Below are 144,179 nucleotides of genomic sequence, written 5' to 3'. Positions count from 1 at the left end.
AGATAAGAGGTAGGAAGGGGGCTGACAAAAGGGCAGATGAAAGGAGGCACTGGGCAGAAGTAAAACTGACTTTTGAAGAGGGACAGGGTAAAGAGAGAGAGAGAAGGGTAAAGAGAAGAGAATAGGAGGAAGGGAAATACACTATTGATAATCATAACTGTGAATGTGAATGGGATGAACACATTCATAAAATAGAAGCAGACAGCAAAATGGATTAAAAACTAGAATCCAACAATAATGTATACAAGAGACACTCTTGGAACAGAAAGAAAATCACAGAGTCAAAATAAACAGCTAGAGCAGAATCTATTATGCTTCACTTGAAGTTAAAAAAAAAAGACAGGGGTAGCATGATCTCCGATAAAGCAAAAAAAATATAGAACTAATTAAAAGATAATCAGGAAAACTTCTTTTTGCTAAAAGGTAGACAATAAAATAATATTTTAAAATTTCACAATAAATTTCTCTGATAAAGGCCTCATTTCTCAAATATATAGGAAACTGGATCAAATTTCTAAAAAAAATAAGTCATTTCCCAGTTGGTAAATGGTCAAAGGCTATGATCAGGCAGTATTCAGAAGAAGAAATCAAAGCTATTTATAAGCATATAGAAAATTCTCTAAAACATTATTTATTAGAGAAAGGTAAATTAAAATAATTATAAGATACCACCTCACACCTATCAGAAATGGCAAATGCTGCAGGGATTGAGAGAAAATAGGTACATTACTTGTTGGTAGAGTAGTGAATTAGTCTAATCATTCTGGAGAACAATGTGGAATTATCCCAAAGGGCTATAAAATTGTATATACCCTTTGACCCAGCAACACCAGTACTAGGTCTGTATCCCAAAGAGATCAAAGAAAAGAGAAAATAATCTATATGTACGAAAATATTTATAGCAACTCTTTTTGTAGTCACAAAGAATTAAAAATTGAGAGGATGTCCATCAACTGGGGAATGGCTAAACAAGTTGTGTTATATGATTGTGATGGAATACTATTGTGCTTTAAAAAATGATGAGGGGGATGATTTCAGAAAAAAAAAACCATGGGATGACTTACATGAACTGTTGCAAAGTGAAGTGAGCAGAAGCAGCAGAACATTGTATACAGTAACAGCAATATTGTATGATGAATTGTGAATGACTCAGCTATTCTCAGCAATACAATAACCTAAGACAATCCCAAAGGACTCATGATGAAAAATGCTAGTCTCCTGCGGAGAAAGAACTGATGGTGTCTGGATAAAGACTGTAGCACACTATTTTTCATTTTCTTCCTTTCTTCCTTCCTTCCTTTTCTCCTTCCTTCCTTTGTCCCTTTCTTTCTTCCTTCCTTCCTTTATTTTTTTCTTCCTCAATTCCTTCCTTCCTCTCACCTCTCTCTTTTCTCTCTCTCTCTCTCTCTCTCTCTCTCTCTCTCTCTCTCTCTCTCTCTCCTTCTTTTATTTTTTTGGCTGAGTTTTCTTCACAAAATTACTAATATGGAAATATGTTTTACATGATTGCACATGCATAACCTATATCATATTGCTTACCATCTCAGGGAAGGGGAGAGGAAGAAGGAAGATATAGAATTTAGAACTCAAAACTTTCTTTAAAATGAATGTTAAAAATTGTTTTTACATGTAATTGGGGGGGAAATAAAATATTATAATAAAAAAGTAAAGTGAGCAAAACCAGATCATTCTATACAGTAAGTACAATATTGTAATGAAGACTAATTGTGAAAGACTTAGCTGCTCTTATCAGGACAATGATCCAAGATAATTGTGAAGAACTCATGATGAAAATTGCTATATACCTCTAGAGAGAAAACTGACAAAATCTTGAGTGTAAATTGAAGTATAATCTTCTTACTTAAAAAATCAGATTTGATGCTAAAAAATAAATGAGTGAATAAAATGAATAAATAACAAATAAACAAATTCAATTATAAACTCACCCAACAATAGAAGAAGCAGGCCCGTGTCACCTCACATCTTGACTATTACAATAGCCTGCTAATTGGCGTGCCTGCCACAAGTCCCTCCCCACTCCAGTCTATCTTCCACTCAGCTGTCAAAGTGATGTTCCTAAAGCATAAGTCTGACCATGTTGCCCCAGTACTTGATCAACTCCGGTGGGTTCAAATATATATATATATATATATATATATATATATATATATATATATATATATATATATATATATATATATAATATCCTCTGCCATTCAAAGCCTTTCATAAGCTGCATCCCCTCACACATACCTTTCTAGTCTTCTTACACTTTACAACCCTCCTCATGTACTCTGGGATCCAGTGACATAGGCCTTTTTGCTATTCCACACATAAGTCAATCCATCTCCTCATTCTGGGCATTTTCACTGGCTGTCCTCCTTGCCTTGAATGCTTTTCTTTATCTCTGCCTTCTGGCTTCTCTGGCTTCTTTCAACTCCTGGCAAAAATCCCAACTTCTACAGGAAGCCTTTCCCTAAACCCCTTTAATTCTAGTGGGAAAGGAATGGAATAAACATTTATATAGCACCTACTATGTGCCAGGCACCATGCTAAGCACTTATTACAAATATTGTATTATTTGTTCCTCACAATTCTCTTTATCCAGAGTCACAGAGTTAGTATGGAAAAGATGCTGGATTTGAACATAGGTCTTCCTGACTCCAGGCCCTGAATTGTATTCACTATGCCACCAGCTGCCTTTAGTTTCTCCCCTCTGTTGATTGATGATCTCTAATTGACTCTCTACATAGCTGGTTTCTACAAGTTTGCATCTTTTCTCCCTCATTAGACTGTGAACTGCTTGAGAACAGGGATTGTCTTTTACCATTTTTTTTCATCCCCAGTGCTTAGCATAGTTCCTGGCATGTAGTCGTTGCTTAATTAATATCTTCTGACTGACTGATAAGCAGGCTTAGAGTTCTGGGGGTAACCCCAAGAGGTGATTTTTTTTCTAATGGGGTGATTTTCCAATGCTTTTGTCTCAAATTCCTACTTTATGATTAACTGTTAGAGAAATGCTCACATGGATAAGAGAGACCACAAATCCATCTAAGTGCTGAAGAAAGGAAACTGCCTCCTCCATCTACATATATGGTTAACCCTGACTCCATATCACCCTTCAATCATCAGTAAGACAATATACGTACACCAGAGCAATTCCACCCAACTCTGTTATTACTACCCTTTCTACCGGACCCATCAGTCTGCCTGGTGGGGAAAGGAACTGCTCCAATCAAATAATCAATCAACAAGTATTTAAGTCTTTAAGAGGAACTAAGGATAAAAGCTATGCCTCTCTCACACTTGTTCTCTTTTGAGAATGCTGCTGACAGCTCTCCCTTAGACTTCCTACTATGGGGCAGAAAGGAGGATTTTTTTCCCTCTCTCTCTCTCTTTTTTTTTGTGAGGCAGTTGGAGTTAAGTGACTTGCCCAGAGTCACACAGCTAGAGAGTGTTATGTGTCTGAGGTAGGATTTTAACTCAAGTCCTTCTGAATCCAGGACCAGTGTTCTATCCACTGTGCCACCTGGCTGCCCCGGGGGATTTCTTTAAACCCACTCTCACTCCCCAGGTCCAGGTCAGCCCTCTGCTTCAATACATGGCAGTGGTAATCAATATATATTTCCCTGGATGAACATGAGACTGGACCTCAGGTCCTTGGCTACTTCTGCTTTATGTTTCTGTACCTGAACTTAGCTCGACAAATCACAATACTGAGAGATGAACACTTTCAGCCATGGTGGCTTTATCTGATGAGTTGGAGAGGTTGAGAGTTCAGAGTCAGTTGCCCAGTAAAAGGAGCTTTCTTCAACTTCATATGTTTCTGTACCTGAACTTAGCTCGACAAATCACAATACTGAGAGATGAACACTTTCAGCCATGGTGGCTTTATCTGATGAGTTGGAGAGGCTGAGAGTTCAGAGTCAGTTGTTCAGTAAAAGGAGCTTTCTTCAACTTCATCATTTGTCAGAGCTGAAGATGGAGAGCCATCAGGAGAAACTGTCATAAAGAGGTTGTGCCTGTTTCATCTTCTCATCAGCAGCCTTCCCATTCTGGAGATGCCTACATCCTGCAGCCCTGTCCAGATTGTTTTGTGATTTCCTGGACCTGACCATCATTTCAAGGGGTGCTTAGGCCATGCTTACTTCACTACCAGCTCCACTCTCATCCCTGGTAGCCAGGGTTTCTCATGAAGTAGCTCTTGTCAGTTTTCCAGATCTCTTTATGTTATCTTTCCCCAATATAAGTAAGCTCCTTGAGGATAGGGACTGTCACTCTCCCTATCTTTTTTTGTGAGGCAATTGGGTTGTGACTTACCCAGGGCCACACAGCTATTAAGTGTCAAGTGTCTGAGGCCAGATTTGAACTCAGCTTCTCCTGACTCCAGGTCAGTGCTCTATTGACTGAGCCACCTATCTGCCCCCAGGACTGTCTCTTTTGCTTGCAATTGTATCACCAGCATACACTGGGGTCTATGGGGAGTTCATGGCTAGCACCTCTCACATGAGGCTTGCTGAGCCCTTTTTAGGTCTCCTCATCCACCTTTAGTGTCCACCTTTACCCAACTCTCACCTGTGACTCCAAGAAGTTGTGGCATGCTTAGCTGCCACACTCTGGCAAAACAGCCTTGGCAGATGGACTAAACCAGGTTAAGGGTAACCAACACACTGTAGATAAGTTAGGGGAATATCTATCCCAAGGATGTGAAGACTTCCCTGGTGCCAGAATTGGTGGATGACAACAATTTGTACCAATGACCAAGAAGGCAGTTGAAGCTGGCACAGTAAGACCTTGATCAGGCATTGAAGATAACAATGTCATCCACTGCATCCTGGGCCACTGACAGTCATCCTGACTTTTGTCTTGCCACTGGACTTTGACGACTTTGGAAGAGGGAATGAGGCTGACAACTTTGCAAAACTGCCTCCTTTAAATCAAATTCATGTTCCAGTCAAGACATGACTCCATGATGTCATTGGTCCTCTTCATAACAAAGGACAAAAAACAAACACTAGCACTTAGCACAGTGCCTGTTATATAGTAAGCACTTAATGAACATTGTATCTATATCTATATCTACATCTATATCTATATCTGTATCTATATCTATATCTATATCTATATCTATATCTATATCTATATCTATATCTATATCTATATCTATATCTATATCTATATCTATATCTATATCTATATCTATATCTGTATCTATATCTATACCTGTATCTATATCTATATCTGTATCTATATCTATATCTATATCTATATCTATATCTATATCTATATCTATATCTATATCTATATCTATATCTATATCTATATCTATATCTATATCTATCACTGAAAGGGCTGGGAAAGCCCAAGCTATGCCCTGGCTTGCCAAGATATCCAGACTTCTGATTGGGTCCTCATTGGTCAGAAGAAGGTGGGGGGAGAGAAAGAGAGAGAGAGAGAGAGAGAGAGAGAGAGAGAGAGAGAGAGAGAGAGAGAGAGAGAGAGAGAGAGAGAAATACTATTGGTTTATTCTCTTCACCTGGACAGACACAAAGCCATGAGTGCACAGCTTGGCTGTTTTTCTGTCTCTGTTGTGTTTCATTCTTTCTTACTCTTGGTGAATGAGTGTTGGAGATGGAATGAACTAGGCTGCAGTCTTGTGAGCTTTGAAAGGTTGAAAAACCCCTGGAGCTCAAGACACCATGTGTGTTTGCATATGTATCTGCCTATACATATGTATATGTATATGTATATGTATATATATATATATATATATATATATATATATATATATATATATATATTTTGTATGTGTATACATATATACATACACCAAGAAAACAGAAGGCTCCACCAGCCAGCACCACACCCTCCATATATGGTTACATATATACAGCAAATGGAGAAATTTTGAATGCTGTGGATAAATTCACTTACTTTGACAGTGTACTTTCCAGGGATGTCCACATAGATGATGAAGTTGACACATGCACTGCCAGAGCTAGCTCAGAATTTGGGAGGCTCCAAAAGAAAATTCAGGAGAGAAGTATTAGACTGCTTACCAAACTGAAGGTCTATAGATCCCTGTTACACTGACTACATTTTTGTATGCCTGTGAATACCAGCACTGTGCTAGAAAATTGAACCACTTCCATTTCAATTGTCTTGGAAAGATTGTCTTGTCCTGGCAAAATAAGGTACCAGACACTGAGGTCCTCTCTTGAGCTGTAATGCCCAGCATTCAGACTCTATTGCAGAGAGAGAAATCTGGTGGGCTAGCCATATAGCCCAAATGCCAACTGTTTGTTTATCTAAAAGACTACTTTATAGAGAACTTGTACAGGGCAAGCACTCATATAGTAGGCAGAAGAAGTGGTACAAGGATACTCTTGAGATCTCTCTGAAGTACTTTAGTATTGATTGTGAGACATGGGAAATGCTGACACAAGACTGCCCAACATAACATGTCCTCATCAAAGAAGGTACTGTGTTCTATGAGCAAGGCAGAATTGTGGTAGTACAAAAGAAACAGATGCAAAAATGTAGATACCTCCATCTCAAATGTTCAAATGGTGCCCAAACCGTGCTAGAGCCTTATGAATGCATATTGGACTGATTAGCCACAGTGGAACACACTGTATCCTGACCCCAATATCATGATGTCATTGGTCCTTTTCAAATAGGAAGGATGAACAACAACATATGTATGTATGTGTATATATATATATATATATATATGTATGTATATACACACATGTGTATATACACAGAGAGAGCATGTATGTATGTGTATATGTGTATGCACACACATATGCATATACATGCAGATAAATGTATGTAAATATGTATGTATATTTCTATATTATATATGTCTAAAAACACATATATGCGCATAAATACATTGATATGGTTTCATTAGCTTGCGAATTCCCTCTAATAATGCAAACTGTACCCCCCATGACTTTTAATTGTTTTATTTTTGCCCATGTCTTTCCACATAATATGCACAGCAGATTCATTCAACATACTGGAGGCCTTTTTCTAAGGGAAAGATCATATATTTTGAGCTAGAATGGGCCTCTTAGATTTTATAGATGAGGAAACTCCCTTATGCCCAGAGAGGTGAGGTGACTTGCTGAAAATCATACACTGACAGCTCATTTCAGACACTGGGAACACCCAAGCTCTCTAGCTGTTGTTCTCATTCTCAATAAATGGCTAGCCAAACTTTTTCTTTTTTAATCACAAAGGTAGTGTAATCACTCTAAATCAGCCGCTACAATGAGGATAACAAAATAACCTAGAAACCTAATTAGCCAGTAAAAGCTTGAACTCCTTGTTTAAAAATTTTATTTAATTTTTAATTAATATAAGTCTATCCCTTCTCCCTCGTGCATCCCCCTCACAATGAAAAAAAAAAAGAAAGAAAAATCAAGTCTTTGTAACAAATGAGCAGTCAAGTAACACAAATTCCCACATTTGGCCTAATGCTTTTGCTGTTCATATATTTATATATATGTGTGTACATGTGTGTGTATGTGTGTATATATTTATATATATATATACTTACACACTTATGTATCCTCCACTAGATTTCTACATAAATTATCATTGATTGTGTGTTGAAGCCCTCATACCTACCATCTTTCCTTTAGGACTGGGGTTACTTGTAAATTTGATTTTTCTAATATACTAGAATTCTATGATTCATCACCATATATCATACTCAGGAGAATAATGATATTTTTTAAATGAGCTTAGGTAGTAGCAGCAAGCAGCTTCAGATCATTGAAAGCACTGTATAGCTTCCCAAATCTGATCTCACAAAATCTAGAGGCCATCCAGTCTAATCACTTCATTTTACAGAAAAGGAAACTAAGACACAGCAAAGTGAAGTGATGAAGAGAGTTAGTGGCAGAGCAAGACTTAAACTCAGGTCCTCTGACCTTAAATTTTCCTTTATACTATTTTTCTTCTACTACTCAACTCTGGGCACTCCTAGTTGACCCTCAGCCTACCTTCAATATTGTTCACTACATGGGATACATTTGTAAATTCTAAGAATTGCCTCCCATTTATTTATATTTTATATTCTAAACCATAAATATGCACCTTACAAACACTTTATTTTATTTTATTTTTTGCATTGTGGATGGTCAGGCTAATCTATCCCATTACTCTAGAGATCATTGGAAAGATTTTATAGTATTCCAGTGCTTAGGGCAATCAGTACAATGTCATCTCTGAAGAATATTTGAGGAGCCTTCCCAGATAAGACAGTATCCTTTTTTTCCTGTTCTTTATAATAACGGTGACAAACTCAAACAGAAAGGATCCTTGCAGGCTGCATATTGACTTAGAATCCCCCAAACTGACATTATCTATGCTTATTGTATTTGTATTTATTTTGTAAACATTTCCTAATTATATTTTCACCTGGTTCCACAAGCACACTTGGGAATTTTTCTTGGTTAGGGAGAAGTGTTTGACAACTCTGCTGTATAGGGCATTTTCCATAACACCAACATATACCTTAAGTAAGAATATGCCCCCTCCTTACCCTTTTTACCCTTGGCTCAACAATACTCCAAGGACTGTTAAATAAAGTTACCCCAGTATTTGCATCTGTCATAGAGTTTGTATGATGTGGGATATACATTGTTTTAGGAAAGCCTTCAAATCTGGTATGCATTTTGTTCTACTGAGTAAAATGTTTATTTCATGTTTTTATCAAATTTACTTTTGATACATACATAAACCATAAAGATTTGATAGAGATGAGAAAGTTGGCATAGGGATTTATAGTTACTGATATCTTCATTGTCTTTTTTTTTTTTACAAAAGCACTGTCTTCGACCTTTTTCATTCTTTTGGAATTTTTCCCTCTTTGAAATATCTTGCAAATCAATCCCTGAGTACCTTTAAAATTGTATGACTGACAGAATGCATTTCTTGTGTATGTATTTTGGCAGATCTAGGCACTCTTCCAAACTTTGTCGTTTCAAGTACCATTGCCACTACTTCATCTGTACGCACAGAGTTATAGTTATGATGTTATATAATCATTTTATGAGTATATAGCAATATAATGTGTGTAAGATAATGAACAATGATTATATTATTTATAATCTTAATATTACCTAATAGCATTTGAGAAATGAGATGAAAGCAAGCTATTCTAAATCATTGTAAAATATGTGTAAATGAAACCAGATAGACAACAAGCAGATATTAAATGGAATAGATGTGGTGTTTTTCTAGTGATAAACACATACACACACATACACATATACTTGAAACAGTAGTGAAACAACCCCATTTGGATGATATACACACAGAAATATAAATAATCTGTATGTATTTATATTAACAACAGTTTCACTATGGTCTCAAGTAAATATAGATAAAGATGTTTAAATAGACAGATATAGATATATATTATGTGAAGTAGTGGCATTGGTACTTGAAATGACAAAGTTTAGAAGAGTGCCTAGATCTGGCATATATACACACATACAGAATCTATATTTATATCTATCTACATAGAATATACATATATACATTATATTTCTACTAATGAACGTTTCTATATATGTGTATACATACATACATATATACCCACCTTAGTACTATACCAATTAGTACTACCCACTTAGCATGATAACCCCTCCAAACACATATATATATATTATTGTACTAAAGTATTATAAGCAATTTCACTACTGTCTCAAGTAAATACACGTCACTAGAGAAAAGCTACGTCTTTTCCACTTCATGTCTGCTTGCTGTCCATCTGGTTTCATATACTTGCCTTCAGAATGATTTAGATTAGCTTGCTTTCACCCCATTTCTCAAATGCTATCAGGTGATATTATCCATAATCTTTTGTTTATCTTCTACTACATAGTGGTACATTCCTGTAATCCCCCTAACAGAGAAGTTGAGTCTGGGGGATCTCTTGAACTCCAGAGTTCTGAGCTGCAGAAAATTCTAATAGGTGTTCACACTAAGTGTGTTGTTAAGGTAATCTACTAAGTTGCCTAAGTAGGGGTGAACCTTCCCAAGTCAAAACCTGAGCAGGTCAAAATTCTTTCTTGGTCAGAGTGGGAGTTGTCTCATAAGTAGCCCATGAACTTTCAGCCTGGCAAGATAAGGAAACTTGGTCTTTAAAAAATGTAAAAAAACAAAACAAAACAAAAAACAGGTAGTACCCTAGGTTGCTGCATCTTTCTGCTCAATAAAAAGATTAAATGTTAGCAGGTAGAGGTCAACTGGGGGCTCTTAACTTCCTCATTGTGACAACTATTTTCACCAACTAAACTTCTTTCAGATAAAGAGGCAATGGATTTTTTAAAAATATTTATTCATTCATCATTTTGAGTCAACTCTTTAAAAGCTAGTGTCTTTTTATATTATTCTTTGAAATTTTAATTTACTTTGACCTTTGCTATAAGTCATTGATCTGACTTCTCACATATAGCTAATTTTAGAGAAGAAAAAAAGCTATACATACAGCAAGTTTTTATCCCCCTGTATGTTGACATAGTTAATTTCCTTTTCTTTTTTAAGTAATAGCATTTAGTGTTTGTCATCTCCACAGCTTTCTGGCTTCTTAAAGAAAATAATCATCATTGTAGGCATGAGAATTCCGAGTAGTCTATAAGCCTTGGTATCTTTCATTTCTTGATACTGCTCCATGTCCATTTTTCACTTAGAAGTCCAAAAGTATCAAAGCATATGTTCATTTAGTTTGGTGGAAGCTATCATCCGATAAGATGACAAAGTAACCCATGAAGTGATGGAGGTTTTTGTTGCCTTTGGGTGTATGATTAAGTCTACTCCTTTATTTCCCTTTCCAAGGAGAACCTGGCAGCTTAGTTTTCATTTGCCTGAAACTTTTTATGTCTCTTGGCTTCATTTATGGGAAGAATGTTAAAAAAGAACATGATTCAGTTTTTCCAAAGGATTTCAATTCATTGATCATTGGTCATTGCTGAGGCAATCGAGGTCATTGGGCAAATTGAATGTTTATAGATGGTCTAAGAGTCTGGCAATGTTTACTACCTTCTGTCCTCATTTATGTCGCTCTGTCATTCTGAAACAGAAGTGGAAGTAGGTCAAAAAGGATTGAGAGCCATTTTTCTTTTTGTACAATTAGTAGATTGCTATGCCCAAAAATTAATTAATTGATAACTAGTGTTCTAATGATGACCCTTGATGTGCTTAGCCAAGAGAGTCATGGGGGAGGAGGGAATGGAATACTAATGCATTGTTGGTGGCATTCTGAACTGATCCAACCACTCTGGAGAGCAATTTGGAACTATGCCCAAAAGGCTATAAAACTGTGCGTACCCTTTGATTCCACAGGGCCACTACTATATCTGCATCCCAAAGAGATGGGGGGAAAGACTCACATGTACAGAAATATTTATAGCAGTTCTTTTTGTGGTGGAAAAGAATTGGAAATTGAGGGGATGCCCATCAACTGGGGAGTGGCCGAATAAGTTGTGACATATGAATGTAATGACATACTATTATACTACAAGAAATGATGGGCAGGTATATTTTGGAAAAATCTGGACTTATATGAACTGATGTTGAGTGAAGTGAGCAGAATCAGGAGAACATTGTACACAGTAATAGCAACATTGTGTGATGATCAACTATGATAAACTTACCTTTTCTCAGCAATACAATGATCCAAGACAATCTCAAAAGACATAATGGAAAATGCTATCAACATCCAGAGAAAGAACTATGGAGTCTGAATATAGATCGAAGCATACTATTTTAACTTTTTTTGTATTTTTTTCTTTCTCATGGTTTTCCCCTTTTGTTCTGGTTGTTCTTTCACAACATGGGTAATGTAGAAATATGTTTAACATGCTTGTACATGTATAAGCTATATCAGATTGCTTGCTGTCTTAGGGAGGGAAGAGTGAAGAGAGGGAAGGAGGGAGAAAAATTTGGAACTCAAAATCTTATAAAAAGAATGTTAAAAACTACCTTTACATGTAGTTGGAAAAAAAATTATTAAGTGGGAGTGGGAAGACTGGCCAAAGTATTGACTCTTTGTTCACAGAAGAGCTCTCTAGTAAGACATGGGAATCTGAATTACCATCAGTAATTCAGTGAAATTATACCAGTGAAATCAATGATCTTTCAAAGTTTGAAATATAGTATATACTAATCAGTATTTTTTTCAACATACAATTTAGCCAAGTTAGTTTTCCCTTCTTTAACATACAGCCTGAATATAACTTTTCTTTTTCAGGTAAATTGGATTTAAAAGTCACTTTGATGTTCTTATATTTTACTCAACAGTATTGTTTCATAACAGACTGAAACTTGTTCATTTGTTGAAGTAAGGGATGGGTTTAAACTTGTATCTCATAATTGTGTGACCAATACATGATTAAATCATATTAAGTCAAAATGCAAAAAAGCAATATACATTCTCTATGGCCTTTTTTCTTTTAATTTACCTAGTAAATTATTTTCATTGGCAACACCTGCCTAACTGTTCCTTCTGGCCCCTTTGCTGGCATTTCCTCCTGTTTATATCCCTTAAATAAGAGCATCTCCCAAGGATTAGTACTTGGCCATATTCTCTCAACAATTTCTCCCTTGGTTTCAGTGATTACCTTTAGGTTTGACACCCAAATTTATTTCTAGTACTAACCTCTTCACTGAGATTTTATCCCCACATTTCAAATAGTCTAATGTTCCTCTAGTACCTTAATCACGTCCAAAATTTAACAATACATTTCCACTCCTTAACATGTCCCTCTTCCTAATCTTCCTATGTCTTTTGATGGCACCACTATTCTCACAGTCAAGTCAATTCAAAACCTCGAAATGAGCCCTTTCTTTCGATTATTTATGTCTCCACTATTACATACTTTGTCCCTTTCCATGGAGTTTAGGGGTAGATAGGAAAGAGGTACCAGGAGCAGGAGCATGACATTACATCAACAAACTTTTTAACTTATGAACAAGTGCTTATTTTAAGCTAATGAAGACAGTGTTTATAAAGATGCTGGGGGGGGGCGGGGTTGAGTTTGCTTTTAGAAGAAGTGAGAGTAACTTCTTGAGGATGCTTCATGCTCAATCACATTCCTTAGGGTTTCCTGCGGTGGGGACAAGCAAGTCAAGACATCACGCCATGATGTTATTGGTCCTCTTGGAAAACGAAGGACAAACAACAACACACCTAATAGTACCAGCTATTCTGAAACCATCATGAACTGAGTGGTCTGGAGGCCTGCTGTGAATCAAGTGTTTATATTAGGGTTGAGTGGGACGTGCTAGGTTATGATTATCCTTCTATCTTTATCCCTTTTGATATTTTATAGAAATAAACCTATTAAAAGTAGAAGCAGTAATAGTAACTATCTACTTTCCTCTTTCTTCTACTTTTAGAATTAAATTATATAACCCATTTATATAGAATTGTGATTTGAAAAATGATTTCTTCATAATAATTCTATGAAATAAGTGGTAGGAGTTTTATTATCTCCATTTTACAGGTAGATAAACTGAGTCTCTGACAGGTTCAGTGTCTTTGGATACATAGCTTATAAATGTCCAAGTTGGAATACCAACCCAGATTTCTTGACTCAAAGTCATAGCTCTTTCCATTTTGCCATCATGCTTAAAAACAAGAAATTACATAATTAAAAAGAATTTTATTATATCATCATTTCTTGTATATTTTCCGCTAAATGAATATCATAGGACTATAAAATATAAAACTTAATTATTGCTTCTCTTAGACCATGTTCTAATTAAATTTATTTACAGGGAAGGAAGGTATATTACCCAATTGCAATTACCCAGGTTGCAAATTAAATTGGTGCTAGACCTGGGAGGTCTCCTAACATCAATTTCAGTGCCCTTCTACCATGCTAGGTGAGGTAAAGAAAGGAAACTGGCCTAACTAGATTGAGAAGGATAAGACCTTAGAGAAGAGCCTTTAATGCCAGGTAGAAGAATTTCAACTTGATTTAAAAATATTGACTTGGTGCCTGTATAAAAACAAAGAACCATGATAATTGACTGACATTATGTGCTTCTAAATTCAGTTCTTAGGAAGAAAATGCCTTCCTTAATACAACTTTCTACGTTATATGAATTGTTCCCTTTTCTCTCAAGATATAGAATGAACAAGCCTCATTGTAGCTTTAGACAAAGCAGACAACCCTAGTGTCACAGAAAAAGCGGAATGGGGAAGCTAGGTGGCGCAGTGGATACAGCACCAGCCCTAGAGTCAGGAGGACCTGAGTTCAAATCTGGCCTCAGACATATAACACTCACTAGCTGTGTGACTCTGGGCAAGTCACTTAACCTCAATTGCTTCACCAAAAAAAAAAAAAGGGCACAATTCATATTATATAGAAACAAACATACTAGCTTATATCCAAGGGTTATTCTATTATTCTACCTTATAGTGCAGAAAGATAAGGTAATGTCTTCAAATGCAATTTGATCACCAACACTTAAAATTGCATTACTAAAATGACTTTGAAACCCTGTTATCAGGTATCTACCAAAGTCAAAGAAATGTTGTTATAAAAACTCCATTCTGGTGTCGCACCCTCCCCCAGCCCCAGCTACATTATATACAGTATATCATTTTGGTAACAAGTAAAAAGAATTTTAACTGCAGCTATTGTGTTGCTCATACAACATAGTATAATGATAGCTGATGTTATAACATTAAAAAGGCATAGAAAGAAAATATTTCTTTAAGAGGTATGTAATATATTGACAGGCTTTTGCAGGGGACTGAGAACCCTTGGATATAAAGTATTAAATGTACTTATATGCACCTTGCTGTTATAATGTATTATAATTATAGTCTGATTTTAGCCACCTAATGCTTTCTGGGGCTTATACTTTTAACTTCCAACCCTCATAAATAATTTCTGACTCATTAATCTTTTTCCCCAGAGGTAACTTGCAACCCCATAAAAACACTAATGTTCCTGTTAAAGAACAAGATATCTTTTTTTTTAAATCAAATGTAATTCATTTTTAGACTAAAGTGGTACATTAGCACAACAAATGGCTACAAAAGAAATCCATTCTTCCCTTCCCTTCCACATCCCCCTGCCCTAAATGGTTTATTTAAAATAAATTTTTAGTTAAATTTTATTTTTTTCTATCAAAAATCCATTTTCTCTTCCTTCTTGTTTGGGAGGGGGAAGGTTGAGGAGGGGGAACAAAAACAAAATCCTTGAAACAAATATGTATAGTCAAGCAAAACAAATTCCCTCATTGTCCATGTACAAAAAACGTATGTCTCAGTCTACAATCTGAGTTTATTACCTCTGTCAGGAGGTATGTAGAATGCTTCACCATCAGTTCTTTGGAATTGTGGTTGGCCCTAGCATACATCAGAGTTCATTATTCTTTCAAAGTCCTTTGCCTTTACAATGTTTTTATTTTATAAATTATTCTCATAGTTCTGCTCATTTTGCTCTGTATCAATTATATTGGTTTCCTCAGGTTTCTCTGCTATCATCCCTTTCATCTTCTCTTATAGCACAATAATAATCCATTACATTCATTTACCATAATTTGTTTAGCCATTCTCCCAATTGATGAACACTGCTTTAGTTTTCCATTCTTTGCCACCACAAAAAGAGGTACTAGAAATATGGGACCTTTTCTTCTTTCTTTGGGATATAAGCCTAGTAATGGTATTACTAGGTCAAAGGGTATTTGCAGTTTAGTAACTTTTTGGGGCATAGTTCCAAATTTCTTTCCAAAGTGGCTGAACCAATTCATAGCTCTGCCAACAGCAAGTTAATGTTTTCCTGAAGCTCTCCCAACATTTGCCATTTTTCTTTTTTCTTTATGATGTTGCAATCTGATGGTATGAGGTGGAGCCTCAGAATTGTTTTAATTTGCATTTCTCTAATTATTAATGATTTTGAAGCATTTTTTTTCCTATATAGCTATTGGTCACTTAGATATCTTCCTTAGAAAACTGCCTGTCCATGTCATTTGAACATTTACCAATTGGGAAATAGCTCTTCTGTTTATAAATTTGAATCAGTCGTGTGTGTGTGTGTGTGTGTGTGTGTGTGTGTGTGAGAAATAAGTCTCTTCTCAGAGAAGTTTGATGTTTCCTGATCTCCTAATTTTAGCTGCATTGGTTTTTCTTGCATAAAATCTTTTTAATTTTATGTAATGAAATTGTCCATTTTATCTTCTGTGATCCTCTTTATCCTTTGGTCATAAACTGTTCTCTTACTCATAGATTTAAAAGGTAATTTCTTCCTTGCTCCTCAAATTTGTTTTTATAGTCACTCTTTATGTCTAATAAACTTGTGCTTATCTTGGTAGCCAATGTGAGACGTTGTTCTATAACTAATTTTTGCCAGACTGCTTTCTAGTTTTTCTGGCAGTTTTTCTTGAATAGCAAGTTCTTACGCCAGTAGCTAATGTGGTTTTTAATTTTTTTTTCAGACACGAGACTACTGTGTTCATTTGCTGCTATATGTTGTGTACTTAATCTGTTCCATTAATCAAACACTCTAGTTCTTAACATACTAAATCATCATGATGATTAATACTTTGTTGTATAGCATCAAATCTGGTACAGCTAGGTCCCTTTCCTTCCCACTATTTTTCATTGTTTCACTTGAGATTTTTAATTTTTTTTACTTCAGTTGAATTTCGTTATTTTTTTCTTCCTCTCTAAAGTGATCCTTTGATAGTTTGATTGGTACAGCACTGGATAAATAAATTTAGGTAGTATTGTAATTTTTAGTATATTAGTTCAGTCTACTCATGAGCAATTAACATTTCTCCAATTACTTAGCTCTGTATTTATCTGTGTAAAGAATGGTTTGTAGCTTTATTCCATGTAGTTCCTGTGTGTGGCTTGGCAAGATGGTTCCCATGTATTTTACATATTAGTTATTTTTAATGAAATTTCTCTATCTCTTCCTTCTGGGTTTTATTTGTAACATACAGAAATGATTGTATCTGTGGATTTATTTTATATCCCACAACTTTGCTGGAATTTTTAATTGTTTCAATTAATTTTTACTTGATTAAGATTCTCTCAAGGAAACTATAATATCATCTGCAAAAAGTAATAATTTTGTTTCTTCTTTGCCTATAATTATTCCCCCAATTTTTTTTCTATATCTAGCATTGCTAGCATTATATCAAATAGGAGTAGTGATAGCGGACATCCTTGCTTTACTCTGACCTTATTGGAAAGGTCTCTAATTTATCCCCATTATATGCAATGCTAGCTCTTGGTTTTAGATAGATACTACTTATCACAGTAAAGCAAAGTTCTTTTATTCTTGCATTATCTATTGTTTTAGTAGGATTGGGCATTATAGCTTATCAAAAAAATTTTTCTGCAACTGTTGATATAATCAGGTGCCTTTTATTGTTCTTAATAATAATATGGTGCATTATGTTACTAAGTTTCCTAACGCAAGAACCAACCCTGTATTCCCACTATTAATCCAATCTGATCATAATACTACGTAAACCTTGCTAATATTTTATTTCAAAATTTTGCATTAATGTTCACTAGAGGTTTATAGTTGTTTTTCTCTGTATTGATTCTCCCTGGCTCAGGTAGCAAGACCTTATTTCTATCATGGAAGGAATTTTTTTTTATTAATTTATTTTGACTTATCAACAATCACTTACATATGCTTTTGAATTTAAAATTTTTCTCCCCCTTCCTCCCCCCCCACCTTCCCCAAGACAGTGCCCAATCTAATATAGGCTATATATAATATACATTCTTGTTAAACATATTTTCAGATTAGTGAAGGTGTAAATAAAAATTAGAACCAATAGGAGGAACCATCAGAAAGAGGAAACAAAACTCAACAGAAGAGAAAAAAATAGCAAATAGTATGCTTCCATCTGCATTCAAATTCCATAGTTCTTTCTTTGGATATGGACAGCATTTTCCATTATGAGGCCTTTGCACATGTCTTAGATCCTTGTATTGCTGGGAAGGGTTAAGTTTATCAATATTAGTCATCGCGTGGCTGTTATTGTATACATACAACGTTCTCTTGGTTCTGCTCACTTCACTCAGCATCAGACCATACAAGTCTTTCCAGGTTTTTCTGAAGTCAGCCTGTTCATCATTTCTCATAGCACAATAGTATTCCATTGCATATCATGGAAGGAATTTGGTAGGATACCTTATTTTCTTATTCTTTCAGTTTAAGTAATATCAGAATTATTTTTTCTTTAGTTGTTTGATAAAATTCATTTTTAATTCCAGGTGGTCTTGGGTTATTTTCTTCTGTATGGATTACTTATCATCATTCAATTTCTTTTTCTGTTTGAGTTATTTAAAGTTTTTGATTCTCATTCTGTTAATTCGGGGTTTATACACTAATAGAAATAGTCATCCATTTAAGTTACCAGTTTTATTGGCATATATAGTTAGGTAAAATGGCTTCCAATAACTTACTTTTTTTCTTCATTTGTTGTGAATTCTTAGTTTTTCTTTTTGATACTAGTAACTTGATTTGACTACTTAAAATAAACAAGCACTACACAAATATCTGGAAACCTATGTTTCATTAGAACTAGATAGTGCTCTTAAGAACTGGACAGTGCTTTTAAGAGCACTGGTCTTTATTAGGATGATACCAACAACAATCTCTCCAGGCCTTTCAGAGTTTTTCCCAATGCATTATTAATGATACTTTCAAATACTATTCTGCCTCTTACCCTCTCCACCACCACCAAAGTTACTACTTCTCCCCTCACTTCCCACTGAGGACACTATTTCCTGAACACTTGCTATTGCAGTGTCTCTAAACTGTCTTATTTCTTTTCTGAGTAAATTAAGATGGCCATGACAGGCAGTTTGAGGTAATAGAAAGAATCTTTTTTTCTCTAAAGCTCTCACATTGAATTGTGTTGGTTAAAATGTTATTTAATTAAAAAAACAATGTTTATTTAGGCCTTTTGTATTTTTCTCACCTGTTCTATGTCCTAAATTATCCTTATGGCTCAAAATATTTATTTCCTGAGATTATTAAGTTAAAACCATAAGGAAATTCAGAATGAAAGACATGTCAACCAAATTCAAACTCCCAGTTTTCTGAAATCAGAGCAGTGATGACAAATAATAATAAAAGCAGCTTGTTGCCTCAATATTAAGAAAATTTTATGTGAATTTTTCTTTCTAGAGAACCACAGATATTAGTATTTAATATTCTCTCATTCTCAACAAATCTAATCCAATCCAACAAGCATTTATTTAGTACCTATGTATTAAAAGGCACTGTTTTAGAGATACAAAGAAAAAAATGAAATAGTCCCTGTACCCAAGAAGGTTACATTCTACTGGGGTATCCAACATGTATTCAATATACCACACATAGCACAATCAATATACATTTTATGTCATACATTGTACTATGCATTGGGGGCACAAAAAGAGGTAAAAGATAGTTTTACCCTGGCATGACATAGTAAGCACTTAATTTATCTACATTTATCTATATCTATCTATTTAGATAAACATATAAGCTAATATAAAGATATAAAAAGCATTAATAACTGAGGGGATTAGGAAAGGTTTGTTGTAGGATGTGACACCTGAGCTCAGCCTTAAAAAAAGCTGGGAATTATAAGAAGCTGAGGTGAGAAGGAATTGTATTGTAATGAAAGCCTGTGCAAAGGGACAGAGGAGGGTGTGGGATGTTGAGTTCCAGGAACTACTAGTAAGCCATTTTGTCTAGAATGTAGAGCACTTCAGTGAGAGTATTATAAAATAAGTCTGGAGACAAACTGTGGCAAGCTTGTATTTTATCCTAGAGGTAACAGGGAGCCACTGACAATTTTTTAGCAGGGGGAGTGACATTAGACCTGTGTCTGAGTAACACTAATTCTTCAGCTGTATGGAGGATGGATTGGGGGGGGGGGAAGAGGAATAGCTAACGTGCTGACTCACACAGTAAGGATCTAAAAACATTTCAATAGGTTAAAATAATGAATGGTACATAACAAAATGAAATTTAATACAGATAAATGTAAACACTTAGACTTGGATTGAAAAAATATCAGTATCTCAAGTCAGATAGTAAAAGCATGGTTAGACAGCAGACTGTCTAAAAAGATCTGGGGGTTTTGGTGGACTGCAAGTTTAATACGAATCAGCAGTATGATGTGGCAAAATGAACCATTAAAGAGATGGTTAGAGAACATCTCAAAAAGGAAGTAGTAATTACAAAATGCTTTCATGGTTCATGAAGAGCAGGTCATGACAGACTAATCTTATTTCCTTTTTTGACAAAGTTATTAAGCTAGTAGATTAAGGAAATGCTGAAGTTCAGCTAGATTTTAGCAAAGCAGAACTTCATATTATTCTTGTGGAAAATATGGAGATATAATGGATGAAATAACAATTTTATTAGACAGACTTAGAATTGGATGGCTAATCTCAAAGAGTAGTCTTAAATAGTTTAATGTCACTTGGACCAAAGATCTCCACTGGGTGGCAAAGGAACCTGTGGTTTGCCTTGTATATTTGTATTTATTTTATTTATTTAAACAAAGGCACAGATGGCACGGTTATCAAAATTGCAGGTGACACAAAGCTGGGCAAAATAGCTAACACAATGGGTGACAGTATCCAAAAGGATCATGCCAATCTGGAGATTTGGGATGAATCTAATAGGATGAAATTCAAAAGGTACAAATCTGAAAATTTTACATCTAGGTTCAAAAGAATCAACTTTACAAGTATGGGATGGGTAAGCCACAGTTAGATAGTAGTCTGTCTGAAAATTACCTGAGGCTTACAGCATGCTGTTAGTTCAAAATGAGTCAGGAGTGAGATGTAGCAGCAGGGAAAAAAAAGAAAATATGATCTTGAGTCACATAATAATAACTAGCATTTGTATAACTCATGTCATCTGCCAGGCACTGTGCCATGTGCCTTACAAATACCTTATTTGATCCTCACAACAACTTTAAGTGATAGGTTCTGTTATTATTTCCATTTTATGAGAAAACTGAGGCAAAAGAAAGTTAAGTGACTTGTGCAAGATCAAATACCTAATAAACGTCTGAGGCTGGATTTGAGCTCAGGCTTTTCTGACTCTAAGTCCTTGCTCTATCCAATGTACCACCTAGCTGCCTTGTAATCAGATACATAGATTTCAGGAATAAAAACTTTATCCCCTTTCTATACACTGACATGGTCAGCCTGCACCTGGAAGTATTATGATCATTTCTGAGCAATATAATTTAAAGGCCTCAATAAACAGGAGAGCGTCAGAGGAGAGCAAACAAGAAGATGAAGAGCCTCAAGTATGTGTCATGTGAGAATGACTTTAAAGAAGTGGTATTGTTTAGCCTGGTAAGAGAAGACTGAAGTATCTGAAGGAATATTTAGCCTGAAAAAGAGAAGACTTGTTGAGGAAATATTAAAGCTGTTTTCAAATATGTGAAGGATTGTCATATGGAAGAGGCATTAGATTTCTGTTTGGCTCTAGCAGCCTGCACTAGAAGCCTAGGTAGAAATTGTAAAGAGGCATACATGAACAACATAAAGTAAAGCTTTTTAACAACTAGAGTAATTTGAAAGTGAAATGATTTGCCTTAGGAATTATATGCTTTGGGGAATCCACTGAAGGGTTGGAACCAAAAAGTAATGATTATTGGTCTGATGAAGTAGCTAGTGTGCAGAGTGCTCAATTTGGTCTCAGTAAGACCTCAGTTCAAATCTTGACTCAGACCCTTATCAGCTACATCACCCTGGACAAGTTATTTAACCTGTGCCTCAGTTTCTTCACCTGTAAAATAAGGAAGTTTGACTTGATGGCCTCTAAGGTTTCTTCTGGCTCTAAGGCTATGACCTTTTGTCAACTTGGAAGAAATTCTGCAGTGGAGTGGTACCAGGGTATTGTTTGTCCCTGGGTAGTTTGACATTTTTTATCAGTGACTTGGATAAAGGCATACATGTGAACAAATCTCAAATGTGTAAACTGCACAAAACTAGGAGGGGTGCTAACATATTGGATGATAGAGTCAGGATCCAATATTTAAAGGATTATCATGTGGAAGAGTAATGATTAATTACTTGTTCTGTTTGGATTTAGATGGTAGAACAGGTAGTAATTGGTAGAAATAGCCAGGAGACAAATGTAGGCTTTGATGTAAGGAAAAATTTTGTAATAGAAATATCCAAAGTTGGAATAGGCTTCTTTGGGAAGCCATGGGATTGCCTTCATTGGAGGTAACAAGTTATCTCCAACAAACAAAAGTTGGAATGATCACTAGTCTAATATGTTATGTATAATAATGAAGACTCCTTTCAGATCTGATAGCCTCTGACTTTCTCTCCAATTATTTAATTCAGTGATTCTTGTAGGAGCTTCCCTCTAACTTCAAGAAAAGTCTGAATAACTACTTTTCAATAAAATTATTCTATCCTAGTGGTACCTAAAATTCTTAGTATCAGACTCTTCAAGTAGCCTCTCTTTTCACATTCCTCTAATTACAACAGCATCATTAACTCCCTTGCACAAGTATCTCAAGGTTCTGCAGCTGTGAACTTTTCCAGGGACTCTAGCTTTTGAAATTCATTCTTCTTTTTTTGATTTTCATCACTATTTATATAAGTTTTGCTATTTAGTAGCAGTCAAAGGCATTCATTCTTTTTTCAACAACAATTTCATGTAGTAGAAAGGAAGCCCAAGACCTTGGACGAGTCACTCAGGGCCTCAATTTCCAGATATATAAAATGTAGCTCTAAATTGTAATTGGTCTGTTAACACTTTTTTGTCTCATTTGAGGTTGACAGAGTTAAAGCCATTAACCGAGAGACTTCTTGGGGTGAGGGGTGGAAGGGAAATCCCGACTCGCTAGTAAAAAAGATGATCTCTACTATCTTCTGATACTGAAGTTACTCATATTACTTTGCACCGACTCTCCCGTTGTCGCCCTAGGCTAGACACGGCGTCCTGCTTTTGAATCCTCAGTCACGGAACTGGGAGGCCTTTAAGGGATAAGTACTTATGCGATGTAGGCCTCTTTCTGTTGATGTCAACTAAAAATGGCTAGTCTGGGGGTTTCGTTCTCTCTCGTGGGGACTTTAACCGCCAGCTCAGTCTCGGAGGGACTTCCCAGTCAAAAGAAAGGTGTCAGCTTGTATATTTCACGGTTACTATCCGCTTCCCCTTAGGGCAGGTGGGGCGGGCTGGAGGGGGCGCATGCGCACGCATGCTCCCCGCCGGTAACAGGCAGGTCGGCCTCTTCCTTCCGCGCAGACGCCGCGCGCGAGAAGGCGGTGAAGGGGCAGGGCCTGTGAGCCCGCGGTTTCCCGGGGCGACGGGGGCGGAGGCGGCAGGAAGGCCGAGCTGCGGTTGGCCGCCGCGGAATGGACACGCTAGGGGTGGAGCCGGAGGAAGAGGAGGACGAGGACGAGGAAGAAGAGGACGAGGAGGAGGACGCTATGGACCCTCAGCTCTTAGGGGCGGCCGGAGGCTCCCTGAGAGTCACGGGGCCCCTGGAGGCCGTCCGCCTCGCACCGTGTAAATGACATGAGAGCAGCCGCGGGGAGTCGGGGAGGGCCTCGGCCGGCTCCGAGCTAGGGGTAGAGCAGGAGGCCGGGGCCGGGGCCCGAGGGCCGAGGACTGCGCCCCCCCCCCCTTGGCTCTGCTTTTAGTCCTTTGCTGGCGTCGTCCTGGCCCCGAGGAGGGCAGGAGTGAGCCCCAGAGCTGCGGGGATGTCCAGTGTAGCCCAGAGCCCTGAAAGGTTAAGGGTCACTTTGCCCCCCACGTGTCAGGCCAGCAAGGGCGCATTTCAAAAAACTTTTTTTTAAACTTGTTTAAAAAAAAAGTAAGAAAACGAGACATAAAAGGGCCTCCCACCAAGTTCAAGGTTTGAGAAATCCCGCCCAATGGCAAGCCCTCCCACCCCTTACACGCGGGAGCTGGTGGGCGGCCAGCGTGGCTCTGGGAGGGAGAGGATGAGGTGGGTCCTACGGGTGAAAGCTCAGCGAGGGGCCGTGCTGGCGGCAGCTCTCCCCTCCCCCGGGACCCCTGGGGAGGTCCTTTTCCCAGCCAACGTTACCCGCCCAGGGCTTCGCTCACCGAACCAGAAGGGCCTGTGGATTGTCAAGATCTGGCTGTGTTGTGGCTTGGGGTAGCTCAGGATGGGTCTTATCCAAATAGCAGGTGCAGCCTCGCCTTGGCTCTTATCACTCCAATGCCTCAGAGCTTTCAAGTCTGGTAACAGAGATGTTAAGCTCTTTAAAACACACAGCTTTTGTTCCTTTGCCATTTGGAGTTCTGATGTTACCACTTGGGCCAAGTATAGTGAAGTTTGTAAGGAATCAGGTTCACTTAGTTCCTTGGAGGGTATTGTTTGGATCACTTTGTATTTCTTCCAAGGGGATATTTACTGTTAATGTCTAAAGTGTTAGTTAACCTGCTTTTTCATTTATTGGGTAAAATCAAATTGATTTTTTTTTCAGAAGTAAGCAGTTGTACTGAAAAATAGAAAATGCATAGATGTCAAGTAAAGGGTTTTGTTTTTTTTAATCCATTGGAGCGTTCTAAATTCTTTAATTCAGCTGCCTGGCTTATGGGATAAGTCAGGAGAAGATGCAAAACTCTTGTGCCTGATACAACCCCACTTTTGTCATTTACCGTCACTTACCACTACCCTACCATGTTAGCATAGATTAAGGAGTGAAAATATTTTGCATTTCTTTGCATGTGGTGCAGCAGTTCATGGCCAAGTTGTGCCGGCAGGAAGCTCTTCCTACAGAGTCATAGTACACGTGGATCTGGATTGCTTTTATGCACAAGTAGAAATGATCTCTCATCCAGAATTAAAAGGCAAACCTTTAGGTATTTCTGGGCTTATATATTTTCTTTCCCTTTTTTATATTTAAGGATTAAATCTGTTAGAATTGCTTTTTTGTTGTTATTATGTTCCATTCCATTTTACTCAGCTCAGTATTATAAAACTTTAAAAGTGGTTCCTGTACTGTAATAAATATTAATGAGGGGATATAGATTTTATAATCATTTTATAAATGGATCATCTGAAGCAAAGACAGCATGAAATTTATATGAGGGTATGAACATTTGTCAGTGCAAAAGCAATAAATAGCTTAGTTTTATTTCTGGATTGACCTTCAGGCCTAGCTGGTACTTTCTATTTGCATTCATAAGTCAATTACTTGAATTTGGGTTTCCCATCCTAAAAAGTGAGAATAACAACTAGCACTGTTATTTTGAGGTTGATGTGATCTGTAGTTGTTCAGCAAATTTTTATTAAGTGTCTTATGTGTCTAATCACTATTAGGTCCTAAGACAGATAAAAAATGAAACAGCATGCTCTTCAGATTTCTTGTGGGGAAGAAATAATTCCTGATAAATACAGGTATTATTGCCACTATTCTCATCACCAGAAGGTTGGTCACTAGATGGTGAATTTTTTTGGCCGTGGCAACTCTTTCGTGGCCAAAAATATAAAATGGCCCTCAGCCTTTTTCTTCTATATATCCTTTTCTTCTATAGTGTCTAAAAGGGGGAGATAGAGGATGCTCAAAATTAATCAGTACTTAGACCATATGCAAATGTTGAAATTTTGTTTAAATGATTTTTAAAAACAAATTTGGTTTAAGGAATAGAGTTTTTTACAGTATCAAAGTCGTTGTCATCAACAGTCATTTATTGAATGGGGCTAAGTCCTGTGCTAGTCGCTGAGGGTATAAAACAGTATGAAAAGCACAATCCTTGTACTTGAAGTTCAGGATATTTGCACTTTTAAAAATTAACAACACAGGTAGCATTGTTTAATTAATGGAGTAGATAAACACAAGACTAAATAGTTGAAACCAGAAAAATTTGGTTCAGATTTTGGCTTTGTCATTCTCTAGGTGTGTGACCTTATTTAGTCAAGTTATTTTCTCATTAACTTCATTTCTTCATCAAATAAGAAGGTTGGACTTGAGCAAACAGTTCTTAGACATTTTGGTCTTAGGACTCCTTTATATTCTTAAAAATGATTGAGGACCCCAAAGAGCTTTTATGTGGGTTCTATCTGTTGATACTGTATTAGAAATTAAAATGTCTAAGTATTATAATGGGAATAGTTTTGGATTTGTGGACCCCCTGAACACTACCTCCAACGTTCACAGGACCACAGTTAGAGGAATTGATTGTTAAAAGTTTTGGCTCTGACTGGGTATAATTCTAAGTTCACGATGTAGGCAAAAAGCTCTTCAGGAATAAGTAGAAGTTTTGTGTAAGATAAAGGCAGTGCAGAGCCAGTCATTACAACTGGGGAATTGAATTTCTTGGAGGGAAGAGAATAAGCATTTATGTAGCACCTGCTATGTGCCACACACTATGCTGAATGCTTTATAAGTTCTTCTTTCATTTCATCCTCACAATACCATTGGAAAGTAGGTGCTGTTATTATCCCTATTGTATAGTGGAGAAAGCTAGCAGGCAGAGGTTAATTGACTTGCCCAGGATTACCTAGCTGTCAAGTTCCTGAGGCTAGATTTGAATTCAAGTCTTCCTGAAATTAGGCCCAGAATTCCACTATGCCACCAGCTGGGTCTTGTATATGAACATAATTGTTACTTAATATTTGAATAGAACTTGCTGGATTTTGTAAAGTACTTTACTGGTAGAAGGTGTTTAATAAATATTTGTTAAATTCATGAATGAGAATGAGTTCTTCAGAGTAGAACTTGTAGAATTCCATAAGCATACTCTAGAAAGATATACTTTAGGCAACTGTAAAATTCCGTTTTAAACCTTATAAAATGATGCATATTAAATTATGATCAACTGTCATTTTTTTGTGATCCTCAAGCAAATTGTTTTAAACGAGTTCATAAGAACTTTGTAGTGAACTTTTGAAGCTGAAGAATGACTAGTCATTACTCTTGGGGAAAATAAAGGAATTAAATAATATGTTTTGCTTTAAATTGCTGTGCTTCATCCTACTTTAATCTTTCGTAAATTGCTACCTAGGCAAAGTAGCTTGTTTTTATCATTGAAAGTTTAGGAATAACTTAGCTCCAGTTATTTTCTACAACATAATTTATTTCTGAAAATGGTGCCCTGGCTGAAATATTTCATATAAAACTTACATAGCCTTCAGAAAATTGGTAGAACTGAATTTTTAATATGATATGCTGCTGATTGTAATTTCTTCTCATCTTTTGCTTACTCTTGGCCTGTAACTCTTCTTGAATACCTTACCTTTGCTGTATAGTCCAACAAAGAAGCAATTCCAACAAATCAGGATTAAATGGGGGTATCACTAATAATTATGACAAGCTAGTACTTGAAATAGAAAACTCTCTTATGCAGTGTCAAAATGTTCAAAAGATGAAAGTGATTTTTTACTAGCAGCAACTAGCAATTAATTTTGTTTGACAGTTCTTCCAGTTCTGAACATTTTTAATAGAGCATAGCCTGTGATTATTAGTTAAGAGTAAAGTTAATTCCATCTCTGTACCATCTGAGAAAATATTAGAGATCTTTTCTTCAGATTTCACCAAAGAAAACTCCCCCAGAAAAAGCTGGCTTTTGGTCATAGACTGTTAAGAGACCCCCCCAAATATAGAACAAATTACCCCACTCATCTGTGAAATGGATTCACCTATTAGTGTTTTGTGGTTTATATTATAATGCATGTGAGTATGGTGCACTTTATACTATTTTAAGTCAGTATGTTATAGTATCTAAAGGGAGGCAGTATAGTGAAATGGGTAGAGAGCTGTCTTTGAAGCCAGGAAAACTTATCTCTGAAAGGTACTGTCTGTGTGATCCTGAAAAGTTACTAAATTTCTCAGTGCTAAGACTTTAATTATGAGAGAAAAGGTGCTGACTTGCATGATAGAGGTAGTTTTTTCACCTTTGTGTTTTCTATATATACCAATGAAATAACAGTATTCCTGTCCCTCTCTAATTCTTGATAACAGGTACAGAGTTTTAACTAACTCAAGCTCTAATTTTCTCTGAAACATTACACCCAAAGATTATGATTAGCTAGTAAGAATTCAGTTTGGACATTTAATACGGAATTTTTTTCAAATATTTTGGTACCTTAAAAACCTTTATGAGTAGTTAACAGCTTGAGATACTAGTGTTTCTGTTTCTTACAATTTTACTAATGAAAATAGGTAATATTTCTAAATTAAGCACTTAGAGATTTTTGTTACAAAATGTTTTGCATTATAATGTATTATTAAAAAATATAATTTTTTAAAAATGTTAACAGGTGATTCACTTCCATCTTGCTGAATTTTCCCCTAACACTGTTTTCCCCATAGGTGTTCAGCAAAAATATTTGGTTGTCACCTGTAACTATGAAGCCAGGAAGCTTGGAGTTAAAAAACTGATGTCTGTGAGAGATGCAAAAGAAAAGTGTCCACAGCTGGTGCTAGTTAATGGAGAAGACCTGACACGCTATAGAGAAATGTCATACAAGGTTACAGGTACAATTTATAGGCAAAGATGGTTCTCCAAATGTTTGTGAAATGGTATTATTTAGTTTTATTACATATATATGTGTGTGTGTGTGTATGTGTATATATATATATATATATATATACATACACACATATATATTTATATATATGATCATGATCTAACATGAAATCATATATGTATATGCATGTGATTTCATGTTAGATCATGCTAGTTATGTGTAGAAAGATATTTCCTAAATTTAAATCTGCATATTGGAGATATTGCTAACTGAGATTAATATAATAGGAATTTTGTCAGTGATTCTGAGATTTTCCTTACTGGTGCTTTACGAATATTAGTAGAGCAATGCCAAATAAAACAACTTAAAATAAAAACAATAAACTTAAAGCTATATATTTTGAGTTTTAAATAAAATAAATGTGACATTGTAAACATATGTGTATTTAAAATTAACCATAAAGAAATATTATATACTACTGTTACAGACAGTACTTAAAACAGTCTGCAAATGGTGATTAACTTCACTGATTTTTGAAAACCACTGAAATAAAATAAGTATCTAATTCTGAGGTTTTTTAATTTGTACTAAATCTAATTTAATGCAGCCCAAACCACCACATAATTAAAATTGAGCTGGCAGTATTTTAGTGATTGAAGAGAGAGAATGAGAAGCTGAAGGACAGACCAGTTGGTGCTAAAAGCTACCACATTTATTCATGTTTTCATAGCTCAGATTTTGAAAACAAAAGTATGTTCCTTATATCTCCTATTCTTCTGCTTTTTAAAATTTTTACTTTGAAATAGTAACTTCAGAGACTTTCAAAAATAAAGCACTCTGTAATTGCCAGGATTGACTGAGGAGGCAGCCCCTGCTAGGAGAAAGCAAATCAGTGCTCACTCCTTCATGGCTGTCAGCTCTTTTTCTCCCTTTTCCATCTCTGTCTTTTCCCTTCCCCTAAGCTGCTGGCATACCAGGGAAGCTTCATCCCTTTAGAGCAGGCCTGTACAACCTGTGGTCAGTGGGCTGCTTACAGCCCACAGGCATGCCAGAGGATTTGGGGTATCCTGCAAAAATTGTAGAGGATGTTTTCCTCTACATTTTTCGGGGCCACCTGAAATCCTTTGGTGGGCCACAGGTTGTGCAGGCCTGCTTTAGAGAAATGATTTGAAACTAAGTCCATCATTCTGAGAAAATGGTGATAAAAGACAATACCTTATGTAGATAGTTATCATGTTCAGCTTCTGATCCATTCCAGGGTATAGGGAGCTATTACTTTGGTGCTGTTTGAGAATGTAAGAGATTTACCGTATTCATCCACTCACAAATATTTACTGGAGTCCTACTACATATAGTAAAGAAGCTACTAGGGAAAGTGGGAATTTAGGTGAGTCCATACTTTTAAACCCAAAACCAAAAACAAAAAAGTATTCTCTGTTGTTTAGACTTTATTCTCCATGTATAAAGTCTTGTTCCTTTGTCATTTATAGATTGACTTTTTTGTGGTAAAAGGAAATTTTGTGTGTTCAGGCAAAAGGAAAAACTGCCCCCAAAAGCCTTAGGGTTATACTGGGACAACTGTATTCAAATGCTGTTTTTTGGTAACCATAAACATCAGGAACACAGCAGACAATGTGGAATTCAGTGAAAGTGAAAAAATAGCTGTCTCAAAACCCATGCATTTGGTTCCATGTTGTCATTCTCAGGCCTTTACCCAGACAACTATGTAAAAAAAAATACAGGTTAGAAGATTGGAGGATACATTCAGTAATGTAGTCTTATAGGAAGAGGTGAGCCTTTTCCTTGAGAAACCCCATTTCTTGTGCCATTGATCTTATCTTTTTCTCTGTCCTCTGGGATCTGGACCCTTACATTATTCTCTGTCTCTCCTGTCTGTCTGTCTGTCTGTCTCTCTCTCACTCACCCTCTCACCGTCTTATCCTTCCTCTCTCCGTATCTATTGGCTCATTCCTTGCTTCCAGCAAACGTGTCCATATGCTTAAAAAAAACACTTTACAAACTTTAAAGTGCCAAAGAAACATTAGTTACCGCTATTATCCTTAAAAACCAAACCAAAACAACAACAAAAAAATCTTTCACTTGATTGTCATCCCCCTGTATCTGTCCTAACTTTCCTGATTTCTTCAAGGCACCACTCAAATCCCATCTTCTATAGGAAGCTTTTCCTGTCCTTCCCCACTTGCCTAGTACCTTCCCTCTGAAATTGCCTTCCTTGTGTACTGTATATTTTTTATATGTACGTAGTTATTTGCATGTCTTCTCCATTAGAATGGAACTCCTTGAGGACAGAAACTTTATTTTTGCTTTTCTTTGTATTCCCAAAGTTGAACATGGTGCCTGACACATTACATTTAATACTTGTTAACCCATTAATTCCTTAATCACCAAACTCTTAACAGTGTATAATCACTCAAGCAAAAGTTATCATAAAGGAACTTGGATGACATAAACGGAACACACTAGCAGATTGCCCAGTTAGATTTAAAAAAAAAAAGAGAAAAAAGATGCTTATTTTTCCCTATGGATTCCTGAAAATTAGGGTATCCAATAATGAGAACCCTAGATGGGGAATTTTCTCTCCTTTGGGTTCTTATAAATTCAAAGGGCTGAAAAAATTTTGCCAGTTGAAGCCGATACATAACAACCTTTCTGGGGCTACAGGGTCATAGAATCACAGAATTTGTGAGTTGGAAGGGATGATCTAGTACAATCCACACTTGAAAGGAATATCTGCTATAACATGCCCAGCTAGTGGCCATCCAGCTTTTGCTTGAAGACCTTTGAGGAGAGGGAACCCAATAATCCAAAAGAGTTTTCAGACATGGGATACTTTAAGGCCTTTCCTCCCTTTGTAGAATTTGGGTGAAGGTCCTCTAAAGTCTTACTCTGCTTGTCAGTTCCTTTCTGGAGTCTATGACTGACACACTCCCTGAAGCTACCTCTGTCTTGAGCCTTTCTGTATCCATCTATAGCCATTTTCACTACTATCAACCATTATCACCCCTGGTCTCTTCTGCCACCGTTCAATTCTTATGGGATCTTTGCATCTCCCAAATTCACAACATCATTGCCTACACAGGTATGTATTGGAATACTTACCTAAGATTGAAGAAGAATAAACACAAACAAAGATGTCCATATGTTCACAGCTGCCATGTGGAAGGGGAGCAGGGCCTCTACCCCTTTCCTACCCCACTCTCAGGACTAGTTCAAAGTGGTCCTCACTTAAAGGAACATCAAGGAAAAAGAATTTTAAAAATTGCTAATCACTCTTTTTGTATGCTCATCCAGCTCAGCAACCTCTGAGTCAAAAGTTCTTTTAGCTCTGCAGCTAATTAGAAGATTCTTTATCATCACATAGTACCAACCGCTGAGTCATCCACATGGTAGCTGGGACTGAAACCAGGCAGGAAATAACTTCATATTTCAAGGACTGGTCTTCACAGACCAGCCCACCCATTCTATATGTACATGACAGTTTACAAAATGCTTTTCCTTTCAACAACCCTGTGAGGTAGATCATACAAATATTATTTTTAAGGGGATTAAAATTTTATGCACACATAGGTATTTAATCACTTTCATTTCTGAATATATCTTCCCATCTACCCAGCAAGCCATCCCTAGTAAGAAAGATCTTAAAAGAGTAAAAAAAGCATTTTAGGAAAACCAACTAACATGTGAACTATGTCTTAGATTAGATGCAATATATATTATAAATATGCATATATATGTGTGTGTGTGTGTGTGTGTATATATATATATGCACCCATAGTTCCCCACCTCTGCAAAGAAGTGAGTCAGGAGCGCAGATTTTATCATTACAATCAAACAGATAGGAAACCGAGCCCAAAATCAAGTGATTTCCCCATGGTAGTACAACTAATAGTGAACTGAGGTTTTAATACTTATAGGTTCTTGATTCCCTGGACCAAAAGTCTTGAAACTTGAAAGAAAAATCTTAAATGAAAATATACCACCTTTTGATTGCTTGCAAATGAGCATCTTTCCCCTGTCTTTCTGTTTCTTTCTTATAATTGTGTATCTTCATTTAAAATATTTATTGTTCTCAGTAATGATTGCTAAAAGCAGAAATGTTAGTAATTTAAGTTGCAATTATTTATTCTGGGTGGTCACTTCTTTACTAAGTGAGTGTTGGATTCTCAAAGATTAATGCAGGTTGCCAAGAATAATGTTGGAGTAGGATCTAGATGTTATCTTATCTTTTCCCCAGATACTGCCCTCCCCCCACCATTTCAGAGTCAATTATGGAGTGTGGAGAGGGGAAGATTACAAAAATCAATATGGCATTTTTCACTGAAGCAGTACAGATTCGAGTCTTAGTGACTTGTAGGAATCAGAAATACATGAGCACAGTTTCCCAATTTTGAGAATGCCTTATATAGTTACTAGTGGATTTTAGATTTTTTAATTATCCTTATACCATTTTCATGATGTAGTATCAGAGTGTAGATTCTTACTAATGAACTTAGCATATCAGCTTTGTACTGTGCGATAGTTTTGATCTTGGATACAGGAAAATCTGGGTTTAAATCTGGTTTTTGACACTTATTACATGTATCACCCACAGGCAATCACTTAACCTCTGTGTTTCTCAGACAGTTCCCAGGATTTACCTACTAAGTTATAGATAGATTGTGATCTGTGTTGGTGAAGAGAGTTTCTGTTGCATTAAGGAAATCAGAGCTCCTTCAAATGTCAGATATCCTTATCATCGAGCTGTTTATAACAAAAGTCCTTCCCTGATTAATGTTTTTTATCCTAAATCTTTATTTTTTTTATTAGGGTATGCCCCTTGATGTTATATTTGATTGTAAACTTCTATTGGACAGAGTCTCTTTAATGATATATGTACAATTAGATATGTAACAATTATTTTTTAATATTTTGTTAATAAAGGTGACTGCAATGATACTGAGACCCAGTTTTTCATTCTTATATTGTTACTTTTATAACATATATGTAATGTGTATAATATATAACATATATGTATATATATAACTTTTATAACATATGTGTGTATATGTATGTGTATATATATACACACATACACACATATATATAGATATAGATATAGATATATATAGATATAGATATATCTATATATAGATATATCGGTTTTACACTATAAATTTGACTCTTAATCACCAGGAGTAAACTTTGTAGAGATGTGAGCCAGCAAAAGAGGCATGTTTTATGGCCAGAAATACCTTCAGTCTCACCTCACAAACAGAAAAGTTCTCTAGATAGATTGAAACTGATCCTCATAATCATTAAGTCCTCTTGTTAGCTTTTTGAAAGTGATTTTCCTAGTATCGCCAAAGTTGGAATCCATAAAATATGAAGTATTTTTAGTATTTTCCTGATGAAGTAGTAATATGAGTAGAAGGAAATAACCTTTTTAATTTTTTAGATGATTAAACACAGGGAACCTAGGAATTGTCACACTGGCACAGACTAACAATTTATCTTTCTAATGTCCAGCTGTTTCTAATATAGGATGACTCAGGGAAAAGTGAAAATTCCTTTTCAATGCATTTAATTGTGCAGTCTCATTAGTGTGCATACACTGAGTCCCAAGGGGCAAGGAGTTTCACCTTAATGTATCAGATCTGACAGTTCTTTTGGATTTATCATTTTGAAGTGCAGTAGAACTTGACTAACTGGAATGCTTGAGTAATGGTGTATTTTGTTTACTCAGTTTTGCAGGTTAGCTCAGGGCTAACTAGAAGATCCTTTTCAATTCCTATTGAAAATCTTTTCTAAAATTTATTTGTCTACTTGCCTGATTTAGTAAGTAGAACTTAATTTTTCTTTGTTAATGAGGGATCTTCCAGCACCTCAGTCATATCATTTTAATATAGAAGAGTAGTAGATTGGGTTAAATATGTTCTGACCTTAAGATCTACCCTTGAAATTACATTTATTACTAAATCCCTGGAGTAAACTTTCTTTTACTGGAAGTTTTTAACATTTCTCAAAGTTAATTGGTCTTTGCATAACTTAAGTTTTATTACATTTTGAAATGACCCATTTTTTGTTTAACAAAATATATACATCATGTTGTTCAGGTTATTTTAAAATTGTGTAATTAAAATATATTATTTTAGCCTATTTTAGTTATAATTTCAGTTTACATATGCATTCTAATATTATTTCCCTTTAGAGTTATTGGAAGAATTCAGTCCAGTTGTTGAAAGACTGGGATTTGATGAAAATTTTGTGGATGTAACTCAGATGGTTGAGAAGAGACTGCATCAGCTACAAAGTGATGACTATTCTGTGTTGACTGTCTCTGGTCATGTTTACAATAATCAGTGTGAGTATTTTCCCATTTAGTAACTATTGAGAGTATTTTGTACCTTGTTACTTTGTTATACTGAAATTTTATGCCTTGGGAGCAATATTACTCTTTATAGTTAAGGTAACCCACACAGTTAAGAATCTTTCTGGGGTATTTAGTCCCTACATTAAAAGTTGGATAGCTTAGCAAATATTACTGATATATGGAATAGTCATTACAGCTAGGCGTGACAACCCTACTACTATTGAGTCTTTTCAATACTGTTTTCAAAAGTTACCTACTGCTTCTCATATAACTTCAAAAGAGTTAACACCTTCAGGAGAGTTCTTTTTCATTTCCCCTCACCGTATCATTCCCACACCATGCCTGACTAAAAGCAGAATTTCAGAGTAGATTAAGTTTGTCTTTGGTTTCCTTCTACTTTTTTTTCTGAGACTTTGTCTAGTCTCCTAATAACACCTCTTCCCCAAATATATGTTCTTTCATATTTCTTTATGCTCAAAGTCTCACATTTTAACAGTAGTTCATTTCAGCCTGCCTTCCCTGCAGGAAAGTGGTAGGGATCTTTAAGTATTTGAAGGGCTGTCATATCATTAGACTTTTTTGAGAGTGATCTCAAAGGACAGAATTAAGAGCAAAGGGTATAAGATGCAAAGTGAACTTGATTAACTGCATGTAAGGAAACCAGAGCTCTCCAATATGGAATGGGATGCCTCAGAAGATGGGTTTGCCATTAGTAGCGGCCTTCACTGTGGTAGTAACTTATACTGTTTATTCATTTTGGCTTGGTAGCCAACTATAAGCCCTAGATATTTTACATGTAGACTGGTGCTAAACATTGTATTTCCCATCCTGCTTTTGAACCCAAGAGCAAGTTTTTGCATCTTGTTATTTTAATCATTTTTACATCTTAGTTGACCTTTCATCTTGTTAGTTTGCCATTTCTAAATTATTGTGATGTTTCTGAATCTTGATATTTGTTACTGTTCTTAGCTTTCTGTCATCTATTGCTGGTGAACATTAATATGTTTTTGACAGGTCAGGGCCAATTCATTCACCTAGATGTTTTGTTGTTGTTCAGTTGTGCCCAATATTTCATGACCCCATAGTTGTCCATGGGATTTTCTTGGCGAAGATACTGGACTGGTTTGCCATTTTCTTCTCTAATGGATTAAGGCAAACAGAAGTTAAGTGACTTGCCCGGGGTCACACAGCTAGTAAGTGTCTGATGCTGAACTTGAACTCAAGTCTTTTTGACTTTAGGCCCAGCACTCTATCTGCTGAGTCACCTAGCTGCCTCCTGTACCTAGCTGTGAATCTACCTAAGTATCAGCCAGCCCTGTCAGCTTTAGAATCCACTCTCCCGCCCATTCCCTTCTGGTCTGGGAAGGAATGGCTAGCTGTAATAGAAGGGCCAGGTCAGACAAAATAATCCATATTTATTAATCTTTTCTACAAGGATAACCTCTCAGTTTAGTCTTTATTATAATTATTATCATCAGTTCTGATCTGTAGGTGGAATTATCATAAAAAATTAGTGAAGTTTGATATGACTTGTTTTTAGTGAACTCATGATAGCTCTGCTTTCTTTTTTAAGTGACCACAATTCATCTGTTTTATACATTCTCAAATTTTGCTGCTGACATCAGACTATAGTTTCAAGACCCCATTTTTTTCCTTATTCAAAATAATTGCTTATCATTTGGCACCATCCTCATCTTTTGCCATCACTCAAAAATTACCAAAAATTGTTCTGGAATCATATCTGAAAGGTCTTTTAATTCATTAGGATATATTTTTCTGTGCTTGTTAATTTGAATTAAAATGCATAGGTGTGTACTATCCAACTTTATATTTCAATTACCTCTTAGCCATATCTGTTTTACTTGTTCCTATTTGGAAGAGAAACAGAAACAAAATAAAGAGTTGTTTTGCTTTCTCTTGTCTCACCCTTGAGGAAGACCTAGAATTCCCTTGTTAGTTGTCTGAAACACCATAGCTACTAAAATGCCCTTTTAAAAATTGTTTTTAGCATTTATCACAAGGCTAAGTTCATTTTCGGCTTTAACCTTCCTGACATTAATTTTATAGGACCATGCCAGTGTTAGTATTTGTCCTTGGTTTGTGTAGCCCTCCTTACTATCTTTTATATGTAAAATTTCACATTTAAACTCACTGTTGAGTTCTTGTACAGTTAAATTAGTCTCTTTAAACCTTTCCTTTTGTCTCTTTATTAGTATTATTTGTAATTGTAATGTTAGAACTTTATTGTTTGTAGCCAACTTTCTTTCTTTTAGAAACCTCCATTAAAAACTCTGGCCATACAATTTTACCTCTCTTTTCTTTGAACTTTTTTGAAACTTGGTTTCCTAAAATTTGACTATGCCTAGTATTTCTTTTCCTAAATCTTATGAGGTTAACTTCTCTCAGTATTTTCACCACTTCTTTCTCAGTAACCAGTTATTGTGTTTTCTTCAGCATTAAGGTAGAGAGTAGCAGTAACCTCAACTTTTCCTTCTCCAAGGCAAGAATTTATGAGATGCTTTTTGCGTATTTTTTGCATGATTTACTTATTCTGTTTCCTTTAAAGCTCAATTTTCCAGATGTCTAGTTTAGGTAATTTTGAAAAGAACTATAGTAAACAGTTCATTTTTAATGTGTATTTTTAAAGTTAAATTTATATTGATTGTAGTTATATTTAGAGGTGAATGCTAGTGAAATTTCTATTAGTGCTGATAGTAGTTTTTTATAAGAGGGAGGTAAAATCTTTTTATTATTTTTCATACTCATTGAATGTGTATTGTAATTTTGTCACACTAATTATCAAAAATGATAAATAAGGTATTTCAAATTATCAAGTATAACACAATTTTTAAAATTATGTTATGTAGAGAAAGCATAAGGCTACAGCTAATTGCATACCATATACATTTTCATAGAAGGTTTTCATAAGAATACTTTTTAATCCACAGTCATTTATTATTTTTAAATTAAATTAACATTTTTAGTTATATTTTAAGTTCCAAATTATCTCTCTCTCTCTCCTCCCACACTGTACTAGAGAAAGTCACCATTTCATACAGTGTGTGTGTGTGTGTGTGTGTGTGTGTGTGTGTGTGTAAAACCACACTGTGCATATTTTTATTTATCATTTCTTTTTCTGAAGGTAGATAGCATCTTCCTCAATATGTCTTTTGTAGTTGATTTGAATATTTATAATGCTCGGAATAGTTTAGTTCACAGTTGTTCTTTGAACAATATTACTGTTACTATATCCAACATTTCTTGATTCAGCTTTCATTTCACTCTTCATTATTTCATGCAAGTCTTATCATGCTTTTCTAAAATCAACTAGCTCATCATTTTTTACAACACAGTAGTATTCCGTTACAGCCATGTACCATGACTTGTTTAGCCATTCCCCAATTGATGGACATCCCTCGCTTTCCAGTTCTTTGCCACGACAAAGAGAGCTGCTATAAATATTTTAGAACGTACAGATTCTTCTCCTTTTTCCCTGATCAACTTGGGAAACAGAACTAATAGTGGTATTGCTGGGTTAAAGGGTATACACAGTTTTATAATTATTTGGGCATTGGGCATAATCCCAGATTGCCCTCCAAAATAGTTGGGTCAGTTCACAGTTCCACCAACAGTGTATTAATGTCCCAATTTTTCCACATCCCCTCCAACATTTGTCATTTCCCCTCCCCCCCATCATTTTAGCAAGTCTGACAGTTGTGAGAGGATATCTCAAGTTGTTTTAATTTGCATTTCTCTAATCAATAATGATTTAGAGTATTTTTTCATATGACTATATATAAGTTTGATTTCTTCATTCAGACATTTCCTATTCATATCCTTTGACCATTTGTCAGTTGGGGAATGACTCATATTCTTATAAAATGTGATGAAATTCCCTGTGTATTTGAGGTATGAGACCTTTATCCAAGAAACTGTCTGTAAAAATGTTTTCCCAGTTTTCTACTTTCCTATTAATTTTGACTACATTGGTTTTATGTGCACAAATCCTTTTAATTTTAATATAATCAAAATTATCCATTTTCTATCTCAGTGCTTTGTATCTGTTCTTTATTCATAAATTCTTCTCCTGTCTATAAGTCTGATAAATAATATGTTCCGTGTTCTTCTAATTTATTTGTGATACCTCCCTTTTATATCTAAGTCATATCCATTTTGACCTTATCTTGGTAAGTGGTATAAGATATTGATGTATACCAAGTTTCTGTCAGACTGCTTTCCAGTTTTTCCAACAATTTTTACCAAAGAGTGAATTTTTTTTTCTTTTGTTTGGTGAGGCAATTGGAATTAAGTGACTTGCCCAGGGTCACACAGCTAGTAAGTGTTAAGTGTCTAAGGCTGAAATTGAACTCAGGTCCTTGTGACTCCAAAGCCAGAGCTCTATCTGTGGTGCCATCTAGGTGCCCCAAGAGTGAATTCTTATCCCAGAAGCTTAAATCCTTACATCTGTCAAGCACAAGAATCTTTTACTACTATATATTGTATAGCTTCTCTTTCCTACTGATCCACCTTTCTTTTTCTTAACTAATACCAGTTTTGATAATTACTGCTGTACAATACAGTTCAAGATCTGGTACTGCTAAACCTTCATCATTTACATTTTTTTTCATTCCTTTGATGTTCTTGATCCTTTTGCTCTTCCTAATGAATTTTGTTTTTATTTTTTCTAGCTCAATAAAATAATTTTTTGATAATTTAATTGAGAGGGCATTAAATAAATATATTAGGTTAGGTAGATTGTCATTTTTATTGTTTTGGCTCTGCCCACCCATGAACAATTAATATTTCTCCAGTTATTTAAATCTGACTTTATTTGTGTAAAAAATGTTTTATAATTATATTCATATAGGTACTGTATTTGTTTTGACAGGTATGCTCCCATGTATTTTATGCTATCTGTGGTTATTTTAAATGGAATATATCTTACTATCTCTTCTTGCAGGGTTTTGTTGGATATAGAAATGCTAAAGATTTATGTGGTTTTGTTTTATATCCTACTACTTTGCTAAAATTATTCATTGTTTCCACTAGCTTTTTAGTTGAATTGCTAGGATTTTCCAAGTATGTCTTCATGTTGTCTGCAGAAAGAGATAGTTTTATTGCCTCGTTACCCATTCTGATTCCTTCAATATCTTTTTCTTCTCTTATTGCTATTGCTAGCATTTCTAATACAGTATTGAATAATATTGGTGATAATGGGCATCCTTGTTTCACCCCCTGATCTTTTGGGGAAGCTTCTAGCTTATCCCCATTACAAATAATGCTTACTTGTGATTTTAGGTAGATGCTTTTTATCATTAAGGAAAAATCCTTTTATATCTATGCTTTCAAGTATTATTAATAGGAATGAGTATTGTATTTTGTCAAAAGCTTTTTCTTCATCTATTAATATAATCATAAGATTTTTTGTTAGCTTTGATATTGATAAAAATCAGTTATATTAGTAGTTTTCCTTATGTTAAGCCATCCCTTCATTAATCTTTGTGATATATTGTTATAGTCTCCTAGCTAGTATTTTATTTACCAATTTTGCATCCATATTTGTTAATGAAATTGGTCTATAATTTTCTTTCTTTGTTGCTTTTCCTGATTGAGGTATCAACACCATATTTGTTTCATAAAAGAAGCTTAGCAGGATTCCTTCTTTGCCTGTTATTCTAAATAATTTATTTAATATTGGAATGAATTGAATAATATTGGATATTGGATAATATTGAATTGATCTTTAAGTGTTTGGTAGAATTCACTTGTAAATCCCTATGTTCCCAATGTAGGAAGCTCATTTATAGTCTGCTCAATTTCTTTTTTCTTAAATAAGTTTATTTAGATATTCTGTTTCCTCTTTTGTTAACCTAGGCAGTTTATATTTTTGTAAGTATTTTTCCATTTTGCTAAAATTGTTAAATTTATTGACATATAATTGGGCAAAATAACTCCTAATAATTGTTTTAATTTTATCTTCATTAGTGGTATATTCCACCTTTTCATTTTTGATACTAGTGATTTGGTTTTCTTTTCTCATTTTTTAAATCATATTAACCAATGGTTTATCTCAGCAATTACTTATTGAATATCCATAGAATATATTCACAATGTTGCAGGTTCTTGAAATCAGATGATAATATTACTCTTTGGCTTATAACAACTCTATGAGCAACAGAGAAAATAAGACAAAATGTGTGGCAGTATGAGGGCAAAAATGTAGACTGTATAGGGGAGATGACTTCCCATTCCCCTTCTAGCTCTTTATTTAACATTTAACCATGTTATGTTGTTTTTTATAGCTGTAAACTTGAATGACGTTTTGCACTTGAGATTACTCATTGGATCTCAGATTGCGGCAGAGATGAGAGAAGCTATATTTAATCAGCTGGGTCTCACAGGCTGTGCTGGAGTAGCTTCGAATAAACTGTTGTCCAAATTAGTCTCTGGCACCTTTAAACCAAATCAACAAACAGTGTTAATGCCTGAAAGTTCTCAAGATCTCATTGGTAGTTTGGACCACATAAAGCAAATGCCTGGTAAGAAAGATGGGCTTTTAAAGTATTTACTTTATTTGTATTTTGTTGCTTTTGAATCTTTTCGGAAATAACAGTGTATTCCATGCATGTATTAGGATTCTTGTTCACTTAGGAAAAAAAAGTAAGTAAACCTCCAATTTCAGCCCATGTTAAATACATAGGAAATGTGGGGATAATTTCTAAACTCATTGCTATGTATACTTTTTTTGGGGGGGGGCCCTAGGCAATGGGGTTAAGTGACTTGCCCAGGGTCACACAGTTAGTAAGTGTCAAGTATCTAAGGTTAGATTTGAACTCAGGTCCTCCTGATTCCAGAGCCAGTGCTCTATCCATTGTGCCACCTAGCTGCCCCCTATGTATACTTTTATATGGTCAATAAAAGTATTAGCATAAAATTAATTATAAACAAGAAGTATAATGTAATTTAGTTAAATTTAGTCATGTCTAGACTCTTCTCCATTCCCTCAGAGAGGAGTAGGAGACTGTCTTCTGACTCTGTTTTGCTCTGTTTTTTCAGAAGGTTAAATGGTTAAATCATTTAGTATTAGTAACTCCACATAATGGCTGTAATAACAACACATTGTTGGAGAGTGAAGTTAAAAGATTTTTTGATGAAAATTGTTCTAATAAACACTTCTCTACCCTCAAATTAACATAATTTAAACTTTTTTTTAGCATCTTCACAGGGTGAGGATCAAATGAGATAATATTTGTAGTGTTTAGCACAGTGCCTGGCACATAGTAGGTATTATGTAAACACTTATTCCTTTCCTCCATTCCCCCTTCCCATCTTCATTATAAGAATGATCAGAATATAGTGATATCTTTAGGGCTTATTGAAGTGGTGTATAGAACTCTTTGCTCCCAAATTAAATGGCTACAGCCTGCTACATTTTTCGAATTCTTGGGCCTGCTTTTTACATTTATGTGTCCTGCTCCACCTTGATTACTTTTAGCTTGTGTGTCCCCAGCAGTCTTTCTTTCTCATTCACTAGTTCTGAATGGGTTGATAAAACAAATAAACAAGCTTTATTAAAATTTGGCTTAAGAGTAAGATTCTAAATAAGGGCAGAAGGTGTTTTTCTTAAAGTAAAGTGAATAAGCTTCAGAGTTTCAATTCAGTGACATTTATTTTGTTTATTTTAAGGCCTTTTGTGTTTACATCCTGGAACTTATTTGTTTCCTAGATATTTTATTGTTGTTCGGTCATTTTTCAGTCATGTCCAGCCCTTCATGACCCCATTTGGGGTTTTCTTGGCAAAGATACTGGAGTGGTTTGCTGTTTCCTTCTCCAGCTCATTTTACAGATGAGGAACTGAGACAAATAGGATTAAGTGACTTGTCTGAGACCAGATTTGAACTCAGGAAGAAGAGTCTTCCTGACTCCAAGCCCAGCACTCAGTCAACTGCGCCCCCTAGCTTCCCTCTAGATATTTAGTAATACCAGATATATATGACTGTATGATCATATAGTTAGAATGAGAAGAGACCTCAGAGATCATCTGCTGTAATGGTTGTCAAATGTGCTCCAAGGACCCCGGGGATCACTGAGACCCTTTCATGGGGTTCATGAGTTTAAAACTGTTTTCATAAACATAATACTAATGTTATTTTTCTACTAAAACAGTCCTCCCTTTTCCATCTGCATAACTTTGTGAGGCCAGAGTTTTTTCACATACTTCAACCAGAGCATCATTTGCCACAAATAGAATACAAGAGCAGATAAGAGAGTCCACATGGCTTCTATTAAGTCAGACATGCAAAAATATGTGAAACAATGCCACTCTTCTCATTAATTTTTTGTTTTGAAAAATGTGGTTATTTTCACAAAAAAAACCCATGCTATTTGTGTTTACATGAAGTGGGTTTATTATTTTAAGTGAATTTATAAGTATTTTTAAAATTATAAGTTTTAATATCTAATATGATAAATATTGCTACATAACAACACACATAAACAAAAGCTGTTTGAGGTCCTCAGTAATTTTTTTTTTTTGCTTTTTTGGTGAGGCAGTCAGGGTTAAGTGACTTGCCCAGGGTTGCACAGCTAGTAAGTGTCAAGTGTCTGAGGTTGGATTTGAACTGAGGTCCTTCTCACTCCAAGGCCGGAGCTCTATCCACCGTGCTACTTAGGTGCCCCAGTCCTCTGCAGTTTTTAAGAATGTAAAGGGATACTGAAATTAAAAAAATTTTGAAAACCACTGATATACTGAAACCTCCTAACTTGAGATAAGAAAAGTAAGACCTGTAGAGGGTTGTAGGCTAACTAGTTAACTGAGGGCAACTAGCTAACTAAGTGGCAGGGCTGGAATTCAATACCAGGTGTTCTCATTACAAATCCATTGCTCTTTTCTACTGTACCATGATGGTTTCCAAGGCTTCTAGATAAATGAGGTGTTTACTGTACTTAATAATTATAGTGGATAAATACAGATCATTCTTATTTGTGTGAAAGCCAACATGGTGTAATGGAATGAGTGATTAATTTGGAAATGTGGGATTGTATCCTGCTTCCAGCACTCATGCTATGACTCTAAGTATGCTGCCTAAACTCAGAGCCTGTTACTGCATCTGTAAAATGGTTAATAAATTTATTTAATGCCTCTTTCCCAGGGTTATTATGAAAATCAAATGAGAAACTGCATAAACCCCTTTTTTAAACTTGAGTTCTTATTTGTATTACTTTAGTATCAGATATTCTAATTAAATTCTCTATTGAGAAATAGAGAAAAAAAATAGAGGCCTATATCAGATTGCGCGCTGTCTTGAGGAGGGAGGTAGGGAGGGAAAGAGAGGAAAAGTTAAAATTCAAAAGGTTATGGAAGTGATTGTTGACAAATCAAAATAAATTAATTTTAAAAAACAGAGGCAACTGATGGCTCAGTGGATAGAGCACTAGGCCTAGAATCAAGAAGACCTGAGTTCAAATCTAGTCTCAGAACACTTCCTAGCTGTGTGACCCTGGGCAAGTTAAATAACCTCTGATTGCCTGACAAAAGGATCCACTGGATCTATTGGAGAAGGAAATGGCAAACCCCTCTAGTGTCTTTGCCCAGAAAACCCCATGGACCATGGGGTCATGGAGAATCAGACACAACTGAATGACTGAACAACAACAAATCTGAAAAATACCTGTGAATTGCTGACATCTTCAGTGTTATTTAAAATAAGATGAAGGTTTCATTTCTTTTAACAAACATTAAACAATAACAGTTATGATAGTGCTGTGCTGGGCTCTGGTAGGGAAACAATATATATAATCCCTGTTTTCTAGAACTACAGCCTACTTCAGAATGAGTTTGGTCTTTGAAAATTTCTGTACTAAAATTAAAAAGCTTAGATGATTGCTTATTAATCCTTGTTAATTTTATTTACATGTGAAATACTGCATTCATTCATCTTTTTCTTATTACCTAGGTATTGGCTATAAAACTACCCAACGTCTTGAATCGTTGGGTATCAATAGTGTCCATGATCTCCAAACCTTTTCACCTGAAATACTAGAGAAAGAATTAGGAATTTCAGTTGCTCAGCGTATACAGAAGCTCAGCTTTGGAGAAGATAACTCCCCTGTGACTCCCTCAGGACCACCTCAGGTGAATGTTTCATGTAAAGTTCTATGCAACTTTTCAGAATGAAAGAAACAGTTTTGAATACTTTATTTATAGTCAATTAAAATTTTAAGATTTTTGGTGTGTCACAACTAAACTTTTCTAATTTGATTGGTTAACCCAGGAGTGGGGGACCTGTGGCCTTAAGGACACATGTGGCCTTCTAAGTCCTTAAGTGCGGCCTTTTGACTGAATTTGCATTCATTCCAATCCAAATTCAGTCAAAAGGCTGCACTTAAGGATTTAGAAGGTCACAAGTTCCCCACCCATGGGTTAACGAAACAATCCCTTCTTCATGAAATTATGATTTGTTGCATTAGATGAATAATTGTTTTAAAATCAAAGACAATTTAGGAAAGGGTTTACTATTTTACGTAACTAGTTTGAATAAAATGCAGCCAGTTTTCATGTGCACAGAAGACAAAATTAAGTTTTAAATTTCTATTCTTGTAATATAGCTTTGCTTAATTATACTGTACATTGTTGATGTTAAAGTATTTTTAAATTATCTAAAATCAATTTTATGCAGACATAGTGTTTTATAATAGATATGCTTAGAAGGTAAGATATTTCTTAGGAAGATGGGAACAACTGTGAAGGGTGACAGAAGTGTTGCTAAATTGATACATTTATCAAATGAAATAATAATTGTAAAACATTTAGCATGTATTGCCTGGCACATAGTAAGCACTATATAAATGTTAGCTCTTATTATTAGTATTCTATAAATATATATGTAGATAGATTTACACATTTATTTTAACTTATTCTTTTCAACTTCATAAAAGATTATGAGAAAGAATTTTTGCTGCAGTCAAATGAGTTCCATTGATAGACAAATTAAACAATAATTTTAATGTCCTAAAGGAAACTAAAAGGAAGAAGGATGAAAAAATCCACATTTACTGAATTGAAAAGGCAAAAATAACTAGGAGAAAAACATGTTGCTTAGTACAAAGATTAAATTATTAGCAGTGTAGCGTAAATGTTAAGAGTATGGACATTTGGGGAAACTATTACAATTCTTAATCTTTTCAACCACTTGCATGATGAAATCCTTAGGTAAATTCCTTTTTTGAGTGTGCCTTACCTGATTTTAATTCAGGCTTTGTTTTTTAATATTTAAACGTTCTTCAATTATTTATCTTCTGTTGTGTGGCAATCTTTATTCAATGTTAATTAACTCCATATCACATTGTCTAAAGTAGCATTCCAAACCAATCTTACTCTCTTCAGTCTGTAACTCACTCTTGACTTCTTCACTCTGCAGATAGCCTACTTTTCTGAATGAAGGCCATCTATCTACTTTGAAATTCCTTGACTTTCCTCACATTCTCTTTCTTCCTTCCTGTTTCAGATGAACCTTTCTTCCTAAGGTCTACTCCTTTTCTTTTCTCCAGTTCATTTCCTTCCCACCTTCAGTACCTTTCTTCATCATCCATACTCTTTCATGTGTCTCAAGTTGCTTTTATCCACTGACCTTATCCTTTATACCTATAAACGTGCTCAGGACTCCTCTAACTCCCCTAACTTTTCCTCACCTTCCTCATGTTACCCAGTCAATGCTCCTCCTTTCTTTCTTCATGCTAATCATACTCACTGTCTTATATATCCTCATCCTTTGACTTGCAAACTTCTTGAAGAACACTCTGTGCATCCCTCTCGTGCCTTCCTTAGATGCTTATCAGCTACTAGTTCCTCAATTCCATGCAGCTGCTTCATTTCCCACTACTCTACCGGACTTCTTGCATTACTGTTAACCTCCAAATTCAATGACATTTCTCATTTGTTATCTTTTGCCTCACAATTGCATTTAACAAAATTCACAACCTTTTTGCCCTCTCCTTCTCAGCTACTTCTGGAGTGACTCCAAAAAGTCTTTGTTGACTCCTTTCCTCCTCATGCCTTATCTTTTCCCAGGATTTTGTCCTTAGTCTGTTTCTCTTTCTCTTGGTAATCTCATTGACTCTTGGGGCTGTGGTAAATTAAACCCAGTGAATGACTTCCAAATCTCTATCTTCAGCTCAACCTCTGGACCTCAGTTTCAAACTTGCTATTTAAATTCAACATGTGTAACGTAAACTCATAGAATCATAGCACTGGAAAGGACCCTTAAAGGTTATCTAGCTCGTTGCCTACCCATAGTATAAGTCATTATTCGAACTGATTATCTTCATCTCCAAATTTATTCTTCTTCCTGACTTCTCTGTTTCTGTTAATGGGATTGCCATTCTTCTAGGCACTCTTGGTACCAATTTTTATTTGTTTCTTTCCCTTCTTTACCTTCCATGTTCATTTGGTTAAACTCAGCACACATCTTCTAAGTGCCTGGTCTGGGCAAGACATTGGGCATACAAAGATAAAACAAGACAATTGCTGATTCCAAGGAGCTTATATTCTACTAGTTGTGATTCAAGGGCTTTGTAGCACTGAAATAGCTCTTTAGGCCATCTTTGTTTGCCATTGCTACAGTCCTAATCCATATCACCTTAGCCAGTCTGTTACCAAAGCTGCTAAACTCATCTTCCCATCTGTGATTTCTTCCCCATTTAATTCTTCCTGTACACTATTTCAGATCAGTCTTACTGTATAGATGTGATTGTATCACTCTACACAGAGAAGTAATATGGCCTAGTGAAAAAAAAACCCTACAATACAACAGTGTTCTTGGATCTGAGTCCTGCCTGCCATTTACTAGCCATTTGACTGTATGTGTATCATTAACCTTCAAAGAGAGCCCAAGCTTTTAAGCTATAAAATGGATTTGTTCCACTTGTTTCACAGAATTATTTTGAGGAATAAACTGTGAAGGCTGTTATTATTATTGTTGCTCAAAAACCATCAGTGGCTCTCCTTTGCCCAAGGGTTACATTCCATACCTTACTGCTTGGCACTCGAGTCCCACTACAGAATGGCTCCAGCCTATCTTTCTGGTCTTACCTTACTCGCTTTCCTGTAATCTTTTTCTTCAGTTTTATTTAATCTCAGCTATTCCGCTGTTTATGTACATACCTTGTCTCCCCTGCTGGATTTTAAACTTCTTGTGATCATGGGACATGTATTTTATTGCCTTCAATCTCTATCATGTTTTCTGTTTAGTAGGCACTTAGTAAGTATTTATTGAATCAAGTTATGAGGTAAGATGGGAAGGATACCAGCATTTTCAATTTACTGGAATTTACATGGCATAGTGAAAAAAAACAAACAAACCCCACAATACAAGACTGTTCTTGGATCTGAGTCCTGCCTGCCATTTACTAACCATTTGACTGTATGCATATCATTAACCTTTCAAAGAGAGCCCAAGCTTTTAAGCTATAAAATAGATTTGTACCACTTATTTTGCAGGATTATTTTGAGAAATAAACTGTAAAGGTTGTTATTATTGTTGCTCAAAAACCATCAGTGGCTCTCCTTTGCCCGAGGGTTACATTCCATACCTTATTGCAAGTTATCTTAATTCACAGCAACTCTGGTATGAGGTAAGATGGGAAAGATACCATCAGATGGGAAAGATACCATCACCTTCATTTTACTGAAATTAAAGCAGAGCTTTCCTGAAGTCACAGTAGGTTTGGAGCTAACACTGGAGCCCCAGCATTCCAGGAAAATTCTAAAAGGCTGGTATTCTAGCACATCATCAAATCAGTCAACTTTCTTAAATACAATTCCAGAATGCTTTCCATAAGAGCATGTTACTCTTATTAAGGACACTAACTGGGTTAAAAAGACAGTGTTAAAAATATAACGAAATATAACTAAACCTAAGGAATTAGTAAAGTGTGGTAGATATTAGTAATGAATTTATGTAAGTGCCCTTATTTAGAAACATAGAATCCTAGATTTAGAGCTAGAAGATAACTTACAGACCATCTAGGTCAGTCCCTTATTATACAGATGAAGAAACTGCTATTTGGAAGTTTGACATGTGTTCTAATAGAAATTGTTTATCAGGGTGTGAAATAATCCTTTAATATTTGTGTATATTTTGGTAGTCCTTTAGTGAAGAAGATTCCTTTAAAAAGTGCTCATCAGAAGTGGAAGCTAAAAAAAAAATTGAAGAACTCCTTGCTAGTCTTTTGAACAGGTGATTTGCCTTCTTGCTGAGTTATCTTGTTTGTGTTATTCTATATACTGTACATTGAAAGGATAATTGATTTTTTTTATAAGCTGTAGATTAAGCTGGAGGCTAAAAATTAAGAGATAAATTAACTAAAATTTCTATGACGTACTAACAGGAATAATGATATATCCATTTTTATAAGGTTTTTTTTTTCTTTTTTTACTTCTGTAACTTAGAATTTAGTAACTTGGTGGCTACACCAAGGTTCTTAAAAGGACTAGTTCTCCTGAAGACTCCTTTGATCTGCTATTTGACAATAAGGAAGAACTTGAAATTTTTTCTGTGACAACTGCATTGTCCTTTCCTCCCTGAAACTAAAGTATCCGTGTTTGCTTTAGGAAAAGGGAAAAGGTTGAGTGGGGACTAGGATTTAGGGAAGTCAGGTCATTGAGCCTGCTGTAATCTAGCAGGGTCTTTTTCTAAATCTGTATTGGAAGAGGTATATTCTTAGGTTAAAGAGGAATTAAGAAGATGAATATACAGTGCTTTGAAGCTTATTCTTCCAGTTTATAGCTCCTCACTACCTTTTCTTAGACTGTTAATATTGTAAGATTATGATAAAAGAAGGAAATGGTTAACCTTGAGTGAAAAAGGTTATATGAAAGTTTGACTGAGAACGTGTAAGTATAAAAATATGAATTTATGAGTTGCTTTTGAGACCATAGGCTTGGCAAGTAAATTCAGCCTTCTGACCCATTTGCCATTAGATCCACTTCTGTATATTCTCTAGAAAATTGTTCTTTTCCCACCCCAACTTCCAATTCTCTGATTGGACTTTACTCTATTAGAGGGTTTTTAGGGTATAAACCACGGTAGTACTTTCTACTTTAGGACTTAAAGGAGAATCCAGCAACAAAGATAATCCTGTAGGTAAAGGCAGAGAGGCTATGATTGTAGATTCAGTTGAGAGTTGACTGTGAGTCCCAAAAGTAGAATTTCTCTGGTTTTCCTCACCACTTGAAGCAAGGCTTTCATCTGTTCAGCATAACCATGCAGCTTAGAGTGCTAGTCAGCTGAGGACAAATTAGCATGACCCAGCTCCAGTATTATGACTCACCCTGTTCCTAGGAAGACTTTTGTGGAATTGGGTCATGCAAATCTTTGTCTCCAGATCCGAGGTTATTCTGAACTCCCTAACTTTTATGAACAATTGTGTGTGGCAGAGAAACCACAGAAATACAGTTTTGCTATTGTCTCCCACTCACAGAACTGGCCATCGGCCATTTGCACAGAACTGGGGTTGCACATCTTGACCATGTGAAGATGCCTACCATCTATGGAAGAATTTTCTTTTTCATTCTGAACTTTGAACAAAAAATGAATACAACAAGCATTTCCACATTCATTGTGGAGCAGAAGGAGAGGATGGTACATAAAAGTGCAAATCTCTTTTATGTAAAGATCAGCAAATAGTTTCAATATATATAATTAAAGAAGTATGTTGAAAATTCACAGGTTTCTTGTGCTTCCTTTAAAAGGGGAAAATCTGGGGCAGCTAGGTGGCACAGTGGCTAGAGCCCAGGCCATGGAGTCAGGAGGACCTGAATTCAAATTCAGACACATAACACTTACTAGCTGTGTAACTTGGGGCAAGTCACAACCCCAATTGCCTCACCAAAAAAAAAAAAAAAAAGAAAAGGGAAAAATCTTAGGATAAATTCCTTAAAATAACAGTAGGTTTTTTCCTCTTTGAATCCTTCTGAAATCTAATGCTTTTTACAATGCTGAAGTATTTGATGATGAATATTATGCCAGATTGATTGTTTATAACATCATGTTTTTTCAGTTCTCATGACCTGGATAATTTAAAATTACTTCTGTCCTTAAACATGCAGAAGATTATTTCTTTAGTTAGTTTAATCTTTATTGAACACATTTAACTGTAAGATTAATTATTGATATGTTTATAGAAAAGAATAAAAATGTTATTCTGAGGAAACAAAGTCATACTTATTAGGAAATTCAGTGGAAAAGCAATTAAAGATAAATAGGTATTTCTTACACACTTCTGAGTGTTCTATTTAAGTCTCCAGTAGAAATGCTCAGTTTGAGCAAGTTTTTAAAAGTGGATACTATTCTTGTTCATTATGATTTGCTCATCATCTCTAGAAAACATGTCAAAGAGATTCAAATCTGTGTTTTGTAGAGTAGAGAGGAAAAAGTCATCATCAGTATTTTTCCCTCAGGAATGAGGTATTCTAATTAAATGTTTTCCAGTTAATTGAAATATATCCCTCTGAGTGCCAAATCTTTTTTTTTTGTTTTGACCATTTTTATTAGAACTCTTTCTAAAAAATACATTATACATTTACCTGCCTTCTTAAATTGAGTATAATGAACATAATTTAATCCTTTATTTATGAATCAGGGTCATTACTAGTATATTCTGTTTCTACAGCAATACCCCTAAAAGTATATAGGGCTATTTACATAGTGATTAACTAGCCCTAAAATAGTATGCTTTTTTGTATACCTGCTTTTAAAAATTCATTTGCTTCCTTCCTCATGAGGTGCTTTTTTCTCTGTCCTTGTCTTAGAGTGCATGCCAGCAGCAGTGCTACTTGACTGTCTTGCTTCTAATTTGCTGTAGGCTGGGAAAGCAGATAACCAAGCTTGTCAGAATTATTATGTAGAAATTAAGACTAAATAGATTCTGAGTTCGAGCTTGAGGGGCTGTCCTATGAGTATAAGGACTTTGTGATAATTATTATTTTCGTTGCTCTATGGTCTTTTTAATTTCCTCGTTCTTGGCTATATTGTAGACAGTTGCAGTTTCATAGTTAAGAAACTTGCAAAGTTAAATGAAGTGCTACTGTACCTTATTTGAAATTCCTAACTATTATGGTTCCTTATTTTCAGAGTATGCAAAGATGGAAGGAAGCCACATACAATAAGGCTAATCATCCGTCGGTTTTCATCTGACCGACATGTTAACCGTGAGAGTCGTCAGTGTCCTATCCCATCTCATGTAATTCAGAAGTTAGGGACAGGTGTGGGCTTATTTCATTGACTTCTTCATTTCTTTCTTTGTTGTGAATAGACTTTTGCATTTGCATTCCGTTTAATTTTGCTGAATTGAGAAATTCAGTAGTACAAACAATTAAATATTGAAGTAGAACTATGCTACAAGTACAGCCTGTTGCTATGCCTTTGTAGTCTCACAACTGAATCCCAGAGACCCATATAAACCACCTTTTCTTTAAATTTTAATTAAGAAATATCCTTAAAGATGTATTTGTTTTTAAACAAAAGAGTAAAAAAAGAGTAAAAATTTTTTAAAAAATTAAGGGCCTTTTCCATCCTTTTTTCTTATAGGTTCCTTTAGCAGTAGCAGTTTTTCTGACTCATTGCTTGGTCATTTCAGGACTCCAGAAGCTGACCCCAAAATATCAAATGTTTTTGTAGTGGTAGATTGTAGAAGAGAATTTTGGACAGGGATCAAGGGGAACCTTGTCATAAATGGCATCTAGGTCTAACCTATGCCAGGGGATAGGAAGTCTGTTTTCAAATGTGGAGAACTTGTAGACTAACTAAGAGCTTTAAACACTTACATTTTAGGAGTCTCTAAAATAAGCCAGATGTTAGAGGAAATACTCTCTGATGCAAAGAGCACTAGACTTGCAATCAGGAGATCTGTGTTCAAATCCTGCCGTGAGTAAGTAGGCTTCATGACCCTAGGCCAGTAACTTCACTAGTCAAAATCTTAGTTTCCTTACCTGAAAAACAAGAATAATAATAATTGTAATACCTACTTCTCAGGAGGATTGTGAGGTTGTGACATGGTTGCAAGAAAAGCAGTTTGTAAGCCTGCCATTGTTACAATATTCAATACTGTTATGTATGAAAATCATCTAGCAGCTCTCTTGGCTTTCGTATCCTCCCTTGAAGCCTTTTTACCTTCCAAGTATCTTAGAAAGATTTAATGATAAGCCTTATTCATTAGATTCCCTGCTGTCATCTTTAGATATGGGCTAGTTTTGCTCCCAAGATGATCAATATAAAGGATAGCAGTGGTATCAGTGGGGAATCAAAGCAAGGTAAACAGTTGTTACAGGAATGAGGGGACTACCACTCTTCCCCATCAATAATGATGATAATAGTGGATATTGATACAATATTTTTACCATTTTGCAGAATTCTTTGAGATATGCATTATTTTTTTGGACTCTCACAACAACCCTGTGAGTCAGATACCACAGGGGTTGTTATCATTGTCTTACAGGGAAGGAACCTGAGGTTCAGAAAGTCTAAATGACTAAATTGGAAAGTGGGGGTTGTGCCACCAGCCCACTTTTCCCTAGAAAATGTCAAGCTAATTATTTTCTCTTTTTCAGATAATGAGACTTAAGCACAAGGCAGTTAAAAAGGCTTTACCAATTCAGAGGGGTCAGAATTGCTTATTCTTTGGCACTGCATCACTTCTAATTTCTTTTATAGTCATAACCTTAGCTTGTTATAAAAAAATTTTTAAATCTTTTTTTTTCTTTTATTAAACCTGCTGAACCTCTTGGCAATTTTAGGATTAAATACTACTTGTAATCCATTTGGCTTTCCATGTTATTGTAAAATACCTCAATTATATGTATCCTAGGTTTTATTTTCTTGATTTTATCAGTGCTTTAAATCTGTCTTATTTATAATTAAGCTCTTGATTCTAACAGTTCATGTAAATGCATTTATTTTTCTTACATCTTTTAAATAATTCATTTAGGAAATTATGATGTTATGACCCCAATGGTTGATATAATTATGAAACTATTTCGAAATATGGTAAACGTGAAGATGCCATTTCATCTTACCCTTCTAAGTGTGTGCTTCTCCAATCTCAAATCACTACCTACATCTAAGAAAGGATCTATCGAATTTTATTTAACACCTTCATCATCAACAACTTCACACTCTGGCAAACGCACTTATGTAAGTGCAGGGTTTGGGGAAATAACTAGATTGTTTAGATTGTGTGTTTAAGGTCACAAGAGTCCCACTCGTACTGTGTGCTGCTTTCTGTGGGTCAGGTTTTTATTCATTTATATTCCCAGTTGTTACTGTTTTATTAGAGTCTTTTGTTCATATGATTTTGACATTAAATATTCATCTGATCTAGAAATGGAACACTTATACCATTAATTAAAACAGCTGAATGGTTTCTTTTGTTGATCATATACATTGTGTAATATAAACAGTAGAGAAACTTGGAATTTTGGAAGTAGAAATAAGTTTTCAGATTGTATTGGGTATTATGAAACAGGCTTAAAAAATCAAAAACTCAAGGCCTTTTCATTTTCATTTCCATAGAAGAAGGCAAATGAATTTTCATGAAAATGCTTCAATTACTTATCCTGACATTTTATTGAGCTCTAACAGCAGCATTTATATATAGATTGTATAGCTCGGCTGTTGAGTGACACTCATATCAAAAGTAAACTATAGTAGAAGCTGGCAAAAGTCAGTGATATTTTCAGATGATTAAAAAATACAACAATCATTTGTTGGCTATGATAACCAAAAATAGAATGACTAACAAAAACACTATTTTAAACTATATGATTCACATCTAGAATAAGGCTGTCAATTTACTTCTTAATTTGCAGTAATTTATTTTTAATTGTAAATGTTACTGAAACTATTTTAAAATATTAATTTGTAATTTTAAAATGAAAACAAACATCTAATTAGGATGTTAAAGTCTGTTTTATCAAATAATATTTATTGATGTGATGAGCTTGTGCCAGTTATAAATTTAAAAAATAATAGTGATATAAGTAATATCTAGTTGCTTATGTGCTATTATGGTGCTAGAGACAATAAATAAGAAAAATTCAGTGAGATTATATGGATAACTTTTAAGACAAGATTAAAAAAAATTCTTAGCTGAAGTTCCATAGAATATAAATTTTTTAAATTATGGTTATATATTGATAATAGTGTTTTATAAATATCATAGTAATGATTTTTCTTATCTGGTGTGTCTGTTATTCTTCAGAGTAGTAATTTTCTCAAATAACTGTCCTTATTGCACTGTGCAGCAATTTATCTTTAAAGTAACTTTGGACAAATAACTTAATTTCCCTGGGTCTCAGTTTCATCATCTATAAAATGAAGGGGTTAGACTTACTGTGCTATCTCTAAGGCTCCTTATAGCGCTAAAATTTTGGTTTTAGCCAGGCATGTTTAGTTTGTAACATTAGCAATTCACCTACCTGGGATGATAGGTCATGAAGCATAGGGTTAGTGAGGTGAGAACCACATGATGTTAGAACTAGATTGCTGTGGTTTAATCATACTTACTTGAAACTAATCACAGGAAGTTTTGAAGCCTATTGGGGGAAAAGTGCATGCTCCCAGATAAATATCTAGAGTAATGTATTAATTCACGTATTAACATGGACAGACACATCCTAGCATGAGCATGGATGTGTCAATGGATGTGTCATTGGCAGTTTATCTATGAGATCATATATTTATATTTAAAATTTTTTTGTGTTCTAGAAATTGAAAGATACTCATATGGAAGAATTTTCACAAGACAAGGAAACAAACTGGGATGTTCTACCAAGTGGAAGAATTGAAAGCATAAAAACTGGAGAGTCTCCATTAGATACTGCAAATTTTACTAAAGAAAAAGAAATTCATGATTTTTCATTTCACTCACTTCCTGAGGGTATTGACCATGAAGTCTTTAAGCAGCTTCCAGTAGATATTCAAGAAGAAATCCTTTCTGGCAAAACTAGAGAAAAAATTCAAGGAAAGGGAAGTTTGAGTTGTCCATTACATTCCTCCAAAGGAGTGTTATCTTTCTTTTCTTCGAAACAAATGCATGACATCGTTTCAAATCCCAGAGATCATTTATCCAATAGTAAACAGTTAGCCTCTATATCTACCAGTGAACCAGGTACATCAGGCTTAAGTAGCACTGGTTCCACTTACCTGTTTAGCCGAAAGGATTCTCCTCACTATTTAGACAGTGAGCTGAGAGATGAAAGAATGAGTCAAGGACCTAAAGAATCCCAAGGATTCCATTTTTCAAATACAAACCCTGCTGTGTCTATATTCCATTCTTTCCCAAACTTACAAAGTCAGCAACTCTTTTCCAGAAGTCACACTGCAGATAGCCATAAGCAGCTTACAGGCTCAGTTTCTCAGCATCTCAGTCTTACAGAAAACAGAGAGCAAGAATCTACAGAGGAGGAAATTACTTTTCCTTCTGGTATTGACCCTGCAGTTTTTTTTGAATTACCAGAAGATGTTCAAAAAGAACTTTTGGCTGAGTGGAAAAGAACAGGATCCTCCTTCCAAACTGTACATGAATAAGCATGATGGAAAAAAATCTAAAAATATGCCAAGCAAATAGCAAAAACATTATGTTCCCCTCAGTCTAACAGCTTATTAAGGTGTTTGATATTAAACTGTTTATTAGGTATTCAATAATGTAGAAATCTGACTAATATGAAACATTTCAGCTAAAGCATAAACAGCAGAAGGGAGGTAAACTCTTACATAAAGCATAAAAGTGTTCGTATCAGAAGTAATAATGTAAAATATTACCTTCCTCTCATTTTTAAGCTATTTTATATTGAAGATTTCCAATAAAAAAAATCATGGTCAGCATTGGTACATATTCCATAAATTTGGGAAATGTATGCATGCATATATAAATTTAAAATTTCCACATAATGCTGAACTATAGGAAGTTAAAGAATAACAATAAATGTTTCCTTTTTGAAATTTGAAATAGCCCAAGAACCTCAGCTGAGAGGTATGAAAATATGAAAAACTTTAGTTTCAGCCAACTTATAAAAACATTGACTTTGCCTCAGGTAGATAACATTCCATAATATAAGCTAACAACAAAATATTCAGGTTTAATGGATGGTTCCAGTCACTATGTGTTCTAATAGTTCAACTAGCTTTTATTGGCTGGGGTGGGAGGGACAGGTGGGTGCAGGAAGGTGAAGACTCCATAGGAAAAAATTAAGGGTATACTGGCATTAGGACTTCAGTGTACAAGGTGGGGTTGTCATAAGAGCTCTTATTTTGACCCAGATGGTAAGTAAGGGAGATTTTAGCTTGCCATTTTTATACAGGCCTGTGGGGAATAGATGTGATATTTCTACAGCTTTTGTTGCATATTTGAAGCTGGAACTCCTTGCCATCAAATATGAGAAAATTATTATTTTCGTCTTAGTTATTATTATCTCCAACCTCCCCTTCCAGGTCAAAAATTGGGAGAGTAATGTCACCCCATGCTTGTAACATAACTGTGTCTTTGTAACATGTCAGAGTATCCTGGAACACTGGTTAGGGAACTGATGTTTAAGGATATGGTGGAGATACAGAAGCATTGACAAGCATGGCCTGTCTTAAGGAATTTATAGTCTATGTGGAAATAATCTATAGAAAAAACTTGAGATTGTTTACAAGGCAATATGCATACAAGTGAGTACAAGAAAGATTCTAATGTCTTTCTTCCATTTAAGAGCTCATAACTTTGTGTGTGGACTCCTTAGATTTTAAGGAGTCAGTGGTTACTGAAGGCCTTTTCCCTTTATGACCCAAAGGAAAATTATAGCACAAATATTTTGAAGGCAGCTAAAATGAAATTTATAGCAGGAATGATAAAGGTGTCTCAACATCTTGTAACTATTGGAAGCTCTGCTACAGATGCCCTTTATTTAAAACATTTTTTAAAAATTCTCTAAATGCTAAAAGTTCTCTACAGTTAAACTCATCAGAGAGGCTCATAGAAGACATAACTTCTCTCAGATAATTTCCTTTTTGATATTCAAGTAATCAGTCACTTTGGATGATTTCAGGGTTTAACAACATTGTTAAGCTATCTAAAGTATATTGACCTAAACTTTTAGTTGTGGCACAAGTGATAAACGTAGCACGTGAGATATACTTGACTAATCGTTATCAACTATCAATCAATCATATGTCGTGGTGAGTAGAATTAGCTTACAGATGCTTTGGACTAGGTATAAAAGAGTAAGAGACATAAGTATGCCATGACCAAGTTTAAGAAACAAATCTTTTTTTAGGGAAGCATATGACTTTCCAGTATGGTTTTGAAAAACCTTAAAAGGAAGAGGAAATATGATTTTTTGCATTTATACCTTTTTAGACCCTTTTTCCTCAAAATTGTTATGATTTTTCATGCTGAGATGTTTCTTGTTCCTGACCAGTTATGTTACTCAATTGCCCTTTTTCAAGGCTACTTTTCAAAATGAACTTGTTTCAGTGCAGTGCAATAATTTTTAAGTTCTTTTGTATAAATGGCACTGAAGATACAAAGATTAAAAAATGACGATGTTGCCCTCAGAGAGCTTGTGTTCTCTGTGGCTAATACCCTTTTTTCAAAATATTCTCAAAAAGACCACAACTGGTTAAGGTGGTAATGTGATAGAACATTGAATTTTGTGTCCAGATATATGAACTTGAATACCGTGTCAACTGCATACATACCACTGAGTAATTTCATACCAATCACAGCCTTTCTAGGCTATAATTTTCTCACCTATGAAATGGGAAATTTGGATTAGATGATTTTTAAGGTTCACTGCAGAGCTAAATCCCATGAATGTTTTGACTCCAGGAAAGACAATAATATCTCTCTTTTTAAAAAAAAACTTTATAAAGTCCTTTTTTTCACAACCTGTAGTATAGTTATTACAAACTATCTTTATTTTGCAAATTGTAAAACTGAGGCATAGAGAAGTAAAGTCACTCACCTAGAGTCCCACAGCTAGTGAGTGCTGGAGCTAAGATTCAAACAGAAGTATTCTGTTTATTAAGATCAGTATTTTTTCCACTGTACCACATTGCATCAATGAGCTCAATGGTTTTGTAATTCAGTAATGTCATAGATGCTAAGGTAGGAACAGTGGCAAAATCAGGAGATATAAGTATGGTAATATGTTGTGCTAAGATACTTATAAAGCGAACTCAGTAATGCAAACTCTTTTAACTTGTTTTTTACAGAACATGGAGGTAGAAGCATTGATTTAGATGGTACTCTTGTATATGTACACAGGCATTGAATTTCATTTTTAGAATCATGGCAATAGCCATGTTTGGGAAATACGTGATTGGGTACACTTTCCTTTTGAAAGGCTTTTCTTAATTTTAGTGGAAGGCAAGGAGGAGCCAAGATACATCAGTTACATAAAACAAAAAGTAAAATCCTAAGGTGAACAGTAGTCCACATCATGTTTATCTGTCTAGTTTGGGTCCTATGGCATTTGCAATAAACTTAACATCTATTTCCAATTGCTGAGGAAGTTTAAAATTGAACAGAATTAGCTCGCCAGATCCTTAGATGAGAATGAATGTGTTTCATGGCCTTCATCTTGAAATAATTTTACCATTTTCATTGTGATGTGGGAAAGGTAATAGAAATCAAATTCCATTTTTCTGTTCTAAAATGAATCTGGAAGTTTTTTTCTATTACAAATTTATAGGTAATATTACTGAATATTAAGATAAACTGAGCAAGCTAAAAAAATTCTTCACAAAAACATAACAGTCTACCATCATCATTCTTTTTATCACCCTCTGTCCGTCCTGGAGTAACATATATAATAGGGATATATTAAATTAGCTTTCTTTTCTGTTTGCCTATTCAGTCATCATTCATATAGAATATATATCATAAGGAAAATTTATCATGTGGGTGGATGCTCTTTGCCCATTGAAAAATGCACTGAAAAACAGGGGAACCTTTTATCAGGTTTTCTGTTTTAACAAATATGTACCAAAAATAGGAACCCATTTTTTTTGGTAAATCTCAAAATGTTATTTTACTTAATACTTATCTATTTACTTATTATCTATAAGTAAATTATTACCTAGTTTTTTATTACTAACAATAGCCATAACATTATCTCCTGATTTTTTTCATTCCTACCTTAAGCTCCCTTGGCAATGTCTATTAATAATGAGAGATTAGAAGAATATCTTTTGACCTATAAATTAAGCTGAGTTTAGTAGCCACATCCCATTAATTTAGCAAGACCATGATGCCTTTGCTACATATTAAATTGTCTGAATTAACAGAAATGTATATATTAAATTTTTACTGATAGAATATATCATGTAATTCTGATGATCGATAATCTCTGTTATTTATTCTCTTGATTCTCTGAATAGCACTTGTTGGAACTTTGACAAAAGTTCAGAAATATATAATGGGCTAAAAACATCTATAGAAAACTACAAAGTTATTTTGTATTCCAATTGACATGATTACTGAAATTCTTTTTAAGACTAAACATTTAATCACTTTGTAAAATGTGTTTATCAAACTGAAAGCCTTCATTTTTTATCAAAGAAGAGTAAAGAGGTTTAAGTTCTTATGATTAGAATCCTACAAACAACTTTCCATTTGGAGTTGACCCAATCAAAATAAACAATACTACTTTATTTAAGAAAATGTTACCAAAATCATTCCACAGTATTATTAGTGAAAGAGAAGGAAAAATGAGAAAAAATAGGTTGAAATATAAATAGATAGAGCAATTTATTGGAGTGGGCCTGGAGTCAAAAAGGCCCAAGTTCAAATGCGGCCTTACACACTCACTAGCAGTGTGATCCCAGGCAAGTCACTTAACCTCTGTTTGCCTTAATCCACTGGAGAAGAAAATGGCAAACGATTCCAGTATCTTTGCCAAGAAAACCCCATGGACAATATAGGCCACAGGTTTACAAAGAGACTAAACAAAAACAAAGTCAACAGTCTTGAGATTCCAGTTACAGGCTTAATCAGGTCAGAGTCCTCCACTGTGTAGCAGACTAGTATTCTTTAATTATTAATGACACAATGAGAGGCAGTCTGTCATGGGTAATAGGGAATGAGAATGCAAGAAAATAAATTTTTGGTATGGGAGTTATAGTAAGGCAGAGTGGTATATAGTTCTCAAAATAGAAAAAAAACAGTATAATCAATGAAAATGATAAAGATCATAATAAAGTTTAGAATTGTAGTAGGTCATGGTAAACACAAAATCATTCCTGTGTTATTTGGATATCAGTACTACCTATCTTTTCAAAATTATGATACACAGCTTTCTTATATTTATCAATATAAATCCTAGCTATCCAGGAAAGCTTTAAACTTCCTTTAGAAATTTTAAATATAAGAATGCAAGCGTGGGAGGTCAGGGAGTAAGAATTAAAAGATACTCTAGTGTTTTCTTCTATCTTTGACTACATATATCCCATAGAGACAAGTCACTTAATTTACCATCTTCACTTATACTACTGGCAAAATGGAGATATATTTCTGCTTATCATATAAGAGAATTACAAGGATATGCAAAATGATTCTGCGTTTCTTAGAACAGGTACCAGTAAAAGTTGGCACGATAACAAAACATGATGCATTCTAAACCATAGCTTTAACTACTTTGTTATTAATAAGTATCTTCTGAATATTCTAACTAGAAAAAACAGAATCCAGCAATCATCAGGAAGAGCAACCAGCACCGAGGGAGTTGGAGTTGATAGATTCTGTAGTTGACCTGTTCTCTTAGGTCACAGTGGCTTCAAAAGTGATATTTTTCTCCTTATGAATTCTTCCTTCTCTACTTTTCCTGTGGCAAAGACATAGAGGAATATGTCTTCTGGAAAACTGGGAGACCACCAGAGTGGCTGAAAGTGGCTTTCCTTTAGGGAGCTGTGTTTCATCCTGACACTTTGGCCTTTCCACACTTATATTCTGATTATCTTTTCTGAAGGAAAAATTCAAGAGCTGTTAAAGCCAAAGTGTGAAAATGGTATACAGTTTTTCAAAGGGTAGGTAGAATACTGATGTAAGATTTTTCACAGAAATAGATAATGGTCTTGGAGATTTTATCTCCTTAGAAATCCTTATAAGGATCAGGAATCCTGACCAGCTAAACTGCCAGTGCAGAAAAACATCTTCGAATTGTTTGCTACAAACTAATGAAATATCAAAATTGTTTAAATAGAAACGGTATGCAATGTGTGATAGCCTTGCAGTTTTGTGACTTGTCAATCCAGTTTTAAATTTTACATTTTATTTGGTATATATTTAAGTGGAATTGTTTATTATTTATGCTCATATTACACAAGTTTATCAAGTTTGAACAGTCAGTGAAGCAAGTGAAGCAAGTGAAAAAAGTATTCTCTTAGCTTTAGTTTGTGTTGAGTGCTCACTGTTGTACCTGTTTGCTTGATTCTAATTTTATTCAGTGGCATTTCTCAGAAGAAAGCAAGGTACAAATGTTGCTCTTAATAACACTTGATAGTTAACATCATTGTTTATGAGATAAAAGCTATATTTAATGTTCCTTATATAACTGAATTCTTAGTTTCCTTAAGAACCTCTGCTGATGTGCATGAGAATACTGACTAGCATAGCATAATGGCATGTATACATTCCACATTGACTGCTAGAAGAGGACTGAAGAAAGTGCATGATTCAGGAGCCACGGAACCACCTCATTTCTTATGAAGTAGTGATGATGAATGGCCTTTTGGGGATGAATGTGCCGAATGAGCCTTTTGTGCCTTTATTCCATCTTTTGCGTCATGGATCAAATTCAGTAAGTTGGTAGGCATTGTTGCCTCAACCACAGCCCGGGATAAATTTCCTCTCAGTTCTGGTTGTACATACATCACCAGTTTGGAGTAGCCAGGGTTCCTATAAAGAAGGGAAGAAAAACAATAAAAGAATTCTTGTATTTACCTAATCTGTTTATTCTAAACATGCTTAAATATATAGTCAAAATTAATTATTGCTATAATTTCAATATGTAATTCTGTAATATTTGTCAAATGTAGTATTAGGCATTTTAAAAGTTTGGTGATATTTTAATATGTACAAGTTAAGAAATGAGAAGATATCTAATGTCTATAGTTCTAGGGGATTTTCTGACATTTATGGAGCTCCAGAATGACTATATTAGAGGAATGCTAGAAACAGACAAGGTATCTTTTCATTATTGCTAGAGCAAAGAATGTTACTTAGAATTCTAGAGCTTCAGGTTCTTACCCTAAAAAGCTTCACATTCCTTGCTTAAAAGTACAATTAACTATTGATCATTTGGATTGTGTATATATAACTTGAAAACTGACCCATCTGTAGTGCTAGGTGTTTAGTCTATAGCCTGTATTTCTTATGTGGAAATGGTTTGGGGGACACAGAATTTAGAGAACTAACTTTTTTAAAAGCATCTCCGCTCCTTTCCTATAGAATTTCTTGCTATCTAGATGTAATGTATCCACAGGAAGGTCCTAAGTTATAATATAATAACATAAAATAATAAAATTATTTTCAATCTTGTCTATTTAAGCCAGGGAAGCTTCTCTCCTCTTTGCAGTAGTAATGAGGACTTATTTGGGGGAAGAAATGCTTAGGGCACATAAAATGATAGTGCACAACTTTCTAATAAGGGCCTACTTTGTCTACCTCCACCCCAACTCTATATCGCATAGCAGAGTCCAGGCCATTTTCCCTGCCATAGAAAGATAAGTTGCTAATTCACAAATGTTTGTTCATATAATCAGGAAGACAGATCCATTGGGCAGGAAGTTAATAGCTGCTAGGAATAGCCATAATGAGCCCCAACCTGGGATTGCCTACAACACAACATAAAAATGTAGCGAGGTCACATGAGAGCCTTGTTTCCCATGCACAAGCCAATGCTGCAAGCAGTGTGGGTTTTGGGCACAGAGAAAGCTACCAAAGGACTGACTGATGTGGGCTGTATGCAACCAGGTCAGCAACTGTTGACAATGCTTCATTCTTCTTCTTTCTGGGTATACCAGAATCAGAGGTCCAAGATAACTGACAATGTTGCTTATCTAAACCAATGAACCTTTCAATTGGTGTAGATAATCAACAGAGCTAAATTACAGAAGAAAATGCATGGAGAAATGTGGTTTTGTAATTCAGCTTTATTTTGCCTTCCTTAGAATAAGTTGTCATTGTAAGGTATTACCATAAGTCCTTCATTGTAAGAAAACCTATTGGAATTCCTTTTTCAAATTTTACAGTATTTTAAGACTTTTTTTTGTCTGCAGAAAAATGATGTAAGATTCCAGGCACTATAAAGCTGATTGTGAATAAATCTAAGAGATTCATATCTAATAAGTAATTGAGCAGATTTTTTTTTCATATGCAGGTATCTCACTTGATAGAAATTAACTTTCTAGCATCCTCAGCTTAAGTAAATAATGAGTTATATCATATCTAATTTGATCTAAATCTAATTCACAGTATTCTGTGAAGGTGATTATATTGCCATTGTTTCTAGTATTGTACATAACTCTTAATTGTTTTTCCTGTAACTAATTTGAGAACAGTGTAGTACTAGTAGTGTTTTCTAAGTACTATAATTGTTTTTAATTTTTTAATTGAGGTTTTTTTAAGAATTGCTGTATTTCTGTGATGTTATTATATCCAGGCAGGTTTGTATAAGTTTGAATAAAACTGAAACAGGTAAAAATTTGGCCCTTTTCTTGGCATTCAGTTTCTTCGTGCCATCCTCCTGCTTCCTAGGTCACTATTATACCCTACTCAGGCCTACTTTACCTGAGGATTGCTTTGATCCAGGGTCTGGCCCTCTCCCATTTCTCCTATCAAGCTCATCCATTATATGCTTGCTTCTGCAGGGAGTTGCCCCCAGTTAGCTGTTAGATGGAAGTGATTTGATAAATTCATTAATGGTAAGGTGTTAATTCTTAAGACTTAATGCATTAGCTATCCATGGCTATTTGCATTCTTTTTAAAAAACAGGAACAATTATTTAATGACACAAAGGAATGAATCTCTAATAGAGAAACATATAACATTAGTTAAAGGCTAGTAGGGTAATATTTTTGTGAATAGAGAACTTTATAAGTAATTTTCTGGTCTACTTATGCTTAAGAATGACTTTAAACCTAGGAACCAAATTTTTTTCCAACAAAATGCATCTCCAGTTTTATAATTGAAGTCAATGGGTAAGATAGGATTTACTTAGCAGAATTTCATGGCAGATCTCACTAGAATGCATTTTTTCTATTTAGCAAGGAGTATCTGTACTTTGTATTTTATATTTTATAAATTGAACAACAGTTTTGCTTTTTAAAATGTGCATGTCAATTACTTACTCTGGCAGTGGTGAACATACGTAGCCACAAGGATTGTTATAACCACGGATATAACTTGAAGTTGGAGGACATTGTGGATACTCCACACTAACAGCTAAGTAGTTTAAAAAAGAAAGGTATTTTAATGAAACCTTTTCCACAAACATAGCAAATATATAATACAGCAATATATTCTCTAAAGAAAATACTTATGAAACAGCATTCAGTTTTACTTAATCTTTGTCAGCATTCATCTTTAGGGATATACATGGGTATGTATACTCTGGTCTCCAGACTATCTTTAATTTGACATTTCTTTTTTTTTTTTTTAGGCAATTGGGGTTAAGTGACTTGCCCGTAAGTGTCAAGTGTTTGGTCTGAGGCTGTATTTGAACTCAGGTCCTCCTGACTTCAGGGCCGGTGCTCTATCCACTGCGCCACCTAGCTGCCCCTTAATTTGACATTTCTAATGATTGTTTTTGTATCCTTAGGGGTAAAATTAAAAACTTTAAATGTCATTAAGAATCTGAGTTTATCTTATGTGAGATTCTTGAGGGCAACAAGTGGTTTTTCATTTTGTATCCCAAGGAACAAAGATCAGTTGGTTGACCTAATATTTAAAAGTTTTTTAGGTGATTCTTAGACAAACTAGTGAAGTTATATGAGGAAGAATCAATGAAATTTGATTAGCGCTGAACTCTTGATAATTCTGTCCAAAAATTATTTTTGCATTATAAACTAAACTCCATGGGTGCAAGAATGGTCTCATTTAAACTTTGCAAATCTTCTGGGGGACTAAAATTGTGATCTGCACAGACTTAGTAAATGTTTGCTGAATGAATGATTGCAGGTGTTCATTTTGTGTTGCTTTGAGTCTACTACTGTTGTCAAAGTACAGACGTGTCCTGTGTCCTAGATGGCCCAAAAATAACTCAGAATTTCAATCAAAATGTGTCTATTGAAAAAAATTAGTCAACAAAAGATAGAACAAAGGTCAATAGGAGACACAGACAAGCAGAACAACTTTGAAAATAAAATAAGAGATGCTTGTAATACAGAACTGCAGTCCCACGTACAAGCCATTTTTTCCTAATCTACTGTGTATATGGAAATGTTCACCTAATTTGGTGTTGGTCAGGTTCAGAATTTTTTAAAAAATCAGTCTAGACACTTACTAGCTGTGTGACCTTAGGCAAGTCATTTAATTTCTGGGCCTCAGTGTCCTCATTTGTAAATGGGATGGGATGGGATGAGTTCCTCTATAGTCCCTTCAGCTCTCAATCTCTGCTGCTGACCTCTGATTTTATTCTTTTCCTTGGCTTATCTTGAAAGAAGAGGTTTTATGTGATATATTCCATAAAGGAAAGGTTACGTATGATTACTCAATAAAAGTAGCAGAGAAGAAAAAAAAAAGTTTGCTACTATCTTAAGTTCCAGGCGAATTGACTACTCCTAGATGTTGACGTGATTGTAATGGGAATGGAAAAGCATTTATTATACCCTTATTGTGTGCTAAACACTTTGCTGAGCACTAAATGCTGAGGATGAAAAAAGACAGCCCTTGCTGTTAAGCATCAGGTTCCTTCCCCCATTCCACTTCATATCACAGTTATAGCAAAAAAAAAATACACTGACATCTTCCTAGACGTAGGCTGAAAGATAAAGGACATCTCTTCCAACAGACATACTGAAAAGCTAAAAAGAGAGCACTTGGGTAATTACTACTTCTTTCTGAGCTCTAGTTTTCTCATATGTAAAACTGAAAAGTAATACCAATGACTCCCACTTCACAGGGTAATTGTGAAAATCAAATGAGATAAAAACAAAATGCTATACAAATATAAGGTATTATATAATAAGTTTTCTAGATGTTAGGGTTTGCTTAGATTTTTAGTCTGAAAGTTGAATTTTAATAGAAATTGTTACTAGAGCTTAAATATCAGAGAGTAAAGCCTGTTTACATCTTTCGATTAACAGGCAGTTAACTCAAGAACAGACCACTATAGTAAAAGAGTTTAAAAAACAAACCAGCATATAAAAATGAGGAATCATAAAACACTAAAGGGCAACTGTTCTGATTATGGAAGAGAGTGCTTTCCCAAAGGATTGATTGCAGGCTGACTTAAAATACTAATTTCCCCTAATAGATTTGACATAGGTTATGAATGGCAAAAACGTGAGTTACACTCACAATTTCAAGTTGCATCTATTGTATCAAGCATCAAATGAGGTGCCTCTATGTTCAAACAAAGCACATAGGCTGTGTGGTGTTTTGGTGCATGCGGCAAGTAGTAGTAGGAATCAATCACTGGCCGAGTCTTGTAAATACAACTGGTCAGTTATATACTGTGCCCATCTTCCTTAACCTGCTTAAGGCCTCTCCATTCCCTCTCTCTCCTTATATTGGAGAGCAACTTAACCCCTGCCTGTATGTTGCTATCATTTGGACCTATCTGTACTAGAAAGACAAATATGTGACCATACAACGTGATGAGCCAAATCGACCAGATGACCTGTGTCTTGTCTCTGCCACTTAAAGAGCATGGACAAGAAACTTCACCTCTTAGCTTTAGTTTCCTTATCTGTAAAGTGGAGATAACACTACTCAATTCACAAGGTTGTGAGGAAAACATTTTGAAAACCATAAAATACTATATAAATATGAGATAGTATTAGTATTGAATGATAAGGGAACTTTGAACAATTATTTGGGGGGTGAGGATTAAGAAGTTTAATATCACGTACAACATGTATACATACTACCAGGGGTGGGGAACCCGTAGCTTCAAGGCCACGTGTAGCCCACTAGGTCTTCAAGTGCAGCCCTTTGCCTGAATCCAAAAAGGGATTTGTTCCATGAAGTTTGGATTCAGTCAAAGGGCTGCACTTGAGGAGTAGAGGGCTACGTGTGGCCTCAAGGCTGCCGTTTCCCACCCCTGTATAAAAACAGTTCTTAATTACAGTGGAACCGGGAGCTTATAAAATAACCAATCTGTGGAGGTGATCTGAGTTCTAACGCTGGAAGACATGAGTATAAAACAGAAGGATCCGTGTCTATTGGCCTTCGAGCATGTCTGTAGTTCACATTAGTGAATGGGAGAGGGAGGAGGAAGGGAAACATAGGAGCCAGCGAAACTCCCTCCAGAGTGGTGAGTCAGGGTCATTGCCAGGGAGAAGCCATTTACAGGAAGGGAGATGACGAAAGCCTAATCTAAGGGAATCTAGGGATAAGCAGAAGAAATTTCTCCAACAGCAGAACTAGCTGTGACAATGCTACTAAGGATATTTGCAGTGAGCTTTCCAAAAATGGTAACCCAAAGGGCAGATAAACTTGAGGGAGGCTCTCTTCCTGGAATAGTGGGTTTGGAAAGCAGCTAGAGTGTATAGTTTGACAGGAATGGCAAGTGTGCAAAGAGGAAGTTATGTGAAAACTGGAAAGGTAAGTTGGAGCCACATAGTAAGGGTCCTTAAATGTTTGGCCAATGAGTTTGTGGTTCTTCCTGGAGACAACTGGGGAATTGCTGAAGTTTTATGAGCAAGGGAGTGATATAGTCAGATCTGTACTTTAGGAAGAGTTTTGACAACTGTATAAAGGATGCATTGGAGAGGGGAGTGAGTGGGTAAAGGGAGACCAATGAGGCTATTGCAATAGTTTATTTATTGATGCCATTAGGAAAATAAAAGCCAAAAGCAAAGGTTTGAGAACTTAATAATTCTTGGTAGGCCCAAATAAAAAGAAAAACCAATAAATGACAATCTATACCAAAGTATAAACAAAATGTTTCAACTTACAGCTGACAATCACTTTCTCCCCTTCATAGTACTTGATGTGCACTAAGTCAACAAAGTCTCTGGGGGCAATTGAGCCCATGGCAAAACTATTTGTAATGGTGTGCAATATAAACGTGTCCTGTAACAAAAATAGATAAAAGTGATAGCTGTTACTGTAAAAACTAGTTGTGTGTTCCCACAATAACTTTATTCTCCAAAGTTAGTTTTTCTTTGAAAGAAAAATATGGCTTGTAAATTGCATAGGAAATTACCAAGTCATACAGAGCACTTGTCAAAGGGACCTTATTAGACCTATAGTTGTAAATATACAGAACCTTATTCTCTTCCTGCACACCGGAAGACTTCTTGGGGCTGGACCCCCCAATAAAAAAAATTTCCTTTTTTCTTCTATTCTCTGCTTCAGTCACGTAGGCTATTTGCTTCCCTGTCATTTGGTAGCCTAAACACAGGAGGTTTTGTCATATGTCCCTAAAAGACATAAGTCTCCAAGGAGAGAGATTAATGATTTGTATGGGTCCTGAAGCAACCACTGGCTTCAGCTCTGACATATCTTGTTTTGGTAGAGAAAATAGACACTAGTGGGGAAGTAGAATAATTCTCTTTCCTCTCCCCATGTAAAATTTGTGCAAAGTGTCAACACGAGGTTTTTATTTCTTTAGGAAAGCTAAGAGTCGGACCAACAAAGTTATCCTTTTTACTCCCTGTACTGAAGGGAACATTCTGCTTCCTTTTACCTACAAAGGAGTAACTAGTAAAAAAAATTAGTAGCAAAAAGGCAATATATGTCATTCCAAACTGAAGGACAGTTACAACTTTCTTTTAACCTCTTGTCCTCCTTTTCCCTTTTATGTCTCAAGTATGTAGTTAAAAGTCATTTTAAGAAAGTAAATTTAAGTACAGTATTTTAAAGACTAAAGCCCATTAATGTAGAAATTAAATTGATAATGGGACTCCATAAAGTGCTTATGAATACTGTGAACAAGAGAACCATACATACAATTTTGTGCTGTGTTTCAAATGGAGGAGAGGGGGAATCTTCCTCAAATTTGGTACTGGGATCCTCAAGGACTAGAGAAGTCCTAAGGGGTCTAGGGAAATTAGGATATTTTGTTAGTGGTGGTAAGGAAGTACAAGGTATATAAGCAGGTTGACCTCTATCATCATTTCTCTCTTCTTCCAGTTATATAACTCTAAAGTAGTTTCATTATAGTGGCAAGCATGGCAAAATTAAATTTTCTGAGGCGGGAGAAATATGGGGTATAGAGGGTCAATGGAGTGAAAAAAAATTGTTATGGAAACAATTTGCAAATAGTGTGAACAATTTGCTGGGCTTCCAAAAATTCTATTTGACACCACTCACATTTAACAGTGTTGTTCCTATTAAGTATGGCTATATCACTGGATTAAAAGACCATAGGTCTGTAGGAATTACCATCAGGATTCTCCCAGAAACACAAATTTTTACCAAACACTACCATCCACAACATAAACATACAAAACAGGCAAAAAGGTAAGTAAGGCAAAATAATTTAGAGGAGTAAGCCCAGCTTGCTTTCCTCTTAATACCACAGGCATAAGGGCTTACTTCTACAGCTGCTTTAATGAGCAGTTAAAGATATATAGAATCTTCCTCCAAAGTTCAGTGTCCCTTTTCCCATTCCTATGGTCATACACCACTTTGCCTGACTTTTTATTGTCCCCCTATCCCTCCACTTCCCCCTTTCCTGATCCATATGCAACAGATAACTGCTATTTTCTCCTGCTATCATTTCTTACTCCTTGCTATTTTTCTCCTTATCTCTGTCCTGCTTTCTACTCAAACTTCTCCTTCTCTCTTTTTCTTCCCATCTCTCTCTCTTCTATTCCTTGTTCAGATTTCACTTTCCTTTTTTCACTATGCATAATAAATGTGCTTGAGTATCCACTGCCATCTGGCAATGCCATTTTACATGTACAATGATGATTCTATGGACCCACCATCAGGAGAAACATGCTATGAGTTATTTTGGAAGAAGTTTGGGGTGGATTTGCACTGATATTCACTCTTCATTCCCCTTGTGATGAAAGGCACACAACTGCAAGATGGCTGGGCAAAGTTAAGGGCTAAGACAGTAGCTAGGGAATGAAACAAAGATAAATGAACTACTTAGAGAAAGAATCCCTGACCTTGGCCTTTTTTTAGCAACATACTCAGTTGTTATTTAGTGATAGGGATCAAAACTATTATGTTACAAAAATGGAACCTTCAAGATTTTTATATATAAAAAAGTTACATCAGTTTGAATTCTTTAAATAGTATATGTGCACATAATAAAGTCAAGTTCAAAATAAAATCAAATCTCACATAGTTAATCACGCAATTGAAATACCAAATATTTAAACTATGCAGTAAAAGTTCTACATGAAACAGTGAATTACCGAATCAATCCTGTGTAACATTCTGTATGTATGCAATGATCTATCCCACTTGCTCCTGTGTTCAGGAAGGTACATAAACTGAATGAGTTTAGCTGGAGTCTCTGGTATTATTCCTTCTGCCCGGTATCTATAGTTAGTAAAGGAAAAAAAAGCCACCTAAAAGTTAAAAACAAGCCATGGTTTAAAGCTATAGAATCAACTTTACTAACTTTCAAAAGCAGCAATTGGTTCCTCATAGCAGCTCACCATAAAACAATGAAAAGGTGCAGATGTGACATACATTTGGCAAATATATACAATTAAAAGCCAATTTTATTTTAGTTTTCTTTACAAAATGTTAATTATCTTAAAATACACTCTCTATGTAACTATTATACTGACTAGTAATGAGTGTCTACAGCTACCTTTTTAAAAGGAATGTTTTCAATGTGAATGGTTTATCTGCATCAGTGAAGAGAGCTCTCAAATCAATGAGATCACAGTTCCATTTGAAAAGATCCAGTTTCAGTTTACCTAAAATATATCAAAATGATTCAAGTCCACTTTTAATCATTTTATCCTTCTCAAGACATAAATGAATCAGTGGGAGACTTATGTGGATAAACAGCATATTGTATGGCCCTAATTTTTAATTAAAGGATGCAATGTGTTTTAAGTGGAAAAAGCATTTATTTGTACTGAATTGGAAACCCAAATTTTAGTCCAAGTTCTAGGACTGGGTTACTATATGTCCTTGTGCACATTACTTAACATGGAGGCTCTAGTTGTCCATCTATAAAATAAGGACGTTGTAAGGAAAGTGTGATTATGCTTATCACAAACAAGATACTTAGATGAAAGTCTGACAACCTATTTCTTGAAAATTTAAGTGCATGTGGGGAGAATGTAGAAAAAGGTTTTGTTTTTGTTCTTGTTTTTTAATGGGAGAAAATGAAACAGTGGGTACCATGGCATGGTAGAAAGCCTGAACTTGGCAGTTCAAATCCTGGCTCTTATTAGCTATAGGACCTTTTGAAATCATTTAATCTCTTGGGTTCAGTTTATTCAGCTGAAAAATAGGGATGGCGATACTTTGATTCACTATCTCGAAGGCTTGTGGAATGACCAAATTAGGTACATTCAATCATTTAGATTCATCATCAAGCAAATAAATGTTTCCAAACTGCTGCTTTTTTTGAAGTTTTAATCTGTGTCCAAGTTCTTTAACCAATAGCTCATCCTAGTGAATTTTCAACTTTATTGTTGGCTCTTTGTGGTCCTATAGAATCCAGGCTAAAAATTGGATGATCCATGTATAGTCTGCCATTATCATCACATGGCCCTCTTCAGATTGCCTCTGGCATTAGAGAGGCCACATGGTATAGTGAAAAGATAGGTTCAAATTTCTGGTCTGCCATTTATGTCATGTGATCTTGGTCAAGTAACTTCTTTGGGTCTTTTTTTTATCTGAAAAATGGGAATAATGTTTTCATTACTTCATAGATTTTTTGAAGAAAATACTTTGTAAAGTATTACATAAATATGAGCTGTTATCATATCTGAGGCAGCTAGATGGCACAGTGGATGGAATGATAGACCTGGAGTCAGGAAGACCTGATTTCAAATTTGGTTTCAGACTAGCTATATGACCTTGGGCAAGTCACTTAACCTCTGTTTGCTTCAGTTTCTTCAATTGTAAAATGGAATAATAACAGCACCTACCTCCCAGGGTTGTTATGAGGATCAATATAATAGTTTGTAAAGTGCTTAGTACAGTGCCTGGCACACAGTAGGTACTCTATAAGTGTATATTCCTTTTTCCTCCTTGTGCCTTAGCTATGGATGCAAAACTTCATTTGTCATGTGATTATATAGGAAGGTTCTACATTTGGTTCTTTTCATTGTAGGTTGGTTGATGGCAAGTTTATGCTTTTTGTACTTTATTATGAATTAGCATTCGATTTGTAGCTTATTTTGAACAGCACTACAGAATTAAACATTTGGGTGATGATTTTCATGGGCAGTATTGTAAGGTTTTAGCCAAAACTAATATAGCTGACTTTGCCTCTTCTGGTCCATTCTCTGTCCATGCTGTTAATGTTGGTGAATGAGTTAGGTAGCTGGCAGTACTTTCTCAAACCACAAGTCATCTCTAGGCCAATCAGCCTCCACAAGCCACAGTAGTTGCTGAGGCTTTTGTGGAGCATCAAGATGACATGTGCCACAAAACAATCACACTCAAAAGGCAAGTGGAAGTGTTTTCATTGATCCTGATTCTGAGTTTTCAAGTCAAGATGATAGAACAGCATTTTCTCACTAGCAGCATATAGTTTCAGAAACATTGCATCTCTTTGCCAAATTCCTTTGTGAATACTGACTTGCCATGTGTCTGCAAACAGTTTGGATTTTATTGAGAATTCAGTATTAATTTTCTCAAGAATTTCAACATAAACTGTGTTTGTTTGAGTATTATGTATTGTATTCAGTACTACTATTGTTTCTACCAACTCATACACCCTTTTGCAATTCTTGCTTGCATTGCATGCTGGAAGCCAGTATTTTGCATTTTCCTTTAAGTTTTATCTGCAAAGGTTAAAAACTGATATGAATTTGCATCAAAAATTGGTGGAGTTCTTTCCAGAGCAGGAATATACACATGAAGAGCTTATAAATTTGCAAAAAAAAAAAAAAGTGATAGGATGGCATTTGTCAAAATAGCATGGTTACTGAAGGATCACTGGATATGGAGTCTAAACATCCACACTGAAATCCTCTCTCTGTTGCTGTGGTCTTGTACAAATTACTTAACTTCTCTAGGTCTCGGTTTCTTGATCTGTAAGATGACAGAAGTTTAACCAAATGATTTCAGTGTTCCCCTCTAGGTCTAAATATATTATCCTGTGATTTTTTTTTTTGATAACCTTTGTTCAAAAGTGAAAAAATTGCTCACATTTTCCACACCTGAAGAACCTGACCAATTAACAACATAACATTTGAATTTCTCTAGTGTCTCCTACAATGTACCTTTACCAGTGTAAAGGTCCTTGGGACAAGGTGTGTCATTTCAGGAGCTGTTACAAGTTATCTCTATTTAAGTGTTGCTACTGCTTTATTCTACCCAGCATGCAGAATGTCTTTTTAGTCAACACATGGTGTTGGATGTCTTACAGTAAGGAATGAGAGAAGTGTAAAGACAATTGTAAAATTATTTGCAGGCAATGTTCATTTCTTGGCAATATGTGGAATGCTTACTATTTTGGCCCTTTACTATGAATAACAGTCTGTTTCAGCTAATCATTCCTTTCTACCTTTTTCAGACTGTATCTTTTTTGAAAGGAAGTTCTCTGAATTTTTCATAATGCTTAAAGAGACTTACCTGATTTCTTAACACAGCCTTTTGTAATCTCTCCTAACTCTTATCCGCCTCAAAGTATTCTTTTTTTCCACCTTGTTTTCTTTTTATTTTGAAAATGTTTTTGATGCTTTCTTTTTTTATATACAATTACTTCACAATAAACTTCCCTGCCAACAGGCAACAATCATGCTTTATAGCAAATATAACACTATGTTTCCATGGACTACCACCTCTCTTACTAAGAAGGAAGTATGTGTCATCATCAGCCCTTTAACTAGTAATTGGTCATCTGATTTTTTTTTTTTCGGAGACTGGCTGTCCATATTTCTCCCAGACTAGAAGTCCAATAGCAAGGGAGCTTTGACCTGTTCCATTTCCAACATGGGCCAGTTCTCCCCTCCATAGTCAGTCAGGAGGCTTACCATATTGGTGTCAGACGTATTGCAGTCAACAAATCAGTTTAGCTTTCTGTAGCTCAAAACTTCCAAGCTCAAGAGATCACTAGCTAGCTCCAGTCTTCCCCAGTATCAGGGATTAAGGGAGTAAGCCACCACACCTGGCTGTATCTAATTTCTGTTGCTTTTTAGTGCACTGTTCATTTATGTTATTGTAGTCATAGTAAATGTTGTGTACTTTGCTTTGTTCACGTGGTCCTATATCAGTTCAAACAAGTCGTCTAATGTTTTCTTTGAAATAATTCACATATGTTGCTGCTTATGGCATAAGTGGATTATGCTCACATACCACAATTTGGTCAACCATTGTATAATCTATAGGCATTTTATTTTCACTTTTTTGTTACTACAAAAAGTGCTGCTCTAGACATCCTGATATATATGGTACCTTTTTTTCAGTTATTAACCTCCTCAGGGTATATGTTTGTAGCAAGATTGATGGGTCAAAACATATGTACAATTTAGAAACTTTTCTCAATTCTAGATTGTTTTCTAGCTCCAACTCTGATTATTTTTATCCTTTATCATCATTATCAATTTGAGAATTGTGGGAGTAATACCTGAAAGTTCTTTTAATTTGTATTTTGCTCAAGAATAGGTTATGTGATGCATTTTTCACATAGTTGATTGCATTTCTTCTTCTGAAAGCTGTAATAGCTCTTAATCTCATGCTTGTTTAAATCCTCTTTCTTAAATCTCAAACTGTTATCAGAAATGTTTAATGCAAAGATTTTTCTCAGAATAAGTTTCATTTCTTCTACCTATATTGATTTTGTTTGTGAAAAGGCTTTTTAACTTTATGTAATCAAAATTGTCTCCTTTGTGATATCCACTACCTGTTGATTAGCTATGAATTCTTTCCCTAATCATAATTATATATGGTATCACTATCCATTTACTGCTTTCTTTCCCTCTTCCTTTCTCTCTTCTTCCCTCTCTTCCAGCTTGCCTGCCTTGTGTGCGATCTTTTTCATTTTGGATGTTTATCAATTTGGAGTTATTTGTGGTATGCGGTGTGAAATGCCAGGTTCAATCTATTTTCTGCCAAACTGTCTTATAGTTTTCCCAGCAGTTCTTATTAAATAAGGAGTCTTCCCCCCAAGTGCTTGGACTTTCAATCTAATACGCTAACATGTTTGTCTCTATTTCTTATCTGTTCCATTGATCTAATTTTATATTTAACTGATATGAAATAGTTTTGATGATTATTACTCTTTATTCTGAGATCTGATGATGACAGGCTGAAACAAGTAATTATCCAGCTATCTGATATCCTGTTTTCTAAACCTTGGCCCTACAACTTTGCTACCAAGGGAAGATTAGATTTGTGATCTCTATTCCATCTGTATATGCACTGCAAATGGGCAGTGGTATTTAATACAGAAGAGAGACCCCTGACTGGAAGACTTTAAGAAATTAATATCAGAGGACAAACTTTACTGAAATAGCAAATAGATCTAGAAGCTTTGACAGGGTACACACACAGCTCAGTGGTTGAATACTTCAGCTCTTCCTGGGTCATAAGTCAAGGCCTTCTTTGGAATAAGGCCACATACAAGTGGGCTTCTAAGTAGTCATCAGACTCCTTTCTCCTTTGTGGGTCAGTGACTAGATCTGACTGTCATTTCAGAATCTCCATGCCAGTAAAATTTCTGGAAACTAGATGACAGAAACATTAGGTTCTTGCTGGTAATTCCAGGTGGCTTTCCAGTTAAAGTTCATGGAGTTGTCACCAATTTGGTAGGCTCATAATTATTCTGACCTCTACCTCTTGACTCTGTGACTGCCTCTAGTGATGAATTCACAAAGAAAGAGTGGACGCTACCATCAAGATGTGGCAAGGTCAGTGCATGATAGACTAGGAAAACTATAGACTAGGTGAGCATTCGTGGGAAATTATTAGAAACTTTCATATTCTAGATGTCATATGTGACTTCATGTGGTAATGTTGCTATCCCACAAACCTTGGACCCTAAGGCTCAATGAGGAGTCTCTGGAGGAATGTCATCTCAGCTACATCACCAGCCTAGCTACAGAGGATCTAAAGATCTAAAGCATCTAAAGAAATAAAGATTCCCTGTAGATAACTGGAAAACTTCTAGGTTTTAGAAAGTCAAGGCTTGGAATCATTTTTCCAGGGTTAGTCACTTGTGAGCAGCCCCAATCTGCCTTCATAGACCTTTTTTTCCCTGCTTCTTTTGGCTTCTAAGAAGCCACAAAATTATCAGATACTATTTCCTTAAGAGACTTCTACAGCCTACACATTTAAGTTTCTAGTCCTTAGATGTTTACACCTTCCTGCTTACCAGAGATTCTACCACTAATTCAAGCAAAGGTATGTTTGCCACCTTGATATGAGGTTGCGGATGATAATTTTTAAATGACTGGAGAAACAATAAACACTTCAATAAACAATACAGGAGACACTGTGCATTAAAGAACACAGACCTTTGAATGTTTTCATCTTCAGCTATGACAGCCCATGTTCTCCTTCAAGGGATGATTCTTTGTGTAACTGAGGCCTTTGGAGGTCAGACCCAATTATAATGTTTATTTGGGGGAGAGGGATGGAGGGAAGAGAGGCAATGAGGCACAAATGCCATGCTGATTTTATGTATTTTATTTTTTGTAAGGATAGGAGCATGAGTATAGCAATGGGAAGCTCCCTGATTAAAAAATAAAATAAAATCCCCATGACCACACACATATATTGAACTAACTGGAGATTCATTTTGTTTAAGAATTTTTTTTTAAGAGCAAAACTCCCCCAAGCAGTGTAAAGTTTTTTGGTCATTCATGATTTTGATAATTGGATCAATGTATAGAAGGGATCAGCAGCATTCATGAAATAGGCATTTTGAGTGGAAGAAGGTAGAAGGGGTTATTGTGGAGAGGTAGGGCAAATTTATGCGAATTAGGGAGTCTGAAGCTGCTAGACTGGGGTCAGAAAATAGTCGGCAAAAGGTGGAAGGGAGATTTAAAATTGGTGGTTGAAGAATATTAAAGACAAATTTTGTTTACTTTGCAATTTTGACTTATGCTGTTGTTAGAAGCCTGGGTGACAATGAAAACAATCTCCCATTTGACTTTGGCATGAGTTTGGGAGGTTGTAGATGCCTGAATTAAGCTGTCAAGACTAATTTGGAAAGGCTAGAAATCTCAGCTTCCTCCCAACAGTTCAATCAATCCAGTTCAGGTTTGTTTAGTGTACTCTCTCCAGCTCCACTCTGTACTTTCTCTCCAATTCTCCTTCCCCAGAAAGATGGGAGAAGACAAGGAAGATGAAAGAAAAAGATATGAATGAGTCCTTCCCTCACACCAACACATGCCTTTTCTGCATCTGGCAAATACTTCCAGGATCTCGTAATTATGCTGGGATCTTACTCTACCACCCAGTAGAGCCTGGGGCATCCAGGGCTGCCTATTACATTATTCCCTCTGAAAAGGGCTCTGCTCCTTCAGTCACTCCAAGTGTAATATACCTGTGCCCTCCAGTGGATGAAACAGTTACTCAGTCAGCCAGGACTTATTGAGCACCTGATGTGTCTGACACTGTGCTTGACGCTGTGGAGATGCAAATTCTGACACATTTGAGCCTAAAAAACCCTATCTTTTAACTTAGGGGCTCAAATAAAAGATCTCAGCATACAATTCTCTTTCAGCTAGATAGTATCTTAATAACTGTAATTAAGCTGGGTAATAATTAAAAATGAGCTCAGAGCAAGCTGAAACTATTCTAACAACTCTCTCTGACTCTTCACTCAGTCCTATGCTGCTGCTCCCTGTATTAGCTCCATGTACAAATACCTTTTGAAAATGTTCTTGTCTTCTAACCATGTCATGAGTCCCTGCCACTTTCTGTTAACAGTGACAGTGACCTGTTAAAAGTGTGCTGGATTTGGAATCGTGATCTGGTGATCTCTGAACTCTTCCAAAGATAAATTCTAGGATTATTACTATGTCCTTGCATGTGCAGGGACTAAAGTCCCTTATAGTTGGAGTTGAGAGTAAGGGAGGGAAGTATGTGGGGTAGCCTTGGGTTGGGTGAGAGGGGCAGGAGGCAATATACAAGCAGCTAACTAAATATGAGACATTTGTAAAACTGATATTCATAATTTGTGGAGTGTGTAGTGTTGCATAACATAGGACCCTCAAGATTTTAATGATTTCAAGAGATTTAAGCTCTGACTTAGTTTTGTACATGTTAATAAGATAAAGAGTTATAAGAAGGTTCCCTTCTTCCCCCTGCCAAGTGAAAATGACATCTAACTTTGCTTTCCTATATCACAACAATGACAACAGAAATTTTGAGTGTTTAGGTAGAGCTAATATTGTGTTCCATGTGTTACCTGGCCTTTCGCAATTATTCTTTGTTAACAATTAAAACTTTGCTCTAATCACATTTTTCCTTTTCAATTGGTATTTATTAATTTGTGAGATTATTTTCCTCCTCCCACACCCAGTATGAATCATTAGCCAGAATTACTCCTGGTTGGCAAAGCTTCTGAAGACTATTCTTGTGTAACACAGAAGTGGGTGTAAAAGTCCTGGTTTGAACCTCAAATTCTGCTTTACAAAACAATAGTCACTTGCATCACTGAATTACCTAATAACTGAGGTTTTTTCATAAGTTTATTAGAGGTAAGGAAGGTATACACCAACTTCTGTAGCTATCTGTGGCTGATGATGACAGCCTGTAGTGTAGCAATCAAGATTTTTAGGAATAAAAGTTTCACTGGTAGCTAAAATTTGACCCTTAAAAGGACCTAAACTACCTTAGGACTTTCACGGCAATGGTGAAGAAATTACAGATTTCCATTATGCTGAGAGCTGACATCCCAGTGAATATTTACCACTTGAGCCATTCCATGTAGGAGGAGTCAATAGGAAGCAGAAAGTCACTAACATCTACAGATGGACATTTCTAGCTTATCATCCTAACTCTGCAACAGATGTGGGAACAAGTACAGTGGGCTGCAGCAGCTAAGAGTCAGCTGACCACTGGTGGAAATGAGCAAACAGCTTCATTGCATTACTTTTAAAGAGTCAGAAAGTTAATCAAGAAGGTTTCTCCAACCCATGTGGTAGGAGATATTATGGGCTCCATGTTAGGTAAGCTAGCCATGGAGTTATACACACACAGATATTGAAGACAGCTTTATATTTAAGAGACATGTCTACATTCAAGGATCATTTGGAATAACAATAAAAATAATAACTAGCATCTATATAATGCTTTACGGTTTGCAAAGTGCTTAAGTGCTTTATGTGTGTGTGTATTTATATATATGTGTATGTGTGTGTGTGTGTGTGTGTGTGTGTGTGTGCGCGCGCACGCGCACTACCCTGGGAGGTAGGTGGCTATTTTTATATCCAATTTACAGATAAGCGAATGGAGGCTGAGAGAAGGTTAAATGATTTGTCCAAGGTTATCCTACTAGTAAGTGTCTGAAGCTAAATATGAACTCAGGTTTTCCTGATTCTAAGTCCAGCACCTCAGGTCCACCTCCATCCAAAGTGGTTTACTGTTGGAAGTATTACAAGGAACTCATCACAATACAGCCGCACTTCTAACATATTCCTATGGCAGGAACCCTTGGCATATCATCACAGTGAGGTACTGGTAAATTCAATATGAAACAACCTAGTGAACAGAAAGCATGAGCAAACACAAATATCTGTTTGTCTAACCAAGTGTCTTTCATTAACTTTAAAAAATAAAATGAAAAACACAACACCTTTTTAGCTCTTTACAACACCATCTCCTGGTGTCTGTCACTCCATGGTAATATATCTACAGCAGAAGTTCTTATCCTAAGGTCTGTGAATCTATTTTTTAAAAAATATTTTGATAACTATTTCAACATGATTGATTTTCTTTATAATCCTATATATTTCATTTTATGTATTTAAAAACATTATTCTGAGAAGGAGTCTTTAGACTTCACCAGGCTGCTAAAGGGGTATAGGATACAAAAAAAAAAAATTAAGAACCCCTGAGCTAAAGAAATCATTTCCTTTAAAGCAAGGGACACAGTATCTTTTTAACCCTACTTCCTTTTTAGGGGTTCATAATACCCATTAGGTCCCTGTTTCCAGATGGAAATAAAAGCCTGTTGAAGAGATAGGAAGCACAGGGGACACAAAAACTAAAAAGATGTTGCATTGTATCCATTCTCTGGAGGATGCTGTTAAGCCCTAAACTGCCTGCAGGCAGTGGCAGTAAATGTTCTAAGAAAGTTCCAATACAGAATTGGGAATCTGATAGTACTGTATTTTGCCACTAGAGGGAGGTGGTGCCGAGCCTACTGGGTATCTGAAACCAAAGCAGAAGCACCCTAAGGGCTTTCATCCCAAGATGCCTGGCAAGTGCTTTACATATACTATATTTGAAACCAACTGGAAAAAGCCTTTGTGTTTTAAATTGTTAAAGGTAATGAAGCATAGTGAGAAAAATTAGTGTTGATTTTTCCCCCTCTGAACTACATTCCAGAAGGTAGTTTTCAAAGTTGCCAGCTTGCTGTTCAGGTCTCACAAGGACAACCTAGTAGCCGATTTGGCTGCCCCTTAGCTGGAAGAACATGTATAAATGCCGCAGTGGTGGCAGCTAGTGTACCATCTGTTCTTGGGGACAACTACTTTTTTTAATTTTCTGGGGTCATATAGTAATGGTAGAAAGGTAGGGTTGGTGAGGGAGTGCTGACTTGGAATTGAGGGACATGAAGACAGCCTGTACCCATATCCCTTTCCCTGCTAGACCAAGTCACAGAAGAATAGCAACTGTCAAACAAATAACTGGCCAGGTTGGTGTCTGCAAAGGACTGATCTCCAATGGATTATGACTGATTGGTTTGGAGAATATAAGATGACACTGGTGTTTGCTGGTGCCATTTATAGGTCAAAAAATTGCCCCCTTTCCTGCAAGAAGCAAGCATACTCACCAGGCATTCTGGGGGGTCCCAGAGATCACAAGGTGTTCTAGAGCCTAATGGGACCTTAAAAATCATCTAGTCCTAATTATTCATTTTACAGATGAAGAAACTGAGGCTCCAGAGGGATGCTCAAGGTCATCCAGGTAATAAGTGGTGGAGCCAGAATTAGAACACAGGCCCCTCTGATTCCAAATACAGGGCTCTTTCTATTGTACCATGGTACAGGAGCTTAGAAAAGGCTATTCTAGGGGTGGGGTAGTCCTCAAGGGCGGCCCTTTGACTGAATCCAAATTTCACAGAACAAATCCCCTTAGTAAAAGGGTTTGTTCTGTAAAACTTGGACTCAAAAGGCTATACCCAAGGACCTAAAGGCTACATGTGGGTGGCCTCAAGGCTGCGGTTCCCTACCCCTGGGCTACTATTCTCACATTTTAGTGTTTGATATAAGCGGTACCTGAATCTTTACTGCATGTAACTAATTCTCATAGCAGCTCTATGGAAGCAGGTTGGAGAAAGACAGAAGTCAATTTTGCATATGGGGAAACTTAGCTACCTACTTATACTCATACACAGAGTCAGTGATAGAGCTTAAATTAGAATCCAAATTTATGTCCCCTGAACAGAAGTGTTTTCTCTTCTAGAGTCTGTTGTATCTAAAGTTAAGTAGATTGTCATCTGCCAATTACTCACACTAAATAAGGAAAACAGTAACATAGATATCAGGGAGTAATCCAAAAAGGCATCAGCACTTAGAATTAATTTAGTAATTATTAGCATTATATATTAGCATTTATTATTATTTATGACACTTGAATATACATTTGTATGACTTCTTGGGTAATTCGCAGAACTTCAAAGAAAACAATGATGATCAAGGAGCTGGAAAGCTCAGCTTTTTTGCCTTCTTCCTTATTTCACCAGGAAGAAAAGGGGCAGGACTTTCCAGACCAAGACAAAGAACTATCCTGAGCTATGTTAAGGTTGAGTTCTAGGTTCACATTCTTATTCATGGTCTCTCTGAGGCATGAAGGTAATTACCAGTAAGTGCTTTGGTTTCAAACTGAGGTAGCTTAGCCTAGTATAAGGAAGACATCTCAAACCTTTAATTCAATTTACTAACTTATTAAGTGCCCAATAAGTGCAAGGCAATGTGCTGGGTGCTAGAGAGGTAAAGATTCAAATGAAACAATCTGTGCCCTCAAGGAGCTTCTGCTCTCCCTGAGGAGGGGTCATGGGTTGGAGACATACAGCATATACACAAATAAGTGTAGGACAAGGAAATTTGAAAACCAAAGATACCTGATGGAGAGAATAAAAATAAGGTCATGAAGGAGGTGATATGTGAGGTGAACCATGAGGGAAGACAATGATTCTGAAGTGTAGAGATGAGAAGGAAGTTTATTCCAGGCTTAGGGGACAGCTCTTTTCAGCCTACTAATCAAAAATGATTTGATTTGGTTGAGTAAAACAGTACCTTGAAGGCTCATCTTCAACAAGGTAGTTTCCCCAAGCATATGTTAGTTCATAAAAGATTCCTCAACAGAGCTAACAACAGAGGTGTTCAATGATCTGCTGATTATTGATAATAAGTGAAGCATAAGATGGGAAATATATGCTTGCCAAAGGTTTGTTACTGTCACGGTTGGTGTTAATAGGTCCAGTGTCGAGTCCTAATGGAAAGGAATTCCCTAGAGCCACAGAGGTCGACCAGATGTTTCTGGTTGCAGATAACATCGTGCTGATTGCATCCAGTCTCAGAACAAAATGGAGCCTCCTAAATGAGATCCATAAATGCTTAAAAGAGTTCAGCCATAACCATCCATTCACACAGGAAAAAACCAAGAGAATGGAGGGGTACCTATTGTCCAGACTATCACTGGTCCATTAATATCTTGGACAGATACTGTAGATGGACAATGAAATGGGTTCAAAACTGAACAGGAGGAAGAGAGCTGGTTACATTGCCTTTGGCATAATGGACAGCACTTTTAATGCCCTCAAGCTTTCCTTTAACACCAGTATCCTTCCAGTGAAGCTTTCTGGCGTGGTAGATAGAAAACTGGGTCTGGAGTCTAGAACATGTGAGTTCAAATACAGTCTTAGACACTTAATAGCTGTGTGACCCTAGACAAGTCACTTGAGCTTTGCTGCCTCAGCTGTCTTATCTGTAAAATGGGGACAATACTAGCACCTTCCTCCCAGGGTTGTTCTGAGGATCAGATGAGACATATTTATAAAGAGCTTCGAAAACCTTAAAGCACTATCTAAATGTGCAAGGCAACATGCTAGGTGCTGAGGATCTAAAGATACAAATGAAATAGTGTATGCCCCTCAACACCTTAGCTAGCAAGCTAACATTTGCTAGCTATCATCACCACCATCATCATCATCATTACTGTTTGTTATTATGTTGTTCAGCATTTCAGTCATGTCCAACTCTTTGTGACCATTTATGGTTTGCCTGGCAAAGATACTGGAGTGTTTTGCCACTTCCTTTTCCAGCTCATTTTACAGATGAGGAAATTCAAGCAAACAGGGTTAAGTGACTTGTCTAGGGTCACACAACTAGTAAAATATCTGAGGACAGAATTGAACTCAGGTCTTCCTGACTCCAGGCTCAATGTTTTATCCACTGTGCCACCTAGATATCCTAGCTGGTATGTTATCATTTCATACCACAATCTCTGAGGAATCAAGAGTCTGGGTCAATCCAAGGGCAAAGAGGAGATGCAAAGTGGGGACAAATAGACTTCAGTGTATAACCAACAATAAATTGTCCACAGTGGCATAAAAGATGTCACTGAAGAGATAGATAGATGCATGACTAGAAAAGATGGACAACTCAGTAGAGAGACCATGAGGTTAGACAGTCCATATGTGTGCTCCACTGGTACTCATATGTTAAGAGATCTAGAGAAAGGCCCAGAGCATTTTGGGTAAATACCCTATGGAGGACATATAGGAGGACTTAGAAAAGAACTGTTGGAATGAAGAATGTGCCAAGTGTCAGATCAATTTCATTCCCTGTGTGAAACTTTCCACCTGAAAAAAGAAGTCCACTTTTTGTTCAATTGATTTTTTGGCTATCAGTGAAAATACTAAATTGAAACAATCATTAATATCATCTTTAAATTTCTTTAATATGAAACTAAAAATGTGAAGGATATATGATGTGCCAACACTCCTTAAATTATCCTTCCTAGGGTTTTCATGAGGTTTCAGGGGGAAAAGAAAACTTCCTTAGCTTTTAAGTGAATATGAATTTTTTTTTATATTCACATTTTCAGTTTCATATTAAAGAAATTTAAAGATTATACTGAAGATTATACTAAAATGAAATTTTAACTTTGGCTCTCATGAGCTGGTTCAGGCTGGCTCTATGATTTTAAATGAAAAGTTCTTTGAGAAAGGGGACAGACTCTTAACATGTTCTTGCATTCAACAGTGTTTCATTCAAATATTTAGTGAATGAAGGAGTGAATAAAGTAATTATACTCTGGGTTGCCTTGGTACATAAGTCAACTAGGCTAGTATTTATGCTGCTGTGATTTAAAAATGCAAGCTGTGCCTCCTTCCCCTGCCCCCTTCCCAGGCAAAGCCCCACTGGGAATGTGGGTATAGTAGAAAGAACACTGGGCCTAGCATTGAGGGACTTGGATTCAAGTCTAACCTTTACCTCTTATGAATTGTGTGGTCTCAGTTATGACTCTTTATACCATTTATATTACTTTATGCCAGATTTAGATCTGCTTTCTCTTTTGTTCAAGAGCCATACCACTATCATAACCTAACATGGTGATTGGGGGATGGGGTGGGGAAGGTGGGAGGCAAAGTCCTACATAAATGTGAATTACTACTGCTACAGCTACTGCTACTACTATCTGGCTTAAAATTCTTACTGTTAATGTTTCCTACAAAGCATTTTACAAAATACATTATCAGAATTCTGTGAAGTAGTATTACAAGTGTTCTTAGCTCCATTTTACAGAAAGGTTAAATTATTTGTCCAGAATCACAAAACTGATATTAAAACTATGAGATTTAAACTTTTAAGTCAAGTTTAGTGAGTTTTTTTGTTTTGTTTTGTTTTTGCAACATCATGCTGCCTGTGGAACTATTATCTCTTGAAGACCACAGCTAAAATAAATGCACCTGAGCCTCTAGCTCTTTCCTATAAACAGAAAATGATTTATCCATTTAGCTAGCTGATGATTTGAAACCAACAGAGGAGACAGAATATAGGACAGATAAATGCCAATGGAGTAGGGTATGTCTGATAAAGGATAAAACACAAAAACTAAGGATGAAGCCTAGTTGAAAAAGGATAAAGACTCAAAAAGGAGAAAGAGGTGAATGAATAGACACCTAAACTACTTAATTGTTAAATGTGAACACATATTAACGTGATATAGTCTCAATATATAGTTGAAAAATGTCAGGTCTGACCATTTCCTTGGAGTCTTTGTGTTGAAACCATCAATCCTTGCATGATCAAACAGTAAAACTTGCCTTAAAAACAGCTTATAGAAAAATAAAATCAGGAGATCCAGCTCCTCCTTTCTAGTGCTTCATATAATGGAAGGTCAGAGGTGTCCATAAAGCAGATAAAGATAAACAGCAAAACTACCAGATGAAAGTAGGAGTCTAACTCCAGAAAAAGGAAAAACACCCCACAAACAACAATTAAACCTTAACTATGTACAATAATTATTTTTGAAACTAGCAATTCTGATATGAATGGTTTGTCAAGAGGTTTTTTTCCTCCTCTGAAAATGACCAGTAATTTTAGATATAATTTTAGTATATTTTCTTAGTGTCACTTTTAAAAATAGTAATTTTATAATTCACTTTTTACCTTCTGACCTCCATCATATGACTTATGTTTACAAAACAACTGTGGATTCCATTTATATCAGTGCCATTACATTTTTAAAACTGCAAATTTCATTACTGCAAATACATAATTGAAGTACTCACAAATGTCCATCGTAATTTCTAGAAGGCTTCCAGGAAACTGTTATCTTTTTCTCAAAGGGGAATAAAAATTCACAAAATAAATTAGCTGTCAGGTACAAAAACTAAAACAAAAACAAAACACAAACAAATCTTTCTGTTTGTTACAAGAAAAAACATCTTAAAATATCTTTACGATGAAATCTGTATATCATAAAATCTCTTGAAACATAGTAACTTGTTTTCTTACTGAAGTTTTAGTCACTTTCCAGCCCGATGTATCTCGGCTGAATGCTAAAACCTCTTGGGAGACTTCATCAGCAAGTTTTTTAAAGTCCATCTATCTGCAAAGTTTTAAAAACAAACGATTGGTAGACGAAACTCATATACAAAGAAATTAAAATATTCCACAGTTATGTTGCACTTTGGCACTTTGTTCCTTACTAATCCATAGTGCTTTGAATAACATAATCATGCTGCCCTTTTCTGTGTCTATTTCCTATCCAAATCAGTCATCCCAGTCTTATCTGGGTGTTCTTAGGAATTCAGTTCAGTTCAGTTCCATGTCTACATGGTACCTACATGTGTGCATGGAGACTTAAAATAATATAAGCATGTTTAACTATAATTTTCTCTTTATTTACCTTGAACACTCAATAGTTCACAGATACTAATTCTACACCTCATTCCAGCCTCTGGCTTTCTAGTCTTTCCTGACATTCTTTCCCGACATTCTTGTAACACACAACTTTTGATGATTTTTAAAAATAGTGAGTGGGTCCAAAAAAGCATTTTAACCTCAATCAGTTCACATGCAGGCCTAGCATTGGCTCACATACAATCTTTATAATTTAATTATCTAATAATTACTAGAGTTTGAAGAATAAGAGGTCTAGTGTCCAGTAGCAGAAGTATGAGGATGGAATAAACTGGTAGCAATGGTAAGCTCTTTAAATAAAAACTATTGTTCTTCATATACAAGTAATGCTAACATGCTTTTGAGTGCTTTTTTACCCTTGTCAGTGATGATGGATTTATTCATCATAAACACTGAACATCTATTGAACTCCTATATATGCAAGGCACCTTTCCAGGTGTTGAGGCAAGTCTTTCCTGATCCCCCCAACTCCTAGTTCTCTCCCTCTCAAACTACCTTGTATTTAACTAATTTGTATGTATGCAAATTGTCTTTGTTTTATTTATATATATATATGTGTGTGTGTGTGTGTATGTATACGTATATGTATATATTCTTATACATTCTTGTTTTCTCTCCCATTCTTGTGAATAGGGATGGTTTTATTCTTTGTACTTGTATCCCCAGCATCCAGCATGCTGCCTGGCACAAAGCAGGTGCTTAATATTTACTATATGATTGAAAACACACGTACATTTCTGCATTGGTAAAGACAAATATGTATTACGCTGCAGTCATGTGCAGTTCCAACAAAAATGAAGAAGAAATAATAATAAAAGTAGTTCCATTTAAAATAACTACCCTGACTAACTTGCCTCTATATTTGGTCTTTGTCAATTAATCTTCTAGCTACTACCTTTGCCTCAGACCTTTCTCCTTTCCTGGCCTTCAAATCCTCACCCCTATATAACACTCACTATCTGATTCCCTTGTTCTTACTCTTGGGCTCCTGAGTGTCACTGGAGAAAGTCCTGAAATTGATCTGATTTTGCCCATTACAAATTCATGGTATATAACCTTGATTGGTGCCTTGCTTCTGCTCAACAATCTCATTCTTATATCATTCCTCACAGCAACTACTTTAAACATTTTCTTTTCTCTTCTCGCTCCCAAATACCCCACCACCTTTAACTCTATGTGACCCTCCCACTTGGAAGAGTATAATCTAGTTTCCCTTCTCAATTTCTCTAACCTTCTCAACTGCATCCATCATCCACTCATTCTTCCTCCTCTCCACTCACAGAGGAGGTAGGATCCCTCTACCTCTGCCCTCATTCTATTTATTCTCTTCTGATTTCTTCAAGATTGTTCCAATCATCATTCTTTCTCTATCATACATCTACGATCTATTTTTCGAATGGATAATTCCCACTTGCTTACAAACATACTCCCCTCTCCCCAATTCTAGAAAGAAAAAAGGAAGAAAAGAAAAAGGTCTTCCTTTGACTTATACCCTTCTATCTCTACAGTACATCTTAACCTAGATGTCCCACCTATTCCTCAAATGCAATGCATTTAAATATGTTCCTCAAGAACTGTTACCAGTTCTGACTTCACTGTCTGTGGCAAAATGTGAACACCCTTGTCTCCAGGGTTCATTACTTTGGGGTTATATTTGACTCTTCCCTCTTGCCCACCATTTAAAGCCAATCAGTTACCAAGTCTTTTTTATTCCATCTCTGAAACACTTTTAGCATCTCTTCCTTCATCATGATCCTCACTCTGACCCCTGCAGTACAAAGCCTCAGTACCATCTATTTGTCCAGAGCCGGGGGGAGGAGGGGGGGGAAACTTCGAGGCCACATGTGGCCCTTGAGGTCCTCAAGTGTGGCCCTTTGACTGAATTCACACTTCACAGAACAAATCCCATTTGTTCTGTAAAACTCGGACTCAGTCAAAAGGCTGCACCCAAAGATCTAGAACACAGGTTCCCCACCCCTGACCCAGCCTATTGCAAAATCCCAACTGGTCTTCTTCCTCTACTTTCTGCTGTCTCAAAGCCAACCTCCATCAGTGCCAGAAGAATTTTTCTTTTGCCTACATCACATTAGGTCTCTGCTTAAAAAGCTTCAGAGGCTCTCTGTTGTCTACAAGATTTAAGTTCCTTTGCATGATGCTCAAGGTACACAAGGTGCTCTGTTGTCACCCTATCTTTCCAACCTTATCTTATAGTATTATATTCTGTGTTACTGCAGCCACCTGGTACAATCCTCTGTCTCTCAATCAATCCCTGAGCTCTCATGACTGCATATCTTAGCTTGTACCATTCCCTATGTTTGGAATGTCCTTCTTTGCCTGTTGAATTTCCTACCTGACCTGTAAAGCCCAATTCAAATGTCTTCATACCCTTTGCTAAGAACCCTTTTATTTTTCCTTTTCGACTTCACTAACAGTTTGTTTTGTACTTCTCTGATGTACGTATCATGTTACATTGTTATATGTTATGCTTGTCTGCATTTGTTTCTTATCTCTCTGCCAAAATGAAGGCTTCATGACTTAGGAGATCACGTATTATCTAAACTCTTTCCACTTCCAGTTAACCTGTCATAGTGCTTTGCATATAGTAGGTGTTTAATAAATGTTTGCTTTATCAAATTTCCAGTGGCCATTGAGGATATGAATTATGAATCCCTATAGATTTTACATATTTCTCTAAAAATAAATATATTTTGATGAATTTTGTTAGTATTTTTGATAATTTATTTTGTATTGTTCTTCTAAAATAAAGGAACATATTCCATTATTTACAACTTAAACCCTAGTTGGAGTTGGGGGTCATTTACATACATTTACAATGAGGCTTTGTTGACACTTGTTGTCCCTGTTTGTCCTTCCTCTGGAAGAGGACCAATGACACCAGGAGAGTGATGTCTGGGCTTGCAAGTGAGTTGGATTTAAGGGAGGCAGAGCTGTGCAAAGTCATCAGCCTCACTCTCTTCTCCAAGGTCATCTGAGTCCAGTGGCAAGACATAAATCAGGGCAACTGGAAATGACCCCAGGTGCAGTGGGAGTCCTTGGCCTTTTTAAGCTAAGGTCTTTCCCAGCTCTCAGTTTATCTGAGGCAAGACCCATTTAAGTGATTTAGGGATAGGTAAGAAATGAGGCAAAAGATGGCCTAGTTTGCCTACTTAAAAATAATCAAGCTGGGAGAGGATGATCCTCAGGGTTTCTGGCTAGAACAGAAAGAATTGCTATTTACACTTACTCTGAGCCATTGGAACCCAAACAATGACCAAGTGAATTTGGGCTGGGACCTACTGTTGGCCAATCACTGAGAGCCAGAGTGATTTGGGAATAAGGCATGGTCAAGGAGCTCCATAGAGGTTTTATCAGAGCCTGATTTTCCAGTGCAGTATTTCAAGAAATCATAAATGAAACTACATGGGACAAAAGAGTTAATTGTCCCAGCTTTTTTTTAAATAACAGAATAAATAAGAGAGAGAAATAAATAGCCATGAACCCCAAGATATCTTAAGAGGTTTCAGTGATCAAAATTTATATCCCTTTGGGCAGAGCATCCACAGTTAAGGGTATGATTCCCCATGTGGACAGAGGGAGAGGAAGAAGAGGAAAGAGGGAAAAGAGAGAGGGAGTACAGAAGGAAGGAAGGAAAGGAAGGAAGGAAGGAAGGAAGGAAGGAAGGAAGGAAGGAAGGAAGGAAGGAAGGAAGGAAGGAAGGAAGGCCTCAACAGGAGTAAGGATATAGGAAGGGTGAAATATGGCAGTTCTTCTGATTACAAAATTAAATGACGAGCTATCTTATCAAGAATTCTAAAAACATAGTATATGGGAAAATTTTTAAATCCTATTTACAGGAAAGATTTTTGGGGAAATCCTTATTTAAACAATAAAACGCTTAATACAATCTTTAAAAGTTATTTGATTTGAAGTTAAAACAAAATAAGCTTCTCAAAATCACATCATTTATTTTATATTTTCACCTATTTGACAACCTTTGTTCTTTGAATATTGGCTTGTGTTTGTCTTAGTGTGTGTGTGTGTGTGTGTGTGTGTGTGTGTGTGTGTGTGTGTATAGGTCTATCTCTATATGTATGCATAGATATATCTATATACATATATATCCAATAGATATCTAGTAGAATGTATATGCATATACAGATATAGATCTTGAATAATGATCTAGAAATCACCAGATTAAGAGGTATTTTATAGCTTTAGACTTTAAAGATCTGCCAAAAAGAAAATTAGAGAATAAAAGGATAAAAAAATTGTTTTTGAATCAAAGCTATTTGATTCTATTACAAGTCAGAGGACAGAAGGGGCAAAACTAAATTATGTTTTACCTGGTGGTATGTATGTCAGATCAGCTGAAATTAACCCATATTTGTCAGAAATTAAGGGTAATCTTTCCACATTTAATGACTGGAAAAAGCTTAAAAAGAGCATCTCCTTTTTAATATCAACACCATTTAAAATTAGGCATCTCTCCCCCACCCTCTTTAACATGCAGACATTTTTTTTTAAATGCAGAGTTTTTGTTTTTGAATAAACATTTGACACAATCCCTCTTCTGACATGCCTGTGACTCCAATCTGAACTTGGGGTATTGTCATCCTTCTCTGGGAGTCAGCTTCTCGAAGGCGTTTATGGAAAATCCAGCACCAACCACTCTCCTTCAGTGCTGGCTCTACCTTGTCAGGCAAGATTCAGGCCGGAGAGCTTGATGCCTAGGAAAGGGTGGGGTGAGTGGGGAGGAGGGAGAAGATGGGGAGGGGTGTTGGGTATCTCTGGATATCCCACAGAAGGGGAGGTCAGTGAGACCAAGTGGGGGTGTCTCCATTTATTGAGGGGTTCTTTTTCTGGGAGGGAGACTGAGAAAGGAGGAAACTGAGGCTCACCTGGAGGAACTGGGGCTGCAGGGCGGGGTCTCTCCCGGCAGCAACAGCAGCAGCTATAGAACCCTAGAGTCCCCCTGGCTCACCTCTTCCCTTCACACAGACTCTGAGATCGGGCAGAAGAAGGAAGGGCCTGTCTCCAGCCCGAGCTGGATGAGGAGCCGCGGTGATGGAAGAAAGCAGAGGATGAACTGGAGGTGGAGAGGAGGGCAGAGCAGGTTGTAGTGGTCCAGTGCAAGAAGGATGAAGTGGGGGGGGGGGTTGGGGAATAAAACTACAACTCCCAGAAGGCGCCGCGCCCAACATACCTCCGATACCCCACATCTCCTCGGTCCAAGCCTCCCACCCTCTCGCCCCCCAAGGCGAACGAATGCCGCGCATGCGTGCAGCCTGAACTCCAACTAGAAGTCGGTTTGAAAGAAAGGGCGGGCGACGCGCCGCCCTCCGCTGTGACGGGGCTGCGAGAGCCTAGGCCAGGGGCCATCGCTGGGGCCATGCGTCGCTCCCGCCCTGGACTTGTGGATGCAACGAGCATCGGCCCGGTGTCACGGAAGTGGGTCCCGTTTGTGTAGTCCTGTGGCCGGGGGACTGGGAGCGACCGGGAGGGCGAGCGGGCGAGGACCGTCGCCTGAGGCCACAGCTCGCGGGGCTCCTGGGGGCTGGGCGACTGAGGCCCCTCTGGGCTCCGGGGGGAGGAGGATGGGGAGGGGGCGGGTCCGAGAGACACGCCCAGGGGCGGGCGGGCTGGGAAGGCACCATTCGCAGGTGGCAGAACAGCGGGGCAAGAAAGGATGCCTGGAGGAGGTGCGCCCCGGGGGGCTGGAGGGGGAGGTGCACTTTCTGGGAACTTTGCATCCCACGAGTCCGGGTGGAGCTTGGTCGGGGAGGGTTCTGTTGATGAAGAAGGACTTAAGTGAGATTGTAGAGAAAGACTCCTGACTTATCAGTTCGTCCAAGAGCTGTGCACATACAGAAGCTTAATAAATGAAAGGAAATATATTTAACAAGTTTTGCGCCAGGAGTTCATACCAGGAAGAGAGGAGATTAGTTATCCAAGGCCCTGAAAAGGAGGGGAAAGTGGAAGGGTAGTAATTGTGAGTCTTGAGGATGATCTGGAGTTAAGGAAAAAACTGGGAAGGACAAATTAGTATTGTCCAAATAGAGGATTGTGTTTGTCCGTGTTGTTTAATACTCAGCTTTCCTTGTTGTCAGAGTTAATGGAAATTTCTCTAGAAATCATTTTACATTTAAATCAATATTGATGGTTATCAATAAAGTAATAATAGTGAGCATCTCCACATATTTGCACTTTCTGAAAAGAGTAATTCCATCAAAAATGATTTTCTGAAACCAAACTGTGAAGGAGTACCTGAAACCCTGTTTTTATTTCATTCCTGGGTCATTTGCGTGTCATAGGGTGGTCTGTTCATCGACTACTAAATAAAATTGAATTGTTTTAGGTAAGTTCTTTGATGTCTGGTGAGCTCTCTGCCTAGTTCAGACCCCACAAAACACCATTTGATGATGCTTCTCAATTGCAACCCTGGGATATGGAAGCAGCATTTTGAGAAACAGGTAAATTCAAGTTTGTGTATCAGTAGGAGAGTATGCTGGGAATCAGGAGGTCAGTAACTTATAATGTAGCTTACCTCGTCCTCCTTTAGCTCTGTGCTTGTAGAAGACATAGAAAAATTGAAGGAAGAGTTTACATCCATCCTATCCTTTCCTTGGTCCCTGCCACATTAGTTGCCAGTCATAGTCATAACCTTTGTCTTTAAGGCAGCCACATTTTGCTTTTTCCCATGTTATCCAGTCATAGAACTTGGGACATTTTTAATAAAAAGTAAATGATTATTAATATAGTTTCATATAAAATTAGGTTTATAAGAAACATTTTAGCTGATAAGTGATTAATACAGGGAAATAAAATTTAATTTCACAACACTACAAGTGGATGTAAATGCTAAAAATTAAATTCCTTTGCATTTTGTACAGCATATTTGTTTATTATTATTATGTTATAAATAGAATAAGAATAACTTCATTTTTTTCTGAGGTACCACAAAGCACTGTTAGTTCTGTAAGGTTGATAGGGATCATCTCTTCATTTTAGTAGTGGAAAAGAGTTAAATCAGTTTATTTCTGAAATACTGAAACTTACTTGAAGGGAAGTAGGCAACATCAGTATTAATATGAGCACTGAAAAAAGTTGGAGCAATGGATACCTATGAAAGATAAAGGAAATAGGCTCGTTGCTAGTGCCTTCTGAGATTACCTTCCATCCACTCTGTATATGTTTTGTATGTAGACAATCGATTTCATGTTGTCTCCTAATGGGAGCTCCTTGAAGGCTAGGACCACATCTTTTAATTGCCAGTTCCTGGCACATAGTGAGAGCTTAACAAATGTTTGTTTACTGACTGATAACTAGAAAGAAACAAGGTTATTTTTAAAAATTACTATTCATGGCTAGTTAGTTTTATGGAAAAGGCAATTAACTATTTAATGGTATGGTTTCCACAAATATGCAGCATATATTTTATAATTCTTTAAGTTAAAAAAAAACAACAGATGGTGATATATATGCACATGAAAGAAATTTTAAACAATGGCAATTGGTCATCGTAAAGAAAACCACTAGCGTAAGGGATAATATAACAATATTTCTGTTTCTGTACCTGACTTGCTTCAACTCTCTGCAGAGTAAATGACTGTGTTGATCCTGGCATTCTCTCGCCTTATTCCTTTCCTTTTAAGGTCCACTAATAAAACCTAGGGAAATGGAAACTTTAAACTATTTTTATCACTTCTTCTGTAACACTGGGGTTGGTCAATATTGGAAGGAGACCTGGATTCCACAGCCTGCTTGGCCTTTAACAAATTATGTGATCTTGGACAAGCTTTTTGACCTCAGTATCATACTCTATAAAAATGAAGGTGAATATATATGTTGAAGCCTAGCAATCTGTAAAAATTAAAAGACTTTCAAAATAGACTTCGACTGCTATGAAAATCTATGAAAGAAAGATTTTAGAACTTTCATACCACCAATTCAATTTTTTTCCCAGGTAAAAACTGATTTCATGCCAGTGTAGGGAATTCCATTTACCTGTGCAGATAGATCAGCAACTGTGACTTCTGTTGTTAGAGTTGCCTGGGGCAGGAAGGTTAAGTGACTTGCTTAAGTCACACAGCAAGTATGTTACCTCAGATTATTTGAAATCAGGTTTTTATGATTGTGTGGCAAGTAGGTATTCTGATTATTGTTTTCTCCCCCACCCTCATTTAAATGTCTTCCTTTCCCCCTTTTCCCTTCTCAGTTCCATTTTTATTCTCTAGAGGAATGTTTAAAGGTTAGAAAATATTGCTAGTAGGGAATACTTTCTGTTATGATGTCATAGAATGCATGACTATGAAAACACAACAGAGCATCCGCTTGTATTTTGTAGGACCTTTAAAAAGTGAGTACTAGCTGGTATTCTCCTTTTATGTGTTGAATCAAATTAATGTGATTTTTCAGCATACATTAATAAAGGCTTTAAACCTTTTAGACTGAGAGTAGTACTGTAACAGATAGGCATCTAATTCTGGTCATATTGTATTCAGGCATAAGGTTTGATCCTTTGGCAAGAATACTGGTGCCATAAGACAGGCCAGAAACCTTGGCCCAATTTTCTGATCTTTTCTTGTTGCTATACTGGTTATGAGAAACCACTGTCACTTGTGTACTGTATAAAAAAGTAGCAGATATATGGGAGACTTTCCTCACCCCATCTGCCTTGGGCTCCTATTTTGGCTCTTGTTAGTTCAACCCACTCTCTACCCAAATTTACCTGGTCCTCTTTGCTTTCACCGTAATTCTTACTTCCTAACTGGCCTTTTCTCCATCCTTGCCTGATGAGTATTGAGATCTACAGCATAACACTGGATGGTGGCTAGGTTTTAATATACTATATGAAGATAACTAAAGATTCAAGTTCTAATAATTTAATAACATAACATAAATATATCAAAACTGTTTATTATTCATCATTAAATATGCCTTATATTCTTGGTTACCTTTCTAAAATGTTTACTGTTATCCCTACCAATCAAGTTAACAAACATTTATTGAGTAGCTACTATATGGTGTATCCTAAAAGTCTTTTGGGATATTATATAATAAGACTTGAGAGAGTATCTTAGTAAGGACAGCAGTTTCATCCTTAAAGGTAAGGGTTGTTACCTTGGGGTCTATCAACTTGTCTTTTTACTATGCTGATAACTATTTCAGTAATAATTTCCTTTGTATTTTATTTTATCCATTTAAAAACATTCTGAGAATAGGTTTGTTGGCTTCACCAGAATGCTAAAAGGATCAGTGACACAAAAAAAGATTAAGAACTCCTGCTTTAAAGGAATAATAACGTATTTTTAGTTTATATTAGTGTAACTACTTGTATCATTTGAACTCAAATCTCATGTACCTTTTTTATGTGTTTGCTGTTTTTGTTTTAAAGATGAATGGAAATAAGAGCCCATTTTGAGAAAACCATGGCAAAACCAATTAAAAAATACAGTGTTTATTCTCCTATATCTACAGTATCTTCTCTTCTAGCAAGTTGCAGCTTGAACAGCAGTAATTCCTCTAACTCCGGTGGCTCTATAAAATATAAAGACAAGCTTTACAACTCTGCTTCTCAGGCATTACAGGCCTACATTGATGATTTTGAGCTAAATTGTCTGTCTCATGATAAAAGTATTAGAAAGTTTAGCCTTGGTCCGAATTCCGACTTCTCCAGATTTCTTTCTAAATCCCCAAGTGGTATGCTTGCATTATACTTTGCTATGTTTTTAGCTATGTATAATAATTTTATGCATTGTATTTTTAGAAGATTAGTTTTTGTGGGGAGGCTAGATAAGAATTATTTTACAAAACCTGATCTTGCATTTTATCATTATGTAATTTTTTGGTTCCCAAGCTTTTTCAGTTGTAGATTCTTTTTGAGCACATTGTACTGTGATTCTAATAACTTTTTGAGTTTTGACATTTCTATGATTCTTTTCATTGATAGTGGAAAGAAGAAGCTATAGGATAAAATGCATTGGGTAATTTAAGGGAGTAAGTCTTATATTTGATTACCTTCCTTCTGTGTACAGGAAGGAATTCTGAACTAGAAATGGATTTTGTTGTTGGCCTGGTCACTAGTAACAACCTTGAGCAAGTCATTTAACCTACCTTCTTTGGTCCTGATTTCCTCATCTATTAAAACATAATTTGGATTACGTGATCTCTGATTCCTTTCTAATTCAATAGTTCTTTGATTCTTTGCTTTTTTTCCCTCATCCCACACCAGTTTTGATAAGATAAAAATTAAGTGTTCAATTCAGGATAGTGTTTTGGTGGTATTAAAATTATATTGCTCTCCCAAATCCTTGGCCTGATCCATCTTTCTCTTCCAGAAAAATCAAAGGTTCTTTTCTTCATTTGACATAGACAGGGGACTGGAAGAGGGCATTTAAAGACTGGGAGGCTTTAAGGCAGAGAGTGAAAGAAAAAGGCCTGGTAGAATAACCAGAAACAGAAAAAACCTAAGGAAGAGAAAAAGAAAATAGAGTATAACTGGAATAAGCAAAACAAGGAAACATACCAGGCAAGAGAATGACAGTGACCTATGGCCCACAAAAACAATGAAGTGAAATGTCATTGTGAACCATGGATAACTTTATTTTTACTTGTAAAGTGTTTTTGGGGAGGAGAGAAGGGAAAAAAAAAACCAAGGTGTTTTTTTAAAAATCATAACTAGTTTTATAATTATATTTACATATGAAACATAAGGATAAGCACAAATATGCAATATGGTTTTTTTTTTAGGTTTTCAAGACTTCGACTACAAAAGATCAAAGTCATCTTGTAGAAACCAAATGATTGGTGACATAGACTCTATTAGCCTAACAACTGATGATCTAGTACATTTTCCACCAGATGGATCACTGCCTACCTATACTTATACTGGATCACTACATCAAAATAGCAAACAGGACAGAAAATTTCTTAAAAAAACTTCATCAGAAAATGAAAGGAATCCCAGTTTTCCAGATCCTTACAATTCTGTGGGAAATAAGGACCTGTTTACTCCTGTTCTATTCCCAGATACCAATGAAAAACATTGTGGTGTGATAAAAAATACTTCAAATAAACATTGCAAATATGTTTCTGCATCATCAGAATATTCTTCAGGGATGCCTTCTCCCAAAGAAAATTCAAAGCATCGTACTAGAAAAAATTACCCAAGATGGCTTACTAGCCAGAAGTCTGACCTTGACGTGTCAGGGATAACTAGTATTCCTGATTACAGTTATCCACTTTGGCTACACGATCAAGATCTGTTACCTGATTCATCCAGTCAAAGTAGTTCTCAGATGCAAAAAAAAGAACAACACAATTATGTGGAGAAAAGGAAAACTCAGTTTGATCCTAAATTGGATTGTTATGAACATTCACTTAAACACTGTAGCATTTCAGACTCCAGGAGTGACAAAGTATTAGTTAATTGTAAACACAGTTGTGAACTTGGTCAGTTTCAGTGTGAGAGTATGCCTTTCTCAGGGCAATCCAAAAAGCCATTCAGTGGTAACTCTTCTCTTTTTTTACAATTTTGCTATAAAAACTGAGAAACAAGCTAATAACACGTAGGAACTTTTATATTTAACCCTTTATGGAATTCAGTTTACATATTCTTTTGAATGCATTTTTTTTGTTTTTGTTTCTCTAAAATGTCATTTTAACATTACTTGTTCTTTTAAAAAAAATTATTACTGCTTATACACATTTCAAATTGTGTGTCTGTGATCTGAGTCATATTTTATCTTTCTGGAGTAACAATACTGTATTTTCACTTTTCTTAAATATCTAATTTTATTTTTCAAAAAAAATAGATGACAAAATTGAATTGCTTATCCTGAAGGCCAAAAGAACTCTAGAGCATTCTTCTGAAGGATTATCAAGTACCATGAAAAATGATGTCAGTCCCTGTTCACTAGATAAACTAGAAGCAGAAAGATCATGGGAAAATATTCCGGTTACTTTGTGAGTAAGCAATAATGACTATTGGAATGTGTTATTGAGATGGGAAAAAATAGAAATTAATTCACCAGTTTTTATTAAGCACTTACCATATGCCCGGCCCTGGGGAGACAAGCAGAAAAACTGAATACTGTCTATATTCACAGTGACCTTTTCATGGGGGAGACAAGTATAGATATAGATACACAGCATAAATATAAAATTAGTAGATACTTATATAAAATAGTTAAATACAAGTTAGTTTGAGAGGGAGGACACTAACAGTCAAGGAATCAATAAAGCCTTCATCCAGAGGATAGGGCCTAGGCTCCATCTTAAAGGAAAAGATGGCCTCTATGAGGCAGAAGTAAAGAGTACATTCCAGGTGTGGGACATGGCATCTTGGTGCAAACGCATGGAAACTGGGGAATGGAATATGTTGTTGAACTAGAGAAAAAGCCATTTTGACTGGATATCAGAGAGGGAGTAAGGTTGGAAAAATACAGTGGAGCAAGGTTGTGAAGGGCTTTAAAAGCTAAAGAGGAATTTAAATTTTATCAGAGAGGCAGTAAGTTACTGGAATGAATAGAGAAGTCATGAGATCAGATTTACATTTAAGGAAATTTGCCTTGGGAATGGTTTTTCAGATAAAAGAACTTTATGCAGAATGACCAAGAAGTCTAAGATTTTTAGGACACCCTGATATAAAACACAAAAATGGTAACTGTATACCTTTAGCACTAGGTCTTATGTATTTTAAATTGTGATTCTTATTTACACCACAAGATGATGTAATGTCTTATAACTCCATATAACATATAATTTCTACTTTTCCCCCTCTTTATTCCAAAAGGTACAAAAATAAGCTCATTCTTTCATATATCTATATATCTATATGTATATATATATCTATGTATATATATGTGTATATATATATCTATGTGTGTGTATATATATATATGTATATGCATATGTATGTATATATATATATATGTATTTTAGCAATTAGGGTTAAGTGATTTGCCCATGGTCACATAGCTAGTAAGTGTCAAGTGTCTGGGTCTGAGGCCAGATTTGAACTCAGGTCCTCCTGACTTCAGAGCCAGTGCTCTATCCAGTGCCCCACTTAGCTGCTCCTCATTCTTTCTTATTTTGAAGGAGTAGTCAAAGAGTATTTATTTTATAGATGCCTTTATGTGATATTTCATGTATTATCAGGGGCATGAAGAGATTGCAGTAGGTATAAAGAGTAATAGGACTTATTAATAACAATTAATAATTTTGGAGGAAAGAGGCCCTCATTGTAAAGGCCAAGCTTGATGACTTCAATAAAAGAAACTTTAAGTGGAGAAACAATCATAAATGCAGAAAGAGCTCTTCTAGCTCTGATCTGTGATTCTGTAACTTTCTCTTTATTTCCTTTGTTGTGGACTTGGAACTTATATTATACAACTCTGTTATATATTCTCCTATTCTCCATAAGGTATAAATAATAAGAATGAAGGAAATAGAGAAGGAAGAAACCATTGTTAATCTGAATAGAAAAGGATGTTGTATGTGCATTTGCTTTTCCCAGCAGGGCTGCTGACCCTCACTTAGTTCTCCACTGTGTTTATCTTCTCCGAATAGAACAGGTTTGTAACCTATTTTGTGTCATGGACTATCAGTCTGATAAAGCATATGGACTCCTCAGGACAATGTTTTTAGATATATAAAATAAAATACATAGGATTACAAAGGTAATCAATTATATTAAAATACATTTATCAAAATAATTTTAAAAAATAAGTTCATGGATCCTAGGTTAAGAACACCTAAAACAGAATGTGATTGCCTTTTGGTTAGTATCAATTTTTTGTGCATCTATGTGCAAGAACTGTGCTAGGTGCTGTGCGGGATGTAAACTTGTTGCCATCAAGGATTTTGCAATTTAAAGGAAAACATTACACATAAAAAGAAAATGAATAAATAGTATGGATAATACATGATGTGAGAATGCATAGAAGGGAAATTATTATTGGTTGGGGTAAGGGAAAGCTTTATGAAGGTGAGATTTGAACTAGGCCTTGAAGGAGGGAGATGGGCATTCTGGAAAGTGGAAACAGTGTACTCAAATATTGGAGGGGGAAAGTTCGAGAACTGTTTCCAGGGAGAGAGCAGGAATAGAAAGTAGGCCAATCCCTCTGGCAGTAGGGTTAATTCATGGCCTAGTATAGTTCTAAGTATTTAGTAGTTACTCCATAAATACCAGTTTGATTTTAAAAATAAAGAAAGGCTAAAGAAATATGGAATGATTGTCTTGAAAACAGGCTATGAGGGGATGATTAGTAATTGAAGTATGTGAAAGCAGGAGGTTGAATACAGTTGCCTTTTAAAGTCGCTGTTGGCTGTGGAATTTTATGAAAAGGACAGCTTTCATGTGGAACAAGGAAATTTGCCTGGGATTGTGAGGTACTCTGGGAAAATATATTTGGGAAATTAACCTGTTGGGCTATAAGATGTGAATACACTTTGGGGGCTGGTACAGGGAAGGGTCTGTTTGTGTCTAACAGATTTGTTATTAACATCTAAAATTAAACTATATTGCCTACCAGTATAATGTAAAAAATATCAAATTACCAGATTTTAGATGTTTTAGATGCTCTTTAGAATTTTGACTTAAATTCTTTTGTGTTTCTTTTCCCATTTTTGTTTACACGAACAATGTGACACTAAAATGATGAAATTGTTTTTATATGTTTATACCTTGAGAATTTGAAAGCTGTAAGGTTTTTTAAAATTATGTGAAAGAAGCACATCATTCTTCTTTCCCTTACAATTGTCCAACCCCATTCCATATTCACTGAGCTTTTGAAAACGTCTTCGGTGACATGTACTTATCAATTCAGACTGCACTCTTTTGGATTTTTTGATAGGTGAACAGAGGCAAACAAGGTTACTTTGCTTAAGGCAGCTCCATCTTCATATTGCGTGCTAATTGTGCAACTCGATTTCTGAAGTACTGTTTAAAAGATCATTAGATATATCCATTTACCCAGTTAGAATGTCCACAAAGATTTGTCAACTTAATTTAAACTACCATCTATGTTTAGAAATAATAAAACTGTGTTTCTTCTTAAAATGGCCTTTCCTAAATTATATTTTTTCAGTATTTTATATCATTGTTTCTAGTTTGAGATTAGTAAGGCTTTACCATAATTTGTGGCTACTAAAATTATACTCCTAGATGGTAATATACTTGTTTACCCTGTATTTCTGTCTAGCAAATCACCTGTGCCTGTGGATTGTGGTGAAAGACCTCAACAAATCGTAAAAGTGAAACGTGTTCATGAGTTCCTTGAGGATTGTTTAAATAAGGGTAATCCTGTAAGTAAAGCTGAATTTTTATTGACTTGAAAGGGGTTTGTGACAATATTAATTTTTTTGTTTGGGATGAGTTTCTCTTGAGTCATCAATTAAGTTATTTTAAAAGTGAGCAAAACTTATCCCAACTTAACTAATAGAATTGTTTAAGATACTATAAAATGTATAAGAACTGTGATTTTAAGTGTACTAACAGACTCATTTTTTTTGCTGAATTCCTGGAAACAGTGTTAGGTAGTGAATCTTGGTAAAGTGAATTTTATTTTCTTATTGTCACAGTGTTATCGTTGGGATATTATGTTTCTGACCAAGGATTTGGCATCATATTAATCATAGATGTTACTGACACATTTTTAAACCTTTATAATAATTTCAAATCATAAATTGTGCACCAGCCATATGAAGTGGTTATAAACATTGTACACAGTTGTTATATGAGAAACGAAGTATATAACAAAAATTATATATAGAACATGAAAATTCAGCTTTGATCAATGTGACAATGAAACTACTATGCTAGTCATTGCAAATATACATTGAAGTCACATTTCTTGACACATTATGATTAATATTCAAATTAAAAATGACTATTTAGAGATTTGTGTCTCAAAACTGTTTAAGGAGGTTTACATTGATGCCCTCCTCTTGATAGTTTTCTCAGAAATTGTTAAAAATCATTCCATTAACCTTAGTAGAATTATGCTCAAAGTGCAATAGTAGATGCACAATAAGTGTTTGTTGATGATGTTTTTCCCACCCTAAAACAATTTTTGTGAAGGTAAGGAATGACTCAGTGTTTCTGTTCCTTACTTTGTGTACCTCCTCAATTTATTAAAAGCTAAAGGGACAGTTTTTCAGTGTCTACCTACGTTCTGACTACCAGAGAAAAGGGGTTGCTAAGTCATTCTTGCTTTTTCATTTCTATTGGCCCTATATGACACTTTGTTGACAGAGTTAGCTATTTAGAGTAGTTAGCACTTCCATTGGAGGTTAGAAAATGATGACTTGATCATTATCACAGACTTTTAAAAGGAATTTATAAAACATTGGATTGCAGAGGCAATCCTGTTTTGAAGCTGTCTTGTTTTTGCAATTAGTGAAGGCAGTGAGAATCAGGGTGTGAGTATTATTAGGGGGCATTGAGAATGAATTTTAAAATATTATTAACACAAGTCTTATCCAGACATATTGATATAATAGACCACTTGAAAGTCAGACAATCCATGTTCTAGTCCTGACTGCCACTAACTAGTGTGACCTTGAACAAAGTCTTTGGACTTCCATTTCCTCATCTCTAAGATGGGAATAAAAATATTTTGTCTACCTACCTGATGGGGTGGTTGTGACAGTGAGGTAATATGCACTTTTATGATGGTAAAGCATTACTTAAGTATATGCTGTTATTGTGAGTGATAATAAATAATGGTAAAACAAGGGGGTTGGACAAGGTGATTTTTGCAGTCCTGGTCCAGCTCTAAAATTCTATGATAAAAGTAGTAGGTGAATTTTTTGAATTAATGCTATATGACTTTGGAAGGTCAAGCATATGTTTTGGTTTTAGAGAAGCACGCTCTCTGGAGGTAAACATCATGGTCCAGTTGAAGCTCTGAAACAAATGTTGTTTAACCTTCAAGCAGTGCAAGAAAGTTTTAATCGGTATACATATGCTGAGCAAGATGAAGAGATTAAACAAGTAAGCAAATATTTGACTTTTTTTTTAAGATCTATGAACTTGTTTTAAAAAATCTTCCCTTAGTTTGTATTCCTATATCCAGTAAATTCAACTTAACAAACATTTATTAAGGACCTATTTAGAGCAATGTGTCAGTTGTTAGAAAAAATAAATAGATAATGCATGTCCATAACTTCATTGAGCTTATATTTTTATTAGGGAGATATGACCATAAGAAAATGAATGTAATGAAATAATGTGAGAAGTGAAAAGTAACCTAGTTTTAAGTTTATTTTACTATGCCTTTTTTAAAAAATGGAAATGTATAACAAAAATTTTATAAAATTGTGGTATATTTGCTTTAGATTTTAACTTCTTGATATTTAAAACAATATTTATACTGTTGGTATAAATAGAAGGTACCCCATAGAATAGACTGCAAATGTTCAGGATCTATTGCCAGAGCTACAGAGCTATGTAAGACCCAGCTTGTAATCTACATCTTGAAAGAGCCTAACATCTGGAAGGGTGGGTGAAATTGCTGTGACTGTTATGATAATTATGTGAGGGATATGGTTGACTATTTATATAGGATTTTTGATAGTTTGGGACACAGTCAGATTTATGATATTAAGTCTGATCATCCGCAGTTGGTACCCGAGCCAAGGATTGTATTAAGATGTCTAAGAGATTGCTACAGCCGTTTCCTGTTAGCCTGCTACCTCTTCATCTTCATAGAATTTCAGAGTTAAAAGGAATCCAAGAAGTCATCTAGCTCAGTCCATATTTGAGCAAGAATCCCCATTGTATCATCCTCAATTAGTTATTCAGCCTCTGTTTAAAAGACCTCTTAGGGCAGCCTACCCTAATTTTGGATGTTTCTAATTATTAGGAAGTTTTACCTTATATCAATTTTAAATCTGCCTCAACTATTTTTAGTTATTACTCCTAGTTCTGCTTTCTGGGGCTAAGGAAAAGAAGTCTAGTGCCCGTTTCAAATGATAGTCCTTCAAATAGCCCTTGAAGTCTCTATTATTTCTCACTCTTACTATATTACTGAGCCATCTTTTTTACATTTTCTGGCTGATCCTTTTTATCTCAGTCTTTTAAAAAATGTAAACAAGCATTAACTATGTGATGCCACCCTCTTAGACTTATGTCTCTTTAATAATATTTCTCTTATCATAGTATAAAATTGCATTGCTTTTTTAGCTGCCAATTTATGCTTTGAAATAATTGAGCTAATCAGCTATTAAAATTCAGTAACCTTGGGCTTCTTTATAGATCTGCCTTCTGTCATAAGTACTAGTTGACACTTTGTTGTTGTTTTAAATTAAAACACCTGTATGTCAAAAACAGTTTTAAAATGACAATAAGAGGAGTAAATCACAGCATATTAATTCTCTCTGCAAATCTTTTATTTCCCCAGGACCCAATTGTAGATGTTGAAAAGATTGGAATCTCTAAAAACTATGTATTCATGATAAAAGGAGCTGAAGTAACACAGTACTTCTATAAGTACTGGAGTTATAGTCAGACTATATAGGAAGTAAGCAAAACTAGACCTACTGTGTTATTTTTTAGTCATACCAGACTCCTCATGACCCCATTTGGGATTTTCTTGGCAAAGAGACTGGTGTGGTTTGCTTCCATCTCTAGCTCATTTTACAGATGAGGAAACTAAGGCAAACAGGGTTAAGTGACTTGCTCAGGGTCACACAAATAGTAATCTATAGGCATTTCATTTTCAGTTTTTTGCTACTACAAAAAGTGCTGCTGTAAACATCCTGATATGTATGGTACTTTTCTTTCCGTTATTAACCTCCTTGAGGTATATGTCCATAGCAAGATTGATGGGTCAGAACATATGTATAATTCAGTAATTTTTCTCAAATAATTCTAGATTGTTTTCTAGCTCCAACACTGATTATTTATATCCTTTGTCATCATTATCAATTTGAAGGTTGTGGGGGTAATACTGAAAGTTCTTTTAATTTGTATTTTGCTAAAGAGTAGGTTATTTGTCTTCCTCCAAGTAATTTGAGTTCTTGGATTTTCAAATATTAGGCTAATTAATATGTTTGCCTCTATTTCTTATTCAGTCTATTCCATTGATCTAATTTTCTGTTTAACTGATATGAAATAGTTTCGGTGATTATTACTCTTTATTTTGAGATTTAATGATAATAGGTGTGTCCCCTTTAATACAATAGCATTTCTTATGATTGACTTTGAAATTCTTGACTTTATTGGCCCTCCAGATGAATGTTGTTATTTGTCTAGTTCTGTAAAGTTATCCTTTGGTAGCATTAAAATCCATAGTAATGACTTAGTTTTCATCCAGATCTTGCCTTATTGAGAATTGTCCATTGTGAGACCAGCAATTGCTGTCAGCCTATGATCCTTTCCTATGTATAGGGATCAGCATTTTGTTTGCTCCCTCAGACTATGATATTTGCAAATCCTCTGGTCAGACTGTGAGCTCCTTGAGAATAGACACTTTTTTTGCCTTTCTTTGGTATCCTCAGCACAGTGCCTGGCACATAGCAGGCTCTTAATAAATGGTAACTATTCTCTTCTCATATAGTGCTGATTTCAATAGAATTCCATTTTCTAGTCCAGTCTCTGGTTTGGGTACCATACTTCCTTCTTGCCACTGATGGCCCTCACCTCTAACCCTGTCAGTATTACTCCTTTATTTTTAATATTACTAATAAATCTATTAGCCATTCTCTGCCTTTAGCCCATAGTGCTTAAAAAGCAAGTGTCTAGTTTCTGAATACACACAGATAGATTTATTTCGTTTTCCTTAAGAAAAGATTTATTTAGCTGTGGCATGGAAAGGATATACTTCAAGAATACAGGGGGGTTTTTTTGTTTGTTTTTTGGCGAGGCAACTGGGGTTAAGTGACTTGCCCAGTCACACAGCTAGTGAGCATTATGCGTCGAAGGCTGAATTTGAACTCAGGTCCTCCTGACTCCAGGGCCATCGCTTTATGCACTGAACCACCTAGCTGCCCCAAGAATACAGTTTTTGTTTAGGTAGACAGCCTCTTTCAGTATTCCTATGTAAAGTGATTACAGTTAGTACCTGGGATATCATGGCCACAGTGCAGGTGAATATACTTCTGACACAGTCACCAGTTCTCCTTACAGGTCTTCAGTAAGGGTAGCTAAGAGCTTTTGTATGTAGCCTGACCCTTTGCCAGGAAGTATACTGAGATGCGCCTTGTACCACCCTCCTCTAACTGTTCTCCAGTCCACCACCCAAGATATCTCCTCCCTGAGAGTCCCCCTGGGGAACTGGCTACATTTAGCTACCTCAAAGGAGACAAAGGATGGTCCCCATCTTGGGCTTCTAACTGATTTTAATGGTGCAAAAGCCAATCCTCTCTTAAGTTCCCCAGTCTGATAAAAAAAAAAAACCCACTGAATTGGCTTCTTCAGACCACACTCTCAGCAACCATTGTTACATTGGCCAGTGAGATTATTTAAACTTCTGCAGCTGTCCAAGTTCCTTGGTAATAAAAGCTCATTCAACTCTCCAGTCCCTTTGTGTAGAAAATCATGCTGGTGAAAGTGGGATGGAAGGAAGTAGTGATGGTAGTAATTGGCTAAGCCTGACACTTTCTTATCACCAGTAAGGATTCCCAGTTCTTATACTCTCCTTCCAATTCTCTTCTCTTATAGTATTGATTTCAACAGACTTCCATTTTCCAGTCCAATCTCTAGGTTGGAGACAGTAATGCTTGCCTGTTATTGATGGCCCTCCTCTCCAGCCCCTGTGAATATTACTCCTTTTATTCTTGCTATTACTAAATCCATTAACCATTCTCTGTCTTTAGGACACAGTGCTTAAAAAACAAGAGCAATGTCTAGTTTCTGCACAAAGATAAATTACTTTTATTTTCCTTATTTGGACCTTCTAATTTTCTAGAGCCATTAATACCTATGGAATACTCCCTCTCAGGATATCTTTATCCTCTATTAGCTGCCTTTAGCATCTAGCAGGCTGGGTGGAAGAGGGTGGCTTTCCATAGTTATTAGGGCTTACCTGCAACACTTGCAAGTTATTGTATTGGGCAATCCTTTCACTTGTGATTGAGCCCTCCTTTTATTACTCCACTTTGAGAACTACAGACTTCTTGTAATTGAATCCTGCCAACTATATGGCCAATTGTAAGCCAAACTTACTAATTGGAACAAATTGATTCAGTTTGAGGTTTACTTAGCCAAAGCATAGGAGGAATATTCAGCAAGGAGACAGTGTTGATTTAGATCTCTGTCTCTATAAAGAAAAAAATTAATTTGGTCAGGAAGGCATGTTAACTTGCATAGCTGTGGAATATCCTGTAAGTCTAAAGGTCACTGACCTTGTGGGCAGGCCTTTGTATGCCTCAGGAGACCAGGAAGCCACTTCAGCAGCATGAGCCCTAGTACATTGGACTAATCAAGGCTTGTGGACAGTGTTTTTGTCTTTTCGGAAAAAACTAGCCTAGCCCATATGGCAGGGACCTTAGTAGATATTATTCCTATCACAGTGGGCAAGTCATTTAACTTCTCAGTGCTTCAGGTAATTTCCTCAGACTTAACTGCTAATTTAGAGATAGTGGAGAGAATTTCCAGGATTTCTCATATTCTAAGTCACTGATTCTGGCAGTCACACACTGTGATTCACATCTATGCAACTAGAAGCTGAGAGAAGAGAAAGGAATGATCAGTCTCAGAGATGTCAGGTGGCCTAATCAAAATAGTGAAAGAAAAGATAAAAAACATAGTTAGAACTATTAGTGAAACACAGGGAGAATTGATGGCTTAGAAGAGATTATGGAAAATCTTAGCATAGCAGTGGGATTGCGTGAAAAGAAGAAAAGTGTATTTCAAGAAATCATAAAGAAAATTTCTCAGAAGCATTAGAATAAGAATTCAAAGTCTAAATTAATAGAATTACATATGTCATCATTGGAGAGAAACCTTAGTCATAATACCTATGGATGGGATTATTCAGGTCTAAAGCTTTGTCAAAAAAAAAGTAGTATCATGGAATCTCAGCTAGAATTGTATAGGGTTGTACAGCAAGGAAAAGAAATTGGAAAATATGGTATATTGAAAAGTAAAGCTAAATGATTTACACCCAAGAATAACTTATCCTGAAAAGTTAAGGAGGACTTTTAAAGGAATTGATGATTTTCAAGCATTCCTGTTGGGAAAACTAGAAGTGGGCAATCTTAGGAAGACAAGAAATTTAGGAATGAGAAATAAATTTGAAAAATTTAAAAGTTCTGTGTTATGATCTAGTGAATTATATTGTTTTTCTTGAATTTATTTAGTATTTTATTTTTCCCCAATTAAATGTAAAAATAATTTTAACATTCTTTTTACAACTTTGAGTTCTAAATTCTTACTCTTCCTCCCTTCCCACCTCCCTCATTGAGAAGGCAAGCAATTTGATATAGGTTATACATGTGTAGTTATTCAGAACATTTACATGTTAGTCATGTTGTAAAAGAAAAACATAGACAAAAAACCCTCAAGAAAAATAAAAACAAAATAGCGTGCTTCAATGTGTATTCGGACACCATCAGTTCTTTCTTTGGCGATGGATAGCATTTTTCATCGTAAGTCCTTCAGAGTTGTAATGACTTAGATTCTAGAAGGAGAACAGATTGTGAGCCCTTTGGTGTCAGTAAGGAGCAAAGGAAGACAAAGATTTTGGCTCTGTGTGTTTGGCCCCATAAAGAAATACCTCAGGCGAGAAGAAAAGAGGAACTTATTGCTTAACCTTGGAAGAAGTTTATTTCAACATAGAACTGGGAGTGGGGCTCTCTTGATCCTCGCAGTTGTCTAGCCAGGCAAGGGTAGGTTAAAAAACAAGAAAAAAAAATTAGTAGTACAAATATATTCAAGTGAGTAGAAGACTGGGCTAACAGGCTGTAGGAGGAAGACTGGGTTTTGAGAGGGAAGAAGAACAGACTGTAGATATAATGGTAGAGATAGTGGATTGTCATCTGTGATTTCATTAGTATAGGGAACTCCTAGATGAGGAAACTTCCTCTACCATTGCAGGTCAGCTTTTTCTCTGCAAGTTAAATTAGTGTAAATTAGAGAATTGCCTGGAACACTGAGAGGCTAAATAGAGATCACTGAGAAGCTTGAGGTCCCACGGCCAGTATATGTGTAGGTAGGAAGATTGGGGGCAGGGAGGCCTTGAACCCAGGTCTTCCTGGCTTCAGGACTGACTATTCACTATACCACACTGAAATAGAGGAATTTAAAAGAATACCAAATTTAACAAGATTAAATGGAAAACCTAAACAGCCTGATGAATTTAAAATTGAAGTCTTATCAGATATTTGAAGAAAAATTAACACTTCTGCTACAAAAACTTAACAAAAATGTAGAAAGAAGATACTTTCCAAATTCCTTATTTGGAGTAAATATGGTTTTTACCTCAACTAGAGAGGGAGACAGCAGAGAAACAAAGTAGAGATCAATATCACTAATAAATATTGATGCAAAAGTATTAACTATAGGGGCAGCTAGGTGGTACAGTGGATAGAGCACCGGCCCTGGATTCAGGAGGACCTGAGTTCAAATCCAGCCTCAGACACATAACACTAGCTGTGTGACCCTGGACAAGTCACTTAACCCCATTGCCTAACCTAAAAAAAAAGTATTAACTGTATTAACAGAGAACATAGAGCTATCATTAAAAGATATACTTTTACCAGGAATGTAATGATTTTCCAATTGTAGGAAAATTTTTTCCACAGTTGTATAATAAGTAATAAAAACAACATTGTGTCAGTGGAGGCAGAAAAAAACTTTGAAAAAATACATCAGTTGTGTTTAAAACACTAAAATGCAAATAATGAAAATCACTATTCCTTAGTGTGATCAAAGCTTATAATCTATAATCAAGAGTTAGCACTATTTATCACAGAGAACATCTCATTTACAATCCCATCTCTGTCTTGGTATTGCTAGCACTCTGATGCAGGCTCTTGTTACCTCACACATGGAGTCTTCCAGTAGCCTTCTGGTTGGCCTCCCTGCCTGGAGTCTCTCCTCATTTTAGCCTATCCTCTACTCCCTTATCAATATGATTTTCCTAAAGCACGGGTCTGACCATGTCTTTGCCTTATTCAGTGAACTCCAATGGCTTCCTATTGCCTCTAGGATACAAAACTTTGGTTTGGCTTATAAAGCCCTCCATAACTTGCCCCTTCCTGCATTTCCAGGAGGAAATCTGACACTCACCCCCAAATACTTTTCAGTCGGTGACACTGGCTTCCTTGCCGTTCCTCATAAAAGGCATTCCACCTCTGGACTCATACATTTTTCTTCATTATTACTTATGAATGAAATGTTCTCCCTCCTCACTTATTCCTGGTTTTCCTAGTTTCCTTCAAGTCTCAGCTAAAATCTCACTTTTCACAAGCCTTTCCTTGGTCTCTTTATCTTCCTTCATGTTACTGTCTTCCCTCTGTTGATTATCACTAAATTATCTCATATATAAATAAATGTGTATACTTATATATACATATTTATATGTATGTATGTATATATGTATGTATGCATTAATGTGTGTATATGTATATGCACACACATATAGACAAATATATTATTTGTACATAATTGTTTCTATCTGGTCTCCCCATTAGACTGTGAGCTCCTTGAAAGCAGGGACTGTTTTTGCCTTTTTTTTTTATGTGCCCAGTACTTAGCATAATTCCTGGTACATAGTAGATGCCTAATAAATGCTTCTTGACTTGGAGAAACACTGGAAACTTTTCCATTAAAATTGGAAATAATGCTAAAATATTTCCACTATTAAACATAAGTAGGAAAATGTTTAGAGAATCAGCCCAGGAAGGGAGGAGATAATTATCTCATTTGCAGATGATATAATAGTTTACTTAGAGATCTCCAGAGAATTAATGTTTAAAAATCTAATAGTGATATTAGCCTCAGTAAAATAGAAGAATAAAAAAAATTATATCACCAGTCTTTCTGTATACATTACTAACAAAATGACCCTTGCATCCCTGGTTCCACTTGGTTATAATAAATAATTTCTTGAATAAATTATTGTAGCCTGACAGGATTTAATTGTTTGAGTCAATATTCATGAATGATATTGGCCTATAGTTTCCTTCTGTGTTTTTTCTTTCCTTGGTTTAGGCATTTGGACTATATTTATCTCATAAAAGGATTCAGGTAGAGTGTTTCCTTTCTTAATTTTTGAGAATAATTTGTGAAGTATTGGTACTAATTGTTCTTTGAAAATTTTATAGAATTCTCCTATTAATCAGGGCCAGGATTTTTTTGTTTTGTTTTGTAGCTTTTTAACAGCTGCGTCTGTTTCTTTTTTTGAGTTTTTTGAGACCTCTATCTGGTCTTCTGATAGTAGTAGTATTTGTGTTTTTGGAAGCATTCCTTTATTTCGTGTTTGTAATTTTGTTAACATATAACTGCATATGTTCTGATTATTATTTTTATTTCTTCTGGTTTTGTTATGATTTCATCTTGTTCATTTGTTACTTTATTAATTTGATTTTCTGCCCTATTTTTAATCAGGTTAGTCTTTTTAAAGAACCAGCTTTTAATTTTAGTTATTTTAATTTTTTGTTTCCAATTTTTCCTTTTTTCTTATTTTTAATATCTTTTCTTTTGTGCTTATTTTAGAGTTTTATTTTATTTTTAATTTGTTGGCTTTCTAATTTTTAATGCATATTCAATTCAATAGTCTTTCTTTTTCTGTTTTTTTAATTTATGATTGTAGAGGTAAGATTTCTCCTTGAGGACTGCTTTAGCTGCATCTCAGAAATTTTTGTATGTTGTTTCCTCATTATAATTTTCTTTCACATAATTATTAATCATTTCTGTGTTTTTCTTTGACCCATTTGTTATGTAGGATTTTTATTATTAAATTTCTATTTAGGTCTGTGTTTTTTTGTTTGTGGTCCCTAAACTAATGACTAATTTAATTGTGTTATAGTCTGTAATAGATGCATTACTTTTTCTTGCATTTTTGTATTTGTTTTCGTTATCTCTGTGCTCTAGTACAAGTCAATTTTTGTAAAAGTTCTATGTGGTAGTGGTGAGAAATAGATATAATCTTTTGCAGCCGCATTTAGAATACATCATAAGTATTTTAACTTTAGTTTCTCCAGCAGTTTGTTCAGTTCCATATTTTCCTTTTTGTTGACCTTTCTTTCAGACTTATCCAAAACTGAGAAAGGGATATTGAAATCTCTGTCACTATTGTGTTATTGTCTATGTCTTCTTATAGATTAATTAATATATCCCTGATAAATTAAATTAAGGTGCTGGGCATTTGGAACATATAAGTTAATTATCGATATTGGTGTTCTTTCCTGCTTTTATCTGATTATTTAATTCTTCTCCTTCCCCTTTTTTTCTTTGAGTCAAATAGATTTTCTCTTCGCTTTTTCGTCCTGTTCATTAGTTTTTAAAATTTTACTTTTTTGTGACCATTTCCCAGAGAGGGTTTCTCTCACTTTCTTCATTATGTATCTTCTCTTTCTTTCTAAACTAGACCCGCATTCTCTGGTTCGTAACCGCTATAATTATCTAGTGTCTCTCTATTCTCTGTATTCTTCATGAAATCAAAATTCACAACTATTCATCCTGGGCTCTCTCCTCCAGGAAGGAGGTCAGGATAGGGGGCAGTTCCTGGGTTGTTTTTTTTTTTTTAATCTTATTTTGGATTTCTGACTGTCATCATGGAGACAACTGAAGTTGCTTTATCTGTGGCACATAATTTCTGGCTTGGAGAGGTTTGAGAGGTCAAGGGATTCAGGAAAAAATATTTAGTTCTCCATCTTGTTGATTATGTAACCCAGAAGATCTGATCAAATCTTTTTACCATTTGTCTATAGAGAATAACTCTTGTTCCTATATAGGGAATTAACAAAAGTATCTTTCTTGGATATCAGACCCTTACCAAAGATACTTGATGCAAAGATTTTTTTTTCTCAATTGAAAGTTTCCCGTCTTATCCTGTCTTTATTATCTTATTCACAAAATGCTTTTCATTTTCATGTAATTGAAATCTTCTCTTTTATCCTTTGTACACTCCACTGTCTCTTATTTGGTTAATAGTTCTCCCCTTAGCCAAAGCCATGAAAACTTCCATCGATTTTCCTCCAGTTATTTTTTGTGATCTTTTATAACTAAATCCTATATCATTTGGAGCTTACTATGATATCAAAATATTAACACAGAGCACAGAAATTTCCACATAATCAAAACAGAGCTTTATTATCTATGGGAGAGAGGGAAAGGAGGGGATAAGCATTTACATAGTGTATTTGCCATTTTATTTAATTCTTGAATTTTCAGTATTTTATACTTTTGTTGTTTATTCTCTAGTTTTTAAATTGTATATTGAATACATTAATTTTCTCATTTCTTATTTTGTTATCTTTTCAGAGAGATAATTTTTATTCTTGGAATAGCTTTAGCTGCATCCCCAAAATGTTGGTATGTTGTCTCACTGTTACTGTATTTTATCATAGTTGTTAATTTTTCTATAAATTATTCTTTGCCTTTCTTATTATTCAGGATTTCTTAAATCTCCATTTATATCTGAATATGAATCTTTTGTTTATGTTCCCTGTGTTATTATTATTTTATTAATTGTGTTGCAATCAATAACAACCCCTTATTTGTAATTAATTATTTTTGTTAATTATTGATAGTTATTATTCATTTTAATGTGTTATGGACTATAAAGGATATATTTGGTAGTACAGCTTTTGTACATTTGTTTTTAATTTTTGTGCATTAGTACCTGGTCTGTTTTGGCAGAGGTACTATGTAATTCTGAAAAGATATGTGTGCTCTTTAATCTTCTCATTTAGAAGACTATAAATCTTTCAAATAGGATTTCTCCAACAATGCATGCAGTTTTGTATTTTTATTTTTCTTTATACTTGTTAGATTTATCCAGTTTGGAAAAACGTTGAAAGTTCCTAGTTACTGTGTTATTGTCAATGTCTTTTTGAGTTTAGTTAACTTTTACTTTATGAATTTAGATGTTATAATATCTTGTACCGGTATATCAGTGTTGTTTTGGTTCACTGACTAGGGTTCCTTTTAAGCAAGGGTTTTTAACCAGGAGTCTGTAGATAAATTTCAGGGAGATCCATGAATTCATTTTTAAAATAGTTTGTTAATTTTAAATATAATTATTTTCCTTTATAATTCTATGTATTTTAACTTTTGCATTTAAAAAAATTTTGAGAATGGGTCTGTAACATGGGGCAAGTAGGTGGTGCAGTGGATAGAGTACAGGCCCTGCAGTCAGGAGGACCTGAGTTCAAATCCGGCCTCAGACCAAACACTTGACACTTACTAGCTGTGTGACCCTGGGCAAGTCACTTAACCCCAATTGCCTAAAAAAGGGAAAAAAAAAAAAGAGAGAATGGGTCCATAACCTTCACCATACTGCTAGAGACATTCATGGCCCCCAAAAGGTTAAGAACACTTGTTTTAAAGTATAATGTAGGGAGCAGCTAAGTGGCAGCTAGGTGGCACAGTGGATAGAGTACTGGCCCTGAAATCAGGAGGACCTGAATTCAAATCCAGCCTCAGACACACAAGGCTCACTAATTGTGTGACTCTGGGCAAGTCACTTCACCCCAATTGCCTCACAAAATTTTTTTTTAACTTTTGCTTTTTCTGATAGTATGACTATGATTCCTTTGGAATCATCTGATACATATTAAATTTCGTCTAGCTTCTTGTTTTTGTTCCATGTGTCTTTATTTTTTTTTAATGTGTTTTTTAAGCACAATATATTGTTGAATTTTTTTCTTATCTGTTCACCATTTTTCTTTCATTTTATTGAGTTACTTAATGCATTCATTTTTAAAGCTATTATTGTGAGATTTTTGTCTTCTTCCATTTATTTCTTTTGTATTGATTTTATCCTGTCTTTAAGTCAGTACCTTGATCCTACTTAAACTAATTTGGTACTCATATATTCTCACAAGCTTTTCCCTTCCTCATTCTCTTTTATTTGCCCTATCCCAAGTTCTTTAAACTTCCTTAAATATTTAATTTTGCTTTCTCACTATTTATCTGTTATCTTCCTTTTTCATCCTTGCCATTCCCTGCCAAGGTAAGCATGTGATTCAAAATCCTCCATCTCCATCCCCAACTTTTTTGTTTAAGTAATGTTCTTAAGTAACATTCATTAGAGTATAAGCTCCTTGCGAGTAGGGATTATTTCATCCTTTGTATTTCTATTCCAACACCTAGCCCAGTGCATAGAGCACATCTCAGTAAGTACTTGTTTTTTGATAGATTGTGATGTCTTTTTCCAAAAAGATTTTCTTTTATGGAAAATGCAATCCACATCCAGAAAAAGACTCTGGAGTCAGAATGCAAATTGAAGCGCACTATTTGCTCTCTTTTTTTTTGTTTGTTTTTTCTTTCTCATGGTTCCTCCCATTGGTTCTAATCCTTTTTTACAACATGACTAATATGAAAATATGTTCAATATCAATGTATATGTAGAGCCTGTATCAGATTGTATGCTGTCTTTGGGAGGAGGGAAAGGAGGAAGGGGGAGAAAATTTAGAACTCAAAATTTTATGGAAGTGAATGTTGAAACTAAATTGAATTGTTAAAAAAAGTTTTCATTCACTTTTTCCTCTTCATTTCTTTCCTCTTCTTGATTCTGAATCCTGTTCTTCCATTCTTGGACATATTTATTCCTTATTTATTTTATATTGTAAGAGGTGGAGCTTCTATATATAAACTCCCATTGATATATTCCTGTTTTTATAGATCTCACTCCATATCCCTTCTCCTTGTATATGTTGATTTACTTTTTGATTGGCCCATCTTTTTTGGGGGGTGGTCATTCTCATTCATGATAAAATTAAACTCCAGGTCTATGTCTTCACTGTCACTTTGGTGCTGCTGGCCGATCCTGGGAACATATAAATAAATTCCTTTTCTTAGGTAGCATAACATTTAGATAAAGTAGTTTTGTGTTATGGCTATTCTTCCTGTACAAAATCCATTTTAAAGCCCTTCACTCTCACCACAGACTTACACTCTCCTTCCCACCCCACTGCCACTGCCATGGGAATATTCTTTAATGGAAGCCTTTTATTTGCTCTTCTAGCATGAGATATGCTTTCTAATCCCACTATCCTGATACTCCCTTCCATTACTTCTACTCTACATCAGCAAGTCCCCAACCCCCACATACTTTTTGAAAAACTATCAGTTAATTTATAGGGGAGCATTGAATATGTCCACTGCTCTTAATCCTTCCTTTATGATGTTTAAGATTCTTTTAACTCTTTACCATATATATTCTTTTTGTCTCTTGATAATCTTTTTTTTCTTTTACTTCTCAATCCAACTTTCTTTTTTTTTTCTTTTTTGGAGTTAACAGTTGCCTATAAACAAGATAGAATTTATTTCATTGCTTTGGCTTTTCTTCTTAATTACATTTACTGTTTCTTGTGTGTCTCTCTCTCTTGAGTTAATTCTCTGTTTGCCTTTCTCTCTGTCTCTGTGCATTTCTCTCTTAATAGCTGTCCTAATCAAATGTACTACCCTGTTTTTGTTTTTGATAAACGCATCCATTTTGTTCCCAACTCCACTAGCTATCACTTAACGCCTATTCGCCTCAGTTCCTCATTTGAAAAATGAAGCGGAGAAAGAAATGGCAAATCATCCAGTATCTTTGCAAGAAAACCCCAAATGGGATCACAAAGAGTTGGACACAACTGAACAACAAGAAATCCATTTTGTTGCAGGTCCATCTTTTTTTTAGTGATGATTAGGCTCAGCTTTGGAGGATATTTTGCTTGTGGTTGCAACCTGAACTACTTTGATTTTTTTTTATAAGAAACTGTGATGCTTATGCACAGCTTGCTTTTCCTTTGAGTATTTAATAAATTCAACATATAGCTTTTCAAGCTGTCCTGTTTTCTTGCTTTCCTTCTGTTGTCTTCTGTGCATTTATTTAAAATGTCCTTGACCCTTTTTTTTCTTTCTTTCTTTTTTGGCAACTCTACTCCTTTTTGGAATATCTTACTCTTTTGTCTGATATCTTCTGGCTGCAGAATCCTTCTAAATTATTCAAGTAGCTGAAGACCCTTTTTCCTGGCTGCTTATAAAATTTGTTGTTTAGTACTGAAATTCTGAAATATAACTAATTACATGCCTTGGAGCTTTAAGTGTGAGGTTTTTCTCTGTTGGCAGTCTGTAGATTCTATCCATCAGTATTTTAATGCCTGTATTCAAAAGCGATGGATGGTTTTCTGGAATTGTTTCCTGTATTTACAGTATTCAGGTCTTTTAATGTAGTATATGTTTTGGGGAATTCTTTGAGCCTTAAAGTTATTTCACTTTATCCTTTAGTTAAGGTCAGTCACTTTGGTTTGTACAGAATTCGTTTGATCAAAGCTATTGTTTGCTTTTCTTTTGCAAAATTTATTTCCACTTTGGTGGAAAAGTTCCTAATATGTCCATTGTTTTTTCATAACCTCTGCAACTTTGAGGATATTCTTTTTCCATTGTATGCTTTAGTTCTCTGCTTTGCTGTTTGTATTGTTTAATTCTATATTGAGAACTTTGTTTCACTATCTAGTTACCACCCTACTACCTTCTTTAAAATATTTGATTTCTCTTTTGAGCAGGTCTGGAGTTTCTTGCTGTTTTTCTGTGATCTCTGAGAAATCTGTAGTATTCTTTTCCATTTTGTATTTTTGGTTTTTCTTTGTAGTATAATACTTGTTCAGTGTTTATGGTCCTTTTTGTTTACTTGTTTTTACTAATCTTTCCTGTCTTTGAGTCTCATTGTTGTTTTATCTGTGCTGGAGCTATGCTTGTACCCAGCCTTTTTTTCTTGGACTTTTTGTTCTTTAGTCTTTTTTTCTCTTCAGAATAGCTTGTCTCTGGTACCCCTCCTCCCCCTTATCTCTTTTCCCCTCTACTTCTCTGATGTACTTTCTGCCACACACACCCCTGAATCTAGTGCATCAGCTTCCTCAGGTTATGGGGTTTGGGACCCTGGTTGGATCCTTGCCCAGGGTAAAGTCTTGATCCTTGGGTGGTTTCTGGTCTTCTGCACCTCTCCCCTGTCCCCACCCAATTTATATTCCCTGTCCTTCCCATGGCTGAGCATCATCAATATTTTCAACCTCTTGTGGATTGGAGGGGAGCAGAACTTAGAATGAATCCTTGCTATTGAGGAATTTGGCAGTGCTCTTTGGAGAGCTTTGGAGAGTTAGAATATGAAACATGAGCCTGGGACATTGCTCAAACTAAGTTTTGTCCACTACTTTGTGGACTGAGAGTGGGGAGGATAGGTAGAAGCATCAAGTATTTTAATTTCTTGTATTGTTTAATGAGACTTTTTCCTCCATTGCTGTTTAACTTCTTAACTTGTAGATTCAGCAGTAATTATTCTAGATTTGGCCCACTCAAAAGGTTGGACTGGTTTGAGGAAAATAAGTATTCATTGCCTTTAATCATATGACTAGGCCTCATGTCCAAGATTATAGTTTTATAAACAAGGTATGTTTTGGAAAATTATGGTCAATATTTGGATCAATTTAGTATTCAAATTATATAGTCTACTTACTCTGAAACACATTTTCTTTATTTTCAGTTAACTCTAATACAATAATTTTCCTAGATTGGCAATTATACAGTTGTATTACAAAATTAAGGATCTACCAGTGTAATCAGATTGGACACAGATATTCACAAAAATGCCTTAGGACCATGGAAAGATGAATAATCCAAAAAACATTCTTTTTCTTGTACTGTTGAACCTCATTTGCTGGTATTATTGCTTCAGAAAATCTACCGGTGTTTTTAAAGGTTCTGTTTGTTCGAAAATGTTATATATGCCACATTGTTTAGAAATACATATTGTAATTTTTATTATGTTTATATATGCAGACATACAAAAGATGTGTATGTACATATGTATACATATATGTTATATATTGTAAATTTTAATACTTAACCTGATTTACGATTTTTTATTGATAGTGTCCAGAGGATGAAGGTTCTGCAAAAGAAGATGTAATTCCTATTACTAAATCTCTTGAAAAGTAAGTGTATTCTTATTTATAAACATTAATGTTAGTTAAAATATTTAATAAATATGTTGGTGGTTAACTTATCAGCTATTCTCTTGCCTAAAAAAACATTGCAAGTTCATAAGTGTAACATTGTTGAACATTTTCAAGAACACTATCTGGTTTATTTAAATCTGTTTGGGCACTCGTCTTTAATTGATGACTTAACAGTTTTCTTTGGAGGCAAGCTATTAATAATTCTTATGGAAAATATCTCCATGTAAGGATCCTATAAATAAATCATTGCAAATTCTCTTTTTATAGGTGAGTCACAAAAAAATTTTAGATGGCATGTTTTGATGTACATACAACGACAATTTATATTTATATAACTTTAAAAAGTGAGAATTTGAATACATGAGGCCACTTCACAGAATTCACTGAGTTGCATTGGGACCTAGCTATAATGTATGCCTTATATTTATGTATGTCTCCCAATTCAGCAAACAATTGTTAAAACACTTGTAAAGGCTTTGCTTGCTACCAAAGATAGAAAAGTTTTTTTTTTTTTAAAGATGGTCTACTTACCTTGAGGAGCTTATATTTTACTGGGAAGGGGGAAGATTGGATGTGCACATAGAAAAGTATAATAAAATGTAAGATGTAATAGGCAGATCCAGACTAAGTGCTCTAGGAAAATTTGAGGAGAGGCAGAATACTTATATTTGAGGAGAAGTGGGGAAGACTTCATGGAGAAGGTGGTAGCTGAGCTAAAGCTTGAAGGGAGAGAAGGATTCTAAAATGCAAAGAGGAGGTTGCATTTTAGCCCCACCCCCCGCAATGGCCTCTATGAATGCTTGAATTGTATATTGAATCTAGGAACGGCTCAAAATCTATTTTGGCTGGAACACAGCGTATATGAAGAGGAGTAACGTGTGATGGCTGGAAAGCTTGTGGTGGGCTTTAAATACCAGGCTTAGGAGTTTGTATTTTGTCTTAGAAGCAGTAGGGAGCTGTTGAAGATTTTGAGCAAGGGAATGAAATAGCAGACCTTAGGAAATCCAATGGGTCAGATTTTTATGAAGTTCTTACTATGTACAATAAAGATGATTTTGGCAGCTTTGTGAAGGATGGAAAGAGAAAGGAGAGACTGGAAGAAGAGAAACAATTACTAGACTATTGTAATTTTCCCAGTGAGATGTAATATAAGGATCTGAACTAGGCTGGTGGCAATGTAAATGGAGCATTGGGATTTTTGTGAGAGATCTTGTCCAGATAGAACCACTGAGGATTGGTAAAAGAGGGGGTGGTAAGGTATAAGGAAAAGTCAAACACGGCTCTGAGATGTATGTAACATTTACATGTATATGGTGTATAAATAAATACACATACGGGGCTTTTTGTTTCAAGTTTTATTTAAATAATCTCTTTAAAGACAGAGACAATGTCTGACAGTTTGTACAGAGGTGGATGTGAACCCATATGGTTCTGACTTTGAGGCCAGTATTCTATCCACTAAACTAAATTGTCTCTGTATAAATACTAAAATATCTTTTAAAAAATTCTAATCACTTTTTATTTAAAAAAATTTTTAAACACTGTATTACATAGGTGTTTGTCATGTAGATAGCATATATAACATAATCGATCCTTTTCTTGATGATTCAGTTCATCATTATTAATATCACTTATTATGCTGTGCTGTAATATAAAATGACAACCTTCAGTAGATATTGAGGTGTTTTGAGCTATTTGTCCCTATGCAAAATAATTCCAAATAAGGTTTTGTCTGCTTATTACAATCTGATTTTTTGGGGAGCTTATCCATCAATATCAATTGTCATTTCTCCTCCCTGAGTCTGAAATGTCATTATTGGTGAATGAATAAGTGTAACCCATTTTATCTGGCCAGATCCAGTGCATGCCTTATGTTTAGCTACCCAGACATCTTATCAAAACAGTACTATCATTACTTCTGGAAAGGATAATTGATTGCCTTATGGCTTTATTCACCATTCTTGTGACTGCCCAAACCAAACCTCCCTTCCTTGGTCACCACTTCCTCATATGTGTCATCTCCCCCTATAAAAATGTTAATTACTTGAAGGAAGGGCCTGCTTCACTTTTTAAAAAATGTATATTCCCAGCACCTAGCACAGTGCCTGGTATGTAATGAAAACCAATCTGATCCCTGAATTAAAGGAGCTATCAATGGGGTGTGGGAGGTGGAAGGAGGGGAGATGTACACAGATAAATAAATATATGATAAGGTAGAATGTTATGAGAGCAGGTATGATTGGAGTAGTTTTAGGTGATGTTGAGATTTAAGGCATTTCCACTTTGTACATATGAAGTTCAGTGGAGACGGAAGCCGTGGGAGTTGAAGAAGTAAGGAACTGTTAGAAAGGTATTCAGTATGAATACTGAAATCAGTGAGGATGATGGCAGGTTTTGGGAGAGAAGTTTGTAAGTTAGGTACTGAAGTCACTGAAGAAATTGTCATTGGGAGAATGTCCTAGAGACCCATCATCTCTACACAATGGGAAATGTGACAGTAATAACGGATAGTGTAAACAACATATGAATGCCCTAGAGAGTATGATTTATTTTCATATAATTGAATGTATGCTACCATGCATTCAGATGAAAAATACAGACCTAGAAAATTAGAGGTTCAATGAGAATATCTACTTGTGCAGTTATTATTTTTCTATATTACCTTTCTTTTGAGTAGTGCACAGTAGTTTTTATTTTCTTAAATAATCTTCAGTATATTCTTGCTAAGTAGAGCAGGGACTCACATTATTTCTTTTACTAGAGAGGCAGCAACTAGGGTCAAGAAATTACAGTGTGCACATTGTCTCACACCAAAGAGTTATATTTGCTGAAACTGTACAAAAGCATACTTCTTAAATGTTGGGATAATAACTCTTACCATTTTGCTGTAAAGATTAAAATATTTATGTTCTTGGAATTATTCACAACATTTATAGAATCTAAGATAAATTATTTATTAGTCCCAAATAGTGTTCAAATGCCTTTTTAAAGAACTAAGTTAAAACAAACACAAGTTCTTTGAGGGAAAATGTTCAAAATTAAATAGTCTAACTTAATATCTAGTTATTTCATTTTATATAAGAACTGTGCTATGTATCTTTTCTATGTGCTGAATGAACATTAACTGTATACTATTTATTAGTTTGTTATATTTTATATTTTTTTCAAAAAGGGCTTTGTACCATTTGTCCCGTCTGAGAGAACTAGTTGAAGATACCCGTTGCAAATCGAACCTAATACAATCACGGAAGAATGAAGAGAGAAAAAACTGTCTAACCAACAAAAATTGAGATTTCTTTTTAAATGCTCACAAGTGGGCTAAAATGGATTTTTTTTTGTTATTTCAGAGGTAAATTGTCCTGCTCCCTTAAAATAAAATTCTTAAAATGACATTGTTTTACACCCTAACTTCATTGCATACCCAAATAATAGAACTGAAGATTTATCATAAAGCCCAACCTACCTGTTTTCAGGCTAGCAAATGTTTAAGTCACATTAGATGGATAATTTCTGTTCTTTCCTTCAAGATTTCCACGAATTTTTTTTTGCTATATCCTATTCCTCTGTTTTAGTACCTCAATAAGAAGTCTATTTTCTTATATCTCTGTAGTAGTAGACTGCTTACTATAAACAGAATCCTATTTCATTAAGCTTGACAAATTATAAAAATTTCTAAGGTGATATAATACAAAAAGTATTATGGTGAAAGCTTATTGCTACAGTGTTCACAAGATGCATGATCATTTTTGTTTTCACAAAGCATATATTAAAGGTTTAGGGTATTTGCAAACAAAAACAAATTGAGGAATTAGGAAATGTAGAGTTCAAAAAAAGATTACTAGTTCCATAACAGTTGTACTCTAGGTGCTTCACAGTCCCATATGTTGGTTCCAACTGTATTTGAATTTAGCATATCTGTAGGTTGCTTTCTGTCTATGGGTATTTGGATCATCTACCTCACTAAGCCAAACAAGTTATATGATAATAAATGAATTACTAATGCTTTGAAGGTATTTTTAGGCATATCGCATCATTTCAGGATCTAAATTCTCCACAAATCAGCTTGTTGTGCTGTAGAGGTATTTCTCTGAGCTGATCAGAGCCCCTGATTACCCGAACACCAACCACAGGAAACATCTTTGCAATTTTATTTTAGTGGAAAAGTTTTAAAATGTCTCTAATATAACTTTTTGAAAGACTTGATGTCTTTAATAACATTTGTAGTAGTATCGACATATAGACAATATCTTCCTAACTTATCAAAACAGCATTTTTTTCCAAAGATTTTCTTCCAAAGAGACAGTAACTTTTGAACCCATTATTATACTATATTCCTTATTCAAATAATTCCTTGTAAATACTTCCTAAGATAACAATGACTCACCACCATGCAAAACAAAAGAATAGGCTGTTTCAAAGAATTAGAGTTATGACAAAATTTACACAAAAATCAGGCAAGACTAAATAACACTAAAAAAAAAAAGACACCAAAGTGAGTCCTAACACTAGCAAAGCAGTATTTATTAAAACTGTCTGGTACTGAAAAAAGAATAGAGAAAATCGACTGATGAAACAGAGTAAAGAACCTAGAGATAGAAGCCAATCTGAATAAAAGGTTTTGGGTTTTTTTAATAAATCCATTTTTTAAAAACACTTGGGATTGGTTAAATTAAATCAATAAAACTAAGAAAACTGGGTAGTCATATAGCAGAAAAATAGTTTTGGAACCATACCTCACAAAATACACCACAAAAAAAACCCCACCAATTAATTCAGTGGTCTCAGTATAAATCTGAGAAAAAAGGAATAACATCTCAGCTATAGAGAGGAACAAATAGAAATTGGAGACAAATTTAATGGCTTTTATTATGCAAAGAAAAAAGGATTTTACACAGCAAAGAAAAGTACTCTCTAACATGAAAAGAAATAGGTTAGGAACAATAGTTGCAGTAAAGATATTAGATACAGGTATTACATTTAGAATCTGTAAGGAAATTATACACATCTATAAAACTGACAATTCACTCTGCCTGTTTGGAAAATGGCCAAAGGGAAAGGTAGTCTATTTGTGAATGAGAAAATACAAACATGAAAAGATATGTAAATCTGTAATAGTGAAACTGTAGTCAAGAAAAGCTTAAGATACCAATTTCTACTCCAATAGAAAAAATAGCAAAAAATTAGCAAATCTAGCGTTGGTGGGACTGTGGGAAAAGTAGGCATGCTAATACGTTGCGCATTAGCCCGGTACAAACATACATTTTGGAAAACAAACTTCAGTAAGTCCTAAAACTAATAACACATTTGGACCCAGGTATTCCAGCTTTATCCCAAAAGCATCATAAAAAAAAAAAAACTCATTTGTACAAAATATTCACAGTTTCTATAGTCACAAAAATTTAGAAAAAATACATATCCAAAAAGTGGAGATGGCTGAATAAATTATGATGTTAATATAATGGTTTGTTATGGTAGTATAAACTATAAATGTGAAGCATACCAGGAAATACAGAAATATCTATGCAAAGTGATACAATGTGACGCATACCAGGAAATATGGAAATATCTATACAAAGTGATGTAAGGAGATCAGAAAAACTGGAACTGTATATATTTACTAAAACTATATATATGTATGTATGTATTTATGTGTGTGTGTGTGTGTGTGTGTGTGTGTGTGTGTGTATCCTCACAACAACCCTGGAAAGTAGGTGCTATCATCTGCATTTTTACAATTGAGGATACAGATTAAATTACTTGCCCAGGGTTACACAGATAATAAGTAGGTAAATCTAGCTTTGAATTCAGGTCTTCCTGACCCCAGGCCCACTTTTATCTACTGCACCACCAGTTGTCTCTGAAGGGACACCGAGAAAGCATTTTGTTGTTTCTTTTTTGTATGATGTACTTTGAAAGTATAGATTACTTCATTGTTTGTGTTTATACCCCTCTACATACTTGATGCTTAGTAAATGCTTATTGATGGATGGAATTTATTTAATTCTACCTTAAGTGCTAAAAGTCTATGTAAGATTTTATTCCTTGTTTTGTATGCTTATTTCATTGTTTTTGTAAGCAGTCATTAAATTTATAATAAAAATTCCTTCTGGAGTTAGTCTCACAGAATTATCTTTTTATAATACTTTAATGTCAGTAAGTAGTTTCTACTTATATAAAAGATATACAATGAATCTGATGTCTGGTTTGTCAGACTAAATTTTTTTTTTTTAGGCAATTGGGGTTAAGTGACTTGCCCAGGGTCACACAGCTAGTAAGTGTCAAGTGTTTGGTCTGAGGTGGGATTTGAACTCAGGTCCTCCTGACTTCTAGCTGCCCCTAGACTAAATTCTTAAGATTTATGTTAGAAGCTCTTAAAATGCTATAAAAATGATTGAAAAATAGAGAATATAAATTCTGGGGACATCAGGGTAAAAATCCTGAATAATCAGGTAAAGTAAAAGATTAAGAGCCTAATATCTACAAAATGTATTGACTTGAAGACTAACCAGGTTAATTCCTTACATGTCTTGGACATTTGACATTAATCAGGTATGTTTGCAATGAACTTCCCCCCCACAATTGTTTCCTTAGTTCTAACTGCATTTTCTTTTGCTTCATCACAGGCTTTTTGATTGTTCGTTATCTTTTTTATCATCTCTGTATGTAGATAAGAATTCTCTCCCTTACCAAAGTTGTGAAATGTAAAATCTTACTGCAGTTTTACATGTTGTTGTTGTTGTTGTTGGCTTAAAATTGCTCCAAGGCTTTTGGAACATCTTATATATCTCCTTCCTTTTTCTGCTTAATTTGAGGGGCTTCTGACTGTTGTTTTAAAGGATATTTGGAGTACAACCTTCTGTTTTTCCTGTTTCTAGCTATGAGAAAAGCCTTGATAGTACATATTCTGTTAGTGTGTCACCACACTTTTTATAATGTCCTCTCCCCTCACCCTCCATACAATGGTATCAGGTCCCTTCCCTTCCCTATCCCCCAGCTTTGCAGCCTCCTTTTGTGTGTTGTCCCTATTAGAACATAAGCTCCTTGAGGGCAAGCACTGTCTTTTTGCACATGCTTATATCACACAGTGCTTAGCATGGTGCCTGGCTTAATAATAAGTGCTTGATAAATTCTTGTCTTGTCCAAGAAGTTCGTGCTTTGCATAAGATCAGTATCCTCACAGTAAGTATTCAAGGCAGGATTTGAAACCAGGTCCTCTTGTCGCCAGAGCTACTGCTCTTTTCCTTTCATCAAGCTGGGTTTTTTAAGAAAATAGGTGTTTCTAAAGGACCGATTTGAAGGAGTCTATTCCAGGCATGGAGAACTTTGAGTACAAATGGAAATAGAATGTGACATAACATATAATAAGCCTGGAAAGGTAAGTTAGGGTCAGGTTGTGAGTGGCTTTAAATAACAAATGGGGGAGTTTAGATTATATCCTGGAAGCAATAGGGAGCTGATGCAGTTTACATAGGTTAGAGGTAACTTGGGTAGTTCGGTGTTTTGGGAAAGTTGATTTTGCAGATGTGGTTGGAAAGGGTCTTTGATGAAAAGAATTTCAGAAAGGAAGGTGATGTCAAGGGGCAGCTGAACTCATTTCCCTACGTAGGGCATTTACCTGCTTCTGTAGGACACTTACCTCCCCTTTACAAACAAACCTTACCTACTCACTAAACTGAACTGAATGAAAAATGAATCAGGTAATGCACAAGAGTTGTTCTTGAAAACTTTCATAAGGACCCTAACTTACTTAGATACAAAACTGTTCACAAAATGACAAAGTTACTACTTTCTGAAGTGACAATGAGACATTAAATATAGCTTGTGATTGATAAAATTAATTATTAACACTGTTGTGGTTGAAACGGAAGAAGCAAAAATGCATCTAGTCGCATCAACCAAATCTTTCAGATGAAAATACCAATTCTTTAGCCTGGATGTTTACTATTGAAGCAAAAGTACTTTAGAAATGAGTTTGCTGCTAGAACAGATTGACATTCTTTGATCTGAACGGTGGTAGTACAAGGCAATGCATCTTTGGTGGTTTTTTTAAGGGTTAATTATATATGAGGATTTACCAGATGTATTAACACTTATGTTCTTTCTTTCTGACTGCTTGTAGTATTTTCTTCTTGACCTGGGACCTCTAGAATTTGGCTGTAATATTTCTGGGAGTTTTCATTTTGGGATCTCAGGAAATGAGCAAGGATTCTTTCAATTCCTATTTTGCCCTCTGATTCTAAGATATGTAGGAAGTTTTCCTTTAAAATTTCTTGAAATATGATGTCTAGGCTCTTTTTTTGATCATGGTTTTCAGGTAGTCCAATAGTTCTTAAAATATCTCTCCTCAATTTATTTTCCAGGTCAGTTTTTTTCTCCTATATTTCACATTTTCTTCTATTTTTTCAGTCTTCGAACTTTGTTTTAATCTGTTTTGATGTCTCATGGGATCCTTACCAATTCTGATTTTTAAGGAGTTATTCAGTGTTTTTAGTATTTTTGTTGTTAGTCATTTTCAGTTGTGTCCAATTCTTCATGACTCTTTGGGGGATTTTCTTAGCAAAGATATGCCTCCTTTACCAAGTTGTCATTTCTTTTCCCAATTTTTCCTCTACTGTTATTTGATTTTTTTAAAATAATTTGTTTCCTCTTTTTTTAAAAAAAAATCTTTTTCTTTAGCTATTTTAAGAATCCTTATTGGATTTGTGTCCATTCTGCACTTTTCCCTTTGAGGCTTTGCTTGTAGATTTTTTCAAGTAATTGTCATCTGAATTTGTCTTGAGCTTCCCTGTCACCATGATAGATTTTTATGGTAAGGTTCTTTTTTGTTGTTGTTTGCTCATTTTTTCCAGCCTATTTCTTGACTTTGGACTTTATGTTAGAGTTAGGCTCTGCTCACATTTGGGGTTGGGGGGAGGGATGTCTAGCCTTATCTGTTAACTTTTATGTCCTGCTGCTTTCACAGCTAGGCCTACAGGCCTGTAAGTCTTCAGCACTTTTAAGATGATAAGATGCAGTGAGTGGTCTAGTGACTGCTCTCCTTGTCTGACCTCTTACTTTACTCAGAATTCTTACTCTGGTTCTGGTAGAGCCCAATTCCTCAAAACTGCAGTTGTTCTTCTCTGCATTGGAACCGAGTAATGAGCAAGGGAGACCAATCCTGTACCCAGTGCTATCACGGAGTACACTGGAATATCGTTCTGGTCAGGTATTTGGTCCCCTTACTGCCCCTGAGCATTGGATGGTAGGTGTTCCTACAGCCCACTTGGAAGGCACACAGCCTGTCCCACTTTTCCACACCATGGTCCCAATCAGCCCCCATCCCAGTGTCTTTAGACTTTACTTTCTGTCTTCCTAAGTTGCCTTGGGCTGGAAAAATGACTCACTGTGACTTTTTGTTGTTTTTTCCCATTGAGGATGTGGTTAGGTATAGTTTTTAAAGTTGTTGAGAGGGATGTATTGGGAGAGCTTGGAAAAAATTCTCACTTCATTCCTTTCTCTTGGCTCCAGCCCCTGGAAATATTTCTAAGTATTGATTTGTTTGAAATAGACTATAAGGTTGATTTCTAATGCCACAGAAAAGAAATTCTGATAACTCCAAGGTTATCAGAACTTAAATTATGAAAGACCATAAAATTAATTGCTATATTCAGAAATTATGTGTAAATGACACTAATTAGGCCGACTGCTGAATCCTGGACTAATTAAAGATTCTAATTCTGTGTATTTATTTATTTCCATATGTATCTTCCTCAACATCCCCAGGAGAACAACTTCCTTAAAGGGAGGCACTAATTTTTTTATTGTTACAGTTGTTTTTCTCTTTTTACCCCCAGAACCTAGCACATTTTTTGGCCCAGACTTATGATTTTATCAATGTAGGGAACTCTTGGTGAGGAAACTATTCTAAGAAATTGCCACCTGTTTCACAACTTAAAATCTTTCAGAGCTAATTGAGGCACTGGGAGATTAAGTGAGTTGGCCAGAATCACAACCAGTATGTGTCAGAGGTAGGGCTTGATCCCAGGTTGTCCCTCTTCCCACATGCCATCTCATCCGTGGTACACGGAGACATGAAAGTGCTTGTTGAATGAGTGAATCCACAAATTGAAATTCAGTAAGCATTTAGCACACACACACAGAGGCATTAGAGTAGATAAACATTTAAATAAGACCTGCTCTCATAGAACTTCCAGTCTATTAGGTCTTTGCATAGTTCATATATACATGTGTGTTATGTGTGCATGTGTGTATGTGTGTGTTTATGTACATACTTAATGTATATGATATATACATACTTAATGTATATGATATATACATAAATAATCATTAGTTACTTTGTATTTTGCTTAAATACAAGAGGTGCAAACAAAGTACTTCCTATAGAAAGCACAAAAAGTGAACAGGCTAGAGGAGCTTTGAGGGGGAAAAAATCTGCTTTTTAGAGTGAGGTCACTGTTAAGTGATTATTAATCAGGAGCGACCTATAGACTCTGAATCATATCAAAGTCATATTTCACCAGGAAAGCCTTTGTCTTTTTAATAGCTTTGTTTCAATCATTCATCCTTGTCTTTACTGGGCCACTGTTTCCTGTATTACTAGGGGAGAAAAATCCCAAATGAAAAATAACTATGTAGAAGGTCACTGATGACAACATCCAGAAGTGGGAAGACGTATCACAAAGTCAAGTTGGCAACTTAAGGAAATTCTGTAATAGCTGGAACAACAACAACAACAACATGTGAGAGAAGACATAGCGCCAGCACAGCAGGGAGAGAGAGGAAGAGGTAAGTGGAGCTCCTGTGGACTAGCCACCACCCATCACTACTGATGCCACCACAATGAAGCCACCCAAAGCCAACTCAGGAGAAACTATACCTGAGAACAAAGCTGGTGACACTCCACCTTTGCCCTTCTAGACCTTCCCAGAAACAAGGAGCAATGGCAGCTAGGGACTCCAGCAAGCAAAGCCCTGGTCTTAGAAGCAGAAACCCTCAGTTCAAATCCTCTTTCAGACACTTAGTAGCTGGGCAAGTCACTTAACCTCTCCTAGTATAATAGCATTTACTTCATAGGGTGGTTGTGAAGATGAAGTGAGGTAGCATATAAGGCATTTTGCAAATGTGAGCTATTACTTTAACTTAGAAAGAGGAGGATTTAGGCTCAATGTAAGGAAAAATTTCCTACAAATAATCTCAGAATCTCAGTCAATAAATTAAGCACCTACTATGTGCCAGGCACTGTGCTAAGCACTAGGGATACAAAAGACAGCCTCTACCTTCAGGGAGTTTACAGTCTAACAGGGGAGACAACATGCAAACAAATATATAGAAGGCAAGCTATATTCAGGATAAACAGGAAATAATTAACAGAGGGGAAGGCACTGGAATTAAAGGAGGTAGAAAAGGCTTCCTGTAAAAAAGATAAGATCTTAATTGGGACTTAGAGGAGACTAGAGAAATCAGTAGGGGGAGTTGAGGAGGGAGAGGATTCAAGGCCTCGGGGAGAGCCAAAGAAAATGGCTAAAGCCAAGAAATGTAGTGTCTTATTCACAGAACAGCCAGGAGGTCAGTGTCACGGGATCAGAGTATGTGTTAAAAAATAAGGTGTAGGGGCAGCTAGGTGGCACAGCAGATAGAGCACTAGCCCTGAAGTTAGGAGGACCTGAGTTCAAATCCAGCCTCAGACCAAACACTTGACACTTACTAGCTGTGTGACCCTGGGCAAGTCACTTAACCCCAATTGCCCCCCCCCCCCAAAAAGAAAGAAAGTAAGGTGTAAGAAGGCTAGAAAGGTAGAAGGGGGCTAGGTTATGATGGGTTTTGAATGCTAAACAGAGCATTTTGTATTTGTTCCTGGAGGCAACAGGTAGCCATTGAAATTAATTGAGGGATGGGGGGAAGGTGGGTAGCAAGAAGAGTGGTGACATGGTCAGATTTGTGCTTTAGGAAAATCACTTTAGTGGTTTAATGGAGGATGGACAGGAGTGAGGAGAAGAAGAGAACAGGATAGAACCCTGACTTATGGCTGGAGAACATGATCTAGAAGAGGATCCAACAAAGAAGACAAGGAAGGAGTGGTAAGAGATGAGGAGAAGCAGAAAAGAGAGGTGTCCTGAAAACCTGAAGAGAGTATCACAAGGAAGAGAGTGCTCGATCAGCAGCGTCAAAGGCCACAGAAAGGTCAAGGAGGATGAGGATTGATAAAAGGCTGTTGGATTTGACAGCTAAGAAGTCATTAGTAACTTCAGAGAGAGAAGTTTGAGTGGGATGGTAAATAAGCTCAGAAGCCAGATTGTAAGGCATTAAGATACTGGGAGGAGAGAAAGTGAAGGCACCTACTGTATGCAACCTTTTCAAGATATTTAGGTTAGCAGGGATGGAGGGATCAAGTGAGGGTCTTTTATGGATGGTGAAGACATGAACATGTTTGTAGTGTCAGGATGCCTGTGCCAAGACCACCCTTCTCTTTTTGCTCCTTTTTTTCATACTATTAAGAGACATCTTTTTTTTTTCCAGAGTTAGGGCCCAGCAAGCAAGCTACATCTTGACCTTGACATAACAACAATTCTTTGCACTCAGCCTCTGGCTGAACTCAGCAGCAGCAAAACCCTACAATTGTTTCTGCACCAGCCCCAAGTGGTCCTTGAACTTAGACAAGCACCTGCAGGACCCCTGTTCTGGTCATGAAGCCCTTCTATGAATCAAACCTGTCTCATTGTTGCTGTTACCCCTCATTGTCTCACCAGTAGCTCATGGTATAGTCCTTGCTGTATGTATTACGATTTGGCCTCACTAAAGCTGGTCTCTTCTTGTATCAGGTTTTCTTCCTCCAATGGAATAAAGAAAGCTTTTTTGCTTATGATTGCTGTTGGCCCTATTTTTATTTTTATTGTGTTTTATTTTTTAGAATTAATTGTGGTTGTGATGACCTGTGTGAGATCTTTGATATTTTTAGAATTAACAGTGGTTGCATGATCTCTGTGACTTTTTGATCATTTGTTTTCAGACTTGACAGTAGGCAGCAGGAATGGATCAATAGATATGGAGAAATTGAAAATAAGTGTAAGAGTGGGATGACAAAGGGTCAATTTGTTGGAGGAAATTGGATAGAATGGTATTTCTTGGGGTGAGCAGAGCAAGGGGACCCCAAAATCAGGTGCCCAGGGCAGCTGGGTATGGTGGAGGCCAAAGGAAAAAAGCAGATTAATGATTTTACTTAAAAACATCTCTGTCCCTTTTCTATATTTATAAAATGGGGGGGGAAGCCTGAGCAAAGCACCCCACAGCCCAGATAGTAGTTTTATGCTTGTGGCACTGAATAAGTAAATTAATTTAGGAAGAACTGTCAGTTTTATTATATTAACTCAGCCTACTCCTAAACAATTGATGGTTTCCCAATTGTTTAGATCTGACTTTATTTTGTGTGAAGTGTTTTGTAATTGTGTTTATATGGTTCCTGGGTTTGTCTTGGCAGGTAGACTCCCAAATATTTTATTTTGTCTACAGTTACTTTAAATGAAATTCTCTTTCTATCTCTTGCTGCTGGGCTTTGTTGGTAATATATAGAGATACTGATGATTTATGTGGGTTTATTTTATATCATGCAACTTTGCTAAAGTTGTGAATTATTTCAAGTAGTTTTTTATTTCATTCTCTAAGATTCTCAAAATATACCATCTTATCATCTGCACAGTGATAGTTATGTTTCCTCATTGCCTATTTTAATTCCTTCAATTTCTTTGTTTTCCTCTTATTGCTAATGCTAACATTTTTGGTACAATATTGAATAATAATGGTGGTAATGAGCATCCTTATTTCACCCCTGATCTTATTGGGAAGACTTCTGCCTTGGCCCCATTACAAATAATGCTTGTAGGTGATTTTAGATAGGTACTGCTTGTCATTTTAAGGAAAGCTCCATTTGTTCCTATGCCCTCTAGTGTTTTTAATAGGAATGGGCACTATATTTTTTTCAAAATCTTTGTCTGCATCTATTGAGATAATCATATGATTTCTGTTCATTTTGTTATTGATATGGTCCATTGTGCTAATAGTTTTCCTAATATTGAACCAGCCTTTGCATTCCTAGTGTAACTCTCACCTAGTTGTAGTGTATTATCCTGCTGTTAAATTGCTGTAATCTCTTTGCTAATATTTTATTTAAAATGTTTGCATTAATATTCATTGGGGAAATTGGTCTATAATTTTCTTTCTCTGTTTTGGCTCTTCCTGGTTTAGGTATCAGCATCATATTTGTGTCATAAAATGAATTTGGTAGGATTCCTTCTTCACCTATTTTTCTAAATAGTATATATAGTCCTGGAATTAATCGTTCATTAAATGTGTGGTAGAATTCACTTATAAATCCATCTGGCCCTGGAAATTTTTTTCTTAGGGAGTTCATTGATGGCTTGTTCAGTTTTCTTTTTCTAAAATGGGGTTATTTAAGTATTTTGTTTCCTCTTCTATTAATCTGGGCAATTTAAATTTTTGTAAATATTCATCCATTTCACTTACATTGTCAGATTTATTGGCATATAATTAGAAAAAATACCTCCTAATTATTACTTTAATTTCCTCTTCATTTGGTGGTGAATTCACCCTTTTCATTTTTTATACTGGTAATTTGTTTTTCTTCTTTTTAATCAAATTAATAAAAGGTTTATCTGTTTTATTTTTTTTTCATAAAACCATTTCTTAGTTTTGTTAGTTCAATAGTTTTCTTACTTTCAATTTTATTAATCTCCCCTTTGATTTTCAGAATTTCTAATTTGGTGTTTAATTGGGGATTTTTAATTTGGTTTTTTTTTCTAGCTTTTTTAGTTGCATGCCCAATTCATTGATCTGCTATTTCTCCGTTTTATTGTTGTAAGCATTTAGAGATATAAAACTTTCCATAAGTACTGCTTTGACTGCATCCCATAAATTTTGGTATGCTGTCTCATTATTGTCATTCTCTTCAATGAAATTATTAATTGTTTCTATAATTTGTTGTTTGACACATTTATTCTTTAGAATTAGATTATTTAGTTTCCAATTAATTTTTAATCTATCTTTCCATGGCCCTTTATTAAATGTAATTTTTATTGCATCGTGATCTGAAAAGGATGCATTTGATATTTCTGCCTTCCTACATTTGATTTTGAAGTTTTTATGCCCTCATACAGGAGGGTATTAGGCATTAAGGCCAAACGTGGCACTCTAGGTCCTCAGGTGCATCCCTTTGACTGAATCCAAATTTCATGGAACAAATCTCCTTAATAAAAGAATTTGTTCTGTAAAACTTGGACTCAGTGAAAAAGCTGCACCCGAGTACCTACAAGGCCACATGTGGCCTGAAGGCCACAAGTTCCCCATCCCTGCCCTAATACACGGTCAGTTTTTGTGTAGGTGCCATGTACTGCTAAGAAAAAAAGGTATATTCCTTTCTATCTTCATTCAGTTTTCTCCAGAAGTCTATCATATCTAACTTTTCTAAAAGTCTATTCACCTCCTTAACCTCCTTCTTATTTATTTTGTGGTTAAATGTATATAGTTCTGAGAGGGACTTTGAAATTACCCCACTATTATGGTTTTCTTCTTGTAACTTTTTTATCTTTTCCTTTAGAAATTTGGATGATATACCATTTGGTGCATAATAGGTTTAGTATTGCTATTACTTCGTTGTTTATGGTACCTTTTAGCAAGATATAGTTTCCTTCCTTATCTCTTTTAATTAATCTATTTTTTTAAAATTTTAATTTGTCTGAGATCTGGATTACTATCCCTACTTTTTTTTTTTTAGCTGAAGCATAATAGATTCGGCTTTAGCCCCTTACTTTTACTCTGTGTGTGTCTCTCTGCTTCAAATGTGTTTCTTGTAAACAACATACTGTAGGATTCTGGCTTTTAATCCACTCTGCTATCCACTTTCATTTTATGGGAGAGTTTATATTTTTCTCTCTCTCTCCTTACCAGTGTTTTGCTTCTGACTGTCATCTCCCTCAATCTGCCTTCCTTTCTATCAGCCCCCTACCTTTTCTTTTTTCCCTTCCCCTCCTACTTCCCTATAAGGTAAAATAGATTTCTATACCCAACTGAGTACCTGTAATTCCCTCTTTGATCCAAATCTGATGAGGGTAAGGTTCAAATGATGTTCACTCTCTCTCCCTTCTTTCCCTCTACTGTTATCTTTTGCATGTCTTCATATGATATAATTTACCTTATTCCACCTCCCCTTTTCTTTTCCCAATACAATACTTTTCTTCATCCCTTAATTTTTTATCACATCAAAGACAACTTATACCCACACCCTCTGTCTATGTATATTCCTTCTAACTGCCTTAATAGAGATACAGGCCTTAAGAGTTATAAGTTATCTTCCCATATAAGGATGTAAACAGTTTAACCTTACTGAATAACATGGTTTTTTTTTCCCTCATGTTTACCTTTTTATGCTTCTCTCGAGTCTTGTATTTGAAGATAGAATTTCATGTTCAGCTCTGCTTTTTTCTTCAGGAAAGTTTGAAAGTCCCCTACTTAATTGAATGTCCATCCCCCCCCCCCCGAAAGATTATGCTCATTTTTGCTGGGTAATTGATTCCTTGTTTGTAATCTGAGCTCCTCTACCTTCTGGAATATCATATCCCAAGCCCTCTGATCCTTTAATGTAGAAGCTTCTAAGTCCTGTGTAATCCTTACTGTGACTCCTTGATATTTGAATTGTTTCTTTCTGGCTGCTTGCAGTATTTTCTCCTTGACCTTAAAGTTATGGAATTTAGCTACAATATTCCTGGGAGTTTTCATTTTGAGATCTCTTTCAGGAGGCAATCAGTGTATTCTTTCCATTACTATTTTACTCTCTAATTCTAGGGTATCAGGGTAATTTTCCTTGATAATTTCTTCAAAAATACTGTCCAGGCTCTCTCTCTCTCTCTCTCTTTTTTTTTTTTGATCATGGCTTTTAGGTAGTCCAATAATTATTAAATAATCTCTCTTGGATCTATTTTCCAGGTCAGTCGTCTTTCCAGTGAGGTATGTTACATTTTCTTTTATTTTTTTTCATTCTTTTGATTATGTTTGACTGATTCTTGATGTCTCACAGAGTCATTAGTTTCCACTTGTCCGATTTTAATTTTTAAGGACTTATTTTCCTCAGTTGGTTCCATATGGCCAATTCTACTTTTTAAAGAGCTGTTTTCTTCAGTTATTTTTGTGCTTCCTTTTCCAAACTATTGACTCTTTTTCATGATTCTCTTGCATAGCTCTCGTTTCTTTTCCCAATTTTTCTTCTAACTCCCTTATTTGATTTTTAAAATCTTTTTTGAGCTCTTCCAAGAGGACTTTTTGGGCTTGAGACCAATTCACATTCCTCTTTGAGGCTTCACTTGTAAGCATTTTGACATTGTTGTCCTCTTTTGTATTTTTATCTTCCCTGTTGGCATAATAGCTTTCTATAGTCAGGGCTCTTTTTTGTTTTTTGCTTATTTTCTAGCCTATTTTGTGACTTTTAAAATTGAGCTCTGCTCCTGGGGTACAAGGGGCACTGTCCCAAGATTCTTGCACTTGGGGGGGTTAGGGACCTGGTCATTGGCTTTCTGTGCTGGGGCCTCTAGTGCTGGTGGCTTGCCCTCTAAGCTAGGGTGGCACAGCCTAGTCACACCTGTTGTGTCCTGGGTTTCATGGCTGGACTTTTGCCTGCTGCACTGGGGTTGGTGGCCTCACAGCTGGCCTGATTTGCCACTGGTCTGCTGATCCAGGATCGCAGGGCCTCGGCTGCTGATTTGTGCTGTGGCTAAGAGTCTCCTACTGATTTGGCTGGACATGACAAACTTGCCTGGACACTGCCTGTGCTGGGCTGCACTCCCTTCTTTACTGAAGTAAGACAGATCTGTCCTGAAGTCCTTCTAAGTTATCCTGGGCTGGAAAATTGTTTCACTTAATCTTGTTCTGGGTTCTGTTGCTCCAGAATTCAATTAGAGGCTTGATTTAACTTTGTTTCTGAGGAAAACAGGGGAGCGCTCAGGCAACTTCCTGGCTTTTCCGTACCATCTTAGCTGTACCTCTCTCTACCCTCTTCTTATTGACACTCCCCCCTACCCATTTCCCTAGCAGTTTGGGAAAGTAGTAGATACCACAACCAGGAAAGCTGTAGCCACTGACTTGTGGAATTGTATTCCAGGTATTCTAAGTTGAAACCTAGCATAGAAACAATGCTATATATAAATGCTTTGATGCTCCAGAAATATTATGGGTTAATTGAGTCTTTGTGTGCCAGCTTGGCACCATTTATAATACTATTCCAAACAGGTAGCTGAAAAAGAAAACTTTTGGGAAACTGCTCATTTCTAAATTGAGGGAATATCTTATTAAGAGAAGGTGCCTATTTGAGGAAGATATTGCCTGAAGTAAAATTAACTCCACTGAAGGCAATGAAGAAAAAAGAACAGATGAATGGGTTTGGGAAAGAGTGGGCAAGATCCTTGAAAGGAGGAAGAAAGGTAGCAGGACAGAGCAGGTAGATCGTACCCCCATGCCAGGCATATTGGTCACTCTTCAGATTTGTCCCTGGCAATAAGGAGTGGCCTCATGTTAGGGAGAAGATAATAGGGGTAATATGTAACAGGCCATTTATGTTACCTGCTTAAAATTAAGGAATTGAATCATAGAATCATAGTCTCAAAGTTCGTCTACCCCAGGGATGGGGAACCTGTGTCCTCAAGGCCACATGTGGCTTTCTAGGTCCTTGGGTGTGGCCTTTTGACTGAGTCCATATTTTACAGAACAAATCCTTTTATTAAGGGAATTCTGTGAAGTTTGGATTCAGTCAAAAAGCCACACTTGAGGACCTAGCAGGCCACTTGTGGCCTTGAGGCCACAGGTTCCCCACCCCTGATCTAACCCTTCCCCTATTGAAGAAGTTAATTACTTCTACAACATCTTTTATGGTGACCATCCAACCCAAGCATCTCCAACGATAAGGAAGTAATTCAAGCTTGCGTATGTTTTGCTATATCTTCCATTCCCTGAGTCCTCATTCATTCTTTCTAGGGATGAGCACAGGAAATCTAAGTCTTTTCCATGTGGTAACCCTTCAAATACTTGAAGACTACTCTCATGTTCCGCCTAGGTCTTCTCTCCAAGTGAAAAACATTCCTAGTTCCCTCAAAACATCCCAGCCTAGCATGGTTTTGAGTTTTCTCAGCACTGTGGTTAACCTTCTCTGAACATGAAAGATCATCTATTTGGAGGTGAAAGGGACCTTAGAAGTCATTAAGTCCAATCCCATCTTTTTAAAGATGAATAAAACTGAGGAACAGAGTTAAGTAAATTGCTCAGGGTCACAAAGTGTCTGAGGTGGGATTTGAGCTTAGGTCCTCCTGACTCCGAGTCAAGTGCCTTCTATAACCACATCATGCTGCCTCATATGCTCCAGCTCATTAAGTCACTTCTCAAATGTGGCACTCAGAACTGAACCCAGTACATCAGGGTCTATACAATGAGACCATCACTTTTTCTACTTTAGAAACTGAACCTCAAAAGTGATAGGGAAGTTCAAAAACATGGAGGGTTTGAAGAGTAATAGTGAATACTGTTTTGGACCTGTTGGATTTTAGATGCCTATCAGACATCTAGTTCCAAAGGTCCAAAAGGCAGTTGGAGGCACGTGACTGTGCAAGAGAGGGATGAGGGCTGGGCATATAGATCTGGACATCATCTGCAAGGAGATGACAACTGAACCCGTGGGAGCTGTTGTCACCAGGTAAGATAGTATAGAAGGAAAAGAGAATAGGACCCAGGACAGAACCTCTGGGTACATCCACATGTAGTAGGCGTGGCATGGATGAAGAACTAGCAAAAGAAACTGAAGAGGGGCAGCTAGGTGGCGCAGTGAATAGAGCTCTGGCCTTGGAGTCAGGAGGACCTGAGTTCAAATCCAGCCTCAGACACTTAATACTTATTAGCCGTGTGACCCTGGGCAAGTCACTTAACCTCGATTGCCTCACCCAAAAAAAAAAAAAGAAAAAAGAAAGAAACTGAAGAGTAGTTAAACAGGTGGGAGAAGAACCAGAAGAACATGTCATGAAAACATAGAGAGGAGACAGTATCCAGAAGAAAAGCATGATCTGCAGTGTTAAATGCTGCAAAGAAGTCAAGAATGATAAGGATTAAGAATAGGCCATTAAATTTGGCAATTAAGAGATCATTGGTAACTTTGGAAAAAACAGTTTTAAATGAATTGAGATCAGAAGTTAGATTATGGAGGATTTGGAAGACTGAAAGGAGAGAAATTCAAGGCAACTACTGTAGATGGATTTCTCAGGGAGTTTAGACAGAAGGAAATATGGGTTGATAGCTAGCAGGGATGGTAGCATCAAGTGAGGGTTTGGGTTTTGTTTTGGGGGTTTTTTTTTTTGAGGATTGAGTAGATATGATCAGGTTTGTAGGCAGCATGAAAGAATCCAGTAGATAGAGAGGGGCTAAAGAGAAAAGAAAGTGGTAATTATAGTAGGCCTCAGTTTCCTTATCTGTAAGATCAGGTACTTAGACTAGATAGCCTCTCCCACTTCAAACACTTACTAGCTGTATGGCCCTGGGCGAAGTCACTTAACCTCTGTTTGCCTTGGTTTTCCCTACCTAAAAAAGGGGTTAATAACAGCATCTACCTTTCAGGGTTATGTGAGGATCAAATGTGATGATATTTTAAAGCCCTCAGTGCAGTCACTGGCACACAGTAGTCGCTATGTAAATAAATGCTTATTCCCTTTCCTCCTTCCCATTCCCTATCCCTCATTTTCTTCCCTGTACAATTAACTCCCTAGGGTCCTTACTCCTCCCTTATACAAGAAACAAACTAGGGCCCTCTAGAACAACCCCCAAAACAGCATATTCCCCAGCAAAGTAATATCTTAGAAACTGGGAAGAAGTTTTAAAGAGATTTAATTTGAAATGCAAAATATAATTCCCTGAAAATGAAGGTATGGTGCTTTTTAGGAGACAGTCTGGAACAGTGGATAGGGCACTAGACTTGGGTCTGAACTTTACCTCAGTTAGTGACTCCCTGTGTGACCTGGGTCTTTGTGCCTTGGTTTCCTCACTGGTAAAATGAGGTGGTTGTATTCCACTGCCTCCAAGGTTCCTTCCAGCTCTAAATCTATGATGCCTAGTTTTCCATTCTTGAATATATATACCAATATAATCACAAATTTTCTCTCTGACCTTAAATTTATTTGGGGGCCAGATTTGTGAGTTCATTGCCATAAGCAGCACTAAGCAGTTATGTAACTTTTCAGAGTCATATAGTTGACATATGTCAGACTCAAGACTCAGGGCTTCCTGGCTCCAAGGCTAACCCTTCAGCCACAAGACCACGAATACTTCTCCTGGCATAGCTTTTCCTAGGTAGTGCTAAATTCCTGTAGATATTGTGTTAATGTGACTCATTTGTGTCTGGGCCAATTCAACATCCCAATTTAAAGGAAACCCATCATTCTTGACTGTGACAATTTAATTACTTTGGGGCAGGTTCTTTTCACAGGAGTATCAGGTAGTTGAATGTGATAATCATGGAGCATCAATATTTCAGGGGCTCGCTCCTGTGACATTTTGGCAGTGGAAATCAGTGTCATAGATCAAAGTTAAGTAGGTAACAAACTTGAGTTACATTTATTTCCTTGGGAGTAACTATGTGGTGATATAACAATACTCGTAAGTATTTGATTTCTGTTCTAGCTTAAATTTCCTTTACTTGTCAGTAGAGGAACTGTTTCCAGTAAGAGTCATAAATTGCCTTGATATAGAAAAGAAACACAGAAAACAAATATATTTAAGTTTTTGAAAATTTGTTTCTAGAGTTTTGGAGAGAACTGTTGAATGAAGGTTAAACTTACTCATAAGTTACTTCATAAATTTGTTGACATCTTTGGGCTTGTAGTTCTGGTGTGGTATTGGGAGGTTGAGGATCCAGAGATCTGGGGAGGAAAAGCCCCTCCTGGGAAGTGGAGCAGTAGTCAGGTCATTCATATAGCTAGTGCCCAGTCCCCAATATGTTCTAGTTATGTCCTTTCTGAGGGCTGTGCTCTGGGACTATCTCCAGGCAGAGAGATACCAGTGGGGAAATACTCTATGTACTGGTGACCAAGTGGGAGTAGAGAGGCATTGTGGCATAGTGGATGGAGTATCTTGCCTTCCTCCTTCCCTAACCCTAGTACCAGCTCCTGTAACTAAAAATAAAGAATAAGAGGGGGGAAACTAGTTCAGCTACTAAAAATTATATTAATAGAATGTGGCAATATATTCATTCTTCCACACCCACAGTCCCTACATCTTCAAAGGATGGAGGGAGATTCATTTTCTCATCCCTTTTTGGGGGCCAAGCTTGTTCATTATAATCATACAGCCTTCAGGTTTTGTTGCTGTTCTCTCTATTTACATCATTGGAGTTGTTAGGTATATTGTTCTCCTGGTTCTGCTCACTTCATTTGGCATCAGTTCATATGAGTCTTCCTATGAGAAGTCTGACTTTAGGAACATTTCCTAGCACGTGTAGAAAGAATACTGGATTTGCAGTAAGGAGACCTGGCTTCAAATCCCAGCTCTGATAACTTCCTAGTAGTATAATCATAGGTAACTTATTTCACCTTTCTGAACCTGTTTTCTCATCAGCAAAACAGGTGTAGTGACATTTGCACAGAATCTCAGAATTAGAAAGCTGGTCAGATCGTCTAGCCCACACCTAAGCAAAAATTGCCTCCTACAGTTTTCCCAACAAATGACTAAAAGCTCTAGTGGAGTGAAAGCTGCTCCTGTCAGGGAAAGCCCATTCCACTTTTGACTCTCTAATTGTTAGGAACATTTTCCTTACATGGAGTTAAAATATGCCTCTATGACTTACATCTATAATTCCCAGTTCTTCCCTTTGAGGCCAAGCAGAATAAGCCTAATTCTTTTTCCAGATGATAACTCTTGAAATGTTTGAAGATGCTAGGACATCCCCTCTAAGCCAGCTATCCTGAATTCTTTCAACTAGTCCTAACAGAGGCAGCTAGGTGATGCCGTGGTTAGAGCAGTAGGCCTGGAGTCAGGAATTCCTCAGGTCTTCCTAAGGTCTCTGGCCTTAGATACTTACTAGTTGTGTGGACTTTGGAAAAGTAATTTAAATTCACTTTCCTCAATTGTAAAGTGAAGATGCTAAGATCACTTACTTCCCAGGATTGTTGTTAGGATCAGATGAGATAATATTTTTAAATCACTTAGCACAGTGCCTGGCACGTGGTAGGTATTATGTAAGTGCTAGCTATTTTTTATTAAATGGCATTGTACAT

The 144,179-nt window shown here is 35.9% G+C and overlaps 4 protein-coding genes across 9 annotated transcripts; 2 read left to right on the top strand and 2 right to left on the bottom strand.

Annotated features, from left to right (window-relative positions):
- The first annotated feature begins 23,284 nt into the window (after positions 1-23,284).
- POLI (DNA polymerase iota) lies at positions 23,285-62,834 on the top strand. Of its 2 annotated transcripts, none has more exons than XM_020994148.2 (10): positions 23,285-23,546; positions 24,747-24,869; positions 28,322-28,486; positions 34,688-34,840; positions 41,152-41,388; positions 44,806-44,984; positions 48,995-49,086; positions 51,982-52,112; positions 53,834-54,039; positions 55,612-62,834. In XM_020994148.2, the coding sequence occupies exons 1-10, from the start codon at positions 23,393-23,395 to the stop codon at positions 56,431-56,433; spliced, it is 2,262 nt and encodes a 753-aa protein (XP_020849807.1). In that variant the 5' UTR covers positions 23,285-23,392; the 3' UTR covers positions 56,434-62,834. The 2 variants fall into 2 exon arrangements, with proteins under 2 accessions (XP_020849807.1, XP_020849802.1); XM_020994143.2 differs by having other exon boundaries at positions 24,744-24,869.
- Positions 62,169-87,482, bottom strand: STARD6 (StAR related lipid transfer domain containing 6). Of its 2 annotated transcripts, none has more exons than XM_020994315.2 (6): positions 87,352-87,482; positions 87,126-87,226; positions 71,428-71,554; positions 69,010-69,127; positions 65,239-65,332; positions 62,169-62,785 (listed from the first exon to the last, which is right to left on the bottom strand). In XM_020994315.2, the coding sequence occupies exons 1-6, from the start codon at positions 87,439-87,441 to the stop codon at positions 62,584-62,586; spliced, it is 732 nt and encodes a 243-aa protein (XP_020849974.1). In that variant the 5' UTR covers positions 87,442-87,482; the 3' UTR covers positions 62,169-62,583. The 2 variants fall into 2 exon arrangements, with proteins under 2 accessions (XP_020849974.1, XP_020850007.1); XM_020994348.2 differs by having other exon boundaries at positions 87,126-87,175; positions 87,352-87,481.
- Positions 87,483-91,704: 4,222 nt separating this feature from the next.
- On the bottom strand, positions 91,705-94,369 carry LOC144456542 (uncharacterized). Its single transcript, XM_078151762.1, has 4 exons — positions 94,304-94,369; positions 92,963-93,528; positions 92,741-92,845; positions 91,705-92,486 (listed from the first exon to the last, which is right to left on the bottom strand). Exons 1-4 carry the CDS (start codon positions 94,367-94,369, stop codon positions 92,447-92,449), a joined length of 777 nt encoding a protein of 258 aa, XP_078007888.1. The 3' UTR covers positions 91,705-92,446.
- A 270-nt stretch (positions 94,370-94,639) lies between these two features.
- On the top strand, positions 94,640-133,739 carry CUNH18orf54 (chromosome unknown C18orf54 homolog). Of its 4 annotated transcripts, none has more exons than XR_013486162.1 (10): positions 94,640-96,115; positions 98,509-99,267; positions 99,573-99,723; positions 102,963-103,065; positions 104,624-104,755; positions 115,193-115,243; positions 120,791-120,852; positions 124,049-124,225; positions 131,477-131,661; positions 133,393-133,739. XR_013486162.1 is itself a non-coding variant. In XM_020994211.2 (8 exons), exons 1-8 carry the CDS (start codon positions 97,158-97,160, stop codon positions 124,164-124,166), a joined length of 1,677 nt encoding a protein of 558 aa, XP_020849870.1. In that variant the 5' UTR covers positions 96,137-97,157; the 3' UTR covers positions 124,167-124,266. The 4 variants fall into 4 exon arrangements, 1 of the variants encoding a protein (XP_020849870.1); XR_013486160.1 differs by lacking the exon at positions 94,640-96,115 and adding an exon at positions 96,137-97,458; XR_013486161.1 differs by lacking the exons at positions 94,640-96,115; positions 115,193-115,243 and adding an exon at positions 96,137-97,458.
- Positions 133,740-144,179: the final 10,440 nt, after the last annotated feature.

This window comes from Phascolarctos cinereus, unplaced genomic scaffold (genome assembly GCF_003287225.1).
Source record: "Phascolarctos cinereus isolate Bilbo 61053 unplaced genomic scaffold, phaCin_HiC Scaffold_4;HRSCAF=312, whole genome shotgun sequence".
NCBI classification, from domain to species: domain Eukaryota; kingdom Metazoa; phylum Chordata; class Mammalia; order Diprotodontia; family Phascolarctidae; genus Phascolarctos; species Phascolarctos cinereus.
The sequence above is the reverse complement of the archived record's forward strand: the minus strand, read 5'-3'. Positions and strand labels throughout refer to the sequence as shown.

What these genes read in the sequence shown, in the direction of transcription:
- STARD6 (XM_020994315.2), bottom strand. Translation starts at nt 87,441, where the DNA reads ATGGACTTTAAAAAACTTGCTGATGAAGTCTCCCAAGAGGTTTTAGCA. An exon ending in TGTTACACAGGATTGATTCG is followed by an intron (nt 69,128 to 71,427) that starts GTAATTCACTGT and finishes TTTTTGTTACAG; the next exon opens with GACACGTTTATATTGCACAC. An exon ending in GGAGAAAGTGATTGTCAGCT is followed by an intron (nt 65,333 to 69,009) that starts GTAAGTTGAAAC and finishes TAAACTACTTAG; the next exon opens with CTGTTAGTGTGGAGTATCCA.
- CUNH18orf54 (XM_020994211.2), top strand. Translation starts at nt 97,158, where the DNA reads ATGGAAATAAGAGCCCATTTTGAGAAAACCATGGCAAAACCAATTAAA. An exon ending in AAGATGAAGAGATTAAACAA is followed by an intron (nt 104,756 to 115,192) that starts GTAAGCAAATAT and finishes TTATCTTTTCAG; the next exon opens with AGAGATAATTTTTATTCTTG. An exon ending in ATTACTAAATCTCTTGAAAA is followed by an intron (nt 120,853 to 124,048) that starts GTAAGTGTATTC and finishes TTTTTCAAAAAG; the next exon opens with GGCTTTGTACCATTTGTCCC.
- LOC144456542 (XM_078151762.1), bottom strand. Translation starts at nt 94,369, where the DNA reads ATGGATGTAAACTCTTCCTTCAATTTTTCTATGTCTTCTACAAGCACA. An exon ending in GGAGATGTGGGGTATCGGAG is followed by an intron (nt 92,846 to 92,962) that starts GTATGTTGGGCG and finishes CTCCACCTCCAG; the next exon opens with TTCATCCTCTGCTTTCTTCC. An exon ending in AGTCTGTGTGAAGGGAAGAG is followed by an intron (nt 92,487 to 92,740) that starts GTGAGCCAGGGG and finishes ACCCTTTCCTAG; the next exon opens with GCATCAAGCTCTCCGGCCTG.
- POLI (XM_020994143.2), top strand. Translation starts at nt 23,393, where the DNA reads ATGGACACGCTAGGGGTGGAGCCGGAGGAAGAGGAGGACGAGGACGAG. An exon ending in GGCCGTCCGCCTCGCACCGT is followed by an intron (nt 23,547 to 24,743) that starts GTAAATGACATG and finishes CATGTGGTGCAG; the next exon opens with CAGTTCATGGCCAAGTTGTG. An exon ending in CTTGCTAGTCTTTTGAACAG is followed by an intron (nt 49,087 to 51,981) that starts GTGATTTGCCTT and finishes CCTTATTTTCAG; the next exon opens with AGTATGCAAAGATGGAAGGA.